Source organism: Aquarana catesbeiana, linkage group LG04 (assembly GCF_042186555.1).
Source record: "Aquarana catesbeiana isolate 2022-GZ linkage group LG04, ASM4218655v1, whole genome shotgun sequence".
Lineage (NCBI taxonomy): Eukaryota > Metazoa > Chordata > Amphibia > Anura > Ranidae > Aquarana > Aquarana catesbeiana.
The window spans coordinates 61,117,998-61,244,179 of NC_133327.1; the positions used below are offsets into that span (position 1 = coordinate 61,117,998).

At 43.8% G+C, this 126,182-nt stretch overlaps 1 protein-coding gene across 3 annotated transcripts; it reads right to left on the reverse strand.

Annotated features, from left to right (window-relative positions):
* Positions 1-4,722: 4,722 nt before the first annotated feature.
* PLA2G7 (phospholipase A2 group VII) lies at positions 4,723-113,804 on the reverse strand. 3 transcript variants are annotated; one of them, XM_073625256.1, is made up of 12 exons: positions 78,914-78,990; positions 54,056-54,213; positions 45,258-45,410; positions 39,561-39,711; positions 32,953-33,046; positions 32,693-32,761; positions 28,945-29,092; positions 27,059-27,172; positions 23,545-23,636; positions 16,856-17,026; positions 12,183-12,331; positions 4,723-8,440 (listed from the first exon to the last, which is right to left on the reverse strand). In XM_073625256.1, the coding sequence occupies exons 2-12, from the start codon at positions 54,113-54,115 to the stop codon at positions 8,328-8,330; spliced, it is 1,314 nt and encodes a 437-aa protein (XP_073481357.1). In that variant the 5' UTR covers positions 54,116-54,213; positions 78,914-78,990; the 3' UTR covers positions 4,723-8,327. The 3 variants fall into 3 exon arrangements, with proteins under 3 accessions (XP_073481357.1, XP_073481358.1, XP_073481359.1); XM_073625257.1 differs by lacking the exons at positions 54,056-54,213; positions 78,914-78,990 and adding an exon at positions 113,666-113,804; XM_073625258.1 differs by lacking the exon at positions 54,056-54,213 and having other exon boundaries at positions 78,914-79,044.
* Between the last annotated feature and the right edge of the window lie 12,378 nt (positions 113,805-126,182).

The window sequence follows — 126,182 nt, forward strand, 5'->3', positions numbered from 1 at the left end:
CCTTCACAGCCCGGCGCTCCAGTGGGGGGTGGGGGTCTAGAGCAGAGAGCTGGTGATTTACAGTCACCAGCTCTCTGCTCACGAAGTTGTGAGAACTGAGCTATCGGTGGGGGAATGATGCTGCATCCAGCTAGGTAAGTATGATTCACAAAAACACGTGAAACTCATACTTCTCTTTCAAGTCAATGTGGTTTTTCGTATATGTGAAAGAAGTGAATGACATTTGGTATCATCTTGTGTCTCTTCCGAATATGACATTCAACAGGTCTGTCATCACCTCCCTTCACCAGAGAGGATTTCTGGCTTCTGTTGTTACTATCTCTGATCCAATTGGCTGTTTGGTCACTTGAGTATCCTGGGGGACCTGAGGGAAGCGTTCCATGGTTACACTAAGACCCCTTTCACACTGAGGCAGTTTTCAGGCGTTTTAGCACTAAAAAAAGGCGCCTGAAAACTGCCTCCAATTCATTTGAATGGGTGCTTTCACACTGGGGCAGTGCACTTGCGGGGCGGTAGATAAAGTTCTGCAAGCAGCATCTTTGGGGCGTGTTTGTAGTGCTGTAAAAAGCACTCCAAAAACGCCTCTGCTGATTGAAATTAATGGGCAGCACTTCCAAAGCGCCTTAAAAGTGCTTCCAAAGCACCGCAAAATGGGGTATTTTTTTTTTAAAGTCACGTTGTTGACCTTAAAAGTGCTCCGCTAGCACCCAAAAAGCGCCACAAAAAAAGGCCGGTGCTTTAGCGGCTGTTTTAGCAGTGCTTCAGTGTGAAAGGGGACTTTAGAAAGGGTTACTCCTTGAGGCCTGGTACACACCTATGCAGGCTGCAGTTTGCATATTCCAGGTGCATTTTGCATTTTTCAATACACATTTTTGATCCATTGAAGTCTATGGAACCAAAAAACAGAAAAAAATCCCTGGCCCTTGGCATAAAATGCACAGATGTGAATTACATCCATAGGAAACCATGTTAAATGGGCTGTAGTGTGTTTCTGTAAAACTGAAAACACACTAAAAAATGCATAGGTGTGAACCAGGCCTTAGTGTATTAGCCAACCTTGGTATGTGTGTAGCTGCTGTTGTGACCTTTGGTTTGTCTTTAATGACAATGTTGTTATTTTTAATATGGTGAAGGTGATTTTCTAGCATTTACTGTGCCTAGAGAAGGACATGGCCACTGCAGAGGGGGTGTAGTAAGAACACTAATACAGTGGATTGGGAATACCTATCCTCGATGGCTGACTGGAGAGATTTCCAGGATTGGAGATCTCTCTTGAATCCACCAGTAGTTAAAGGTTGCAGAAAGGCAAAATCTTTGGAAGGGGTAATAACTCCTAGAAGCTGGGCCCTCCAGTTCTGTGTGATTAGTATCCACTCTTCCTGTAGGGGGCAGTATAACCCATGGTAGAAGTGCTGTGCTCCCCATGGTACAAAGAAAAATTCTTATTTTCAGCAACTTTAAGAACATACACAAGTCATTGTATATATCAGTGTTGTTGTTAAAAGCAGGGGTCTACAAACTTTCTAAACAAAGGGCCAGTTTACTGTCTTTAAGTGGGCCGGACTGTGGCCCGTGAGAGTAGAAAATTCCCTGGAGTCAGTGGGAGTAAACAATGCCCCATCATTGGTATTCGTAGGAAAAATATTGCCCCATTCTTTGTATCAGGGGAAGGAATAATGCCCCATCATTGGTGTAAGTGGGAAGAATAGTGCCTTGTCATTGGGAGGAATGGTGCCCTAGTGCTGGTATCAGTGACAGGAATTATGCCCTGTTTTTGGTGTTACTGAAATGAATTGTGTCCCAAGGGCTGGATAAAGCCAAGCAAAGGGTCACATCTGACCACCACTGGTTTAAAGTCAACCACTTTGGCCACAGTAGGCAAAGTGGCAGAAAAGTGTGTTGTAGGGATTCCTAGGAACATGTAGTTTGGCACTACCAATGATTTTTCCATTGCCATTAAGGTAACTCCATACCGGCAGATATGAAAGGGTTTCAACACATGGGTTTACCCTTAGAAGGAACTTTACCCTATCTATTGTAAATATAATTGAAAATCCTAACACTCGTGCCTATAAAAATACATACTAGTCCATGGAGTCTGGCGTTGTCTTCTTAAAGGCAAAGTCTCGCTTACTGTGCTCTGCTATCACACCAACATATTGAAATGAAAACCAGCACATGCAGCTGGCAGAGACCTGCTGAATATGAGCAAAATCCAACGCGTTGCCACCTGAGGTGTGTGTGATGTAGACATCCCAGAAAGCAGCAGTGGCCTGATAAATGAACATGAAAAAAGTATATTTTGAAGTGGAAAAAAAAAAGCCGTCTCCTTGCTAGCGCCTTGTGTCGGGTGGCAGCGCACCAAGCATTGGCGCCCTGTCTGACAGCACTGCAAGTGTTTTAAGGCACCCAGGTAGAAGTGGTAAATGCCCTATCAGGAACTAAATAATGGACAAATAAAGTGATCTCTTTTTTACATGGCACATATAGTTTGACACCATAAATTACCCATATTGTTACCTTTCAAAAAATACAAGGGATGTCATTGTTGACCTTCTCCTAACAAGGCTACTTACCTGGTTATTGACCCAATTTCTTCTACACTTTGTCACTACTACAAACCAAGCATTCAGATCAGTTCAGCCCTCACATGCTGTGTGCTTGTTCTGACCAGTGGATCAGAGTATTGAGACTAGATAACATCCAGGCCTGCTATAAGCAATGTCAGCTTTCATAATTCTCCCATTACAGATTTCCATAAAAGAGGATAAAACATAAAGTGGAATTTCAGGCTCTAACTAAGCCTAAAACTGCTCCCATCCACATAACTCCTTTTCTAACTATGCTGTAGAAGGAAGATGCTTATACGTACCTTTTCTCAGGGCGCTTTGGTCCAGCCATGTGATCTCAGCGGCCGGCTTCAGGGGACAGTAGAGATCTTTGACAACACCTGAAATGCCTGGGTGGTGACATCAACCACTAACTTACTGGGGCATCCAGTGTCAGTTGCTTCTCCTCTCCCCTGAAGGTAGCTACTGGGGGGATCACATGCCCGGACCAGAGCACCTTGAGAATAGGTAAGTATAGACATCTTCCTTCTAAAGCAGGGGTCTCCAAACTGCGGCCCTTTGCTTGCCTTTATCCGGTCCTTGGGACACTTTTTTTTTCCACTGATATGAGGCACTATTTCTCCTGCTGACACCACTGATGAGAAACTATTCCTCCACTGACACAGATGATAAGGCACAATTCCTCCACTAACACCAAAGATGGGTTATTAGTCTTCTCACTGACATCATTCATGGGGCATTATTCTTTTGACTGATACCATTTTCTGCCCCCCCGTAATGACTAAAGGGCAGTAAACTGGCCCTTTGTTTAGAAAATTTGGAGACCCCTGTTCTAAAAGGTAGATAGAAGGTGGGTGGTAGCCACTTAAGGCTTGGTTAGAGCCTGGAATACCATTTTAAGTATCACTGCAGGTCTTACATCAGAGTTAGGAGTTTGTAGGGTAGGAAACCCAATGGCCTATATGTGTAGAAGAAGACTCTATACACAAGTCATTACAGGCAATCCCTGAGTTACAAACAAGATAAGTTCTGTAGGTTTGTTCTTAAGTTGAATTTGTATGCGAGTCGGAACAGGTACATTTTTTAAGTGTAACTCACTTACTATCCCTGTGACAATTGGATTTTGAAAATTTGGGTTGTCGTGGAAGCAGGGATTGGTAATAATGCTTCAATGGAGACACCTTTTCCCCATGATAACTCCGCGTACACACGATCGGACTTTCTGACAACAAAACCGTGGAATTTTGTTCGAAGGTTGTTGGCTTCAACTTGTCTTGCATACACACGGTCACACAAATGTTGGCCAACAATTACCAACGTAGTGACGTACAACAAGTACGTGATATCTCCATTACGAACGCTAGTTTTACAAGACCGAGCGCTACTGGCTTGTCCTTGATTCCGAGCATGCATGTTTGTACTTTGGACTTTTGTCCGACAGACTTGTGTACACGCGATCGGAAAGTCCGACAACACACATTTGTTGGCGGAAAATTTGAGAACATGCTAGCCAAAATTTGTTGGTGGAAAGTCCGACAACAACTGTCCGATGGAGCGTACACACGGTCTGACTTTCCGCCAACAGCCTGACATCCAACATTTCCTGTCGGAAAATCAGATCGTGCGTTACAGTGAATTTCCCTTCCTAGAGGTAGATTTCCTCTCACTTCCTGTTGTCTCCCTCTGTTTGTAAGTAGGAGTCGTATGTAAATCGGATGTTTTGTAACTAGGGGACTGCCTGTATATGGTTTTGTTCTATTTAAACACTGATACTTGCTGCAGGTAAATGGCAGCATTGAGACTAAGCACAGCCAAACTTTATTGTGCCATTTGGGAATGGCAGATGACACAGTAAAAACAAACTACAGTTCTGAGCTTTCAGGATCAGCAACAAGTGCAGAGAAGCATAAAATCTAATAAACAATAGTAACAACCTTCACGAATGGAGCTAAATTATACTATGAGGGCCAATGTCAATGACATCAGTTTTAGACTCTTTTGAGATCGTTCAAAATTTTATTTGACTGCCATTAAGTGGGATTTTCTTTCCCACTGACTTGTATGGGAATGCAAGACCCAGTTAAAATGAACAAATAGCATGTCAACACCGGCCCTTTCAGGGACCTGAGTTTATGGATTTAAGAATCAGAAATACATTTTTAAAGTTTAATCTAATTCACATAATAACATCCACACTACATTGTTTCATCTTCTGAAGCCATAATGTATATAATATAATACCAGAACACAGGAAATTAATTTAGGTAGTTGGTGACAGAACTATATTAGGAGAGAGCAGATCAGACAAAAATTCAGCTCTGCTAATGTCTTACAGGTCCAGAATGACTTCACCTTATAAAATAACTGATTGATGTATTCTTCCAGGGCTTTTCAGTAAAAATGACAAACCCTGCCATCCTTGTAATAGCATAGAGTTACAAAAAACGTACCCTACCAATAAAAGGCCAGGTTCTAGTGTGCTTGCAGATAACCAATGTTCTTTTCACTTATAACCGTTTATAGGTTTCCATACCTCCTCCTATGCTGTATGCCCCCAAAACAAATGTAGCATGGGCTCATTGTCACTGCCCTGTCCTTTGCCAGTCCAAGTAGTGTGGACATTTATTTCTGGCCAGGTTCCTGTGCTGCAGTACGCAGGCTGGACAATGAGTTTCATAAGAGATAAATGGGAGAGCCAAGATGATTCTCCTATTAATTCCTACAGAACCTGATATTGTGCCAGCATACTGCAGCACTGATGTCCAGCCAAAACATTTACGCAAACACTCCCTGTCTCAGCCGAGGGCGGAAATTGGGAACTGGGTTTGGACTGGATTTAAGGTCTGTGTGGAGGGCACACTAAATACGAAGGGGATATGGAGGTGCCTATAAAGGGTCTTTAGTAGAAAAGTGTACTTTTAAGCCTTCTGATAGATTGGGATCCATCAAACCTGGTAAAATAAAGGTACCCAAACTTCAGCTCCAGGTCAAAGCTCTGACATCTCTCTGAATCCCATATCATAGTGCATTCCCCTTGCTGAACTATAGAGGGGAACATGTTTTGCATTATGGAAGCCAGAGGAGATGGAGTGTTTGACTGGGCTCCCACTTTGAGATAAGGTGGCCGCTTGCATATACAGTCAGTAGAAGACTAAAAGAACTAAAGACTATGTGCAAACATTTTGATTTTATTCATTTTTTTTTTAAATATATATGTTTACAATAAACAGAAGTAATTATAAAAAATATCTTGCAATATCACCTGCTTGTGAAGTCAGGTACTGCAGCACAACCATACATATACTGCATCTTAGATTTCTGTGAGCAGCACTGTATCTGAACAGACATCATCTCACCAAGCACTATAAACAGGCCTGATTATTGTTTACACAGAAGATGGAGATACAGAGTCAGCTATGCAGGTGCATTATGCATTTAAACTGAAAAACCCCTCTGAGTTGGCAATGATCAGCCAGATAGACAGATGTACACCTCATCTGACGATTGATTTACAAACTGATTAATCGTTAGGAGAATCCATAAGTACAAAGACTAAATCCATTCTCATATGTTTTCGATATCCTTTTGCATGCTCTACAACAAACCATGGTCTGTTCACATCTTCACCGTATTCTTATATAAAAAAATATGTACACAAGCAGCAAGTCTTTGTTTTCAAGCTTGTAGTGTTGTTGCCGTGGTTTCCGCATTTTACAGTAATACTTTAAAGTGTATCTTTAAGTGGTTGTAAAGGCACAAGGTTTTTTACCTTCATGTATTCTATGTGTAAAGGTAAAAAACCTTCTGTGAGCAGAAGCCCTCCTTATACTTACCTGAGCCCCTTCTTGATCCAGCGATGTCCACAAGAGCCTTGGCTCTCTGGGGACTCACACTCCTGATTGGCTTTTGGCAGCAGCGAGAGCCATTGGCCCCTGCTGCTGTCAATCAGAGCAAGTGAGCCAGTCAGGAGATGGCGAGGGAAGGGCTTACTATATTGCAGCTTACGAGGTTTTAGAAGAAGTTTTTCAGGCTAAGTACATTTTTGCAAGTACAAAATATACCTCTTGACCTAGCCAGACCTCCTGTGTGCTTGCACCTTTTTTGTGCATTGAACTGAAACCTCTAGCAATGTCACCAGCCTTCCCAGTTCTCTTTTGTGGACAACAAAACAACTTCCCTCTGTGTAATAGAGTTGAGGAGAGTAGAAGGCGATTGTGGTTCAAATAAGAAATGCAGCCTAGGTTGGCAATGCTGCTTCTCTGCAGAGTACTGTCAAGTGAGTGTTGTTACCCTAGGACAGTGATGGCGAACTTGGCACCCCAGATGTACTGGAACTACATTTCCCATGATGCTCAACTACACTGCAGAGTACATGAGCATCGTTGGAAATGTAGTTCCAAAACATTTGGGGTGCCAAGATTTGCTATCACTGCCCTAGGACAGGAAATGTGCTACTGACAGGATCACCAGACAACAATAAGGGGGGGAAGCCAGATAAAAAGAAAACTAATGCAGCCACCACATCTAAGGATTGGTAAGCTGCAATATATTACTTTATGTTTTTAGGATTAGAAAAGCTTTAACGCGGAACTAAACACATTGATTTAATTTTTCACGGTCAGTTTCCTACTGCACATGCGCTAATTGCACCAGCTGCAGGGGGGGGCGAACTTCCGGCTCATTTGGCCACGGTGACCTGAGCCGGAAGTGGGAGCGGGTACCTGTCAAAACCAAGTACATTCTCCCCGCAAGAAGGTACCAAAATGTGGCAGCGGTGGGGAAGAGTCAGACAAGCAGAGCTTCCCTTTTTGGGTGGAGCCCTAAACATGCAAATGTTGTTTTCAGCAGTGCTTTCATTTACATACGTCCTACTAGCGCATGTGCAGTGTATGCTACATTTAAGGCATGCCTCCGGTGATAACTCTCACAGATGCCAATGTCAGCTCTTAACTACATTTTCAAGCCCCTAAACAGCTGGTGTCATAGCTGATCATGTGTGCAGCACAACAGCAACTGCTGATCTAAATAATAGTTAGGATTGTGCTGTTTTTGGCTTCAAAAGGACAGAAGGGTTTTGTCCTGTATAAAATTGCAGTAATGACCCATTCCCCTAAATCCTTTTTGCAATGTAAAGCATTTGCCCAGAACTCATACAGCCAAAACACGTGGGCTGAATTGAACATAATGCCAATTGAGTTTCTGTTGCCACGAATACCTGAGAGCTCCAAGGACAGTGTCCAACTATTTCTTCATCTGAGTTCTGGTCATTTTTACTTTTACAATGCTAAGGAAGGCTGAAGGGAGAGGAGGAGGACATTGTCTATGTATCATTTAACACTGGTGTGTGGAAAACAGCTCACATCTAATGAAAAGCACCATAGAATTATTTTAGGTGGTATAGTTCACACTGGTAAGGCAAAGCAGCATATAGTGCCAGCACAGGGCATGGTGCTTGTTGGCCTGTGATGTTGCTGAAAGGCATAATACACGACTATAAAAAGGAGTCCAACACTTACACCACATCCATCCAAAGCCCATCATGTACAAAAGTTAAAATGTAAAAAACAAAATGTCCTTCATAACACTAAATCACAGACTATAGAAAGTCTCTCATTCCTGCACAATAAGTAGTTAGTCACTAGTATTGGGTGTCAGGGCGTCCCATGGACGAGGCACAGCTCTCTGCCAGCACAGAGTAGAATGCTCCCACGGTAGGGAGGAGGTAATAGGCTGTGGGTCACTTGTTATCATTGTAGGTCATTTCGAGTTCTCAGTCTGTGCTGGAGGTAGATCAAGGTTGGTTCCTGGGATGACAAATTCTCCTTCACCATCAATGAGATGATCCCACTGATTGAAGTCCTTATGGAGACCTGTTTAGCAAACAGAAAATCAATAGAGGCCATGAAATAATGTTTTTGCGTCATAAAAATCAATGATCTTGGATATGGAAGGCTTTAAATTAACCCATCTATACTGCAATTCTTTTAATGTTTCCGTGTCTTTACTGGAGGGATTCCCCACACTTCTTTTCATGTTCACATGACTAACAAGTAGCACAGCATTAAAAACCTGAATGGGGTTCTAAACCTAAAAAAAAAAAAAAAAAAAAGAAAAGAAAAAACAGCCATTGTTTTATTTGGAGAGGGTAGAAAATTGTTTTGGGAAGATTTTTCCTTAATTTTTCTTTGTTGGCCCCTATTGGAGAGATTGCCCATCTCATCCACCTCTTTTACAACAGGAACGTACATGGCAAAAAATTGTAAGCATCTCTAATGCCGCGTACACACGGTCGGACTTTTCGTCTACAAAAGTCCGACAGCCTGTCCGACAGACTTCCGGCGGACTTTCGGCGGACTTGCAGCAGACTTTCTAACGAACGGACTTGCCTACACACGACCACACAAAAGTCCGACGGATTCGTACGTGATGACGTACACCGGACTAAAATAAGGAAGTTCATAGCCAGTAGCCAATAGCTGCCCTAGCATGGGTTTTTGTCCGTCGGACTAGCACACAGACGAGCGGATTTCGGGGTCCGTCGTAGTTACGACGTAAAGATTTGAAGCATGTTTCAAATCTAAAGTCCGTCGGATTTGAGGCTGAAAAAGTCTGCTGAAAGTCCGGAGAAGCCCACACACGATCGGATTACCAGCCAGCTTTAGTCCGTCGGCGTCCGTTGGACTTTTGTAGATGAAAAGTCCGACCGTGTGTACGCGGCATAACTCTTCTTCTCTACTCTATCCAAAGCAAAAAAAATTGTGTCGGTCTGTCTCCAGCCAGAATATTTAAAGGATAATCACCTTTTGTTACATGTTACACCCATATTCAGGGGTCTTCAGAAAGTTTTTGCACTTTTATACACATATAATAGAGTCAAAAACAGTGTGGAAATTTTTTGAAGAACCCCCGTATATGGGCAGAAAATGGGCGTCAGGGGAATGGGCCGGGCCCCGCACCTCCCTGATTTCCGCAGAGCAGATACACTCTGCATGGCACCAGCAATCTCCTGATTGCTGGTGCAATGCTTTACAGGCTCCAAAACAAATAAATGCACATTTATTTTACCTGCAAAAAAAATGTGCATTTAATATTTTTACTAAAAAGTGAGCTTAACATTTAAGAAAATTTAAGTGCTGAAATTAAAGCCCAATTGAACCTCTCTGTTTAACTATCTCAGCTCTTTGGACGTACTACAGTAGAATAGAAAATAATTATTTAACCCCTTCCCGCCGACCGAACGCATATATGCGTCCTCGGCTTTCCGGGGTTATACCGGGATGATGCCCGCAGCTGCAGGCATCATCCCGGTACCGTTGTTTTCAGCGGGCGATCGGCTACCCGAATATAACAACCGATGCGGCTAAAAGCCGCTCGGTTGTTATACCGGAGGAGCGGGAGGGGACATCCCCCCCCTCCCGCCGCCTCCCGCCGCTGTTACCGGGCCTCCCGTGCGATCGGGAGGCCCGGTGTCCGGTCCGCTGCCTTCGGCGGCTGGGGGCGGACTGGAACGAAGCTGCGAGCGGCTTCGTTCCAGCCTTCTTCTTGTAAATGCGGAAGCGACGTCATGACGTCACTTCCCGTTTACTCGGCTGCCAATGGCGCCGAATTTAAAAAAGTACACAGTATTCAGAATCGCCGTTTTCGGCGATCTGAATACTTTGAAGTGTAAAGGAGGGATGGGGGGTCTTTTAGACCCCCGATCCCTCTATAAAGAGTACCTGTCACCACCTATTACTGTCACAAGGGATGTTTACATTGCTTGTGACAGCAATAAAAGTAAAAAAAAAAAAAAAAAATTTTAAACACAATTTATAAACAACAAAAATAAATAAATTAAATAAAAAAAAAAAAAAAAAATTTTTTTAAAGTGCCCCTGTCCCCGCGAGCTCGCGCAGCGAAGAAAACGCATACGGAAGTCGCGCCCGCATATGTAAACGGTGTTCAAACCACACATGTGAGGTAATGCCGCGATCGTCAGAGCGAGAGCAATAATTCTAGCCCTAGACCTCCTCTGTAGCTCAAACCTGGTAACCGTAAAATTTTTTTAAAGCGTCGCCTATGGAAATTCAAAGGTACCGTAGTTCGTCGCCATTCCACGAGTGCGTGCAATTATAAAGGGTGACATGTTTGGTATCTATTTACTCGGCATAACATCATCTTTCACATTATACAAAAAAATTGGGGTAACTTTACTGTTTGGATTTTTTAAAATTCATGAAAGTGTCACTTTTCCAAAAATTTGCGTTTAAAACACCGCTGCACAAATACCGTGTGATAAAAAATATTGCAACAATCGTCATTTTATTCTCTAGATTCTTTGCTAAAAAAATATATATAATGTTTGGGGGTTCTAAGTAATTTTCTAGCAAAAAATATGGATTTTAACTTGTAAACACCAAATTTCAAAAATAGGCTTAGTCATGAAAGGGTTAAATGTTACCATTCTAAGCCACACAGTGTTCATATTGAAAGGTTTTAGAGATGGGGAACACCTGAGGCTGTGCCACTGCCCTTTATGTGGAGGCTCTCTGTGATGAACACACACGGGGCTTAGTGCATGAAGGTTATACACCATGATATCTTCATCCCATCCATTTTCCCACTCTGGCAAAAGGTGTGTCCCAAAAACTAAATCACACCTTTGGACCTGCAGAGTACTCTCAGAATAACTAACACAGGACAGAAGGGACTGGGAAGCACCACAAGCAGAGCCCACTGCAAAAAGTTACATCCTAGGCAAGCTTTCAATCTTTGATCCAGTGGGGTCCAGGTACAGCCTAAGAGGCTATTCCAACGATTAGTCAACCTTCATGCAGCGTGTTGTCACACACACAAAAAAAAAAATGTTAGTTAAAGCAATAAGAACGGAATGGGTCCTTAAATTTGTTGGAGAAGGTGTGGGAGTGCACCAATGGTCTTTGCACTCAAAGTCAGCAAATAACTGAGCTATTTTGGTCATAAAGTCCTGCGTGACTGCAATAAAAGCCTTAGCCCAGAGGGCGGAGAATCCAGCCAAGGGGGACTTCCAAGGTGGGAGAGACTAGCAGCAGAGGACAACATGACATCAGACTGTAGACTGAGCCCCCTTACATGCCACATTGGGCATGTCATTTTTTTTGGGGGGGGGGAGTGGGCACCTGGTTTTGATAGGTACTTCCTGTCCCACTTCCTCCTTCCATCTTCTGGCCGCCTAGGCAGCCCCCTCCCTCTCTGCAATCTTCTGGGATACATCACAGGTCCCAGAAGATTGCCTGGCCACTAGAACGCAGTGCGACTCATGCATGCACAGTTTGCGTCCGGCTATGAAGCCACAAGCTGTCACAGCTGGGCGTCCACAGTTGCAATGACGGCACCACGAAGAGGAGGCAGAGAGGAGCGAGGCTCCGGGCGGCTGCATCGCTGGACCGTGGGACAGGTGAGTGTCTGTTTATTGAAAGTCAGCAGATACACTTATTTGTAGCTGCTGACTTTTAATAAATGAGTGGAACTCCGCTTTAAGTCTAATGTGAGCCACAGCAACAATCTGATCACAGCTTTTATTATCCAAATTCACACATGTATACAATGGATCAAATATATGTACAGTATATATTGTTTCCTGTGAATACTCACCAAGATGTCTCTGTAGGAAAGCTAAAGTCACATTGATAATAATGTCCATCCCCACATACGGATCAATTTCTCCCTTTAACTTGAATATTTTCCCTATGAGGTAACCAGTGAGGAATGTGAAGTCGGGGAAGCTCTGGTGTACACTGCCTCTGTACAGGGAAATTAGACAATTCCATCAGATAAACTGAAAGGGAACATCACTGTAATCTGCCTAGTATTGTTAAACTGTGCATACATGTAACAACCTGACTGTAAAATCCCTATTAGATTTACTGACAATTATGTAAGGCAAAGACCTGTCTTCAGAATTCATTTGACTCCATAGTAGATAGTTGTTTGTAAATCTAACACAGATTGTAAAATCCAGAATGTGACATGGTCATCTTAAGGGAAACCTGTAATTAAGACTGTACTCCTGAAAATACTGGTTGCCTGGCACTCTATTCCTATTACTTTCAGTGACCGAGAACAAGCAAGCAGCTGATAAGTCAGACTGAACTGCATATGATAAACTTTCAGCTTACTTGGTATCTGCCTGGTTACCAAATGGGCAGATACAGTATATGTCTAAATCTCACACCACCTGGTGACCACACTAGAACAGTCTAAATGCATGGTTCAGCCCGCCATCTACATGCATCGTGAGAATTGACCCTTCCAGTATAGCCTAATCTAACTGACTAAACATTCTGTATATGTCTTGGACAATTGAATCAAAAGCTTTTCCATGACCAGGTGTGGGCTACTCCATTATTTCTTCATCAATTAAGCAGGTAAATGGTCTGGAGTTGATTCTAAGTGTGGTATTCACAGCCTTTGCTCAATACTTTGGTGAAGCACCTTTGGCACCAATTACGGCCTCAAGGTTTTTTTCGTTGTATGATGCTACAAGCTTGGCACACCTATTTTTGGGCAGTTTCTCACTTTTCTTTGCAGGACCTCTCAAGCTCCATCAGGTTGGATGGGGAGAATCGGTGCACAGCCATTTTCAGATCTCTCCAGAAATGTTCAGTCGGGTTCAAGTCTGGCTGGGCCACTCAAGGAAATTCACAGAATTGTCCCATAGCCACTCCTTTGTTATCTTGGCTGTGTGCTTAGGGTTGTTGCCCTGTTGGAAGATGAACCTTCTTCCATTCTGAGGTCCAGAGCGCTCTGGAGCAGGTTTTCATCAAAGATGTCTCTGTACATTGCTGCATTTATCTTTCCCTCTATCCTGACTAGTCTCCCAGTTCCTGCCGCTAAAAAACGGTATTCATGGCTTGGTTTGTGCTCTGACATGCACTGTTAAATGTGGGACCTTATATGTGTGACTTTCCAAATCATATCCAATCAACTGAATTTACCACAGGTGGACTCCAATCAAGTTGTAGGAACATCTCAAGGATGATCAGTGGAAACAGGATAGACCTGAGTGTCATGGCAAAGGCTGTGAATACTTATGTACATGGGATTTTTTATTTTTACTAAATCTGCAAAGATTTTAAACAAACTTCTTTCACGTTGTCATTATGGAGTATTGTTTGTAGAATTTGGAGTAAAATAATGAATTTAATCCATTTTGGAATAAGGCTGTAACATAACAAAATGTGGACAAAGTGGAGCGCTGTGAGTACTTTCCAGATACACTGTACACACACATTATATAAAAAACAAATATATATATATATATATATATATATATATATATATATATATATATATATATATACACACATACACATACATACACACACACACTTCTGGGGCAAAAGATTAGGGGACTTACAACTATCTGCTCTCTATGATACTCCACAGTATTACGCAATACTGAGGCCTGCATTTTGCATGTCATTCATAAAATGCAGGCTGCGGTATTTAGCCTGGGTTAAAAGCTAGTTTAACCCTTTCATGACTAAGCCTATTTTTGAAATTTGGTGTTTACAGGGTAAAAACCATATTTTTTACTAAAAAATTACTTAGAACCCCCAAACATTATATATATTTTTTTAACAGAGAATCTAGAGAATAAAATGGAGATTGTTGCAACATTTTATATCACACGGTATTTGTGCAGCGGTGTTTTAAAACGCAAATTTTTGGAAAAGGGACACTTCCATGAATTTTAAAAAATCCAAACAGTAAAGTTACCCAAATTTTTTGTATAATGTGAAAGATGATGTTACGCCGAGTAAATAGATACCAAACATGTCACGCTTTATAATTGCACGCACTCGTGGAATGGCGACAAACTATGGTAGCTATGAATTTCCATAGGCGACGCTTTAAATTTTTTTTACGGTTACCAGGTTAGAGTTACAGAGGAGGTCTAGGGCTAGAATTATTGCTCTCGCTCTGACGATCGCGGCGATACCTCACATGTGTGATTTGAACACCGTTTACATATGCTGGCATGCGGGGACGGGGGCGCTTTAAACATTTTTTTTTTTTCTAAAAGACCCCCGATCCCTCCTCTGCACTTCAAAGTATTCAGATCGGTGAAAACGGCGATTCTGAATACTGTATATTTTTTTAAATTCGGCGCCATTGGCAGCCGAGTAAACGGGAAGTGACGTCATGACGTCACTTCCGCGTTTACATTGAGAAGGCTGGAACGAAGCCACCCACGGCTTCGTTCCAGCCCGCCCACAGCCGCCGGAGACAGCCGATTGGACACCGGGCCTCCCGTGCGATCGGGAGGCCCGGTGTCCAATCGGCTGTCTCCGGCGGCTGTGGGCGGGCTGGAACGAAGCCGTGGGTGGCTTCGTTCCAGCCTTCTCAATGTAAACGCGGAAGTGACGTCATGACGTCACTTCCCGTTTACTCGGCTGCCAATGGCGCCGAATTTAAAAAAATATACAGTATTCAGAATCGCCGTTTTCACCGATCTGAATACTTTGAAGTGCAGAGGAGGGATCGGGGGTCTTTTAGAAAAAAAAAAATGTTTAAAGCGCCCCCGTCCCCGCATGCCAGCATATGTAAACGGTGTTCAAATCACACATGTGAGGTATCGCCGCGATCGTCAGAGCGAGAGCAATAATTCTAGCCCTAGACCTCCTCTGTAACTCTAACCTGGTAACCGTAAAAAAAATTTAAAGCGTCGCCTATGGAAATTCATAGCTACCATAGTTTGTCGCCATTCCACGAGTGCGTGCAATTATAAAGCGTGACATGTTTGGTATCTATTTACTCGGCGTAACATCATCTTTCACATTATACAAAAAATTTGGGTAACTTTACTGTTTGGATTTTTTAAAATTCATGGAAGTGTCCCTTTTCCAAAAATTTGCGTTTTAAAACACCGCTGCACAAATACCGTGTGATATAAAATGTTGCAACAATCTCCATTTTATTCTCTAGATTCTCTGTTAAAAAAATATATATAATGTTTGGGGGTTCTAAGTAATTTTTTAGTAAAAAATATGGTTTTTACCCTGTAAACACCAAATTTCAAAAATAGGCTTAGTCATGAAAGGGTTAAACTAGCTTTTAACCCAGGCTAAATACCGCAGCCTGCATTTTATGAATGACATGCAAAATGCAGGCCTCAGTATTGCGTAATACTGTGGAGTATCATAGAGAGCAGATAGTTGTAAGTCCCCTAATCTTTTGCCCCAGAAGTGTGTGTGTGTGTGTGTGTATGTATGTGTATGTGTGTGTATATATATATATATATATATATATATATATTTGTTTTTTATATAATGTGTGACGGGAGGGGGGGGGGGGATGTCCCCTCCTGCTCCTCCGGTATAATAGCTGAGCGGTTTTTAGCCGCATCGGTTGTTATATACGGGTAGCTGATCGCCCATTCTAAACAACGGTACCGGGATGATGCCTGCAGCTGTGGGCATCATCCCGGTATAACCCCGGAAAGCCGAGTACGCATATCTGCGTACGGTCGGCGGGAAGGGGTTAACCATTATAAAGAAAATAAAATAAATGCACATGTTAATGCATGTCAGGCTCCTGCAAACTCTTCCTTTAGCTCTTTGCGCATTACCTCTGGGTTTTCAGTTGGCGAGCTGGAGGAAGATGGTGGAAAAATGGTGAACTTCGCTTTTAACAACAGCAAGCCCGTCATGTGACTGAGATGTCACATGACCAGGCTCTCATCCCTTTTTTTTTTAACTCCCAATTTTATTGCAGTCTGTTTGATTCAGACCAGAAGTTGGTGGAGCATAATGTACATTTATGAGCACAACCCTGGGCTTTATACTATCATCATTAAGGTGCAGTGCAGCTCTATATGTGTATTGTTAATCAACCAATACACCGTTCCTAATTTCCCAAATACATAAAATTATTTAGAACCTTTGTGTTAGAAATGATTTGGAAATATATACAATATATATAAAACAATTACACTCACCTAGGTGGATGTAGCATCGATCTGATGCTGCATCTGTCCCCCTCTGCCTCTACAGTGAGAAGTGAGCGATCAAACACTGCTGATTGCTCAGTTCTCCCCTTCGCTCTGAGCAGAGAGCCATGACTGTCATTCTCAGTTTGCACAATCACAATACGTATTTATTTGAGGAAGAAGATTTTGGACTATATTGTTTTGCACATATTCACAGGGTATATTTATAGGAGATATTATGCACATACTGGGCTTTAGAACTGTGTGAAGCTCTTTTTTTTGTGGCATGGCTAAATGCAGGTCAATACATATCTGCAGTGGTTTGTAAACATACTTGATGGTAATCATCTTCCTCTCCACCCTGGTAGAATCCATCTTCTTCATTAGCATGACATTGTCCACCCACTGGAACTTCTCTGAGTTGACAAATAAAACTGGCTGGTGGATTGTAGTGAAGATTTCTTCTCTGAGAGAGAACATCCAGGAATCCAGAGCCACACCACATCTACAAAAACAGACAGCAGACAAAATATCAACATGTCATCAGACTTCTTGCATTAGGAACAGAGGTTCTCTTTATACAGAGCATAGTACTAGCTGCATGTCTCTTCTGCAATAATAGCCTGCCTGCTCCAAGTCTATTATAAGAAGACTTCAGTTCCACTTTAATACAAACATCTTACCCTTCTAGTTGAGCACTTAAGGACCAAGTCTTTTTTGGCACTTTTTGTTCAGAAGTAAAAATCTGTATTTTTTGCTAGAAAATTACTTAGAATCCCCAATTACATATTTTTTTTTTTTAGCAGGGACCCTAGAGAATAAAATGGCGATTATTGCAATTTTTTATGTCAAACGGTATTTGCACAGCGGTTTTTCAAATGCTATTTTTTTTAGAAAAAATACGCTTTAATGAAATTTAAAGCAAAAAACGCAATATATATAACCCAATTTTTTTGTAATATATATATATAAAAGATGATGTTATGCTGAGGAAACAGATAACTAACATGTCAAGCTTTAAAATTGTGCACCCTCGTGGAATGGCGACCCCTCCCGCTGCTTCTAAAAGTGATCCAGCGGCTAATCAGCCACTCGGAACGCTTTTATGAGAAAGAATTGCCTGCTGAAAAAACAAAAATATCGGGGTTATGGCTGATAGCTTCAACCCTGGTAAACCATGTATTGTGGTCCTAAAGTGGATAAGAAGACTTCAGTTCCACTTGAATACAAAGATGTTACCCTTCTAAATGAGGGGGGCTACAAGTGGCAAGAAAAAAAAATTGTGAATCCCTTGGAATTAACTGGTTTTCTGCAGTAATTTGCCTTAAAATGTGATCTGATCCTCATCTAAGTCACAACAATAGACAAACACAACGTGCTTAACCGGTTCCCGACAGGCGCACGCCTATGTACGTCGGCAGAATGGCACGGCTGGGCAAATGGGTGTACCTGTACGTCCATTTGAATTCCCCGCCGTGCCATTGTGTGCACGTGCCGGCCGGGAGCTCCGTGAGTCGGGTTGCGGGTCCCGCGGACTCGATCGCCGCGGGAATACCCGCGATCGGCTCACGGTGAGGACGAACGGGGAGATGCTGATGTAAACAGCATCTCCCCATTCTGCCTAGTGACAAGTGTCACTGATCCCTGCTCCCTGTCATCGGGAGCTGTGATCAGAGTAATGACACTGCTAGCCCATCCCCCCCCTACAGTTAGTAATCACTCCCTAGTACTGACTTAACCCCTCCCTGCCCCTAGTGGTTAACCCCTTCACTGCCAGTGTCATTTACACAGTAATCAGTGCATTTTTAATCACTGATCGCTGTATAAATGACAATGGTCCCAAAAATGTCCGCTGTGTCCGCCATAATGTCGCAGTCACAATAAAAAAAAAAAAAAATCGCTGATTGCCGCCATTACTAGTAAAAAAAAAAATTAATAAAAATGCCATAAAACTATCCCCTATTTTGTAAACGCTATAACTTTTGCGCAAACCAATCAATAAACGCTTATTGCGATTTTTTTTTTTTTACCAAAAATATGTAGAAGAATACAATATCGGCCTAAACTGAGGAAAAAAAATGTTTTTTTTATATATTTTTGGGGGATATTTATTATAGCAAAATCTAAAAAATAATGCGTTTTTTTCAAAATTGTCGCTCTTATTTTGTTTATAGCGCAAAAAATAAAATCGCAGAGGTGATCAAATACCACCAAAAGAAAGCTCTATTTGTGGGAAAAAAAGGACGTCAATTTTGTTTGAGAGCCACGTCGCATGACCGCGCAATCGTCAGTTAAAGCGACGCAGTGCCGAATCGCAAAAAGTGCTCTGGTCAGGAAGGGGGTAAATTCTTCCGGGGCTGAAGTGGTTAAAGCAGAGTTCCACCCAAAAATGGAACTTCCGCTTTTCGGATTCCAACCCCCTCCGGTGTCACATTTGGCACCTTTCAGGGATGAGCAGATACCTGTCTAATACAAGTATTTGCTCCCACTTTAGGGCATAGATCGTCGCAGATTCCACGGCGATCTACGTAGTGTCCAGCATGGTTCACATCAGCTGATGCTTCTTATGAACAGCAGTCCTAAAATGTTTGAGCGTCTTTTTCAATCAAAGTAGCTTTAAGTCCTCATGGACATTGAATGCGGCTTTGAAATCGTGCAAACTTACCTGAAATCGCACTATTCCAAAGCCGCATGTCAGTGTGACCTTGAAGACATCTGTGCGGCTTCATGCACAGATGTCTATGCAAGTTGCACCCAAAATCGCCAAAAGTAGTGCAACTAATTTTTCAAATCAATGCGGCACCGCAAAGTTGGCATCACATTGATTTGAACAGTGCCATTGCCAACGACAGGGTGCGGCTTGTCATGCAATTTGACCTGTCAAATCACATGAAAATTCGCTCTAATGTGAACGAGAGATTAAACACACTTCCGAACTGAGTTCATTATTTGGACTTCAGGTGTGCAAACTACTGACTCCAATTAGCTTTGGCTGAAATAATTAGTCTATGGGTTCACTTATGTTTTCTTCAATCACTGTGGATGTTTAATCGACGTGTTCCATAAAGACAAGAGAAATTAGAATTGTTTGTGTTATCAGTTTAAAATGGTTGTAAACCCTTTACAACCACTTTTTGCTACAGTTAAGCCTAAAATAAGGCTTACTCATAGCTACCCAGGATATCTGCTAAACCTGCACGGTTTAGGAGATATCCCCTGTATCTGCATGTGCCGACGTTATCGGTACATGCGCACTGAAGCAACGGCACGTACGTGCGGGCCGGATCGGTGTACGAGGACTGCTGCGGGGGCTTCAATCTAAGGAAAGTAATACATAATAAGCTAGTATGCATAGAATACTAGCTCATTATGCCTTTGTCTTGCAGTTTGTTTGTTTTTTTTTGTTTTGTTCGTGGGTTTACAACCACTTTAAGACAATGTAGTTTGTTTTTTTGTTTTTTTGTGAGGATCAGATCACATTTTATGGCAAACTACTGCAGACAACTAGTTATTGCCAAGGGGTTCACATACTTTTTTGCCACTGTATATTTCAGCATTGTCTTAAATATTAAAACTATAAGCCAGCATCCTTCAAGGGGTAAAGTACACACGATACAAAAAAGGGGACCATTGCCCCCCACCTATAGCTGGCCATTACAGAAAGCAGCATTGATGGGCTTATAAGATACAAACAAAGCCAAGCCTACTTACCAACCAGCCCACAGACAACCGAATCAACCTGTCTAACAGTATGCGTTAAAAACAGGGGTTTAGTCGGCACGCATTTGTAAATACATGCGTAAGCTACAGAGCCTTGCCAAGGCACCCTGATATCTGTAGTCCCTATCACTAATGAGTGACCCCACAGTGGAGGCACAAGCATTTTGATGGATAGGGGGAGCACAGCTGGTCTGAAGGGGAGCCCCACACCTTCTTAAAAAGGTACAGGAGCACACCGAGCACCCATCATATAATAGCTCAATGGCTACAAAGGTGTCAGTGCGTTGCCTGACCGGTACACAGTGATACTTCAGACCATCTGCCCTTCGCCTATCCATCAGAATGCATGTGCCTCCACTGTGGGGTCACTCATCAGTAGTGATAAGGACTACAGATAGCAGGCTGCCTTGGCGAGGCTCTGTAGCTTATGGATGCATTTGCAAATGAGTGCAGACTAAACCCCTGTTTTTAACGCATACTGTCGATTCGGTTGTCTGTAGGCTGGTTGGTAAGTAAATTAGTTTTTTTCCCTTGGATTTATCCTTGGCTTTGTTTGTAAAGTACACACCACCTAGGAATATGGCTCAAAAGGTGGGGCAATCCTTTAAGACAAGGGTCTCCAAACCTTCTAAACAAAGGGCCAGTTTACTGTCCTTCAAATTTAAGGGGGGCCGGAGTGTGGCCATTGGGAGTAGAAAAGGTCCCGACATCAGTGAGAAAAAAATAATGGTTCATCATTTGTCTTGCTGGGAGGAATTGTGCCCCGTCATTGGACCCCATCATTGGTGTGGGTGGGGGGGGAATTATGTCCCATTGTTGGTATTAGTTGCTGAAACAGTGCTCCAAGGGCCGCAGTTTGGAGACCACTGCTTTAAGAGAAGCCTAAAAGTTAAAATTCTCCAAAGGACAAGAAATCATCTTTCTCCCAGTGGTTGGAAGTTTATGCCAAAGTGGGGTCTGTAACCAAGGACCTCTATCCTGTAATCGGGACCTATGACTTATGCCCCGTACACACGGGCGGACTTTTCAACTGGACTGGTCCAACGGATCGAATCCATCGGACAATCCGACTGTGTGTGGGCTTCATCGGACCTGCAGCGGACTTTTTCAGTCAAAAATCAGACGGACTTTAGATTTGGAACATGTTTCAGATCTTTCTGACGGACTCGAGTCCGGTCGAAAAATCTGCTCGTCTGTATGCTAGTCCGACGGACTAAAACCGACGCTAGAGCAGCTATTGGCTACTGACTATCAACTTCCTTATTTTAGTCCAGTCATACATCATCACGTACGAATCCGTCGGACTTTGGTGTGATCGTGTGTAGGCAAGTCCATTCGTTAGAAAGTCCGTCGTAACTCTGTCGAAAGTCAGTCGGAAAGACCATCGGACCATAGATGCCGAAGAGTCCGCCCGTGTGTACAGGGCATTAGGGGTGGGGCCTATTAAGGAGTAGCCTCCTGGAAGTATGGCCTATAGCAGTGGTTCTCAACCCTGTCCTCAAGTACCCCCAACAGGCCATGTTTTTGGAATTTCTCTTAGATAAAATAGCTGTCCAAAATACCAAGCCATTGACTCCGATTTAAAGCACCTGTGCAAGATAAAGGAAAATATGCAAACATGGCCTGTTGGGGATAGGGTTAAGAGCCACTGGCCTATAGCATCCCTCAAAGCCCTGACAAGGTCAATAAGTGTATAACCCTCTTTGTTTTAGGGCCTTCAAAATTGAGGTTGTTAATTGAACAAGAGTCACTTAAATCTGTAATTAGGAAACCAAAAGTATAAAAGCAATACAGGCTTGGGGCTTTTCACTTATGGGGAAAAGTCTTTTGGCTTTTCAATAGCTATTCCTATATATTAAAATATGTGTGTTAAAGAATAACTTCACTGAAATTCCAAGGACCAGTGAAGCGATTGCTGGTGTGCTATATGATTTTTTTTTATCCTGTGGGGGTGCTATATAAAAATTGTAATACTGGAGATTTGGCTGGTGATTACTTCACACTACATAGTGCCAGAGCTAACCTAGCATGTGACCCATACAAGTTCAATTTCAGCTACCAATGGAGGACCTGTTTGCACTGAATTTTTATAGGTTTCCTCTGGATGTTCCAATTTTTGTCCATAGCAAAATATCGCACGTTAACCCATTTTTACCCGCAAACTGTATATAAACATTCCCCAGCAGGATGCCCAACACTTTGTGTGGGTGGTGGCTCTCAGTTTTGACTGTCACTGACAGCCATCGGCTGTGTTGTGAACAAAGGAGGTCAGCCTCTTGGTGCAGGCACCATTCAGAGAATGCCTTGCATTTTTCTAATGAATGCAAAGTGTTTGCTGATTGGATGAAGTGGAGAGGCAGGGCAGTGACATCACATTCTTCACCTTTTTTAATCAGAGAATGCTTTGCATTCATCGAGCAAATGCAAAGTGTCCTCTGAATGGTGCCCGTGCTCAGCGGCCAACCTCCTGTGTTCAGAATGCAGCAGGGCAGATGTTCAGAATGAGGCCTGAAAGGCAGTAGAGATCACTGTACTAGAGGTGTCTACTACAGTGATTTCCTGCTTCTAGAGAGATCCCACATGTATGGCATATGCATAGTTACATTGGCCCAAGCTGGATCAGTGTAAATATGTAAAAAATACCATACCTGGAGTTCTGCTTTAAGAAAATAGAAGCCTTCAGTCTGCAAATGAACTCTGCCATGTTCAGGCTGCAGTGGCTTCTGTAGTGCAATAAGTATATAATTTGTAATTATTGCATACAATTATAGTATTTAAAAAAAATGTTGTTTTTTTTTTTGTTTTTTCTTTTATTGTTATGCATTTGTCAGCCTGTAATAAAAAAAAAAATAAAAAAGCAGGGTTTTCATTAAACAGAGTACCAGATAAATTCCTTATTTGTCTTATTGTGAGATGTGCAAGGTAAAAGAGAGCAAGCAAATTCAGTACAGGAAAGGAGCCTGTACAACTGTGCAAGAAGGCAAGGTTGGAGTTTTAAGCTAGGTTCAGATCTATGTGTTTTTTGTTTTTTTTTTAAAAAAGCACCTTTTCAAAAACGCAGTCGCAGGGAAATCGCATGGTCTTTTTGAGCTGTGCCATTGAGAATCAGTGGCAGCCCCGTGCGTTTTCACTGCTGGTGGTTGCGGGATCACTGCAATTCCCACACCTTAAACAACATCCCCCAATAAGTAATGGAGCTCAGCTGATGAATGATGGATGATGGTAATAGCATCTACCTCTTGTGAGTTCTTATTTCCAAAAAAAAAAAATAAGAAAATTGATAAGACACAGTCATGCCCTTACCTGAATCGTGAATCCCTTCCAAGTGCTTTGATTGCTGTAGCTGCCCCAAAGGAGTGTCCCATTGCTGCCACCCTCTGTATGTCAATTGAGTCCTTAAAACAAAAAAAGTTAAACATAAATATGGCAACCAGAAAGAAGGCCACTCTCACTATTGTTTTTATCATGTAGCTAAGGTTTTATCAACCAGCAGCTCTTCAACTTTGTGGAAACAAGTCCATGTTTTCCCAGCCAGATCACTTATGCACAATGTGGAAGCAGCTTCAGCTACTTTTGCTTAAAAAAATAATATGCATCCCTTAGCCTTATTTCTCACACTCCCCTGCGACATTTCCCAAACATCACAGTCATGGAAGATTTTGGCCAATCATATAGGTTTTAGTACCTTATCTTATATGGTGTGTGTCAAACTTTGTTTTAGATAACAGTGTTAAAATCTGACTTGGAAGCCCTAATAACACTGTAATGTTTTTAAAAAGCATAGGTTTTATGTATTTTGGCGCACTTTAACCAGCTGTGGACACTGGGTGTACTATACCTGGTCAAACAAACTTAATGGAAGTACACAGGGTGTGTGTAGTATGCCCCATCCCCCCCCCCCCCCCCAACCACACTTGTCTGCAAATCCAAAAACTGTCAAAATGACAGCCAGGATTTGTTGTGTAAATATAGTAGCTGTCAATGAGGCCGATAGTTGAATGGGGCTGACAATGGGGATACATTTTGCCACGTCATGATGCAAAGCATCATAGCATATGTACATCCCTGTCTGCTGCCTTTGCAGTTAAAGTGATTGTAAAGGTTAGTTTTTTTTTTTTTTTTAAATAACAAACATGTCATACTTACCTGCTCCGTGCAAGGGTTGTGCACAGAGCGACCCCGATCCTCCTTTTCTGGGGTCCACCGGCGGCGCTCCTGGCTCCTCCTCTTCCTCGAGTGCCCCTACAGAGAGCCGATTTCCATGGGGGCATTCGTGCGGGCACGCTCCCGAGTCCTGCTGCTGCGTCCATTGACACAGACAGCAGGACTCGACCCGCCCCCTGGCTCCCGTGTCACTGGATTTGATTGACAGCAGTGGGAGCCAATTGCTCCTGCTCCTATCAATCTATCCAATAAAGACCTGAGACAGTGGCTGGAGCTGCTCTGCTCATCCTCGTCGCTGAAACGATCGGGCTCAGGTAAGAAAAAGGGGGGCTGCTGCAGCACAGAAGGTTTTTCACCTTAATGCATTTATGCATTAGGGTGAAAAACCACAAAGGTTTACAACTCCTTTAAGGGAAAGTAGTTGGGGGTGGTAAAAATGCATCTCAGCTGCACATTTCTATCCACCCTGTCCCAATCACAAGTGTAAAAGAAGCCACAGTGTTTACAAACACTTCAAACCCCAGATAGAGATGCAAAGTAACATGGTTACTTTTGTATCTACTCATTATCTACTGATCGAAGGGATGAGCTTCCATCTGCATATGATGTCAGGTAAAGTAATCTGTGGCCACTACCCCTTATTTTCGCTTTCCTATATACTGACCACACATTATGGGGCGTTTTGCCAATTTGGCACCTCAGTAAATGGTCATTCTGGAACATTGTTCTGCTGGCTTTTCTCAATGTTTGATTTGTGTGGTGTCACTGCTTAGCCGAGCACCCACCCCTCAAAAAGTGTTACTTGAGGCCAGTGTGGTGTGCTTTTACGAATTACAAGTTAATGAAACCTACAACTTATTCAATTTTTAAATAAAATGTGTTCCTATTTAACTCCTTAGTTTACCCTAATAAGCCTTAGTTAACTCCTTCTTCCCTTACCTATTATTTTCCTGAAGATTTTTTTAAATCTAGTATTATTTCTATTTTTCTAACAATTAATATTTTAATCTTTTTAGTTTGTAGTTGTTTTTTTTTTTTTATCATCACATTAAAAATAAAACCACTAAATAAAAAAAAAATATATTTCATTTGTAACTTTGCAACTCTTTGTACCAAGTTCTAAATTGTAGTGTAATTTTAACTGTCTCTCGCCCGCCTATAGACAAATGACGGCGGGGCGGCTCTTGTTCTGGGACGACATCATATGGCGCACAGTTTAGCCACAACTGCACGCCTAAGGGAGCTTGCAGCGCGGCTATTGCGGGCGTGCCGTGACCTTGGGCCGTGGCTCTTTACCCATGTGATCGGCTGTGTCCAATCACAGCCGATCAGATGTAAACAAGGATATGCCGTGTAGTGGCTCACCTCACACTGACAGAGCGTGAGGAGAGAAGAGCCGATCAGCAGGATCTCCTCACAGGGGAGACATGTATAGGTAATCGGGGTACAGCATTGCCTGACCGCGCAATTGTCATTCAAAGTGCGACAGCTCTGAAAGCTGAAAATTGGTCTAGCCAGGAAGGGGGTGAAAGTGGCGAGTATTGAGGTGGTTAAACTAAAATATAGAATAAGATTTATATGGTTTATCGACTATTTTTTTTAAATGAACACTGAAAAACGAGAAAAAAGTGAATTTTTAAGGTTTATTTTTTTCTTGTATATATGGGTTGCATATAATAATATTTGTTAGATAATATGACCCGCCTTGTTGTCCTAAAGTAATTATCTATGTAGGACACTGGATAGTGGATGGTGTCAGTAGGGCAGTCAATGGTGTCAGTAGGGTAGTGGATGGTGCCAGTAGGGTAGTGGATGGTGCCAGTAGGGTAGTGGATGGTGCCAGTAGGGTAGTGGATGGTGCCAGTAGGGCAATGGACTTTGTTAATAGGGCAGAAAAGAGTGTCAGTAGAGCAATAATTGGTGTCAGTAGGGCAGTAGACCTAGCAGTAGATCAGAAGTTAGTGTCAGTAGGGCAGTGGATAGTGTGAGTAGTTTTTTTATGTTATTATTTATTTATTTTTTAATCAGCCCTGTTGCAGGGCTTTGGCACAATATAAGGGGTCTAAACAGACCCCCTGATGTTTCACTTTTGAGATAAAGAAAGGAGATTGAGGACACAGCCCTCAGTCTCCATCTCTGCAGCCTCAGCCACACAGAATGAACGAATAGTAATAGCTCTGCACAGAGCTTCCTGTTTGTTCCCAAGCTGAACCATTGTAAACACAGTTCCCAAATGGTCTTTTGTATATTATTTAAACTTTACATAATTTATCGAACAGCAACCAGAACTTATTTGAAATTGTAGTTCAGGTCATTTTAAGGTCTTGGTTCCTCTGAACCAAGAAGCTATGAATGTATAAGCTACACAACAATCAGTATTGGCTCATCATGAAAAATCTCCAAGAGTCAGTGTTAATTAATTTTTTGTTCACTGTTTCTCTTCCAATACTAGTCTATTAAAATGCAAAAGCAGCTTGAAGAAGACCAAATGCAGGTACAAATGAGGTTAACTAGATGCCAAGTGTCAGTGAATAATCTCAAAAGAGTCTCATGTTAAAAGCATTTGTCTATCAAAGCTCATTGACACTGGCCCTAGGTAGGAAGGTGCTTGTACAATTCTTTACGTTAGTGCCTATGCCTTCAATGTACCCACCTTCAATAGACGCCAGTCAAAATTGGATGGTAATGCGTTGGTTACTGGTTTGCCAGCATTGATATCCAGCACAAGGTCCAGAGCCCTGATGCATTCATCTGCCCTTTTTTGTACCTACAGATATGAAGCCGAAGATAATGATCCACATGAATTAATTTATAAAAGAACACAGCACAGGTATTAAGATATCAATTAGTAAATGATCCTCTCTCTTTCACATTGTAATATATGTAATTTAAGCAAAATGCTCCCAGAAGTATTTAATATAAGTGCATTAATGTCTAATTACTGGCATGGTGTTCTATAACTCAATCTGTGAGGTTTGTCTATGATTGGCTGACTCCTCTGTATTTTACTGATGGCAAGCCATGTTGGAACAGGAAGGGGCCATCCCCAAACTGTTCCCATAAAGTTGGGAGCATGAAATTGTCCAATATGTCTTGGTATGCTGACGCCTTAAGAGTTCCCTTCACTGGAACTAAGGGGTCAAGCCCAACCCCTGAAAAACAACCCCACACCATAATCCCCCCTCCACCAAATGATCTGTACCAGTGAACAAAGCAAGGTCCATAAAGACATGGATGAGTGAGTTTGGGGTGGAGGATCTTGACTGGCCTGCACAGAGTCCTGACCTTAACCTGATAGAACACCTTTGGGATGAATCAGTGCGGAGACTGAGAGCCAGGCCTTCTCGTCCAACATCAGTGCCTGACCTTACAAATGCGCCTCTCGAAGAATGGTCAAACATTCCCATAGACACACTCCTAAACCTTGTGGACAACCTTCCCAGAAGAATTGAAGCTGTTATAGCTGCAAAGGGTAGACCAACTCAATATTGAGCCCTACAGACCAAGACTGCGATGACATTAAAGTTCTTGTGCATGTAAAGGCAGGTGTCCCAATACTTTTGGTAATATAGTGTATATAGTGATCCACAGCACTGCTGTTGCACACCAGTTTTTATGCTGTCATCTTCCTTTCTTTGTCATCAGGAGGTGGCTGTCTCCTCCTGGTCCTTTAGCCAGCCCCCTGATAACACACAACCAGGTCCTCTCTCCTCGAGAGGCTGTGTGATGCCCCAGCTGATGCCCTCTTGAATATCTGACGTGGATATCCCAGGAAGCTGCAGGAGCAGGGTGATATCATTCTTGCCTAGACAATGGCAGGCAGGGGATGGGGTGGATTTTTTAGGTTAAAGGTGATTTTCATCTTTTGTAACATGTTACATGTTACACCTGTACACAGGATGTATCAGCTAATACACATGATGGGGCCACACACTGATGACGTCAAGCCATATAGTTTATTCAATCACACGCACATAGCCATGACCCTCTGCTGCATTTTACCCTTCTACAACGAAGTTCCATCAGGGGAGAAATGTGTCGAAGGGACGTGGCTATGCACAGTGTTGCTGACTTGTAGCCTGTGGTACTAATTGTTTGGGGAAAATGCGATAGGCTGGTTGTACGCAATTTGATTGATTAATCGACTTGTGTACAACCAGGGTGCCCATACATGCGTCAAAATTAATCTGGTCCCTGTGAAGCATCCAAATTTCTATCCATGTATGGCTGGCTTAAGACCTTGGCAAAAGAAAGGTCCTATGAGCCGCACATCACTGCAAGGCCATGCCCCCTGGAGCCAGAGTTGAGGCTATCATACACACATACATAGGGTCTTGCAGTGATGTGCAGCTCGCAGGAACTTTTTTTTTGTCTATTTGACTGTTGGAGCTAGGAGCTCCGCCTCTGCCTGCACTCCCAGCGGCGTGTTGTAGGAAGAGGACCCAGTGGAGTTCTGGGCAGCACCCGCCATTCGGTTTCAGGCACGGCTTTAGACCTTAACCCTGCTGCATCCTTCTTTCCAACAATCCAATCTCTTACCTGCTCAAATCGGAGTGGGAATTCATCTGAGCCTGGTTTTGGAGCCTTGTTATAAATCCACACCTCCTCCAGAGGGTCACACTCCTCCTCACAAGCATCAGTAGAGGACCTCTCCCGGAGATAAAACGTTGCAGATGCAGACTCATCTCTGTTAAAAGGTAATCCATTCAAAGAAATTAATACTTCAGCAATCTATAATGCTCAGCTAATCTCACTGTTATTTTTTTTGCAAAGACAATAAACACAGGATGAATAGTCTAGGTTTGGGTTTTGTGATGAGATACTCCAAGTGATGCTTCCAATGAGGATATACTTAAAATTAAAGCGCCAAAAGGAAAGTACAATATGAAACCCGATTACTAAAAATAAACAGATATTCACCTCTAGCTTCCCCTGATTAATACCAATCTACTTATTTATAAATTAATGTATAAGCTTTGAAAGAGTGTAAACAGTTTCTCAAGATCTGGGTACATTGGTTCTCCTCCCTCCACATGCTTCTCCCACTACACCCTGGTGATATGTCCACGTAAATGTATGTTTTCTTCCTTTTCATTTCTTATAATGTACCCCTTTTAAAGACTAAGGCTGGGTTCACACTTCTGCGAATTGGAAGCGAATTTCACCGCATCCAATTCCCATGACAGGAGAGTGTGCCCGGCTCGCAATGGAGCCGGTTTACGCAGCTCCAGGGCGGCCACGGTCTGGATTTGGAAAGGGTTCTGTGCGTCTTTGGCTCTGAATCAGGTGTGAATTCAGGCAGAAATTCGAACCTGATTCGCACCTGAATCGGAGAAAAGGGACGCACCAGTCCCCATGCTGCAGCATTTTTGAACCCAGCCTAAAGGCAGGTACATACCATAAGAAAAATTGGGTGAACAATCTTCTGGTTTTCCTCCATATTTTACAGCAAGTCGGAACCAAGGAAAGAAATAATTTAAGAAAATTATCGTACAACAGTCTTTTTTCTTGTTGTTTATGGTTTTTGATCATGCGTAGTCTTTTGTATCTGTTTTTTCTTGTATGAAAATCGGATGAAAAACTATACACATTAGATGAAATCCGTTTGTTCTTTTCACATACGAGAACATATTTTGCATTTGTCTCTTCGGAAATTTTCATTTGCAAATTCTGAATCGGATGTCAAAAGTTATGTACACACTATACGAAAATCGAGCAATCGTGCCTCGTACGGAATTTTTCTTACGATTTTCTTATAGTGTGTTTCCGCCTTAACTCCAGCTACCCATCCCTAAATTCAGTGAAGCAGCACACAGGAACCTAAAAGGCTGCAGTGGTGGGGCCTCCTATTTTTTTGTCTGATGTTCAGCTACTCTATACCAATGTAATTATGACAAAAAATGTGAGGCTTTAGTACTGCTTTAAAAAGTGATAGCGTCTTCATTTATATAGCCATTGGTCAGCACATCCATTTTCTAACAATAAAAAAATAACAAAAAAGCTGCCCATAAAGACAAGTAACATATCAGACAGATTACTGCTGTACGACTAACTGACCATGTAGGGAACTCTGTCATTCCTCTGAGAGTAGGTGGACAGCAGATGTCTTAGATTTCACAAAGTAAATACCATTCGCATTTACCAAGTGCATAGCAAGTATATTTATTTATTCATCCTTTTTTTTTTTTTTAACGTAGAACTAAAGGCAACATTTTTTAATATTTTGGATACACCCCTTTTAATTTTTTCTGCCATCAGTTTCCCGATGGGGAGATTTTCTTTCACTTCCTGTCCCATAACCAAATCAGTAAGTTAGAGGAAATCCCTTTAAAATGAGGTTGCACCAGAGCTATTGTCCCGATGGGAAAAAAAACCCCTCTATTCTTGTTCTGGTGATAACCCAAAATTTGGGGACAAACAAAAGGGGCAAATTTCCCTAATGGGGGGTACAAACAGCATTAAAAGCCTGCAGGTGTTCTAATCCCGCCCCACTCTATCCAAAACAAAAAAATTCTTTAGTTATACTAAAAGTGGATGTAAACCCTCACATATACCCAGTGAAGTGAACAGCCTCAGATGATACACAGGGATTAAACAAATCTCCCTATATAAGTTTTACTTGTATATATGCATCTTTCTAGACATTTTAGAAAGTGAACATCATGTTAGACATTTTTCTTCCTGTTCCAGCAGTGGGAGGGGACTCTGGGCATACACTGTGTGTGAGCTGATTGGAGGAAAGGCACACACACCCTTCCACATAGGCAGAGGAACGAAGAAACTTGCAGAGCTGTACTGTGAATAGACCAGCTCTCTGCTTATCTATCTCTAAGTTCCCTCCCAGACACAAATTTCCAGCTGCTTTTACCTCCTGTGGAGAACTTGTCAGAAGTTATCATGCTGATAACAGAGGAACGGAGCAACAGAAAGACACGGGACTTAGGGCTCTGGAGAGCGATATGTAAACACTACAGATATATGTGCCCAGGTCAGATTTTTTACATCCACTTTAACCACTTAAGGACCGGAAGATTTCCCCCCTTAATAAGCAGGCAATTTTTTTGCGATACGGCACTGCGTCGCTTTGACTGACAATTGCGCCGTCGTGCGACGCTGTACCCAAACAAAATTGACGTATTTTTTTTTCCCACAAATAGAGCTTTCTTTTGGTGGTATTTGATCACCTCTGCGGTTTGTTTTTTTGCACTATAAAACAAAAAAAGACCGACAATTTTGAAAATAAAAAAATATATATTTTTTACTTTTTTCCTATAATAAAATATCAAAAAAAAAAAAGTCTTCATCAGTTTAGGCCAATATGTATTCTTATACATATTTTTGGTAAAAATCGCGATAAGCGTACATTGATTGGTTTGCGCAAAAGTTATAGCGTCTACAAAATAGGGGATAGATTTGTGGCATTTTTATGTATTTTTTTTTTACTAGTAATGGCGGTGATCAGTGATTTTTAGTGTGAGTGCGACATTGTGGTGGACAGATCAGACACTTTTTTGGGACCAGTGACACTTATACAGCGATCAGTGCTATAAAAATGCACGGATTACTGTATAAAATGACACTGGCAGGGAAGGGGTTAACACTAGTGGTGATCAAGGGGTTAAGTGTGTTCCCTGGGAGTGTTTCTAACTGTGGGGGGAGGGGACTGACTGGAGGAGGAGAGAGATTGCTGTTCCTGATCACTAGGAACAGACGATCTCTCTCTACTCCCCTATCAGAACAAGGATCTATTTGTTTACATTGACAGATCCCTGTTCTGGCTCTCTGTGGAGTGATCGCGGGTGGCCGGCGGACATCGCTGCCCCCAGCCACACACACATCAGCCGTGCGCTGCCGCCTGCTATAGCTGTAAAACGGACCGACTTACAGCTACGGCGATTCGCAGGAACGAGCCGACCTGCTGCAGTATAATGATGGCGGCTAGTCGGCAAGTGGTTAGGGTTTTAAAAGAAAGTTTACCCCAGAAGGTTATGGTAAGGGGGGCAATAACAGGAACCAAAAGCCCCCCATTAAACTAGTGCAAAGCACACTGGAGCCTTTTAAGAACAGAAAGTATTCACATGTCTCTACCCATCACATATCCATAAGAAGAAGGAAACTATTCCTTAGTTCAGAATAGTGGGCAGAGCCATGCAAAGTCATTCTTTTTTTTTACCTCAATGGTTAACTGTACGTTCAGAAGCAATTGTGTATACGCGATAGTCATAAACCCTTTTTGCCAAAAGCTATTGCAATCCATCTATAGTACCTTCTAAGCGCATCCACTTACCTGTGTTCAACTGCGGCAACTATAAAGCCGTGCGATGCCAACCCGATACAGACAGCTGAATACAACGTTCTGTAAAGATAAAAAACTATTTTAGCAGTTTTTATTAGTACAGACACATTTTTTAACAGAAAGAACAGAAAAGATGTAATACAGTGAATGTATAGCTTTACTAGATTTTCCTAAATGTTGATGCCTAAAAAATTAAATAAAACCCGCAGCACATTTCCTCTTTACCCCTCATCTGATGTAGTGGAAGGTACCTGAAAGCTCCAAGCCCATGAGAGAATATAAGCAGGGGGTATCTTTCTCCTGGTTTGAATGGTGCGTTCAGCTTTGCCGGACATTTCACAGAACCTGCATGTAAGGGACAAAGTACATCAATGCTATGCGGTCATAAAAAATTGGCCATTATTGGGGGTTATTCAAAAAAAAAAAAAAGAGTGCAAAATATTAAGCACTAAATGTAAAAAGTGCATCAAGCAGTAGCAAAGTAGCAAGTAACCAATCATATTGCAGTCAAACTAATACAAGATAGATTCTCTCTGGTTACTATGTCTTGCACTTGGCATCTCACTTGTTACATTGCTTTATTGAATAAACCTTTATGTGCCAACTTCATTCACATTCATAGCTCACACTACCGTTAAAGTAAAAGTTTACTTTTGCAGAAACAAAAAATAATATACTGTAGCATACTGTGTACAGTGCCTTGCAAAAGTATTCACCCCCTTGGCTTTTTTCCTATTTTGTTACATTATACAGCCTTTAGTTCAATGTTTTTTTAATCTGAATTATATGTGATGGATCAGAACACAATAGTCTAAGTTGGTGAAGTAAAATTTGAAAATTATATACATAAAACTATTTTTCAGAAGTAAAAAAACTGATAATTGGCATGTGCGTATGTATTCACCCCCTTTGTTATGAAGCCCATAAAAAGCTCTGGTGCAACCAATTACCTTCAGAAGTCACATAATTAATGAAATGATGTCCACCTGTGTGCAATCTTATGCCGCGTACACACGAGCGGACTTCTCGTCGGACTGAACTCCGAAGGACTTTTCAACGGAGTTCCGACAGAGTTCCAACGAAAGGGACTTGCCTACACACGATCACACCAAAGTCAGATCGTTTTGAATGTAATGACTAGAAAAAGGAGTTCAATAGCCAGTAGCCAATAGCTGCCCTTGCGTTGTTTTTGGTCCTTCGGACTAGCATGCAGACCAATGGTTTGTTCCATAGGAATTGAGTGCATTGGAAAGATTTGAAACTTGTTCTATTTCTAAGGCCTGTCAGATTTTTTCGACAGAAAAGGTCCGATGAAGCCCACACATGATCGAATTGTGCGATGGATTCGTTCCGTCTGACCTTTGATGCCAAAAAAGTCCGGTCGTGTGTACGCGGCATAAGTGTCACATGATCTGTCATTACATATACACACCTTTTTGAAAGGCCCCAGAGGCTGCAACACCTAAGCAAGAGGCACCACTAACCAAACACTGCCATGAAGACCAAGGAACTCTCCAAACAAGCAAGGGACAATGTTGTTGAGAAGTACAAGTCAGGGTTAGGCTATAAAAAAATATCCAAATATTTGATGATCCCTAGGAGCACCATCAAATCTATCATAACCAAATGGAAAGAACATGGCACAACAGCAAACCTGCCAAGAGATGGCCGCACACCACAACTCACGGACCGGGCAAGGAGGGCATTAATCAGAGAGGCAGCACAGAGACCTAAGGTAACCCTGGAAGAGCTGCAGAGTTCCACAGCAGAGAGTATCTGTACATAGGACGACAATAAGCCGTACGCTCCATAGAGTTGGGCTTTATGGCAGAGTGGCCAGAAGAAAGCCATTACTTTCAGCAAAAAAACAAAATGGCACGTTTTGAGTTTGTGAAAAGGCATGTGGGAGACTCCAAAAATGTATGGAGGAAGATGCTCTGGTCTGATGACACTAAAATTGAACTTTTTGGCCATCAAAGAAAACACTATGTCTGGCGCAAACCCATCACATCACCCAAAGAACACCATCCCAACCGTGAAACATGGTGGTAACAGCATCATGCTGTGGGGATGTTTTTCAGCAGTCGGGACTGTGAAAAACTGGTCAGAGTTGAGGGAAAGATGGATGGTGCTAAATACAGAGATATTCTTGAGCAAAACCTGTACTACTCTGTGTGTGATTTGAGGCTAGGGACGGAGGTTCAACTTCCAGCGGGACAACGACCCCAAACACACCGCTAAAGCAACACTTGAGTGGTTTAAGGGGAAACGTGTAAATGTGTTGAAATAGCCTAGTCAAAGCCCAGACCTCAATCCAATAGAGACTTAAAGATTGCTGTTCACAAGCGCAAACCATCCAACTTGAAGGAGCTGGAGCAGTTTTGCAAGGAGAAATGGGCAAAAATTCCAGTGGTAAGATGTGGCAATCTCATAGAGAATTATCCAAAGCGACTTGGAGCTGTGATAGCTGCAAAAGGTGGCTCTACAAAGTATTGACTTTAGGGGGGTGAATAGTTATGCACATTGACTTTTTCTGTTATTTTGTCCTATTTGTTTGCTTCACAATAAAAAAAAAAAAAAAAACACACCTTCAAAGTTGTGGACATGTTCTGTAAATTAAATGATGCAAATCCTCAAACAATCCATGTTAATTCCAGGTTGTGAGGCAACAAAACACGGAAAAAAAATGCCAGGGGGGTGAATACTTTTGCAAGGCAATGTATATGCTGCAAAAGCCTATTATGAATTGTAAAAAAAAAACAAATGTACCTATTTATTAAAATATGCAACCAGATATGAGCTTTAAAGCTGGCAAAAAAATGTTTTTATGCAATCGTGGTTGCCATGCTCTTTTTGTGTAAGGAGCTGTAAAAATTGGCGTGCTGTTTTTCCTGAAGTCTACATAGAGCTCGAGGTAAAATTTTCAGTCATCCCCAATGTCCTTCATTTATTCAAAGATCCTCTCATCTTTGGTTCAATACTTGTCATGCCGCGTACACACAAGCGGACTTTTCGACCGGACTGGTCCGACAGTCTATCCGACGGACTTTGGGCGGACTTCCGACGGACTTTCCGAACAAACGGACTTGCCTACACACGATCACAGCAAAAGTCCGACGGATTCGTACGTGATGACGTACGACTGGACTAAAATAAGGAAGTTGATAGCCAGTAGACAATAGCTGCCCTAGCGTCGGTTTTCGTCCGTCGGACTAGCATACAGACAAGTGGACTTTTCGATAGGAACTGGGTCCGGCGGAGTTCCGACATAAAGATTTGAAACATGTTCCAAATCTAAAGTCCGTCAGATTTTCGACTGAAAAAGTCCGCTGCAGGTCCGATGAAGCCCACACACGGTCCAATTGTCCGCCGGAGTCGGTCCGTCGGACCAGTCCGGTAGAAAAGTCCGCTCGTGTGTATGCGGCATAAGAGTTGATCCTATGAAGTGTAGAAAGCAGTCCCTTCTACTTAGCCATTTCTTTTACAAACTCACTGGCTCTGATTCAGTATCTACCAACCAGAAGCAGGTAAAAATTGGCAAAACTGTTTGCTTCCAACATACTGTATATATCTAACTTAGTGAGTATTCATTTATTTTTTTGCCCAACACAATTGGAGTTTCACTTTAAATGCAAAATTAGGTTGTCCCAGTGCAGCAAAATTGGGGTAAATAAAGCATATGCAATATTTTACAAATTAGCAGGTAAAACTTTTCTGTTTTAGGCTAGGTTCACACTGATGCGTGGGAAAATACAGCATTCCTGTGCACATTGCATGCGATGTCTGCAGTGTGATTTCAGCTTTACATTTTGTATGGCTGAAATCGCATTGCATCTGCACCAAAATGGTGCAGGATCCTGTTTTTCTCTTGCACCTGAATTACACCCATGCAATGCGATTCTGGCAATTGCACTGTGTTTTTCCATCTGTTTCGGGGGGGGGGGGGGGGGGGTTGTTAAGATAACTTTGACACCTGCAGCAGATCACATGGACGTGGCGCAATTGCTTGGAGTGTGATGCGATGTGGAGAAACGCATCAAATCTTGTGCGTTTCCCGCATTGCGTAAGTGTGAACCGAGACTGAAGCATACTGTATATTTAGCTGCTTATCTGACACAGCCTTTAAAAGGGTTACTAAACCCAGGACCCTGCATTAACTATATCTGGTCGCACACAGTATACTAAACATGGAAATGCAATTATTTTAGTGAATATAAACTGCTAAATACCTTTTCTCATCAGCAGTATATAGCAGTCTTGTGACTTCTATCAGTTCCTAGTAAAGCTTGTAGGAGGAGTTTTGATACTGCACTGACCTGTCCTTTCAGGACCCCTGACCCTCTGTCTGGACGGTGCCGATTGGCCTCTCCCAAGAAACAAAAAATCTCTCTAGCAATACACACTAAACTGAGCATGTGCAGCCTGACCCCAAAGGCTCTGTCATATCTAGACATGATCTGGAGTCAGTGGCAGAAGAGGAGGATCTGTGCATACAGGATCAAACAGCCTTTTTACGCAATGCAGAGGATTAACCCCTTAGGTTCCACAGTTAGCATAACAGGCATGCTTTACTGCATAAACAGGCTGATTTTACTGTTGTGGATTTAGTAACACTTTAAGATAGATTTTCTTTTCTTTATTATATTGATACGGTAGTAATACCATTCGAGAGATTCCTCTTCACTTTCTGTCATTTAAACACATTTCTCCACAGTGCCTGCAGCCACAAAAGTCAGTGAGGGTTTGTTTTAAAGCTCTTTAAGGCTCGATTCACACCTGTGCTTTTTGCGATTTTTCCCACAATTTGCGGTTTGTATGCTTTTTTTGAGCAAATTTGTTGTAGGGCAAATTAAAAAACGCAAATCAGTAAATCCCAGTAAAAACATGCTTTTCTGCAGCATCTCCACTGAAGTCTATTGAACCAAAAATGCAAAAAAAGCACTGTTTTGCGTTTTAAACAAATCCCTGACCCTTTCCAAAAATGCAGAGGCACATAAATGCATTGATGTGAATGTGTTCCATAGGAACCCATGTTAAAAAAAAAATTCCTGTGTTTCTGCAAAAAGCATGAAAAAACAGTGGGAATGGAGCCTTACTGTTTAAGAAGGTGTAAACACTTTATTGTCCTTGGTCTAGGAACATCTGTACTTTAAATTCCTGTATCCCACTAGAAGAGATATCGCTTTACCTTCTGTCCGATAGACACAACAGGAAGTCAAAAGAAATCTCTCCAAAGTGAGGAAAATTCTCTCCTAAGCTGGAAATACAGTTACCTTTTATTATTCAGCCCATGGGCTGAATAAAAAAAAAAACAACAGGCTCCACTATCCACACAATTGAGGTGAAATTAGGTAAAAGGAGGAACCCCCCCCCCCCCCCCCGATACTATATTCCGACAGGGGCTTCTGCTGCTGTCAGAATACATTGATCGAAAAAAGTTTTCCAACTTGTCAGTTTGACAGAAGTCGATCTAATGATTGGCTTTTGTCAAACTAGAACAGCCGAACACTGATTGAAATCACGCCTGCCCCTGCTGAACCAGCCACATTTTGATCAGTATATGGCCAGTTTTAGAGCGTTTTAAATCAGAACAAAGGTCTCATTGATTTATTCTTTACTTTTCTACAATGTGAGCCCCATTTGCGCGGACCCATTCTTTTGCACCCTGCGATTTCCTGGCAGTTCCTGCAATGCGTTTTCAGATGCATGGGGGGGGGGGTCAAAAATTGCAAGAATGAATGGCAGCCCCTCATGTTTTTAAAGAGCAGTGCGTTTTGGCTGCAGGTGGTTGCGGGTGCTGGAACAGGTGCGATCACCCGCAATAGCATGAACCTAGGCTAAGACAGTTTTTTAGAAAATATTAAATTTTTTAGAAAAAATTAACCACTTCAATACCATGCCACAGCCGGAAGACAGCTGCAGCACAGCTCTGTTTTGGGAGGGTGCCCATGGACATCCTCCCAGAACCATGCCCCACCCCTCACACGCGCTGTTGATCACCGATCGAGGTAAAGGGCCAGTCACAGTGGCCCTTTACCATGTGATCAGCTGTGTCCAATCGCAGCTAATCACATGTAAACAAACGTGCCGGTTGTCAGCATTCCTGTCCTCGTGCGCTGTCACAGCGTGAGGAAAGGAGATCCAGTAACCAGCAAGTGTGACAGGGGAAATTTACACTGACAATCAGGTCACAGATTATCAGTGCATCCCCATTAGTTCCAATCAGTGGCCATCAGTGCAACTTATCAGTGTAGATTATTAGTGCCCATCAGTGCCACCTATCAGTGCTAATAAGTGCCACCTTGTCAGTGCCCATCAGTGCAGCTTTTTAGTGCCCATCAGTGTAGCTTCATCAGCGCACATCAGTGAAGAAGAAAAATTACTTATTTGCTAAATTTTATAACAGAAACTAAGAAAAACTTTTTTTTTTTTTTTTTAATTGTTGGGCTCTTATTTGTTTAGCAAAAAATAAAAAACCCAGTGGTGATTAAATACCACCAAAAGAAAGCTCTGTCTCAAAAAATGATAAAAATTTCATTTTGGTACAGTGTTGCATGACCGCGCAATTGTTCAACGTACGACACAGCTGAAAACTGGCCTGGGCAGGAAGGGGGTGAAGGTGCCTGGTATTGAAGTGGTTAAAGATATTACATAAGGGCAGGTGCTTGTTTTTTTGTTTTATAGTTTGGTTTGGTTTAGAGATTTCCAATTCTAGACAGAGCTGTAAGGCCTTGGATATCTTTTTTTTTTTTACAGTGTATTGTTATGAGAACCTTCTTTGTATGAATTTTTGAATGAAAGTATTGCACAAGATTGTATCCTTTTAACACTTGAGTGTTGACAGTTTTTACACACTTACCAAAGAAATAGCTTAAAATGTAATCGATTAGAGTCCTATTCAGCTTCAGAGTGTCTGCGAGTCCTGAGTAATATTCTTTGCGGGGAATCCATACAGCATCTTCATATTCATCGCTATCCACACAAGGGTAGAAGAGTCGAAGAAAACTGCCCTGCACAGAAGAAAACCACTCATCAGTATAATACTGTATAGAACTATAAGGGGAGAGCACAGATGATGCTGGATAACAGGAAAAAAAAAAAAAAAAAATCAGACATGCAAACACAAAAAAAACACTAAGGTCCCCCTCATGCGCACAAATACACACGATTGCAAACAAATATGTGCATATGGCCATTTACATATTGTGCAAACAAGTGAATGCGCGTATAATTGGTCAGCTTTTATTTATGTAAAACCTTTATCTGCCGAAATAAAAAAAACTGTTGCTGTAACTGCACTGTGAGCTGGAGTTTGGCATCCATTTGTTAGTATATCTAAATCTGCTAACACTCCCCTCCCCCCAGACATACAATGCTGCTGTCCAACGATGTCCCTGCTGCTTCCTCATCCAGAGTGGAGGCACTCTAAGGCCTGATTCACAACTATGAATTTTTAGTGCTTTTTTGCATTTTACAGATTTGCACTACAGTCCATTTAACATGGTTTCCTATGGAACACGTTCTGTAGTGCAAATCTGCAAAATGCTAAAAAAAAATAAAAAATGCATAGGTGTGAATCAGGCCTAATACAGGAGGTGTGTTACTGGCCAGAATACCAGGTGGAAACAGAAGAGAAAAAAAAGAAAACAAATGCAGCCACCACATTTATAGATTAGTAATCTGCAATATATTACATTTTTGGTTTTGGGTTTAGTACCACTTTAATGTAGTTTGACTAGTCACCAATGTCTACAGGCCCCTTAACAAATTATATGGTGGACTGTGTTGTCAGTAATCCCTGCCATTTTGCCATGTACCTCAATATACACTATATTGCCAAAAGTATTGGGACACCTGCCTTTACACACATGTTTGTCAATATTAAAGCGGAGCGCCGCCGAAAATTTTTTTTTTTTAAAAGTCAGCAGCTACAAATACTGCAGCTGCTGACTTTTAAAACATGGACACTTACCTGTCCAGGGCGCCCGCGGTGTCGGCACCCGAGGCCGAAGCGTCTCTCCGTCCTCGGGTTCTGCCGCCTCCATCTTCGGTAAGGGAATCAGGAAGTGAAGCCGTGCGGCTTCACTTCCCGGTTCCCTACTGCGCATGCGCGAGTCGCGCAGCGCAATACGGATGGTCCCTGCTGCCTCTGGGACCCGTGTGTTTCCCAGCAGGCAGCGGGGAGGGAGCAGGAAGTGGCGTAAATAACCGCAGATTCTGCGGCTATCTATGCCGGAAGTGGGTACAGATACCTGTAATATACAGGTATCTGTACCCCCCTCCCCCCTGAAAGGTGCCAACTGTGTCACCGGAGGGGGGGAGGAATCTAATGAGTGGAAGTTCCACTTTTGGGTGGAACTCCACTTTAAATTGGTCCACCCTTTCCAGCTATAACAGCTTCAACTCTTCTGGGAAGGCTGTCCACAAGGTTTAGGAGTGTGTCTATGGGAATGTTTGACCATTCTTCCAGAAGCGTATTAGTGAGGTCAGGCATTGATGTTGTATGTGAAGGCCTGGCTCGCAGTCTCCACCCTAATTCATCACAAAGGTGTTTTAAATCAGGTTGAGGTCAGGACTCTGTGCAAGTCAGTCAAGTTCCTCCACCCCAAACTCGCTCATCCATGTCTTTATGGACTTTGCTTTGTGCACTGGTGTGCAGTCATGTTGGAACAGGAAGGAGCCATCCCCAAACTGTTCCTACAAAGTTGGGAGCATAAAATTGTCCAAAAAGTCTTGGTATGCTGACGCCTTAAGAGTTCCCTTCACTGGAACTAAGGGGCAAAGCCCAACCCCTGAAAAACAACCTCACACCATAATCTCCCCCACCACCAAATAATTTGGACCAGTGCACAAAGCAAGGTCCATAAAGACATGGATGAGTGAGTTTGGGGTGGAGGAACTTGACTGGCCTGCACAGAGTCCTGACCTCAACCCGATAGAACACCTTTGGGATGAGTTAGAGCATAGACTGCGAGATAATTTGAAAAGGAACGCCACTCACAAAGCCTCCACACCCTACTGCAAACTCTCAGGTGCTGGCTCTGCACAAATGTGTAGAAGAAGGAAGAAAATCCTGGACTGCCACACTCCATGAAAAAGGCATCTTTATTTGCAAAAATCAGTAAAAATCCAAAAAAACAGTCACATCAAAGAGTGCATGAAACAGGGATCAAAGGCTAACGCGTTTCACATCAAATGATGCTTACTCATAGCCTTTGATTCCTGTTTCATGCACTCTTTGATGTGACTGTTTTTTGGGATTTTTACTAATTTTTGCAAATAAAGATGCCTTTTTCATGGAGTGCGGCAGTCCAGGATTTTCTTCCTTCTACTGTGAGATAAGTCTTCTTGTCCAACATCAGTGCCTGACCTCACAAATGTGCTTCTGGAAGAATGGTCAAACCTTCCCATAGACTCCTAAACCTTGTGGACAGCCTTCCTAGAAGAGTTGAAGCTGTTATAGCGGCAAGGGGTGGGCCAACTCAATATTGAACCCTATGGACTAAGACTGGGATGCCATTAACCACTTTGGCCTCGGACCGTTTTACCCCCTTGCTGACCAGAGCACTTTTTACAATTTGGCACTGCATCGCTTTAACTGGTAATTGCCGGGTCATGCAATGCTGTACCCAAACAAAATTTGCGTCCTTTTCTTCCCACAAATAGAGCTTTCTTTTGGTTCTATTTCATCACCTCTGCGTTTTTTTGTTTTTTTTGTGCTATACACAAAAAAAGAGTGACAATTTTGAAAAAACAAAAACAAAACTTTTTTACTTTTTGCTATAACAAATATCCCACCCCCCAATTTTTTTTTTTTTTAAAACAAAGTTCTTCATCAGTTTAGGCCAATATATATTCTTCTACATATTTTTGGTAAAAAGATTTATGGCACTTTTATTTTTATTTTTTACTAGTAATGGTGGTGATCTGCGATTTTTAGCGGTATTGCGACGGACAGATCGGACACTTTTAACACATTTTTGGGACCACTGACATTTATACAGCGATAAGTGCTATAAAAATGCACTGATTACTGTGTAAATAACACTGGTAGGCAAGGGGTTAACACTAGGGGGCGATCAAGGGGTTAAGTGTGTACCATATGGGGTTTTGCGCAGGGCAGCCATTCCGCCCACCGTAAATACACGTGAGCTGGGAACCGGTTAAAGTTTATGTGCATGTAAAGGCAAGTTGTCCCATTACTTTTGACAATATCGTGTATGTCCTCCTTTTCAGAACTGTAGCCAGTACATCATGCAGATGCTAGCTCTGAAACCCAGCTCTCTCAGACCGCTCAGGTCCCCACTAAGGATTGGGAACCAAATAGAGTGGTTCCTGCCCCTGTAGATGAAAAAAAAAAAAAAACGGTACTCCTATGAGCCATATTGAATTATGTACCCCTCCAGAACCCTGTCCAAAAAAACTCCCATAGCTAAGGTTCCCGGCCTGCCCTGTTGCTAGGACATTGCTATGGAGCACTAGTCATTGCTCACCTCCGCCATGATTTCCCTCAGATTTAAACAATGCACATGCGCTTTCTTTCCTGTTGCCATGGTGATGAGCGAAGCATCATGGCAATGGGGTAGATAGTGCCCAGCACTTGTGCAGCGTTTGAGTCCAAGAGCTTGTGGTGGGCATCAGCTGCTGGAGTGCCACAGCAACGTCTTTCTTGGATTCAGACATTGCAGGGTGCGCGGTGCACTGTTGTCATGGCATTGAGCTGGGCATCATAGACACTGGAGAGAATGTATTAATGATGCTTGAATCAGAGAGACTGTACTCTTGTAATGGCAGAGATGAGCACCAGTGTTTGGAGCTCCAGAAACCTTCCTGAAAAACTCCCACATTCGGTGTTCCCCAAACCTATTGCTAAGATGCTGCTATGGCACTCCAGCCATTGATGCCCTCCCTCTGCCATTGCAAGAGCGCACTCTCTCAGATTCATACACTGCACATTCCCTCCCCTGTTGTCATGGTGCTCATGTAGTGCAATGTGCATGTGTGGCATGTATCCCGATGCATTCTTGTGGTGGTGGAGGCAAGCAGCAATGGCTGGAGCACCATAGCCATGTCCTAGAAACATGAAAATGTTTGCCCAGGGTCCAATCAATATTAAAGACGGCCCCGATCCCAGGCAGTGTTATTATTCATACCCAGTTCCCTTCTAGTAGACTACAGAACACCATCCCTCATCTTCATAACATAAGAGAGAGTTGATGTATGATGTTTGAAGCAGAACACTTGGATAACCCTCAATAGTTTTTTCTGGGAAACAATCACATGGTGGATGTCTGGATGAACTGTGAATTAATTGCCCTTAATATTATTGACTATTTGTATTGATTAGTTGCACTATGCTGTACAGTATGGACTGAACTGATATACTGTATATGGCATGTTTTGCACTTTCTATAGCACCTTAATGGATTTCATTTATTTTTAGATATTATATACGTTATCAACTGATTTATTTATTTCTGTGTCACATAGGGGGGAGAGCTGTACATATCTTATTTGACATTATAAAGTCAGAAATGTTTAGAAGAATCTTACATGTTATGTGGCAGAATTTTATTAAACAGATTCATCATGAAAGCTAAATGAGATACACAAGTCAAAGTCACAGCGTAAACAACTTAAAGTGGTCTATTTATAAAGCATTTGTTGGATGTATATCAAACACATTCGTACAGACTGGACTAATTTTCCCCATATTTTTTTGTAATACATTTTTTCTGTGATTGACAGCTTCTGTTGAACGGGACTGTTGGAAAACTTTTGTCGACTAGGTGGCTGCAGCTCATAGGATAACCAGTGTATTGTGACAGCGGAGTCCCTCTATCAGAATACAATGGCACAGCAGGGAGGATTCCTCCATCCACCTCGCAAGTGTGGATAGGGGAATCCATTTGTTTTTTTCTTTCAATCGTCCCACATCTATGGCCAACCTTAATCAGAAGTACACACACGATCGGACATTCTGACAACAAAATCCATGTTTTTTTCCGAAGGATGTTGGCTCAAACTTGTCTTGCATACACACGGACACACACGTTGTCGGAAATTCCGAACGTCAAGAACGCAGTGACGTACAACACGTACGACGAGCCGAGAAAAATGAAGTTCAATAGCCAGTGCGGCTCTTCTGCTTGATTATGAGCATGTGTTGAACTTTGTGCGTCAGAATTGTGTACACACACGATCGGATTTTTCAACGGATTTTGTTGTCGGAAAATTTGAGATCCAGATCTCAAATTTTGTGTGACGGAAATTCTGATGGAAACTGTCCGATGGAGCCTACACACGATCGGAATTTCCGACAACGAGCTCCCATCGAACAATTTCCGTCGGAAAATCCGACCATGTGTACAGGGCATTAGAGTGCATCTTGTGAGTTTACATGCACAATTTAGCAAATTAGCGCATTGTGATATTAAAGTTCTGAAACGTTGTCTGTTAGATCCCAAACATTTCCATATTTACAGGTTTATACGATTACTGGCTGATTTTTGTCTTCAACCATGTCGAAAGAAATATTCATAACAACGTTAAATACCTGAATGGTGTGATCACTCATCAGGTCCGTACAGCCCACTGCATGGGGTCCCTTCCCCTTTGGTATCCCATGGAAATGGACACTACTGTAACTTCCCATCCTCACTACTGCTCTGGAGTCTTCCAAGTGTCTGATGGGAAAGCTCTTCAGAGCCTGCAATAAAGCAAGAGATGCATGAATGTGTCTGCAGAGATAAACAAGTCAAAACATTTTAGCTTAAAGGGTATCTAATCCCAAAAAAAAAACAATGTAATATACTTCAGTTTATCAGTCCTTAGATGTGGTGGCTGCATTCGTTTTATTTTTTCAACCATACTTCTTCCTTTATTTTACCTGGTAACCCCATGAAAAACACTTCCTATCCCTGGGTGACTACACTTACTCCCCCACTGCATCTATGGAGGGATTCATACTTTCCACCCAGGCTGGAGTTTAAACATGTCTGCCTTTGTCTCCATTACATGGGGGATGGCGAGCTGCCTGCTAGGGGGGGTACTCGTGCGTGCTAGTCCATAAGACACACAGGTCGGGGCTCAGCCCTGCCCGCTCCCTCCCCCCTCGCTGTGATTAACATTGGCTTACACTTACTACTGTCTCTCAGCCAATGAGGAGGCAGAGACCCGGGAGAACAGCTGCTCCCATGCACATCGTTGGATCGCAGTCAGGGCTTGGGTAAGTATGGGGGGGGGGGGGCTGCGAGGGGAGCTGCACATAGAAGGTTTTTTTCCTAACTGCATAGAATGCATAAAGATAAAATAAAGTCCAACCTTTAAAACCACTTTAAACATAAAAAAGCATTATTGAAATCACTAGGAATAAACAAATTTACGAAAATCTTTTACTCCACCAAGAAAGTTAAAGATACTTAACTCCGTCCCTGGCCTCCAACCTGCGGGCCTCAACTAGGTACCAGGGACATCACTCCCTGTGGTCTCCTATGAAAGCCAAGGATGCCATATATCAAGAGGATGTGCTCCTGCACTGTGTGGCATGCAGAGCGGAGCAGTCCAGAAAACATAATGTACAAATGGCTTATAGAGTACTGCATTTTGCAATACAGAAAACATTGGTCCAAAAAGTAAAATACATCATGGTGTACAGAGTGCAATGGTACATATTGGGGCCATCTGACATATGTAACATACAGTGTAAAGAGATCACCAGACTGAAGTATGTAATGTATAGCTTAGCATGGAGGGCTGTGGTCCAAAACTATGTAACTTGTCCCCCAAGTCATATGTCATCCTTCAGTCCTAGCTATTGACCTACTGAGGGTGGTAGAGTGGTAGGAGCAGCTGGACCATCTTCTAGACCAGGGATATGCAATTAGTGGACCTCCAGCTGTTGCAAAACTACAAGTCCCATCATGCCTCTGCCTCTGGGTGCCATGCTTGTGGCTGTCAGAGTCTTGCTATGCCTCATGGGACTTGTAGTTCTGCAACAGCTGGAGGTCCGCTAATTGCATATCCCTGTTCTAGACGAATGGGTGTCCAACCTTCGGCCCTCCAGCTGTTGTGGAACTACACTTCCCAAGAGGCATTGCAAGGCTGACAGTTGCAAGTATAACACCCAAAGGTAGAGGCATGATGGGAGTTCCATAACAGCTTGGGGGCCACAGGTTTGACACCCATGATGTAGACGATCCTCCATTCAACAGAGTGTCAGTGGCTATGCAATCATTGTGGGCTCCATTATGTTATTTACCCCCTGTTGCCCATTTGTGTTGTGCTAGAAGGCTTTGGTCTCACTTGACAGCTACAAGCCTAAGTAGCCATGTCTTGTCTTCACAGTAAGTTTTCTTGCAGAATCAGTATATGCCATGTGTCACAATATATAGCAGTAAAATATAAGCATTAAGGTTGGGATCTCTCCAGAGCTTGGTCCAGCTGAGTAACATCAGCCAACAGCAGGCTAAAGTCCACTGTTGGCTGCAGGACTAAGTGCACTCCTGTGATCCCTTGGCTAAGCAGGGACAAAAGAGCTTTAGCCCTACTTCTTCTTCAATGGTAAAATGTGTTTAAGAGTTCCATTAAAATTTGTTTTATTTTCAGATCTGAATAGGGTGGAGCAGAGTTAAAAAATACTGTCAGATTTATATTTCTGTCTGTTGCCTCACTTCTTACCCATGTGACTTGTCTACCTAAAGTTCAGCTCACAGACCGCTGGTCTCAGGGACAGGCTGTACAACAAAAAAAGCCAATCAAATCCGAATGCTTCCAATACTCAAACATATTAGTAAATTTGTGTTAAGAATTTACAGTAGAAGGTTGTCCCTCCCCCCCCCCCTCGAGCTGGGGTCAGATGGCACAAGATGATACCCCAATTATAAGTGTCAGATTGGGGAATCATACATATATAACCTCAGTGATATCCTCTAAGGACAGACTCATTCAGCTTAAATAATATCACCAAATATATTATACACCTCATTGTTTATTCAATGTAACCTCAGACAATCTCCGCTTTCACCTCTGTGGCCTGGAGACGGACTTTTACCATTGTGGCTTTGTCCTTGTATACACAGCCATTATGGTCACAAGTATGTGGGTTTCTCGAGCCTGCCTAGGGTTTCCCTAATATTCAATGCCCCAAGACTTGTCAGTTGGGGTTGGTGGAGGACCTACCGATAAGCTCCCATGACAAAAAAAGCTTTTTTGTATCCTTTATTTCTATGCAAAAAAACATTATTCTGCTTACTTGGAAGAGGTCTCTCCCACCAACCCTTACAGACTGGAAAGCACTGATTAACCCCTTCTCACCACTGCCTCCTGGCCCTTTAAGTGGATCTGTAAGCGGAGGCGGGCATTTGGATCATGTGACCGCTGTGTTTGGCATTCACAGCGGTCACATGATTGAAAAGCTCCTGACTGCAGAGCTTTCTGGTACCCGTCTGTTACACAGCACAGTGAAGTGTTTATCTAGGGCCGCATATACGTGACTGCTCAGCATTAAAGGCCATCTGCCGAGAGGCTGGCATATGCGCCAGGTTGGCGGGAAGGGGTTAACACAGCCCTCCCACTGTATCAACTCAGTTGATAAACAGCCTCTTGAAAGGAAATATATTCTTACTTTATACCCTAGGCTGGATTCCTCCATTAAGCCTTCAAGCTGTATGAAAATGGTATCCTGCCTATGTGCATTTATAGCTCAGGGCTTTCACAAAGACTAACACAATGTGGACTATTATAGGCAAAGGAATGCCAACTGTTCCTGTCTGCATATTTTTTCAAGCTGCCTTAGAATTATGTGACTGTAACTTGTGAATTCATTCCTTTCTTTTATAGAGTTCTGCTTTGCAGTAAATACACACACCATTGTTCAGCGATACAGTGAAAAGCAAGCTGCCTATAGAAAAATGCAAGCGTTCTTCCTAATAAAGCAAAACGGCATGTACAACATTTATACAAAAATAAGCGAATTATGCCGCGTACACACGAGCGGACTTTACGGCAGACTTTGTCCGGCGGACTTTTCAACGGACTTTACGACGGACTTTCCGAATGAACGGACTTGCCTACACACGATCAACCAAAGTCCGATGTATTCGTACGTGATGACGTACGACCGGACTAAAACAAGGGAGTTCATAGCCAGTAGCCAATAGCTGCCCTACAGACGAGTGGACTTTTCAAACGGACATGTTTCAAATCTAAGTCCGTCAAAATTTTGAGAAAAAAAAGTCAGCTGGAGCCCACACACGATCGAATTGTCCGACGGACTCCGGTACGCCGGACCAAGTATGCCGGAAAGTCCGATCGTGTGTACGCGGCATATGTCTTCTTAATATAATTGAAACTACAAGCTTATTTTGCATTCTATGTTAAATAACGGGCTTCATGGAAAACTGACTTTACACAGCCTACAGTCCCATTGCATATTCCTACATATTCCTAAGATTGCTTTTCACAGCCCCAGTAAGAATCTGTATTTATTCCCTGGAGCAGTCTCTCATCCAGGGTTCCTTAGAAGCTTAGGGTTCCTCCAGAGGTCACTAGTGGTTCCCATAGAACTGGGGTATTTTAAGTAAAATTCACAGAGGTCCAGTCAGTAAAATTTCCTTCCAGCAGAGGTCTGAATATCATGTTGGTACCTATGGCATATTGTTGCGTGTGAAAAACCGTATGTTGTTGCAGTATAGGTTGCTAGCTTGGTGCGGCACCATTTAAAAAAAAAAAAAAAAAAGTCAAGTTCTTTCTCTGTGTTTCTTGCAGGTAGTGCAGCCCACTAAAATGGGCTGACCTACCCACAACGTGTGCATCTAATGCACATGCACAGATCTGAACCCATTCTTACATCAGTGTCCTCGGTCCCCACTGCACATCAAAGTCCCCTACCCCTTCACATCAAGATCCCCTCTTGATTAGTGACCTCAGCTCCCCCTTTACATCATCCACCTCCACAGTAGTGTTCTCACACTTCCTTGACATCAACCCCCCCAACAGTACTGTCCTCTGTCCCCATTTACATCATTCCCCTACATTACTGTCCTCAGCCCCCCCCCCCTCCCCCACACATTAGTCGTCAGCCCTCACAATACAGTCCTCAGCCCCCTTAACATAATGTCCTCTGCCCACCCCCACATTGCTGTCCGCAACCCCCCCCCCCACTTTAATATCCTCAGCCCCCCCATATTACAACCCTCACCTCCACCCCCCCCCCCCCCATTCAGTCCTCATCTCCTTTTCAGCCACCCTTCACACTAGTGTCCTCACCCCCTTTAACTTCACCTCCCACTTTAATATCCTCAGCCCCCCCCCATATTACAACCCTCACCTCCACCCCCTCATTCAGTTCTCATCTCCTTTTCAGCCGCCCTACACACTAGTGTCCTCACCCCCTTTAACTTCACCCCCCCCCCCCCCTCACTGTCTTACCTTATACAAAAGCATATCTGGATCAAGGGCGGGAGTTGCAGGATAGTGATTGGTTACTAGGACTGCTCTTCATCCTAGCATCACCTGCTTGTTAACCTTAAACAGCTCCTGCCCTCCATCCGGAAACTGTCCCGCCTCCTGCTGTCAGCTCTGTGAGGATTATAGAGTGACGGCAGAGGGTAGAAAAGGCTCCAAAATGGCGGGACCACGACAGTCTGAATGGGATGATCTCCTGCCTATGCTGGCCACTACTGTAAGGGGTTACTTTTACAATCACCACCAATGTAATGGGGTACAACAATTTTTACTCTGTGTTTCCTTTCTTGCCATTATGATTATTTGTTTCATTTTATAATTATTTAGTAAATCCCATTCTTTATTCCCTTATTTAATAACCTACTGATTGCACTAATGTACCACGAGATGTAGGTCTGATCATTTCAGTGCGGGTTCCCTGAGGCACAATAACTATTCCAAGGGCTCCTCTGTGGCAGAAAGGTTGAGAAAGGCTGCCCTAGAAGGTGTTAATTAATGAGCATTCATCTGCTATTTTTAAACTGTGTTATGGATTCAGCTAATATTACCAGTAGCACTGCACCTGCTTATGAAAATTGTTCCCTATATGCCTATTACTGTTGATGCTCATTTTTCCAGGATAAAAATACTTACAAGCCCAGTGAATCCTGCGTTCTCCTTTCCTCACCACCGCTTTTGCACAGCACGTCCCTTTCTGCCATCTATATTTTCCTTGTCATCAGGAGCCAACTCTCTCTTCCTGGTTCTTGCATTTGGCCACCTGATGACGTTGCGCCACATCCCAAGCATACAATAACGGAGATCTGACACCGTGACTTTCAGATCACTTGTTGCCATGGTGTCGGGAGATCTCATGAGAGTTTGCCACCTAAAACCCTACAGTCTTCTGGGATGCGTGACGTGGATCGCTGGGGGCGAAAAAGGGCTACATCACACCTGGCCTGGAGGTGGAGGAAGAAGGAAGCATGAGGAATACACAAAAAAAGAAGGTATTTCCAAAAAAATAAATAAATACTATGCAATTATTTAAAATGGAGGTGGAGGAAAAAAAAAAAAAAGGGACTGAGTTCTAAATTTAGTGAAAGGTCCGTTTAAATGGAGCAGAAAAGCCCCGCCTTCAAAGTTTAGCTTGCTGTACAATCTTCAGCACCCGGTGTTCTGCCGAGAAAGTTCCACTCGGCGGATAAGGACCCCCCTCTACTGCGCAGGCGCTGCGCCTGCGCAGTAGGATCCGGCGGAAATAGCCGAAGGGTATAGGTCCAAATCAGCTGTAGACGGCGCCTGTAAGAAGGCCGCTCGCCACGCTTCGGGCACGGCCTCGCTGCGCTCGGCTCTTTTAGATTCCCCCTCTAGGTCCACTTGGATGGTAGGGAAGGAACCTGGACCCAGAGCGCAGGCGCCGTGTACAGCTGATTGTGGATTTTGAGCTTCGGCTATCTCCGGCGGCTGTTACTAGTTCGTACTGCGCAGGCGCAGGGGGGAACTTATCCGCCGAGGGAACTTATTCGGCAAGACTGCTAGATGCCTGGTCCCTCCTCTGCACGCTGTGGTTCCATTCACCGGCCATATGTCACTACCTGACGCAGCTGGGAGGTAGGGGTCTGTGGAAAGAACCACAGAGCACAGAGAGGGACCAGGCATCTAAACTCCTGGCAGAGTGTTGAATGCAGAAGATTCTACAGAAAGCTACATTTTGAAGGCAGGGCATTTCTGTTTTATAAAAAGCAACAGAGGCTCTTTAAAGCAGACCTTTCATTGAGTGTAGAACTCTTTTCTTTCCTCCATCTCCCTCTTAAAAGCGTAACTTCACCCAAAAGTGGACGTTCCTCTTGCCTGCATCCTCCACTGCCACATTTGGCACTTTTATGGGGGGAAGCGGGTACCTGGTTTTGATAGGTATCCACTCCCACTCTCAGATGCGCCGCAGTGATCTGAAACGGAAGTTCAGCCCCCCTCCTTCCCCGGCAGCCTTCTGGGACACATAACAGATCCCAGAAGACTACAAGATCCATTCACAAAGCACAGCGTGGCTCGCCCATACGCTGTAGGAAACTGGCTGTGAAGACTTCACTGCTGTTTCCCTTACGTACGATGCCGACTCCTGCACCCAAAACCGACTGAAAAATCGTCTCAATTGAGGACATCGCTGGATCCCCGGACTGGTAAGTGTCATCATATTAAAATTCAGCAGCTACAGTAATTGTAGCTGTTGACTTTACATTTTTTGGGAGGAGCCTGGAGCTCCTCTTTAAAGTGGTTGTAAACCCATAAAAAAAAAAAAAAAAAAAAAAAAACCTGTAGGACAAAAGGCATAATGACCTAGTATGCATCCCATACTAGGTCATTATGAAATACTTACCTTAGATCGAAGCTGTTGCAGCATTCCCCGTACACTGCTGTGACTGGCCACATGTCTCCCAGGGTTATTTCTGGGCTCCGACGCTGATTGGCCAGAGCCACAATGACGTTACTCCTGTGCATGCGCACGGGAGCTGCTGGTCACAGCACAGGCCCTTTAGAAACGACGTGATCGAGCCATTTCTTCAGTGCGCATGTGCCGATGACGTTGGCACAAGCATATATGGTAAATATCTTCTAAACCGTGCAGCCTTATTATAGGCTTACCTGTAGGTACAAGTGGTGTAACTAGGTTTACAACCACTTTAAGAGGATCATAGGCTACCTGATAGGTATTTATTTTTTTAATAGCAATTCTCTTTAAAGTGGAACTACACTGTATCTGAGCACCACAAACCAAAAACTCTGCTTCTGAATATTAAAATTTAATTAAACTCCCCCATCCATCCATATCTCCATGCTTTATTTTTCTGAGAAATTACTTTGAAAAACTCGGTCATCCATGTCTTTATGGACCTTGCTTTGTGCACTGGTCCAAATCATTTGGTGGAGGGGGGATTATAGTGTGGGGCTGTCTTTCAGAGGTTGGGCTTGGCCCTTTAGTTCCAGTGAAGGGAACACCTAAGGCGTCAGCATACCAAGACATTCTGGACAATTCCATGCTCCCAACTTTGTGGGAACATTTTGGGGATGGCTCCTTCCTGTTCCAATATGACTGCGCATCAGCGCGCAAAGCAAGGTCCATAAAGACATGGAAGAGTGAGTTTGGGGTGGAGGAACTTGACTGGCCTGCACAGAGTCCTGACCTCAACCCGATAAAACACCTTTGGAACAAATTAGAACGGAGACTGCAAGCCAGTGTGGTCCGGCTCAGCTGTGAATTTAGGCCCATTGACTTCTATGGGAACGCTTCTGATTTGCACATTTCATTCAGTTGTGAACAGTAAAAAATCCTGACCTGATCCTGATGCAAGCCGGACCTGATACCGATGCAAACCTGACCTGATCAAAAACTGACCTAAAACGCTGAACAACTACTTTGTCAATTAGCTGTGAAAACGGAGCTTCAATTTGCACCGTACATGTATGAACCCAGCCTTACCGATTCCTGCACCCTTTGTTCTCTTGCATGTACATCCCCCTCGCACATCAGTGAAAACTGAGGCATCATGGGAGTAGAAGAGAGTTATACTTGGATGGCCAACAACGTTTTTGTTTTCCAGTGTCCAATTCCTGCTAAAGGCAACGGCATTACCCAATGTTCCTGATTCTACAGCTCCTGTGTCCCTTGATGAATGATTAGTAAATGTAAACATTTTAATATGCCTAGACTGGGTCCAGGTTCACTTCAGGTAACTTGCGCAAGCGAGAATATTGTACCATACATTTTTTTTTACAAAACTTCAGACAGGCATTGCATAACCTGCTAACTTTTCGTAAATAGTGAAGTATGTAAAAGGAATTGAGTTGTGAAAGACCCTTTAAAGCTACAGTACAAAGGTTAAAAACAAACAAAACAAAAATTCTCACCCAATGCCGACAGTGATTAAGACCAAACAAATGTCTTGAAAACCTTATGACAGGAGACATCCCAGTCACTCTTCACCCAGCGTATGTTCACTGAGAGTGCTGAGATCAAGTATGTTTCTGTAGTACAAGTCATGTATCAGTTATCATTGATAAGAACCCTGTGTTACAAAAAAAAAAAAAGAAGAAATGTCAAATAAACGCCAACTACTACTACCGTCAAACATGAGGGAGGGCGGATGAAAGTTTAAGTCAGAGAGCAAGCCACAAACAGAACGAGCAGAGATGCGTGACGTCATGCTTAGTATGAAACGTTGCCTTCACATCCAACCAAGCTTCTCTTAAAAAGGACAATGCCAATTAAGAGTGAAAATGATCTGTGAACTGCTGATACAATCAAGACAAGCCAGACAGCCAATCCAATTTACTTTACAGTGAACCTGCAATTGCCTCATGCAAAGCAAAACACACGGTTCAATCTTCTGTGAGAGAATCATGTAGGCTGCGGATTTCTTCTTTTGTGAATGCTAGTTTCCTGGCTCCCATGCTGATGCTTTGACTTCAGTGTTGACTAATGGGGCGTACACACGGTCGGACTTTTCGGCTACAAAAGTCCGACAAACTTTTGGCGGACTTGCGGCGGACTTTCTAACGTTGGACTTGCCTACACACGATCACACAAAAGTCTGATGGACTCGTACGTGATGACGTACAGCGGACAAAAATAAGGAAGTTGATAGCCAGTAGCCAATAGCTGCCCTAGCGTCGGTTTTTGTCCGTCAGACAAGCATACGGACGAGCGGATTTCTGGGTCCGGCGGAGTTACGACGTAAAGATTTTAAGCATGTTCCAAATCTAAAGTCCGTCAGATTTGCGACTGGAAAAGTCAGCTGAAAGTCCGGGGAAGCCCACACATGATTGGATTGTCCGCTGGATTTGGTCCGTCGGAATTTTGAAGCCGAAAAGTCCGACCGTGTGTACGCCCCATTAGTAGTTGACCTTCAGCGAGTATAAGGAATTCTGACACTCCTTTAGGCTCGGTTCACATTGATGCGACATAGGTTCTGACTTGTGAGACTCCAAGTCGGATGACATGTGAAATTCAATGTTTTCCTATGACAGCTGTCTTAACTGATACTGCACAAGTGTGTCCGACTTTAGAAAAGGTTCCTGCACTACTTTGGTCCAACGTTAATACAACTTCAGTGCCACAGAGTGTAAAAAGTCACATCAAAGTCGTATCAAACGGCCTATACAGACTGCAGCCCTGCAGAGAGACACTGATGAGTGGTCGTCAGCTAGTGTGCAATTACGTTCGACCTGACCTGCGCTAATTCTGCCTTCCTGTTTAAGATCGAACTTGCCTTCTGATCTGCCTCTGGACCTTTGCCTATCTGTTGTGACCTTGGCCTGCCTACTGAACTCTGCCTAGTGACTTCTGTCTTGTACCTCTGGTGCCCGTCTGTCACTAACCTTGGCTTGTTTCCTCAACGCTGTTTCTGCTTTCTGATTTGGTACCTCACTGCCCGGCTGTTACCACATTGGCTACTGTCTTGGCTATGTTTCTGTCACCTGCTCTGGTATCACGGCATTCCTGCCTTTGGTTCCTGCCCGGTGGTCTAGAGTTGTCTGATCCACACACCTGACAAACGCAGATCCGGTACTGCCAGCAACACTAGAATTTGTGCCATCCCATGTCCTCACATTACCAGTCACCTTTTCCAGGAGTGTTGGATGGGAGATACATGAAAAGCCCCTTCGTCAACTTGGCCCCCACCAGGTATGTGGCAAGCAGCAGATGGGCCTACCACCACACTTGGCCATTTTGCCTGGCTTTTTTTCAGAAAATAGAGACCACCTTTAGAAATAAACTGTCTTTCTAAGCAGTTTGTGTTGTGCAGATACAAACCAGACTTGGAAAGTCATTCAAAAGCAACTCGTCTCCAAAGGAGATCTAGGAAAATCAAGCCATTGTGAACAATGGTAGCCTTAGAACTATCTGTCAAGGTAAACCCCTACCAATTAACATGGATAGATGTAGAGGAAAACCTCTTTAAGCCTCATTTAGACCTCCATTGTTTGGTAACACACAAACCTACTGCTTTAACATGCATTTTTTATGATTTTCTGATGCTTTTTTTAAGCTTCAATGAAGCTTGGCAAACCCCCATGTGTGTGTTGATTTTCTATTTGTTTTAAAAGGATAAGTTCACCTTCTGGAGCATGTTACACGTTACACCCATATTTACGGGTGTAAATCCCCCCCTCTTTTTGACAGTGTGCAGTGGATCATCTCCCTGCATCCGCTGTCACTGTTTGAAAACAGTACAACTGTGCAAGGCTCCACCAACACAGCCGCATCATTCATTCACAGGAGTTTGTGAATAAGAAAACGACAAGTCCTGTATGCCACTGCAGAGGATGGACTTGTAGCTTGAATAGCCCACAAACGTACTGATTAGCACGCTCGTAGTCCATTCACGCTCCCTCCAATAATGTCAAATGGGAAGTGATGATGAGGAGGTTGTCAGATCTGGGACATGTTTAGGTGTAGTATTTGGACTTTTTTTTTTGTGTGAGTTTTTAATGGCTCTGTAGAACCCCTGCTCATAATTTTTCTGGCTTATTGGTACCTCCACTCAACAGATCTCCAGCTTGTCAGTTTCCCGCCTCACTAAATCCCCATGTTTTTGCATCTCCTTAACCGCTCACACTGCTGCTGCTGACGTGGCAATAATTATAGCCCCTGTTGTGCTTTCAAGTAAATTGGGCCATGCTACAACGGTTGTCCAGGAATTAGGGGGTTAACGCAGGAGATGAGGAGGTGATGCAACGCCTCCTTACTGTCTGTCTATTGCCTGCCAGAAAAGTGATCCAAAATAGTATCACGCTTCAGACAACAAAGCAAGTCTAAATGAGGCCTCAGACTTCTATGGGGGCTTTGAGATGCTGCAAAGATGACATGGGGTATATATTCTGAAGCAAACCAAAATCAATAGTGTATACAGGACTGCAAAGAAAAGATTTTATTTAGGGAGAGCTGCTTTGATTGGCATTCATATTGCTTCCAAAATGATGGTCAAATGCCACATTTTAAAGCAAGCGTAAATGAGGCCTTATTGATTCAAAAAGTTGAACCCCCCCCCAAAAAAAAAAAAAAAAAACACCAACAGAATATAAACAAATGATTGCAGCGCTCAGTGAAATATACGTGAATTATAATTAGTGTCCACAAATAATTAGATAAACAATAACTAAATGAAAAATTAGACTTTTCCCACCAAGGTGTCACAGTCTATTGTGTAAACCTCAATGGTAGGATTTCAATGAAATCACGTGTAATTCAAGTGTCCAGCTCAGACCTTCACCATGCAATTGGAAAGCACCCACCATGTCAATCCTTCCCCGTATAGCAGTGGTCTCCAAACTGAGGCCCGGGGGCCAGATGCTGCCCCTTGCTTGCCTTTATTTGGCCCTTGAGACACTATTCCGTCCACTGACACCAACAATGGGGCCTAAATCCTGTTGTTGACACCAACAATGGGGCACTATTCCTCCCACTTATACCATCAAAAAGGCATTATTCCTCCCACTGACATCAACGATGGGGCAGAATTCCTTCTATTGACACCAATGATGAGGCACTATTCCTCTAACTGATACCAGCAATGGGGCACTATTCCTTCCACTGATACCAATGATGGGGCACTAGTCCTCCCACTGACACCAAGGATAGGGCATTGTTTTCTCCCACTGTCCCTAGTCCGGCCCTCTTTAAGTCTGAAAGACAGTGAACTGGCCCTTTGTTTTGAAAGTTTGGAGACCCCTGTCGTATAGGAAAACTGCAAACTCATCACAAAGGTAAGCTGTGTAGATATAGAACAGCACTAAGAGCTTGTTAGATGGTATCAATCATGGTCTCTCTCTTTCTCTCGCCACAAGTGATGGAATAATCCTGATCTCCTCCGCTCCACCAGGTGTCAGTACCAGTATTCACAGCCACACAGAACCAGCAGCCATCAGAGAAAATTCTCATAGTGTAGTCATTTAATGGTGATGCAAAATGTCAATACAATAAAAACATCCACGATATAAAACCAAAACACTGTTACAAATGCAGCTTGTCACACTTACATAAGGGGCCGCCACTTCTGCAAAGGATGGCGGCAGGACCTCTGGCCCTTTACAGTATTGCTCAATGCCGTTTGGCTTGACCGCGCATCTTCAGGAGCCTTCCAATTGGATGGGGCGGGTGCTTTCCAATTGCATGGTGAAGGTCTGAGCTGGACACTTGAAATACATGTGATTTCATTGAAATCCTAACAGGGAGGTTCACACAATAGAGTGGGAAAACTCACATTTTTAATTTAACCGCTTCCGGACCGCCCTATAGCAGTTTTACTGATACAGAGCGGCACCTGTGCGCCAGATCATGTCTATATATGTGATCCGACACTTCCGGGTAGGGGGCGCGCAAGGGCACAACCGGCGGCTCACTTCCATTGTCATTATACACAGCGGAAGCGGGTGCATGCTACCCAATGTTCGCTGGCACCCACCGATCGTTGGGGAGAGAGACAGAACTGCGATCTGCCTATGTTAACATGGCAGATCGCTGTTCTGACGGGGGGTAGGAATGGAAATTGTGTCCGTGCAAAGTAGGGAATACATTCCATCCATTCACCTAGTAAAAAACACCTCACACAGTTCACATAAACACTGGTTAGGCACACATTTAACCCTTTGATCACCCTAGATGTTTAAAGTATAAGCAAGGGTAGAGTGCAGAGGGAATAGAATGCTTGCCAGTTTTTATTGCTCTCTGTGCCCCCATTAGGAAGATTCCCCCTCTCTATTTGTGCTGTTTACCATGATCATTAAAATAAAATCCCCAATTTTGGGTTGTCCCCAGAAAAGTAATAGAGGGGAAATCTTCCAGTGGGGATGCTAGGTCTGTTAACTTGGATTTCTCCAAGAAATTCCCTTAATTTGCAAGGATTTCCTCTCACTTCCTGTTTGGCTATGGGACAGGAAGTGAAGGGAAATCTCCATAATGGCACAGATTATGAAAAAAAAATTACAGGAGTTATACCCTCCCTTACTCCATTTAAAATGAAAAAAAAAAAAAAGGTTTTGCCTATAGTTCTACTCTAACCCCTTCCCAGCCAGTGTCATTAGTACAGTGACAGTGCATATTTTTTAGCACTGATCACAGGTCCCCAAAAAGTGTCAATTAGTGTCAGAATGTCCACCAGAATATCGCAGTCCTGCTATAACACACTGATCGCTGCCATTACCAGTAAAAAATAAATAAATAAAAATATCCCATAGTTTGTAGACGCTATTCAGAGAGTAGTGGTTAATGATTCTTACTCTGAATGGTCTAAGGTTATCTGTGGTGTACCCCAAGGTTCAGTGCTGGGACCCTTACTTTTTAATATCTTTATAAATGGTATTGGGTCTGGGATTGAAAGTACCATTTCAGGCTTTGCAGATGACACCAAGCTATGCAGTGGAATAACGTCCTTACAGGATGTCTCCAATTTACAAGCCGACCTCAATGCACTGTCTAATTGGGCGACTAAGTGGCAAATGAGGTTTAATGTTGATAAATGGTAAGTTAAGCACTTGGGGGGCAAATAATGTGCATCAATTATACATACTAGGGGGGAGTACAACTGGGGGAATCCGTGATGGAGAAGGATCTGGGGGTTTTGGTAGATCATAAGCTCAATAATAACATGCAATACCAAGCTGCGGTTTCCAAAACAAGCAAAGTCTTTTCTTGTATTAAGAGAGGTATAGACTCTAGAGAGAGAGATATATTTTTGCCCCTGTACAAATCATTAGTAAGACCTCATCTGGAATATGCAGTTCAGTTTTAGGCACCAGTTCTCAAAAAGGATATCGGGGAACTGGAGAAAGTACAGAGAAGGGCAACCAAACTGATAAGAGGCATGGAGGAGCTCAGCTATGAGGAAAGATTAGAAGAACTGAATGTATTCTCTCTTGAGAAGTGGAGATTAAGGGGGGATATGATCACCATGTTCAAATACATAAGGGGTCCATATAGTGAACTTGGTGTTGAATTATTCACTTTAAGGTCATCACAGAAGACAAGGGGGCACTCTTTACGTCTACGTAAAATACGGAAAGGTTTCTTCACAGTAAGAGCTGTGAAAATGCGGAATAGACTCCATCCAGAGGTGGTTCTGGCCAGCTCAGTAGATTGTTTTAAAAAAAAGGCCTGGATTTGTTCCTAAATGTACAAATTATAACTGGGTACTAACATTTAAAGGTAAAGTTGATCCAGGGAAAATCCGATTGCCTCTTGGGGGATCAGGAAGGAATTTTTTCCCCTGCTGTAGCAAATTGGATCATGTTTTGCTGGGGTTTTTTGCCTTCCTCAGGATCAACTGTGGGTGAAGGATTGTGTATATGGGATTGTATGGTTTTTTTTTTGGTTGAACTATATGGACTTGTTTCTTTTTTCAACCTGACTAACTATGTAGATATGTAGCTAGAACTTTTGTGCAAACCAACCAATATACGCTTATTGGGATTTTTTTTTTACCAAAAATATGTAGCAGGATACACATTGGCCTAAGTTTATATTTTTAAGAAATTTTTAATTTTTTTTCAATTTTTTTATTGGTTATGTTTATAGCACAAAAAAAAAAAAAAAAACAAAAAAAAAAAAAAAAAAAAAACAGATCAAATACCACCAAAAGAAAGCTCTATTTGTGGGAAAAAAAAAGACGTCAAATTTATTTAGGGAACAACGTTGCACAACCGCGCAATTGTCAGTTAGACCCCTTTCACACTGAGGCAGTTTTCAGGAGTTTTAGTGCTAAAAATAGCGCCTGTAAAGTGCCTGAAAACTGCCTCTCATACCTCCCCAGTGTGAAAGCCCGAGTGCTTTCACACTGTGGCGGTGCGCTTGGGGGATGAGAAAAAAAGTCCTGCAAGCAGCATCTTTGGGGCGGTGGAGGAGCGCTGCACTCCTCCACCGCTCCTGCCCACTGGAATGAATGGGTAGCGCTTTGGAAGTTTCGCAACACTGCACTTTTAACCCCTTCTTGGGGCTTAAAAGCATCCCGCTAGCGGCCAAAAAGCGCGCCTAATCTGTCCTCCCCCGCTGTCTTCTGGGAGGACCAGTAAGGACGCGCAGCGCGACTCGCACATGCGCAGTAGGAAACCAGGAAGTGAAGCCGCTCGGCTTCACTTCCTGATTCCCTTACCGAGGATGGCGGCAACGGCAGCAGCCGAGAGCTGACGGACAGATCAGCTTCGGCTGCTGACATCACAGGCTCCCTGGACAGGTAAGTGTCCATATATTAAAAGTCAGCAGCTGCAGTATTTGTAGCTGCTGGCTTTTAAATTTTTTTTTTTTTTTTTCGGTGGACCTCCGCTTAAGGCTAGGTTTCCACTAGTGCGTCCCCAAAGTCGCGCGATTTTGCCGCGATATTTTACCGCGACTTTTTACCGCGATTTGAAGCAATGCCTGTATCTATGGACCTCAAGTCGCATCAAAGTGGGACCAAAGTAGTGCAGGGACTACTTTGAAGTCGCTGCGACTTGAAGTCGCACAGATATGAACGGTACTCATTGGAAATCATGGGAAACAATTTGTCATGCGACTTTTCAGTCCCAAGTCGCATGAAAAGTCGCACTAGTGGAAACAGAGCCTAAAACAGCGGTAAAGCGCCGCAAAAATTAGCGGCGCTTTACCGTTAACGGACCCGCCGCCCCAGTGTGAAAGCAGTCTTAAAGTAACGCAGTGCCGTATTGCAAAAAAATGGTATGGTCATGAAGGGGGGTACATCTTCCGGAGGTCAAGTGGTTAATTATTGTTTATATGATTATTTGTGGACATTATAATTCACGTATAGTTTACTGAGCGTTGCAATCATTTGTTTATATCATTTATATTATTATTATATTATTTATATCATATAAATAATGTTTATCTTATTGGCATAAATTTATTTTAATTTATTAAACACACACACACACGGCTGAGATATATATATATATATATATATATATATATATATATATATATATATATATATTTAACCCCAAATAAAATGATAGCTCACACGAATGAAAACACCAACTTGATAATAAGATTGAGCTCTTATGGACAGGGTAAGCTCAGTATAAATCTGGAACTAAATGTAAATGTGCTTTGCCAGAACATTATAGATGTCCAGCACAATCACAGTGATGTCTGCTATGCATTCACATAGAACAAAACCCCCTGTACAGCTGAACAGCAGAAAAGCTTTGAAAACAGCATGGGGGTTGCGTGCTGGACCTCTTCAGCTCTTGGTGTCACAAACAATCTCAGCAGAAAAAAAAAAAATCAATCAATCATGTATAAGTATGTATCTATTTACTATAATAAAATTGGACCTAAACTCACATGTCCCTATCCTATAGGGAACATCTAGAAATGTAAAATAAATGTCCATAAATGATGGGTATCCAATTAATGGATGATGCTGCATTGGCTAAATCTCTATTTTCACTCTACCTGTACTCTTTTATACGCACAGTGATGATAGAGGGTGGCTCACTGTCCACCTCATCTATTCATCAAACGTCTTGAATTCATTTTACAGAATACAAGAAGTTTCTAGAAAGGACAAGGATTGTAATATTCACCCTCCTATCCTCTCGTCCTTTCACAGAATGCCTTCTATCGTGTACAAAGACTACACTTTGTGAATGGACGCGGAGGAGAGTGAGTGGCCCACTATCATCACTAGAACAAGAACTGCAATTGTTTATGCCAAAAGCTTGGCATTTACAATAGTATAGTTGCATATATAGAGTGAGTAAAATAAATATTGACCATGTCACCATTTTTCTAGGTAAATCTATTTCTAAAGGTGCTATTGACATGACAACCTATTATGCCATCCATACATACAAAGAAACCAAAAACAAATACGTTCAGAAATTAGGTTATGTGTAATAAAATGACGCAGGGAAAGGCTTCATGCACACTGGACGTTTTTACAGCTGCTCCTAGGGGCTTCAGGCTTTTTTTTTTTTTTTTACAGCTTAAAAATGCCTCTCCATGTTATTATATGTGTCCATGCACATATAGGCTTTCAGAAGCTGTAAGTGGTATAGGCGTTTTCAAGCTGCAAAAAAAAAAAAAAAAAAAAAAAAACCCCATGGCCAGGGTGTCCTGGAGCAGCAGCGTTACGGCTGTAAGAAACGCCTGACGCAGCTAAAAACATACGTTAACGATGTATACAGCTTTAAGCTGCGTCAAGCATTTTTAAGCTGTAGTAGTTGGATTTGGGAGTGGAAAATAGAAAAGAGGGCAGAGAAACACTGCTAAACGCTAATGCAGCTAAATGTGCATGAACGCCAATGCAAAACGATTCAAGCGCGTTTTTGCAGCCGCTTTTTCCTGGTGTCGGTAAAAAAAAAGGTCCCCTATGTGATGAATTTTTAGGTGACAGGTTCTCTTTATTGAGATATGCAGGGTCTAAAAGACCCTCCATGTCTCCTTTGGACTCCACGGAATTTTTTGCAATGCAGATCGCATTAAAAAACATTACATCCCGGCTAAGCTAGCCAGGGACACCTAGATGCTACCGGATTGTGTGTTAAACCCCCTGCTGTACTATGTACGGACCTGGCAGCAAAAGGGTTAAACATTGCACTTCAAAGTCTATGTATTTGTATCATCGGATATACTGTTTAGTACTGATGTTGCTAACATTTCTATGTTAACTTAAAATTTTCTATATTTTATACTGTTTGGCTCAGTAAATTGGTTATGCAAGCTTTTTATGCTCACATTTATTCATTGTTGACTCTGTTTATTTGACTGTTTCATAATAAAAAAAAAAAAAACCTTGTAAAGAAAAAAGTATTGAACACACAAAGAAAGGGAGGTGCTAAAAAGCATGGAAAGCCAAGACACCAGCTGAAATCTATCAGTATATAGAAAGAAATTCTACACCTTGTCAGTGCAAACTATTAAGGATGAGCTCAAGCGTGTTCGCACACAGCACGTGCAGAGCCCGCCAGGAAGTCGGCATTGCGGAGCGCTAATCACAAGCAGTGAGACATTATCCCCATGCGTGGCTGCAGAGATTGGGAAATGTCTCACTGCCTGCGATTAGCGCTGTGCAGTGCCGACTTCCTGGCGGGCTCGGCATGTGCTGTTTGCAAAAACGCCTGAGCTCATCCTTACATATTAATATCAGCTGGTTCAGTCTTACCTGATGGCCTATAAAAAAGGGTGTCTCATTACCAAGGTGTCACACAAGAAACACCTCATGATGGGTGAAAGCAAAAAGCTCACTCAAGACCTTCACAACATTATTGTTGCTAAACATACTGATGGCATTGGTTACAGAAGGATTTCTAAACTTTTGAATGTTCCAGTGAGCACTGTCGGGGCCATATTCTGGAAGTGGAAAAAAACATAATTTCACCATAAACTGGACACAACCAGGTGCTCCTCGCAATTGTCTAATAGGGAACCAAGGCATTCTTAAAACAAATCTACCAGGATGATGAAGATGAAATGAGGGTGGACATTTCAGCAAGACAATGACCCCAAACACAAAGCCAAGGTAACTCTCAACTCTCAATAAAGAAATTAAAGCTGCTAGAATGGCCCGGTCAATCACCTGGCTTGAATCCAATAGAAAATCTATGGAAGGAACTAAAGATCATAGTTCATAGAAGAGGCCCACTGAACCTTCAAGATTTGAAGGCTGTGTGGAAAAATGGGCCAAAAATCACACCTGATCAATGCATGCGACTAGTTTCTCCATACAGGAGGCGTCTTGAAGCTGTCATTACCAACAAAGGATTTTGTACCAAGTATTAAATAAATTTCAGTGAGCGTGTTCAATACATCTTCCCTGTGTCATTCCACATGACTTCATTTCTGAACTTATTTGTTTTGGTTTCTTTATATGTATGGATTGCATGGGTTGTTGCCGGCATGTGGTGAAAATTTCATGTCAATAGCACCTTTAGAAATACATTTACCTAGAAAAATAATGATGTGTTCAATACTTATTTTACTTGCTGTATAGAGCTAAATGAAAATAGGAGTTTTACCCAACGCACCACTCACACATCACCCATCATTTGCGGTCATTTAATTTTACGTTAAAAATGTCCAAAAATTTTTTTTTTTTTGCGGAGTTCAGCTTTAATTGTGCCAAAGCAGTAACCTGAAAATTGTACTTCCTGGTATGTGAGGATGCCTAGGTGCTTCTGTGCCTGAACAATGATAGCAGTACTGTATATGTTACTGTGTCAGAGGGACTGCTGCCTCTGATTGCTATACCTGGGACTATAGAAAATTGTAAATCCTGAGAATGGTGGGCGGGGCTAATCACACTATGCTATTGTGTTAAAAACGACCTTGACCTCTGGAAGGTTTTACCCCCTTCATGACCAGACCATTTTTTGCTATTCAGCACTTTAACTGGCAATTGCGTTGTCATGCAACACTGCACCCAAATGTATACACATTTTTTTCCACACGCACAAATATAACTTTCTTTTGGTGGTATTTGATCACCACAGGGTTTTTTATGTTTTGTTATCTATATCTCTTAAAAAAAAAAAAACATATCTAACAAAATCGAATTTCTTCATAAGTTTTAGCCAAAATGTATTCTGCCACGTCTTTGGTAAATAAAAAAAAATCCCAATAACTGCATATTAATTGGTTTGTGTGAAAGCTATAGCGTCTACAAACTATGGGATATATCTGAAAATTGATCAATTCTGATGTACTGATGGCCTATCTCCTTACTTTTGGAAGGTATACAGTCTGAGGCATTTAGTAAGCTGCGTGGCGTATTTTTTGTAGTTGTCATTTTTTTGTACACATATTTTGGAAAATTAAGGAATTACATTTTTTTTTTTTTGCAAGTCAATGTATAAGGGATAGTTTAAGCTGTCATGAATAGGTTAATTATTCATGAACAGCTTGCTTATGGTTGTGATCTGTGATTGGCTACAGTTAATCCCATGGCACAGGTACCCAGGTACCATGTGATTGCTTTGGGCCAATGACAGATCACAACAGTAAGGAAGCTGTTAATAAATGGACAGCCATTCATGACACGTTGTTTAACCCCTTCGGCCCCGGAAGATTTTACCCCCTTCCTGGCCAAAGCACTTTTTACAATTTGGCACTGCGCCGCTTTAACTGACAATTGCGCAGCCATGCGACGCTGTACCCAAACGAAATTTGCGTCCTTTTTTCCCCACAAATATAGCTCTCTTTTGGTGGTATTTGATCACCTCTGCAGTTTGTATTTTTTTTTAAAACAAATTTCTTCGTCAGTTTAGACCAATATATATTCTTCTACATATTTTTTGGTAAAAAAAAAAAAAATTTGCAATAAGCGTATATTGATTGGTTTGTGCAAAAGTTATAGCATCTACAAACTATGGAAAAGATTTATGGCAATTTTTTTTATTATTATTTTTATTATTTTACTAGTAATGACGGTGATCTGCGATTTTTAGCGGTACTGCGACATTGCGACGAACAGATCGGACACTTTTGACACATTTTTGGGACCACTGACATTTATACAGCGATCAGTGCTATAAATATGCACCAATTACTGTATAAATGTCACTGGCAGGGAAGGGGTTAACACCAGGGGACATTCAAGGGGTTAAATGTGTGTTCCCTCAGTGTGTTCTAACTGTATGGGAATAGGACTGACTAGGTGAGGAGACATAGAAGGAACAAACGACATGTCTCCTCTGCCCTGACAGAACAGGGATGACCAAGCATAGCGATCACACGATACCCGGTTACTGAATACCGGTAAAGCCGGCCATAGATGAGTTGAAAGCCAAATGTTCTGTCGATCAAAAAACAAAAATAGCTCATACGATTGTGCCATAATTTTTTTGGCATGTTGAATCGGGCACTTTCGATTGAATCACAAAAATTGCATGTCACAGCTGTCAAACTAATGATGTGAAAAGCAAACAATTCGACAATCAACAAGAATTTTCACTCGTTTGACTCATCTAAGGTTGGCTTAACCTCCCTGGCGGTATGATTATTTCGGATTTTAGGTGCTGAAAGCGGTACAATTATTTTGCATGGAAATTTGGCGTTTTATATTGTAGGTCTGTAAATCTTAACAATAACACACTTAAATCTGTCCAAACCAGAGTCTAGTAGATATCCCGGGTATGATAAAGTTTGAAACACAAAAACATAAATTATAATATAATAAATAAAAATAAATAATAAAAAAAAAAAAAAAAAAAAATAGTAATAAAATAAATTTCCCCACAATTCACTATCGCTCAATTCTGCAAGTGTTCTAATTTACTATCGCTGTTTTCTAGCTGGTCTAAAGCCACTTTTGACGTAAAGGGACACTTTTTGGTTGCTATGGACAATCTCCAGTTTCCAGGCAGAAAGAACAGTGTATATCATGTAAAACTGCATGCAGGGCATGGGCCAAAGCACTGGGGACAAAAGGGATGTGAAATCATTTCATACAGTACTGTAATCTGTAAGATTACAGTACTGTATGTGTTATGATTTTTACCTTTTTTTTAATTTGCCGCCAGGCTCCGCCCCCGTGCGTCACGCCGCTCGCAGGGAACGGAGCCTGGCACAGAGAGGCTTCGGAGGAGGACGGAGTCCTCGGACACTGCGGGTGACATCGCAGGATCCCGGGGACAAGGTAAGTAAAGCCGCCCCAGGATCCTGCAATGCGATCCCGAGTGTGGCTCGGGGTTACCGCTAATGGTACTGAATTTTAACCCCGAGCCACACTCGGGAATACCGCCAGGGAGGCTACCAGTATTCCGCCGTGTTTGATGAACAACAGTCACAGGATGAGCGCTCCTAACCCAAAAGAGCCTCAAACACACACACATACACACACATACACACACAATATCTCACAAAAGTGAGTACACCCCTCACATTTTATTATATCTTTTCATGTGACAACACTGAAGAAATGAAACTTTACTACAATGTAAAGTAGTGAGTGTACAGCTTGTATAACAGTGTAAATTTGCTGTAACCTCAAAATAAATCAACACACAGCCATTAATGTCTTTTATTAGTGAAAATGTCCAAATGGGCCCAATTTGCCATTTTCTCTCCCCAGTGTCATGTGACTCGTTAGTGTTACAAGGTCTCAGGTGTGAATGGGGAGCAGGTGTGTTAAATTTTGGTGTTATCGCTCTCACTCGCATACTGGTCACTGAAAGTGCACCATGGCACCTCATGGCAAAGAACTCTCTGAGGATCTGAAAAAAATAATTATTGCTCTACATAAAGATGACCTAGGCTAAAAGAAGTTTGCTAAGACACTGAAACTGAGCTGCAGCACGGTGGCCAAGACCATATAGTGGTTTAACAGGACAGGTTCCACTCAGAACAGGCCTCGCCATGCTAGACCAAAGAAGTTGAGTGCACGTGCTCAGCGTCATATCCAGAGGATGTCTTTGGGAAATAGACGTATGAGTGCTGCCAGCATTGCCGCAGAGGTTGTAGGTGTGTGTGTGTGTGTGTGTGTGTGTGTGTGTGGGGGGGGTCAGCCTGTCAGTGCTCAGACCATACGCCACAAACTGCATCAAATTGGTCTGCACGGCTGTCGTCCTGGAAGGAAGCCTCTTCTAAAAATGATGCATAAGAAAGCCCGCAAACAGTTTGCTGAAGACAAGCAGACTAAGGACATAGATTACTGGAACCATGTCCTGTGGTCTGATGAGACCAAGATAAACTTATTTGGTTCAGATGGTGTCAGGCGTGTGTGACGGCAACCAAGTGAGGAGTACAAAGACAAGTGTGTCTTGCCTACAGTCAAGCATTGTGGTTGGAGTGTCATGGTCTGGGGCTGCATGAATGCTGCTGGCACTGGTGGGGAGCCACAGTTCATTGAGGGAACCATGAATGCCAACATGTACTGTGACATACTGAAGCAGAGCATGATCCCCTCCCTTCAGAGACTGGGCCGCAGGGCAGTATTCCAACATGATAACAAACCCAAACACATCTCAAAGACGACCACTGCCTTGCTAAAGAAGCTGAGGATAAAGGTGATGGACTGGCCAAGCATGTCTCTAGACCTAAACCCTATTAAGCATCTGTGGGGCATCCTCAAATGGAAGGTGGAGGAGCGCAAGGTCTCTAACATCCACCAGCTCCGTGATGTCATCATGGAGGAGTGGAAGAGGACTCCAGTGGCAACCTGTGAAGCTCTGGTGAACTCCATGTCCAAAAAATGATAAGGCAGTGCTGGAAAATAATGGTGGCCACACAAAATATTGACACTTTGGGCTCAATTTTGACATTTTCACTTAGGGGTGTACTCACTTTTGTTGCCTGCGGTTTAGACATTAATGGCTGTGTGTTGAGTTATTTTGAGGGGACAGCAAATTTTCACTGTTATACAAGCTATACACTCATTACTTTACATTGTAGCAAAGTGTCATTTCGCCAGTGTTGTCACATAAAAAGATAATAAAATATTTACAAAAAATGTGAGGGGTGTACCCACTTTTGTGAGATACTGTGTATACACATGACTGACCCTGCCCGTGCCCGTGTTGTCTGCAAAACCTATTCTTTAACCACTTGACTCCCCACCACAGTACATGGTGGTTAAAGAAGAGGTGTCGCAGGCAATAGTGACAATAAGCAAGCAATAAACAGGTAATTGTGGCAATGTGAGAGTAACAAATGGGCATTCATGAAAATATTATTATTGCTCTTATTATTATACAGGAGTTATATAGCATCAACAGTTTGCTCAGCGCTTTACAACATGAGGATATATGGAAATGGCAATAACAGTGACAATAAGAAAGACCTGCTCCATATTCCAGTCCCCCCGCCTCCTTTCTATTCCAGTAAAAATGTTCACAATGAAACCACATGTCCCAGCATGTGTACACTAACTACCATAAGTTGACCGATCAGCAAACTTCATTACAATTTTATAGACTTAAATAAATGTAATACATTAAAAAATGAACTGCAGTCAAACCAAAATTGACTAAAAACTGGAACCCTGACAAGAAATTTAATAGAACAGCGGCCAAAATCTCCACCAAATACAACTTGACAGACCATCAGTAGACAAATACAGTTTGCAAGTGTCATTCAGTAATATGGTGTTACAAAGTGTTTTACCACTCTATTTAGTTCATATGTAGATCAAAAGGTGTGACCTTTTGATATGCATATGATATCAGTTAAAGTTAAACACACCTTAATAGTAAAAGAAAAAAAAAAAAAGCTTCATTAAATGTCTTCTATTTAACCCCTTATTAACCACTAGTTAAAGTGGAGGTCCGTTTGAAAAAAAAAAAAAAATTAAAGTCAGCAGCTACAAATAGTGTAGCTGCTGACTTTTAATATAAAAGACACTTACCTGTCCAGGGATCCCACGATGTCGGCACCCCTAGCCAATTCGTCCATCGGCTTTGGGTGCAGGTGCCGGCATTGCATGTAAGGGAAACCGGCAGTGAAGCCTTCAGGCTTCACAGCTGGTTTCCTACTGGGCATGCACAAGTCGCACAAAGGTCCCAGAAGGCAGCAGGGGGAAGGAGGAGGGGCCGAATATGTCGTAGATCGCAGTGCGGCGATCTTACCTGGAAGTGGGAGTGGGTAACTGTCACAACCGGGTACCCGCTTACCCCAAAAAGTGTCAAATGTGACAGTGGGGGGGGGGGGGGGGTGCGAACAAGCAGAGCTCCGCTTTAACCCTATTCAGCCCTAATTAATTATTTTCTTCCCTTGATCTGGTAAATATATATACATATACACACACATTGGATATAAAAAGTCTACACACCCCTGTTAAAATGTCAGGTTTCTGTAATGTAAAGATAAATCTTTTCAGATTTTTTTTCGACCTTTAATGTGACCTATACTATACTACTATGTGACCTATATGTGAAATGTACAACTCAGTTGAACAAAAAACTGAAATCTTTTAGGTGGAAGGAAGTAAAAATGAAAAAAATGAAATATGGTTGCATAAGTGGGCACACCCTTAGACCCCTTTCACACTGGGGTGGTTTGCAGGCGTTATTGCGCTAAAAATACCGCCTGCAAACCGACCCAAAACAGCCTCTACTGTTTGTTCAGTGTGAAAGCCCGAGGGCTTTTACACTGAAGCGGTGTGCTGGCAGGAGAAGAAAAAAACTCCTGCAAGCCGCATCTTTGGAGCGGTGAAGGAGCGGTGTATTCACCGCTCCTGCCCATTGAAATCAATGGGGCAGCGCGGCTATACCGCAGCAATACCGCGGCTATAGCCATGCTATGCGAGCGGTTTTAACCCTTTTTCGGCCGCCAGCGGGGGTTAAAACCGCACTGCTAGCGGCCGAATACCGCCGCAAAGACGACGGTAAAACAGCGCTAAAAATAGCACTGTTTTACCGCCGACGCCCCCACCGCCCCAGTGTGAAAGGGGCCTTACATTAATACTTTGTTGAAGCACCTTTCTATTTTATTACAGCACTCAGTCTATTTGGGTACGAGTCTGTCAGCATGGCACATCTTGACTTGGCAATATTTGGTCACTCTTCTTTGCAAAAACATTCCAAATCTGTCCGATTGCAAGTGCATCTCCTGTGCACAACCCTCTTCAGATCACCCCACAGATTTTCAATGGGATTCAGGTCTGGGCTCTGGCTGGGCCATTCCAAAACTTGAATCTTCTTCTGGTAAAGCCATTCCTTTGCTGATTTGGATGCATGCTTTGAGTCATTGTATGAAGGATCCTCTTCATGTTCAGCTTTTTGTGCCAAACATATCTTTTGGAATTATAGCCAAAAAAGTTCAACCTTGGTTTCATCAGACCATAACACATTTTCCCACAGGCTTTTGGGAGACTTCAGATGTGTTTTTGCAAAATTTAGGCAGGCTTGGATGTTTTTCTTCGTAAGAAAAGGCTTCCGTCTTGCCACTCTACCCCATAGCCCAGAAATATGAAGAATATGGGAGATTACATGTAACACACAGCCAGTACTTGCCAGATATTCCTGCAGCTCCTTTAATGTTGCTGTAGGCCTCTTGGTAGGCTCCCTGAAGTTTTCTTCTCCTCTTTTCATCAATTTTGGAGGGACGTCCAATTCTTGGTATTGTAACTGTTGTGCCATATTTTCTCCACTTGATGATGACTGTCTACACTGTGTTCCACAGTATATCCAATGCCTTAAAAAATCTTTTGTACCCTTCTCCTGACTGATACCTTTTAACAATGAGATCCCTCTGATGCTTTGGAAGCTCTCTGCGGACCATGGCTTTTGCTGTAGGATGCGACTAAGAAAAAGTCAGGAAGGACCTACTAGAACAGCTGAACTTTATTAGGGGTAAATCAGAGGCACTCTAAATGATGGCAGGTGTGTACTGACTCCTATTTAAAGTGATTGTAAAAGGCTCGTTTTTTTTTTTTTTACATAACAAGCATGTCATACTTACCTCCACTGTGCAGTTCGTTTTGCAGAGAGTGGCCCCAAACCTGGTCTTCTGGGGTCCCCTGGCAGCTCTCGCAGCTCCTCCCTGCATCAGATAACCCCCCTAGGAGAAGCGATCTCCCAGGGGGGTTACCTTGCGGGCGCGCTGCCGAGTCCAGCATTTGCGTTTATAGACATGAATGCCGAACTCGGCCTCGCCCCCTGGCGCTCGCATCATTGATTATGATTTACAGCAGCAGGAGCCAATAGCTGCGCTGCTATCAATCTATCCAATCAAGAGCCAGGACCCCGTGGAGAGAGGGAGAGTGCGTCTCCACCAACAGAAATACAGGGCTCAGGTAAGTAAAACGGGGGGGGGGGGGGGGGCGGTCACTGCCAGTTTTTTTTTCACCTTAATGCAAAAAAAACAAAAAAAAAAACCAAAGGGTTTACAACCCCTTTAACATGAGTTTGAATGTGATTGCCTAATTCTGAACACAGCTACATCCCCAGTTATAAGAGGGTGTGCACACTTATGCAACCACAATATTTTAGTTTTTTATTTTTACTTCCTCTCCCTAAAAGATTTCAGTTTGTTTTTCAATTGAACTGTACAGTTTATACCGTATATACTCGAGTATAAGTCGAGGCCCTAATTTACCACACAAAAATGGGAAAAACATATTGACCCGAGTATAAGGCGAGGGTGAGAAATGCACAGCTACTGTAAGTGGAAAAGAGGGTCAACAATGCCCATTTGCAGCCTCACTGTGCCCATTTGCATGCCTCACTGTGCCCATTTGCAGCCATAGTTCCCCCGAACTTCAAACTAGGTAGTTAAGGGTTCCTAGATGCCCCCTAGCTGCAGCCAAAATTTGGGGTCTCTGAACCTAAAGGGTCCCGAAATGACATTGCAGCAGATGTACACAGTTGACCGATTTTGGGGCCCCGTATTTCGGGGCCACTTAGTGTTAATAACCCCAAATTTGGTGTGCAAACCCAGTGGAACTAGCACCATAAAATTTCCAAAGCTGGGGTTTCTAGCACCAAGTGGCCCCGAGATACAGGGCCCCAAAAATCGGTTCAGAAAATGTCAAGCACTTTTCTGCAGCAGAGAATGACATTTTCTGAACCGATTTTTGGGGCCCTGTATCTCGGGGCCACTTGGTGCTAGGAACCCCAGCTGAGATATGGGGCCCCAAAGTTAGTTCAGAAAATGAAATTTTTTGCCGCAGAAAAGTGCTTGACTCGAGTATAAGTCGAGGGGGGCACTTTCAGCACAAAAAAATGTGCTGAAAAACTCGACTTATACTCGAGTATATACGGTAGGTCACATTAAAGGTGGAAAAAGTTCTGAAATGATTTATATATATATGTCTCATTTTTTTACATCACAGAAACCTGACATTTTAACACGGGTGTGTAGACTTTTTATAGCCACTGTATAATACAGTTGTGTGAAAAAGTATTTGCCCTCTTTCTGATTTTTTATTATTTTGCATATTTCTCACACTTAAATGATTCAGATCATCAACCAAATGTTATTATTACACTAAGATAACCCGAGTAAATACAAGATGCAGTTTTTAAATGATGGTTTCATTTATTAGGGCAAAAAAGATGTCCAAACCTACATTTTGCTTTGTGTGAACCATTTGGAGGTGGACTTTGGACTTTGCTGTTGTGTTTCGGATCATTGTCCTTCTGTATAACCCAAGTGCACTTGAGCTTGAGGTCACGAACTGATGGCCGGACATTCTCCTTTTCTGGTAGAGCTCAGAATTCATGGTTCCATCAATTATGGTAAGTTGTCCAGGTCCTGAAGCTACAAAGCAGCCTCAGACCATGACGCTACCACCACCATGTCTGACTGTTGGTATGATGTTCTTGTTGTAAAATGCTGTATGCGTTTTATGCCAGATGTAACGGGAAGCACACCTTCCAAAAAGTTAAATTTGTCTCATCAGTTCACAGAATATTTCCCTAAAAGTCTTGGGTATAATCAAGATGTTTTTTGGTAAATGTGAGATGAGCCTTTGTATTCTTTTTGGTCAGCAGTGGCTTTGGCCTTGGAACTCTCCCATGGACGTCATTTTTGCCCAGTCTCTTTCTTATTGTTGAATTATGAACACTGATCTTACCTGAGGCAAGCGAGGCCTGCACTTCTTTAGATGTTGTTCTGGGTTCTTTTATGACCTTCTGGATGAGTCCTCGTGCTCTTGGAATCATTTTGGTTGGCCGGCCACTCCTGGGAAGGTTCACCACTGTTCCAAGTTTTCTCCATTTGTGGATAATGGCTCTCACCGTGGTTCACTGGTGTCCCAAAGCCTTAGAAATGGCATTGTAATCCTTTCCAGACTGATACATGTCAATGATTTTGTTTCTCATCTGTTCTTGAATTCCTTTAGATCACGGCATGATGTGAGGCTTTTTGAGATCTTTTAGCGTGCTTCACTTTGTCAGACAGGTTCTATTTAAGTGTTTTTTTGATTCAACAGGTCTGGCAGTAATCAGGCTTGGGTGTGGCAAGTGAAATTTAACTTAGCTTTCCAAAAAATTGTGGTTAATCACAGTTCATTCATGATTCAGCATGGAAATGGGCAATTACTTTTTCACATAGGGCCAGGTAGGTTTGAACAGCTTTTTTCCCTTAATAAATTAAATAATTTAAACACTGCATCTTGGATTTACTTGGGTTAACTTTGTGTAATATTAAAATTTGTTTGATGATCTGAAGTGTGATAAATATGCAAAAAAAAAAAAAAATCAGGTAGGGGGCAAAAACTTTTCTCACAGCACTGTGTATATACATATTATTTATATATATATATATATATATATATATATATATATATTTTTTTTTTTAATTTGTATTATTATTTTGTGTCACATAAAGAAAAAAAATGCGCAGACTTGAAAAATGCCTTTTTTATATTGGAAACAACTTTTGCCATGCTTTGCACCAATAGCGTAATTTTACTGTCATTTTAAACCGGACAAAATATAGAATAAAATGTATACTCTTTTTAATACAGTAAAATGACTTTTTTTTTTAAACTTACATCGATCAAAATAGAAAAAAAATAACCCCTCTTTTTAGGCCGGGTTCACAAATGTGCAGCCGCAGGTTCATGCCTGGGGTCCGGTGTGTGTCTGTTCACCAGTTCAGGACCGCATTTTTGCCTGAATTCGGCACCTGAACCGGACTTAGACACGCACAGGACCCTTTTGCAATCCGCCCCGGACTTGTGTGAACCGGCTCCATTGTGAGGAGTTCACACTCGCTTGTCATGCGAACTGAATGCAGTGAAATCTGCTGCATTCAATTCGCACACATGTGAACCCAACCTTAGTTTTTTTTTTATTTTGTCTGTAGATTACTTAGAAAATCAAATAATTTTTGCAAGACAGTAAAACCAAAAGCCCAGCCCATTCTTCAAAATTCAGAAAGAATGACTAAGGCGCTCTTTAGAATTCTGTCACGCCTAAAAAGGGCAAATGTTGGTGGGAATGACAGATTCCTGTTGTAGTGGAGTGGAGTTTAGCTCCCAGTCGCAGCACCTGTCAGACAGCGTGACTCCCTCCAAAGTATGTCATCATGTAATGACAAAGGTATTGCTTAATAAACAGGCCACTAGAGGAAATGTAAAACATGCCCTGGCCCATAATGAGTACAAAGGTACAAGAGCTGAAGTGGTTAAGAAAAGGGGAAGTCTGTGGTATGCCAGTATTATAATGTGGTTGTTTCTTTGATCCTGGAGCAATTCAGCAACCCTTGACATCATGTCACAAGATCCATGTAATAAAGGAAGCTGTACTGTACTGTAGAATTGTAGAAATGAAATATTTCACAGTATTACATTGTTTTAATTTTATTTCAGGTACTTATATAGCGCCGTCAATTTACGCAGCACTTTACATATGCATCGTACAACCACATCAGTCCCTACTCTCAAGGAGCTTACAATCCAAGGTCCCTAACTCACATTCATACATATACATAATACGGCCAATTTAGACAGGAGACAGTTAACCTACCAGCATAACTTTGGAGTGTGGGAGGAAAATCGGAGTACCCGGAGGAAACCCACACAGGCACAGGGAGAACATGCAAACTCCAGGCAGGTAGTGTCGTGGTCGGGATTCGAACCAGTGACCCTTTTGTTGCCAGGTGGAAGTGCATATTAGATAACTCATTGTACAGCTCAGACACAACAAACACTTGGCTCGAAGTATGGGCTACATATCTTCAACATCTAGCAGTTACCAACATTTTAAAAATGTATAAAATTACAGGGATCCTATGCTGGTGAATCGGTACGCCACACAAGCAAAGTGGTCTCATAGGACCATACACAGAAAATCATGTCTTCTTCATAGGTTCACATAATGGTCTTAAATTGTATAAAACCCAAAATGTAAAAATTTTAATACACGCGTGCCTTGCTTTAACCACTTGCCAACCATGCTATAGCCGAATGACGGCTACGGCGCGGACATGCGTGCCTTGCTTTAACCACTTGTCAACCGCACTATAGCCGAATGACGGCTACGGCCCGAACAGCCAGTTCTGGGGGGCCATTGTATGAGGTCCTTCCATGATCACGCCTGCCACGTCCCCACAAACCCTCTGGGTCCTTTTTTTTTTTTTTTTTTTTTTTTTTTTTAAATCAGTCTTTTTTATTGTGTTCAATTTAACCAGTGAACCCACCAAAAAAAGGCTACTTCACCACTTTCCCCCATAGGGCGCTCCTGCACTAAAATACTAGGCGATTGTTGTCACCCTGCATGGTGCCCTTAGAAAGATCTGCAGGCTGGTGTGCTAACATACAGCATGTATGCACTCACAGACCGTGTCCTGGTATTTGTAATGATGGTGTGCACACGTGTACTGGAAGATGCGTCACAGCCACTGAGGTGTGCACAACAATTATGCAGAAAGTTCACACATGCAGAAAGTTCAGGTCTGCCTGTCAGGCGTAAAGGTTATACAGAGCGTATTTAACATGGGTTCTTATGGAACACGTTCACATCAATTCATTTTTGTACCTCTGAATTTTTGGAAAGGGTCAGGGACTTTTTTAAAAGGCAAAACGCTGCTTTTTTTTTGGTTAAATAGACTTCAATGGAGACGCTTCAGAAAAGCATGTAGTGCGATTTTGACGCGTTTTGCATTATTATTCTGCCCAACAACAAATTGGCCAAACAAAAATAAAAAACACATGCCCGAAAAGCACAGCAAAAAGCACTGCAGAAACGCTCAAAAGCAACCTGCATAGGTGTGAATGGAGCCTAATGCCACGTACACACAGGCAGACTTTTCGACCGGACTGGTCCGACAGACTTTTGAATGAACGGACTTGCCTACACACCATCACACCAAAGTCCGACCATCACACCAAAGTGGACTAAAATAAGGAAGTTGATAGCCAGTAGCCAATAGCTGCCCTAGCGTCGGTTTTCGTCCGTCGGACTAACATACAGACGAGCGGATTTTTCGCCCGGACTCGAGTCCGTCAGAAAGATTTGAAGCATGTTCCAAATCTAAAGTCCATCAGATTTTCAACTGGAAAAGTCCGCTAAAGGTCCGATGAAGCCCACACACGATCGGATGGTCCGTCGGACCAGTCCGATCGAAAAGTCCGCTCGTGTGTACGCGGCATTAGGGCTCAGTCATACATGTATGAAGCGTGAAGAGCAGGCCTGTTTATGTGTCCGGAGCAGCGTGAAGGCAGCCTGTGGAGACGGAGTGGCTGTATAAACTCACCCGCATATGTGAGTTTGGTAGGTGTGCAGAGACGGGTGGATGGCCCTGAACGCAGTGTGCGTCTGGGGCTACACACCCGTCCCCCACTCGGTGGGGCAGGTGGGTATATACAGACCATCCATCTTCACAGACCGCCTTCACACTGCTCCGGACACAAACAGGCCTGCTCTTCACACTGTATGGGCCCTGCCCCCTGCGTGAATGAGCTTGAAATCTCCTTTCTATGACCAAGTCTTTCCACACAGCATTCCTCATGCCCCAACTCTGTGTCTGGAGAGCAAACACCAAGATGGAGGCACAATTGTTCCTGGAAGGCTGTCTGGGTTGCACAGGGAGAGAAGACAGAAAAACATATTGATAGAACAGTACCTACACACTTCACAGACATGTTCACCCTTTTATGTAAAGCCTAGAGACAATTGCATGCAGCAATAGTTGTCAGTGGCATGCTGGGACATTTAGTTCTACAGCAGGAGAAGGTGAAAGGTTAGCATGTTTAGCTGTCTGTTAGTAATACACGGAGGTTTGTCTGACCCAGCACAACACAGGCACACAGCCCTATAAAGAAGTAGCACCTCGTGTTGCCATGGTAACGGCGTCCGGGCCCGTTTCCCGCCCATACCTCCCAGTGCTCCTACCTTATCTGAGGGGGTGACCTCCTGTGTGAGGCGGCCAGGCAGGCCCCTGTGTATAGGCAGGGCGGCTCCTGAGCTGTATGGGAAGTGTGTGTGAGAGCTGTTTCCGTGTGCGGCATGCTGTGCCTGCCCACTTCTGCAATACACAGTACAGTCATACACACTGACACAGTGCTGGGGACAAGCACAGTCCTGAACATTAGTCCTTAGTACACTTGTTATTTATCATACAGTCCCCAATAAAAATCCATGCAATGGCTGAATGGTAAAGAGACCCTGGCATCACGTGTTACATCTGTATTTTATTACTTCCTATGAAAAGGCAAGCATTTTCAGCCTCATTTAGACTTGCATTCGGGTGTATACACACCACGGTGCTTCGCTCTGCGGCCACAGCAAAAACTCCCCAACTTGTTGCGATCAGCATCAGCTATTGCAATGCACACAGATGCGGCGCATTTGTCAGCAAAAATGGGGGTTAGCCCTGGTTCACACTGCCACAACTTGTCATGTGACTTGAGAGTTCAAAGTCGCATAGCAAGATGTGATAGGGTTGCCACCTCTTCCCTTTAAACCCGAACACATTTTAATTACACAGGTTCTGTGGCTGATTAAGGTGGTAATTACACTCACTTGGTGCCTTATCTGCATTAAATTAGCCTCAGGAATCTGTGTAATTAATATGTGTTCAGGGTTTAAATGGATGAGGTGGCAACCCTAAGACCCCTTTCACACGTGGCGTTTTCAGGCGCTTTAGCGCTAAAAATAGCACCTGAAAAAAGCCTCACCTGCAATCCCAGTGTGAAAGCCCAAGTGCCTTCACATTGGGGCGCTGCGCTGCCAGGGCGTCACAAAAAGTCCTGCAAGCAGCTTCTTTGTAGCACTGTAGGAGCGGTGAATACACCGCTCCTAAAGCACCCCTGCCCATGGAAAGCGCCGCTGCAGCGGCGTTTTGCCGGCAGTTTTTGGCCGCTAGCGGGGGTTAAAAGTGCTAGCGGCCGAATAGTGTGGCTAAAACTACGGTAAACCGCCGCTAAAAATAGCAGCACTTTACCACCGAAGCCCGGGCGCTGGTAGTGTGAAAGTGCCCTAAGTCGCGCCCCATTAACTGCAATGGAACCATTCTAATTGGTGCGACTCAAGACTTAGAAAAAGGTTCCTGCACCACCATTGGTGCAACTTCAATACGACTTGCATTGACCTCTGTTAACCACTTACCAGTGGTTCTGTTATCTTGACTGGGCGTCATATGACGTCCAGCAGGATAACATGTAGGGGCGTGCAGCGCTGCGATCGCGAGTGCGGCGTGTCAATCTGACATGCGGCATCTCCAATCGTGATAAGAAGCCTCTGACAGAGGCTTCTTACCACATGATCAGCTGTGACCAATCATCGCGAGAACCAGGAAGTGCCGGTAAACGTCATTCCTCAGTTCACGCTGACAGGGAGAACCGATCGGCGGCTCTCCCTGTCAAAGACGGGAGGGGGGGGGGGTCAGTGCTGATAATTAGCACATTGATTATCAGCACAGCCCCATCAGATGTGTCAATCAGTGCCCAGTAGTGCCCCAATAATAAGTCTGCTAGTGCCCACCACAGTGCCAATCAGTGCCCATCACAGTGCCAATCAGAGCCCACCATAGTGCCAATCAGTGTCCATCACAGTGCCAATCAGTGCCCAGCATTAATACCTGTCAGTACCTGTCCAATCAATGCTGCCCATCAGTGCCATCTATTAGTGTCCATTAATGCCACCTGTCAGTGTCGCCTGTCAGTGCCGTATAGTGTTGCCTTTCAGTGCTGCATATCAGTGCCACCTATCGATGCCCATCAGTGCTGCATATCAGTGCCGCCTATCAGTGCCCATCAATTCTACATATCAGTGCCTCCTCATCAGTGCCACCTTATCAGTGCCAACCCATCAATGTCCATAGGTGCTGACTCATCAGTGCCCATCAGTGAAGGAAAAAACAAAATTTTATAACAGAAATGAAGAAAAACTTTTTTTTTTCAAAAATGTCCGTCTTTTTTAGTTTGTTTAGCAAAAAAATAAAAACTGCAGACGTGATCAAATACCACCAAAAGAAAGCTCTATTTGTGGGAAGATAATGATAAAAATTTAGTTTGGGTACAGTGTTGTATGACCGCACAATTCATTGTCATGTCATTCAAAGTGCGACAGCACTGAAAGCTCAAAATTGTCCTGGGCAGGAAGGGGTGAAAGTGCCTGGTATTGAAGTGGTTAAAGAAGTCGTATGCAAGCCGCAATTAAGTCGCACAGGGTTGTTGGATTCAAGGTTGCACAAAGCAGTGTGAACCCAGCCTAAAACGCAGATTGCTCTTCAAGAAAGACGTGGATTTAGATATACGAATGAAGGGGCAGAAGAGCTATTAAGTCCTGATCCTGTTTTAACCCTTCCAAAGACATTACAGGTTTTCTTTCACGTTTTTTCCCAAAGCCACAACAGAGGAGGTCTCCCCGCCATGAGGAAAAATCCCCATAGTTGTCAGCTGATCAGATGTCCCCATTAGATTTCCCCTCCTCTCCTGTTTGGGCAACGGCGGCAAATTTATTTCCCATTTTCTTTCACGCCAATAGTGGTCACCAGGACAAAATAAACAGGGCCATTCTCCTCAGTAAAGACACAATAATAAAAGCTGTGCACCACTGGGCATGCTGATGACAGCTACAACAATAAAATCTACCCTCTATATAAGAAAAACCAACATGTAATATGCAAAGTGGTAACACTCCTAATTTGAAGCTTTGAAATATAAATAAAAAATAGAGGGAGTGGTGGCCTCCAGTTATATGCATGCCACATTAACTTACTTACCTGGGAGGCACCATCTTCATCGGTGCACCTAGTCATACTTCCGTTTGTGGCAGTATGCGCCCAGGGGATGAATAGCCAGAATGCAAAAAGTCTGTGCTCTGGGCATTTGTCCCTGGGCACATACTGCCATAAACAGAAATACCGATTGGTGTACCATCCAGCCGAAGCAGCTATCAGTCTCTCAAAGGGCCCTTTCACACTGTTCTGTAGCAAAATCGCGGTATAAACGCATATGTTTCCTGTGCATTTCTGGGGGTTTTTTTTGGGTTGCCTGCACCTGTTAAAAATGGATACGTGTCTCGAAAATGCACCAAAAATGCAAATCGCGTTTCAGTGTGAAAAGGGCCATAGAGTTTGACAGGCTACTGGCAGTGGCTGGGCAGGGCAGTTAAATGCCCACTGTGCATGGGGCCTTAGATATTTAGAAATTTGAGCTACTGCATTAGGCCTCAAGCACACGTGTGTACAATTTACTGTGTACAGATCCAGACATCCCAAGTTTCCTGCAACTCGTGGGAGTCTCCCGCATTTGGTTGTGGGCTCCCAGGGACACGCAAGCCCTGGGCCTGTCACTCACAGACAGTAGACAGCGTCCGCTTGGGCTGCTCTGTCTACTGTCTGTGGCCAGGAGAGGGGGCAGAACGGAGCCTGAAGCACTGGGGTGTCGACACTGAAGGACACTGAGGCTGCGCTGGTGGACACTGATGAGGTAGCACTGAAAGACTCTGATGGGCTGCACTGGTGGACACTGATGAGGTGGCACTGAAGGACACTGATGGGCTGTACTGGTGGACACTGATGAGGTGGCACTGATAGGCTGAACTGATGGGCTGCACTGGTGGGCATTGATGGGCTACACTGGTGGGCACTGATGGGCTGCACTGGTGGGCACTGATGAGGTGGAACTGATAGGCTGCACTGGTGGGCACTGATTAGGTGACACTGATGGGCTGCACTGGTGGGGACTGAGGAGGTAGCACTAATAGGCTGAACTGGTGGGCACTCATTGGCTGCACTGGTGAGCACTGATGAGGTGGCACTTATAGGCTGAACTGGTGGGCACTGATATGGCACTGATAGGCTGAACTGGTGGGCACTGATAGGCTGCACTGGTGGGCACTGATGAGGTGACACTGATGGGCTGCACTGGTGGGCACTGATAGGCTGCACTGGTGGGCACTGATGGACACTGATAGGCTGCACAGATGAACACTAATAGGCTGCACTGGTGGGGACTGAGGAGGTAGCACTAATAGACTGAACTGGTGGGCACTCATTGGCTGCACTGGTGAGCACCGATGAGGTGGCACTTATAGGCTGAACTGGTGGGCACTGATATGGCACTGATAGGCTGAACTGGTGGGCACTGATAGGCTGCACTGGTGGGTACTGATGAGGTGACACTGATGGGCTGCACTGGTGGGCACTGATAGGCTGCACTGGTGGGCACTGATGGACACTGATAGGCTGCACCAATGAACACTGATAGGCTGCACTGGTGGGGACTGAGGAGGTGGCACTAATAGGCTGAATTGGTGGGCACTCATTGGCTGCACTGGTGGGCACTGATGAGGTGGCACTTATAGGCTGAACTGGTGGGCACTGATAGGCTGCACTGGTGGGCACTGATGTGGCACTGATAGGCTGAACTGGTGGGCACTAATAGACTGCACTGGTGGGCACTGATGAGGTGTCACTGATAGGCTGCACTGGTGGGCACAGATGGACACTGATAGGCTACACTGATGGACACTGATAGGCTGCACTGGTGGGCAATGATGTGCTGCACTGGTGGGCACTGATGAGGTGGCACTGATGGACACTAATAGGCTACACTGATGGACACTGATAGGCTGCACTGGTTGGCACTGATGAGGTGGCACTGATGGGCTGCACTGGTGGGCACTGATGAGGTGGCACTAATGGACACTGATAGGCTGCACTGGTGGGAACTGATGAGGTGGCACTGATTGACACTGATAGGCTGCACTGATGGGCTGCACTGGTAGGCATTGATGAGGTGGCACAAATGGACACTGATGGTCACTGATAGGCTGTACTGATGGACACTGATAGGCTGCATTTAATTGGCACTGATCAGGCTGCATTTCATTGGCACTGGCAAGGCTGCATTTCATTGGGGGGGGGGGGGGGGTCGGCGCCGGCGTAAAGTGTCACTTGCCTGAAATTAGTTTTTGCAGGTTGGGATGTCTGCAGATCTGTAGTTTATACAAATCTAAATGTAGCGGTATTGTATGCTATGGGCCCATACACACAGGTCTGCAGAATGTGTGTGCATTGTTTGCGTGCATCCAGTATACATGGACCCTATTAGATGCTGCCGACAGGCCAACATGTAAATAAATGTGTAGCCAGCTGTGCTGCCGCTGCTGATTACACGCTGTTCATGTTTACATCTCCTTTAACCACTTGAGCCCCGGACCATTATGCTGCCTAAGGACCAGAGGTCTTTTTCCAATTTGGCACTGCGTCGCTTTAACTGCTAATTGCGCGGTCATGCAATGCTGTACCCAAACGAAATTTGCGTCCTTTTCTTCCCACAAATAGAGCTTTCTTTTGATGGTATTTGATCACCTCTGCGGTTTTTATTTTTTGCGCTATAAACGGAAAAAGACCGAAAATTTTGAAAAAAAATGATATTTTCTACTTTTTGTTATAAAAAAAATCCAATAAACTAAATTTTAGTCATACATTTAGGCCAAAATGTATTCGGCCACATGTCTTTGGTAAAAAAAATGTCAATAAGCGTATATTTATTGGTTTGCGCAAAAGTTATAGCGTCTACAAACTAGGGTACATTTTCTGGAATTTACACAGCTTTTAGTTTATGACTGCCTATGTCATTTCTTGAGGTGCTAAAATGGCAGGGCAGTACAAAACCCCCCCAAATGACCCCATTTTGGAAAGTAGACACCCCAAGGAAATTGCTGAGAGGCATGTTGAACCCATTGAATATTTATTTTTTTTGTCCCAAGTGATTGAAAAATGACAAAAAAAAAAAAAAAAAAAAATATTTACAAAAAGTCGTCACTAAATGATATATTGCTCACACAGGCCATGGGCCTATGTGGAATTGCACCCCAAAATACATTTAGCTGCTTCTCCTGAGTATGGGGATACCACATGTGTGGGACTTTTTGGGAGCCTAGCCGCGTACGGGGCCCCGAAAACCAATCACCGCCTTCAGGATTTCTAAGGGTGTAAATTTTTGCTTTCACTCTTCACTGCCTATCACAGTTTCGGAGGCCATGGAATGCCCAGGTGGCACAAAACCCCCCAAAATGACCCCATTTTGGAAAGTAGACACCCCAAGCTATTTGCTGAGAGGCATATTGAGTCCATGGAATATTTTATATTTTGACACAAGTTGCGGGAAAGTGACACTTTTTTTTTTTTTTTTTTTTTTTTTCATAAAGTTGTCACTAAATGATATATTGCTCACACAGGCCATGGGCATATGTGGAATTGCACCCCAAAATACATTTAGCTGCTTCTCCTGAGTATGGGGATACCACATGTGTGGGACTTTTTGGGAGCCTAGCCGCGTACTGGACCCCGAAAACCAATCACTGCCTTCAGGATTTCTAAGGGTGAAAATTTTTGATTTCACTCTTTACTGCCTATCACAGTTTCGGAGGCCATGGAATGCCCAGGTGGCACAAAACCCCCCCAAATGACCCCATTTTGGAAAGTAGACACCCCAAGCTATTTGCTGAAAGGCATGGTGAGTATTTTGCAGCTCTCATTTGTTTTTGAAAATGAAGAAAGACAAGAAAAAACATTTTTTTTTTTTCTTTTTTCAATTTTCAAAACTTTGTGACAAAAAGTGAGGTCTGCAAAATACTCACTATACCTCTCAGCAAATAGCTTGGGGTGTCTACTTTCCAAAATGGGGTCATTTGGGGGGGTTTTGTGCCACCTGGGCATTCCATGGCCTCCGAAACTGTGATAGGCAGTGAAGAGTGAAATCAAAAATTCACGCCCTTAGAAAGCCTGAAGGCGGTGGTTGGTTTTCGGGGTCCCGTACGCGGCTAGGCTCCCAAAAAGTCTCACACATGTGGTATCCCCGTACTCAGGAGAAGCAGCAGAATGTATTTTGGGGTGTAATTTCACATATTTCCATGGCATGTTTGAGCAATATATCATTTAGTGACAACTTTGTGCAAAAAAAAAAAAAAAAAAAAAAAAAATTTGTCTCTTTCCCGCAACTTGTGTCGCAATATAAAATATTCCATGGACTCGACATGCCTCTCAGCAAATAGCTTGGGGTGTCTACTTTCCAAAATGGGGTCATTTGGGGGGGTTTTGAACTGTCCTGGCATTTTATGCACAACATTTAGAAGCTTATGTCACACATCACCCACTCTTCTAACCACTTGAAGACAAAGCCCTTTCTGACACTTATTGTTTACATGAAAAAGTTTTTTTTTTTTGCAAAAAAATTACTTTGAACCCCCAAACATTATATATTTTTTTAAAGCAAATGCCCTACAGATTAAAATGGTGGGTGTTTCATTTTTTTTTTTCACACAGTAATTGCGCAGCGATTTTTCAAACGCATTTTTTGGGGAAAAAACACACTTTTTTAAATTTTAATGCACTAAAACACGCTATATTGCCCAAATGTTTGATGAAATAAAAAAGATGATCTTAGGCCGAGTACATGGATACCAAACATGACATGCTTTAAAATTGCGCACAAACGTGCAGTGGCAACAAAATAAATACATGTTTAAAAGCCTTCAAAAGCCTTTACAGGTTACCACTTTAGATTTACAGAGGAGGTCTACTGGAAAAATTACTGCACTCGATCTGGCCTTCGCGGTGATACCTCACATGCATGGTGCAATTGCTGTTTATGTTTGACGACAGACCGCCGCTTGCGTTCGCCTTAGCGCGAGAGCAGGGGGCGACAGGGGTGTTTTTTTTTTTTTTTTTTTTTTTTCTTTATTATTTTTTTGCTTTTTTAATCTTACTTTTAAACTGTTCCTTTCATATTTTTTTTTTTAATCATTTTTATTGTTATCTCGGGGAATGTAAATATCCCCTATGATAGCAATAGGTAGTGACAGGTACTCTTTTTTGAAAAAATTGTGGTCTATTAGACCCTAGATCTCTCCTCTGCCCTCAAAGCATCTGACCACACCAAGATCGGTGTGATAAAATGCTTCCCCAATTTCCCAATGGCGCTATTTTTTTTTTTGTTTAATATGTTTTTATTGATGACAGGAAGTCCAATACACAAAAATAGGTGCCCATCATATGCTTGGGCATAATAAACATACATAAAATGTTATACATTCCATATTATGTTAAGGTACAATGTAAAGGTATGTATGCAGGGCATGAGCACTCCCTAAAAACTTAAACTATGACATTTGAAACAGGACCTGATCCTGACATATTTTTCACTTATATGAACATCTAGGCATTAAAAGAAAAGGAGAGAGATAGAGAAGAGAAGAAAAGAACAGGGATAGGGCCGAAGGGAATTGGAGGGGTGAGAGTGGGAGAGGAAGGGAGGGGGAGGAGGGATGGGGAGGGTGCCCACCTCAGCCAGGGCGTTGCATTTTAATATACAGACACATTACGTGTTTGAAGCCATAATTTCCGCGTACGCCGCGGAGTACTTGAAGGCGAACCACTGGGACCATATTTTCCTCCCTAAGTCTGATTTGTTTCTGAGGGAGAAGGTTAAGTCCTCCATGTAGTATGTGTGGTCTACCTCACATAACCATTGACGCAGGGAAGGTATCTTTGGAGTTTTCCAGAACCTAGGTATGAGGGTTTTGGCAGCGTTTAATAAATGTGGTGTAATGGATTTTTTGTATGGTCCCACTGGCTCGTCTGTACAATGCAATAATACCTGCCAGGGGTCATTAGGAACCTCCGAGCCCTGGATTTCTTTTATCCAATGGAGGATGGTAAGCCAAAAGGGCCTAATAAGTGGGCAGGACCACCAAATATGAGCATGTGTTCCTCTCTCTCCACATCTCCTCCAACAGAGAGGTGAGACCTGAGGAAATAGCTTGTTGAGCACAGCAGGAGTGTAGTGCCACCTGGTCAAAAGTTTATAATTAACTTCAGCTGATTTCGAGGACATGGATGATGCGTGAGAGAGTTGAAGGATAGAAGATTTCTGGGTTTCCGTTAGGGTCTGACGAAGATCCTTTTCCCAGTTGCGAAGGAAGCTAGGATATCCTGCGGTGCTCAGTGATCTTAATGATTTATAAAAATAAGAAAGAGGTTTCTCCACTGGGTGGACATCAACAAAGGCTGCTTCTATCACCGTTAGGTTAGATACATTGCGCAAAGGCTTAGGAAGGGTTTTAATGAAATCAGATAATTGCAGATATCTCCATAGGTCCATAAACGATGGGTTTGGGACCGTTGTGAGCATGGTCAAAGGTAAAGCGTCAGAGTCTTTGGTGACTTGGTGTAGTAACACTGAGTTCCCAAGATTCCAGGAGTGTAACTTGGGATCGATGTTCCCCGGGGGGAAATACATGTGACCAGTTATTGGCATGAGGGGGGAGTTGTATTGCCAAGCGTGCTTTTTACAAAGTAAGTCCCAGACCCGTAGCGTATAACACGTGAGAGGGGATGTTTCCTCAGATAAGTGCCTGGTTTTCTTCGGAATCCAGATTAATGGATAGAGGTCAGTGCCCCCCAGTGCCACCTCCAGTGATACCCAGAGTTTTGAATCTTTATGATATTTCCAATCTGAGATTCTGGATAAAATGGTTGCCAAAAAATATTGTTTGATGTCCGGGAGGGCCAGACCTCCCTCCGCCTTTGATCTAGTAAGAAGCGATCTAGTCAGTCTGGGACGGCGTCTACCCCAGACGTATCTGCAAATCATGGTTGTTATGCGTTTAAAGTACTCAGCAGGAATATGAAACGGTATCATTTGGAACAGGAAGAGCAGCCTGGGCAGTATGTTCATTTTAACCACTCCTATCCTCCCCAGCCACGAATGTGCGAGTTGAGACCATTTTTGGAGATCGGATTTGATTGAATTTAATAGAGGCATAAAATTGGTTTGGAATAAAGAGGACAGTGCGGGAGTAAGGAATATACCTAGATATTTCATGGCTTTTTTTTGCCAACTAAAAGGGAAAGATTCCTGTAGGTGAGTTGCGGTTTCTTTGGGGACTGAAATATTTAGGATTTCAGATTTTGTCATGTTAATTTTAAAGTTTGAGATTTGGTTAAAGGTCGAAAAGGCCTGCATTAAGTTGGGAAGGGTAATTCTAGGTTGTTGAATGTAAAACAAAATATCGTCCGCATATGCAGCATATTTATGTTCAAAGGAGCCCACAGTAATGCCGTGTATGTTTGGATTGTGTCTTATAGTTGATAGAAAGGGTTCTAACGATAGGGCGAATAAAATCGGTGAAAGGGGGCATCCCTGACGAGTACCGTTATGTAGAACGAAGGGGTCACTGAGGGTGCCGTTAATTCTAAGTTGGGCTGTGGGATAATTATAGAGAGCTGCTATTTGGCTCAGGAAAGAGGGGCTCAGCCCCAGGTGAGCCAGAGTCGCCATTAGGAACTCCCAGTCCACCCGGTCAAATGCCTTCTCGGCATCCGTTGACAGCAGCAGGGTGGACTGGGAGGACCCACGCACGTGCGCGATCAGGGAGAGGGTACGCAGAGAGTTATCGCGTGCCTCTCTACCGGGAATGAAACCCGTTTGTTCATTCGAAACCCATTTAGGGACTAAGGGGAGGAGTCTGTTAGCTATTAGTTTTGCGTATAATTTAGCGTCAGTATTCAAAAGGGAGATGGGGCGATAACTACCACAGCAACTCGGGTCCTTTCCTGCTTTGGGGATAATTGTGATGTGTGCATGTAAAGTTTCTGGTCTAATAGGGTCACCGGAGGGAATTGAGTTAGCATAGTTAGCAAGTCTTGGGAGCAGGATGTCTGCAAAAGAGCGATAATAGGAGACCGTAAGCCCATCCGGGCCCGGAGCCTTGCCCGATGCCATGGCCTTAAGAGCTCTACGTAGCTCTTCAGAGGTGAATTCACCGTCTAGGGTTGACAACAAGTCATCTGCCAGTCTTGGGAGTTTAGCTTTTGCAAGGTAGTCTTGTATAGCCTGTCTGCGGGTAGCTTGGTCGGGTATATTGTGTTGCACATGGTATAGTTGTTGATAAAACATTCTAAACTCGGCCGCTATTGCAGGGGTGTGGTGAACTAGCTCATCAGTTCTAGATTTAATTTTAGCAATGAAAGTTGCAGCTTTTTTTTGTTGCAGAGAGCGAGCCAGCAATCTACCAGGCTTATTGCCCCATTCGTATGAACGTTGTGCTATAATGCGAAATTGCTGTTTTTGTTCAATATGAAAGAGATTTTTCAGATCTTCTCTCTTTTTGGTTAGGGTTTCAAACACCTGATTTGCTAGGCCCGCTTTGTGCTGTCGTTCAAGGGCACCTATATCTCTGAGGAGTTCTGCTTGCTGTGTTGCTCTCTCTTTTTTTTTCCTAGCCCCTAGTTCAATGAATTTTCCTCGTATAAAGGCCTTATGGGCCTCCCAAAGTACTCCCGGGGAGATCTCCCGGCTGGCATTGTCCCCGAAGTATTGTGCCAATTCCTTGGAAATAGCGGTAGTGTCTATGTCATCCATGAGTAAGTGGTCGTTTAGTTTCCAATTAACGATCTTAGTTGGGATAGAGGGAATTTTTATCTGAAGTATAATTGGTGCGTGATCTGATAATGTGGAGGTTTCTATCTTTGAGCCAATGATAAGGGGGAGGTGAAAGTGATCAATAAAAAGGTAATCGATGCGTGAATATGAGTGATGTAAGTGCGAAAAATGGGTGTAGTCTCTCGCTTTAGGATTGAGGATTCTCCAGACATCGATTAACTGGGCGTCATGCAGACGTTTGCGTACGAGTGTTAATCGTCGGTGTGTGATGCAGGATGTGCCTGTGGATGTGTCAATAGGGGGTTCCAAGGGGGCATTAAAGTCTCCTGATAGAAGGACACACCCCTGGGCAAAATCTGTCAATTTAGTAAGGGTGGCGGTCAGAAAGCCAGTTTGGTCTCGATTGGGAGCGTATAGTGTGGCGATAGTGCATAACATACTACCCAGCTTGCCTCTGAGAAATAGAAATCGCCCCGAAGGGTCGCTTACCATAGTTTCGAACGAGAACGAGGTACCCCTGCGAAAGCCAATGGCCACACCTTTAGACTTGTGAATATCAGAAAGGCTGTAGTACCACGTGGGGTACTTTGGGGAAAAGAGTTTCACTGCTGTTGTGTGTGTCAGATGAGTCTCCTGCAGGCAAACAATGTCAGCCCGCAGGCGATCCAGCTCTCTAAATAAATTGTGACGCTTACCTGGAGCGTACAGTCCCCGGACGTTGAGTGAAAGTATGTTGAGCTTAGCCATTGACTCCGTCAGGGGGAACCCACTCCATCCATTCCATAAGCCCCTTGTATCTGAGGTGGACACCAATAAAAGAATTAGGGATGGGGTAGGGTGGGGTAGGGAAAATCCAGGAGATGAAGGAGAAGAAGATAAACAGAGAAAAAGAAGATAAGAAGGAAGAAGGTAGTTTACCAAATTGCATCGTCACATTCACCACCCAGTCTGTACCTAGGCGGCAATCAGCACGCAGAGCACTGCAGTGCATGATGGGGATAAATCGCGGGCCCCGCACACCCGGTGCCCCAACCCCGAGGGGGACGAGCCCACGAGTGCACGGGACCCCCCGGGGGAACGGGTCCGCCACCCGGAACGACAAACAGAGGGCGCTCAACGTGGCGCATCTGTCCGCCCCAGAGCTCCGGAGCCGGCACAAACAAATTATTATAACATCAAACCCAAGAGGCGTTTGCCAAACACATCAAATTCAAATTTAACCTTATAAAACGTTAAACCAAGTAACACCGGTAGGGTTAATGTCCCGGCAGTCTTTAGCTATGTTTCTCTAGACCAAGTGTCCAAAAAAAAAAAAAAGAAAACAAAAGAGAGAACAACCAATAAGTAAAAACAAGATCCGTTATATCAGATCGAATAACTGAATACTTGCGGCCAACACCAAGGACATGATGTTGCAGACCATAGCCAGGGTCCTTTTGCTTCCAAATAGGAGTCACCCAACTTGTGGAGGAGGAGATCCAGAAGAGCCCGATCTGCGCTTGTGATCTACTTTTTGCCACCGTGGTTCTGCAGAGGGGGTAGGGGATGGAATGAGATCTTGCCATCCTGGGAGTTCTGGTATGGGTATATTGAGATCCGTGCAGAACTTATCCAAGTCCTCTGGGAAGCGAAGAGTCACAGTTTTGCCCTCCTTGTGCGCAATGAGTGATGCAGGGAACCCCCAGCGATAGTTGATCGATGCTGCACGGAGCTGTTCAGTTAAGGGACGCAGAGCCCTGCGTCGGTCCAGCGTTTCTCTGGCTAGATCTGGGAAGAACAAGAGGGAGGCCCCGTCAAAGTCCAGAGGTGATTTTTCTCTGGCCTTTTTCATGATTATTTCTTTCTCCTCAAAATAATGCAGTCTGCATATCACGTCCCGCGGGACTTCCGATGACAAGTTGCGGGGGCGGAGGGCCCTGTGAGCTCGGTCTATTTTCAGAGGAAAGTCCGCGGGCTGACCGAGGAGGCCGTTGAATATACCTCGCAGTGAGGGGAGGAGGTCGTCGTCACCCGTTGCCTCTGGCAACCCTCTTATCCTGATGTTATTCCGCCTATTGCGGTTCTCCTGGTCCTCGATCTTGTAGAGGGCCATTCTGTGCGCAATAGAGAGGGTGCGGGTGGTGTTCTGTAAGGCCCTAATGGCGGACGCGTGGCGATCCAACCGTAGTTCGGTCTCCTCCACCCGCTCTAACACGTGCGAAAGATCCGATCTCACCGCGGAGATCTCTTTTTTGATCGAACGCTCCAGCCCTGCGAACAAGGAGGTCAGCTCTGTCTTGGTGGGGAGATCGCTCACGAGCGCCGCAACCCCCGAGTATTTTAAGGCGCTCTCGTCTCCCTCTGAGCAGGCCGAAGTTGCTGGGGAGTGTCTCCCGGGCTCAGATCTGTGGCGGGAGGCGGAGCACGCACCCCGAGGAGAGCGGCCAAGCTCGTCCATATCAAGGGAGTCCTCTGGATCGGTGGCCAGGTAACGTTTTATGGATCCCGAAGGGGTTCCTTTTTTAGGTAGCGACTTGCCTGGTCTCTTCCGCATGCTGTGGAGGTTCAAACCTGGTAGAAATCTTGGGTTAAGCCGATGAAAAGTAGTGTCAGCGCCGGAGCTCGAGGAAGACACGTCCTTACCGCTGCATGCCGAAACCACGCCCCCCCCCAATGGCGCTATTTACATCCGGCGAAATCTAAGTCATGAAATACTCGTAGCTTCCGGTTTCTTAGGCCATAGAGATGTTTGGAGCCACTCTGGTCTCTGATCAGCTCTATGGTCAGCTGGCTGAATCACCGGCTGCATTCTCAGGTTCCCTGTTGAGACAGGAGAGCCAGAGAAAAACACGGAAGACGGTGGGGGGGGGGGGCATTCCCTCCCACGGCTTGTAAAAGCAGTCTAGAGGCTAATTAGCCGCTAGGATTGCTTTTACATGAAAGCCGACCGCTGGCTGAAAAGAATGATACCAAGATGATACCTAAACCTGCAGGCATCATTCTGGTATAACCACTCAAAGTCGTGAATGGCGTACCTGAAGACAAAAAAATGGTTAACAATGGTTAACAATAAAGCACAGAAAGTGTAAATAATTACACACCTGAAAAACAAACATGATAAAACATAATAACAATAACAATAACAATAACAATAAAACATTGCAGAATAGAATACAGTAAAAAAGAGCAGAACAATAGAGAGAGAGAATAGAGAGAGAGAGAACAATAAAACAACAACTATTTTTTTTATTTCATATTTTTTTTTTTTTTTACACTTTTTTTGTAACTAACTTTTATAACGGTAACCGGTTCCAGGTTCGGGTCTCTCAAAATGCGATGGCATCTTGGGAGACCCTGTGAAAGTGTGCCTAGTCTGTGCAATGCTGTACCCTACGCTAATACTCAACTAGTGAATGGTAGCGTTCAAAACATTCACCAATGCAAAGACCAGGATTGTCAGGACAGGAGGGACAATAATAGCGGGTGTCACGCCTATATCCGCGCTTGCTGCAGACACGACATCTTTTTTGGGGGGGTTCGTTGGGTAGGGGTACTCGGGAGGACATAAAAATGCCTCTCATGCAGCCGACTGCATTTGGTTGGGGATGTGAATGGGGGAAGTACGGGCGCTGCAGAAGCGGTGGGTTCCCAATTAGGATTGGCGAATGCAGCAGGAAGGGCACTATGGGCACGACGGGCCTGTGTTTGTCTTCTTGGTGGCAGTGGGACACTACTTGTGCTTGCCACCTCACCAGCTTGAACTGCACTTATGGGACTCGCCACGTCACCAAGTGTTACTGCAGTGCTGGTTTGACTACGACCGGGGTGTACTAGGCCGCTGGCGCTTGCCAGTTCACCAAAACGCTACCAAAAAACGTTAGCGATCGCAGGGATCAGGCCTGACTCTGCGAACGCTGCAGTTATGCGTTTAGTGTTTTGTAAGTGTCAGTGATCGATCGATACTGCACTTGGGTGGGCTGGGCCGGGCCGGGCGGAGGGGCAAAACGCAGGTGCTAGCAGGTATCTGGGCTGATCCCGCTAACACTGCGTTTTTGGGAACCCTAAACTGCTGGTGACGCTAGTATAGATCTGATCGGATCAGATATTGATGCGATCAGATACTATACCACTAAGGGAGGTGTACGGTGCGTGCGTGGGTGTTAGCGGTACTGGCGCTAATCTGACGCTGCCTGGGGCTGGTGCTTGCCAGTTCACCAAAACGCTACAAAAAAAACTGTTAGCGATCGCAGGGATCAGGCCTGACTCTGCGAACGCTGCAGTTATGCGTTTAGTGTTTTGTAAGTGTCAGTGATCGATCGATACTGCACTTGGGTGGGCTGGGCTGGGCCGGGCGGAGGGGCAAAACGCAGGTGCTAGCAGGTATCTGGGCTGATTCCGCTAACACTGCGTTTTTGGGAACCCTAAACTGCTGGGGACGCTAGTATAGATCTGATCGGATCAGATATTGATCCGTTCAGATACTATACCACTAAGGGAGGCGTATGCTGCGTGCGTGGGTGTTAGCGGTACTGGCGCTAACCTGACGCCTGGGGCTGGTGCTTGCCAGTTCACCAAAATGCTACCAAAAAAACTGTTAGCGATCGCAGGGATCAGGCCTGACTCTGTGAACGCTGCAGTTATGCGTTTAGTGTTTTGTAAGTGACAGCGATCGATCGATACTGCACTTAGGTGGGCTGGGCGGAGGCACAAAACGCAGGTGCTAGCAGGTATCTGGGCTGATCCCGCTAACACTGCGTTTTTGGGAACCCTAAACTGCTGGGGACGCTAGTATAGATCTGATCGGATCAGATATTGATCCGTACAGATACTATACCACTAAGGGAGGCGTATGCTGCATGCGTGGGTGTTAGCGGTACTGGCGCTAATCTGACGCTGCCTGGGGCGACGCATATCACCGCCGGGCGATCAGGGGGCTAAACCTTTATTTGGTAATAAACGGCGGGTGCCCTGACACTATAAAAAATAAACGAAATAACCAGCGTCATCCGTAACGGTTATACGGTGATCAGTGGTGAAAGGGTTAACTAGGGGGCAATCAAGGGGTTAAAACATTTATTCGGAGTATATGGGGGTCCCTGTCTCTATAAAACGCTGACGGCGAACCTAAATATTTACCTCACTAACTAGCGTCACCAGCGACACTAATACAGCGATCAGAAAAATGATCGCTTAGCAACACTGGTGACAGGGGGTGATCAAGGGGTTAAAACTTTATTAGGGGGGGTTAGGGGGGTACCCTAGACCTAAAGGGGGGTAATACTAACTGTCCCAACACTGTAACTGTCACAAACTGACACTATGCAGTAATCAGAAAAAAAAAAAAAAAAAAAAAACTGCTGGTGTCAGTTTGTGACAGGGGGGGGGGGGGGGGGTGATTGGGGGGGGATCGGGGGGCGATCGGGGGGGGGATCGGAGTGTTTTGTGTGCCTGGCATGTTCTACTGTGTGTGTGTGTGTTGTGCACTCACATAGATGTCTTCTCTCCTCGGGCCGGAACGGAAAATACCGACCCGAGGGGAGATGACATCACTTCCTTTGCTGCTGTTTAGCATACAGCAGCAAAGGAATGTTTTCATTGGCCGGCGGCGATCGCGAGGGGGGGGCCACGAACGGATGGTCTCCCCCTCATCACCGATCGTCGCTGGACAAAAGACGTCCGCCTCGGGCACCGGGGGGGGTCCGATCGGACCCCCCACCCGCGGAAGGCAAATCACGTACCCTGTACGTGATTTTGCCTGTCCGTGCCACTTTGCCGACGTACATCGGCGTGAGGCGGTCGTCAAGTGGTTAAATGAGTCGCCCTTGAATGAGCACAGGAGAGGCTGTTTGCTTTCAGACTCTCTCTCTTTAACCACTTGCCGACCGCCCCATAGCACATTTACTGCTACAGGGTGGCCACGCTGTGCAGGATCACATATACATACGTTATCTTGCATGTCCGGGTATTGGGCGGGAGTGTACGTTGCCGGCGGCTCGCTCCTGCTGTGATACTATACAGTGGGTCCCGTGGACCTGATGTCCACCAGCACCCGCTGATTGTTCTGTACACAGGCAGAACAGTAGTCTGCCTTCTGTCAGTACAGAATCCATGGATCCTGTGTTCTTGTAAAGCAGTGGCACTGATCCATGCCTTCCACTAGTAAAAGTACCCCCCCAGTTAAAAAACACATTTTAGGCACACAGTTAACCCTTTGAGTACCCCTGATGTTAACCTCTTCCCAGCCAGTGTCATTAGTACCTTGGCAGTGCATATTTTTAGCACTGATCACTGTATTAGTGCCACTGGTTCCCAAAGTGTCAGTTAGGTGTGCGATTTGTCCGCCTCAATGTCGCAGTCCCGCTATAGGTCGCCGATTGCTGCCATTAATAGTAAAAAAAATGTAAATAAAATAAAAAAATTCCACAAATATATCCCATAGTTTATAGACACTATAACTTTTGCACAAACCAATCAATATACGCTTATTGGGATTTTTTTTTACCAAAAATATGTAGCAGATTACATATTGGCCTAAATTAATAAAGAAATTAGATTTTTATAGCGCAAAAAATAAAAACCACAGATTTGATCAGATGCCACCAAAAGAAAGCTCTATTTGTGAGAAAAAAAGGACACAAACTTGTTTGGGTAAAGTGTCAGTTAAAAAAACGTAGTGCCACATCGCAAAAAATGGCCCGGTCAGGAAAGGGGGTAAATCTTCCAGAGGCGAAGTGGTTAATTGAATCTACTGAGCTATCTAAACACAGCAAGGAGGAGGTAGGTGATTCCTCTGATTAATTCAGCTGTGTGTAAATTTGACCTCTAGCTACTGAGCTCTGTAAACAACCGGCCTTTTGTTTAGCGAAGCAGGTAAGGTTAGTCTGCAAAAATGTGAAAAGAAACCTACAGCTCCACCTGCTGGCTTCAAATGAAAATACATAGTATTTATTTGAAATGTTTTATATATACTGAACAAATTTTTTTTCTTTTATTGTACTGCAATGTATTAAAAATTAGAAAAACATTTTGATACCTAAATCCTGTTGTGGTGCCAGTAGTAACCAACACAAAATGTTGTTTAGAACATACCTCTACTACCCCGCAGACATAAAATCTGTTAATTAGATTGAATAAAGTAAGAATGAAGCACGGAGTGTTTGTAGGTCGTTGGAACACAGGCGTCATTGCCAAATGTTTTTGTCCCTTCTATCTAGTATAGGTCAAGTGTGCTAACGTACATTTAACTGAATACAAAAATGTACACGTAGGACTAAAACTACAGTTCTTCCTCTTGTGGTTTATATTTATCAGATGAAATGCCAATCATAAAGAGAAAGAAAGACATTCTTATTACAAGTTAGTAATTTCGTTTCCAGTCTCACCTAATCTTAAAAAGCAACAAGTAAAGGAAACCAACAGAAAATGCTATCCAGATAGCAGTGCATCTGTTCTTAAAGGCCCACTCCAGGCATAAAAAAAATTCCCTTGCATCGGGCTTTCCTGCACTGCAAGAGTTAAATGCATGTTAAGTCTAGGGGGTAGAGGAAAAGGCTTTCATATTTACCTTATTGCTTGCACCTCCAGCCGTTGGGGGAGTAAGGGTGCATTACGCCCCCCTGACCCCTGCACTGTGTGTTATGTATTCCTAATCCCAGCACTGACTGCAGCCCTCTGTGCGATACATATGCGTAACACTTGAACTCTTTGCATTACGCACCCTGGACTACTGCGTTCTGTACATTACGCACTAGTGGTGGCTGGTGCTCCATCGGTCAGGGGGAGCGGCAGACGGACCTGACCACGGATGCTCCCCGTCGCTCCAGCCAGCCACCGCGCACCATATACACACACACACATACACCCCCCGCCGGCTCTCTTACCTTGTGCTTCCCCTCTCCGTGTCCCAGCCTCCTTGTCTCCCCTCTCTATCTTGATGCCAGGGGATGGGTACAGCGGGCGCAGCACACAGGCATCCCCGTGGCTCTGTACTGAGCTCCGGCTGTAGGGAGATGACAGCCTATAGAATTCTCCTCTGTGGCGGCTGGTGGGTTGGTGGGTCCGGATTCCCCAATCAGAACGCTTCTCCTTTGTTGGGAAATGAGTCTCAGACCCACTTCCTAATTGGCCGGGAGGATAATCAGTGTGAAAATAGTGAATAGCACGTGATTAGAGCCCCTTTTTCAAAGCTCTAATCACATGCTTTGAAAAAAAAAAAATCCCCCCCTTGGAATCCATGCGTCCGGTTCCCTGCATGCAAATTAGGGGGGCCGGACGCATGGATGGCCCTTACCACTGTACTCTGTGTTATGTAATCCTAAACCCAACTCTTTGCACACACCCTGTACTCTGTGGAATACACTGACTGCTGCAGTCTGGGTGTTACATACTCCTGACCCTTGAACTTTTTCCATTACACACCCCTGACCCATGCACTCTGTGCGTTACGCACCCCTGACCCCTGCACTCTGCGTTATGTAATCCTAAAAGCAACACTGACTGCAGCACTCTGAGCGTTACATACTCCTGACCCTTGAACTCTTTGCATTAAGCACCCTTGACCTCTGCACTCTGTGCATTACGCACCCCTGACCCCTACACTCTGCTTTATGTATTCCTAAACCCACCACTGACTGCAGCAATCTGTGCGTTACATACTACTGACCTCTTTGCATTAGGCAGTGGCTGCGCAGGTGCAGAAAGACCTTAGCTTTCAGTCATTCTGGATGGCTGAAGGCTGAGGTTATTCTGTACACGAGTCACTACTGCATGAATCACTCATTCAGGGGAAGAAGCAAACAATGTATAGGTATCAGCAAAAACACAGGCTCAGAATGACTTTGGCTTCAAACCATTCAGAATGATCGCAGTCCGAGGTTTCTCTGCACCTGTGCAGCTGCTGCTTCCTATACATTGTCAGTGTTTACATCTTCCCCTGGCTTGTATTCACTAGGTAATGGTGGAAAGACTAATGGCTATGTCCATTTACAATGTATGCATGTAAACGGTCAGCCAAAGCTTTACATGTATACAGTGAAAAGGGGGATCACAAAGAGACCAATGGCGCACCTTTCTCTTGTTTTGGTTTACATAGCCAAACGCTACCGACTGAAACAGAGCTGTGTGAATAGGCACATAGCATACGATATGAGCCCTAAAGTGATGGATTTGACTTCAGCCAAGCGATTACTTCTATTCTTTGAAGAGCCTGAGAATTATATTATTATTCAAAATTTAGTTGCACACAATTTCTGTTCATGAAACAGAGAACCATTGCATAAGCATCAGTGTAGAGCAGTGTCTCTTAGCCAAGGCAAGCATGGGGCCCAGTTTGCCCTGGATCAGCATTATGTGTTTTCATGGTGCGGGCAGTCCAGCCACCAGCACCAAAACAACAAATGACACTCTAGGGCAGTATGCCCGGTGTCTTTCTTTGTTTTGGTGTTGGTGGCTGGCCTGTCTGCACTATGGCAACACATGATGTTGATCCACAGCAGGCGGCATGCATGGCCACCTCCAGCATTCAGGAGAAGATGGAAGTCTGGTTTCTCCAGATCTGCTCAACCTCTGCCGTGTTGCTGGAGCCAAAAGATAGGGCTCTCATTTGAAGAGGGGCTGTGTCATTGGGGGACTCTGATGGGTGATGGGGGAAATCTCATGTTATGGGGGATACTCTGATGTATAAGGTGTACTCTGACACAGGGCCGGGACAAGGGGTTGGGAGAAGGGGTGGCTGTCCTGGGTGCAGCGTGAATTCTCGGGATGGAGGCGCCACAAGTTCTTTTTACTATAAGGCTGACAGGAGTAGTGACAGCTCCATCACTACTTCTGTCAACCCAGCGCTGGAAGCGGCAAGGAGAGAGCCAGGAGGAGGTGTGGGCTGTGCTCTCTCACCCTCGCCTCCTCATAAGCTCGCACCTAATGAAGAGGGAGCGGTACAATTTGGCATCTCTGCCCTGGGCACTGGATGATCTTGTCCCGGCACTGCTCTGACATATCGGGGGTCTCTGATGTATAGGGGGAATTCTGACATGATGGGGAGGCCTCTACATGAAGAGGCAGCTCTGAAGTGATGAGGGGGGCTTCTGATGTGAAATTAATTTCATCAAGGTGGTTGCGTGCATCATCCCAGGCTCAGGTTTCCCATTCATAAGTAACATTTACATTTTTTACATTTTAGACTGGTGTGTCTCAGGATTTTGCATACTTGTAAAAGGTTGTGCATACTTTGCGACTGAAAAAAGGCTGAGAAAGGCTGCTTTCACACTTCTCTGTTGCAAAAATGTGATTAAAAACACATATGCATTTTAGCCACGTTTTTAAAAGTGTTTTTTTGCCACGTTTCCGATGCATTTTGCACCTGTGAAAAAAGGACATGTGACTCAAAAAATGCACCAAAAACACAACACACAGATGAATTTTCTATTCATTTCAATGGGGAGGTGCATTTTTGGTGCAGTTTTTTTACCGCACCAAACATGCACCAAAAATGCAGCTTGCAGGATTTTGAAAAACGCAACCGACTGGTGTGTAGAGAATGTTGTACTTATGTTACCTACTAGCTTTACCATCTTTGGGCAGTTCCCATATGTTATGGACAGACAATACCAAAACAAAACTGAAAGCAGCCTTACCACTGAGGACAACAGTTTTCACAATCTTGAAAAATCTGAAAAGTGTCAATAAGCTACTTCTTTTTTTTTTTTTTCACAGGGTTTTTCAAATTGCAAAACAACGGTATGGGTAAAGTCAGGTTTTGAAAATATTGGCACAGCACATAACAACCTCACAAAAAAGAAATGAAAAAAACTGACTACTAAAAATCTACTATTGACAGCAGATCTTATCCAACAGCTACTGCATGTAATCATTTGTCAGTATGTAACTATCTCAGTACCTGTACAAACCTAGGAAGCTAACGCATTTCAGCTTACAAAGCCTTACTCAGCTATGAGTAAGGCTTTAAAAGGCGAAACGCATTAGCTTTCTGGTGTAAACTGGACCACTTGATTCTAAATAGATAAACTCTGCGGATTATGTATGGACTCCAGCATTGACTTTTTCGAGCACAAAGTAGATGCGGCTGACAAGTGGATGGTGGGTATTTGTTTGGTGAGACAAATTTAGGAATAACTTATTCTGTATTTACATTTGCCAAACTGTTTACTGTCATCTAATGTAATGTAATACAATGTTATTAGAAAAGATAATAAACCTTGTCGGTGTAGCACCCTCTAGTAGTGTGTGCTAGCATAGGGGTAGGTAAATTATAGGTAGTAGAGTAGGTAAATTATTGTTTAGCTCAGAGCTAAGCCTGAGCTATGGAATCTGGGCCAGGGTTCAGTACACAAGAACAAAATAAAATGGAAAGCACACGCACCTAGTGCATTACCAAAATACATTTATTCAATGATAAAATCAATAAAAAATGAGTACTCACAAGGTGGCAAATAGTAAGCCAAAAAAACACAGTGTGGACACACATGTGCCGTAATCACATCACAGGGTATATGTGTGTCCACACTGCTCAGCACTTTTTTATGGCTTACAACTATTTGCCACCTTGTGAGTACCCATTTTTTTATTGATTTTATCATTGAATAAATGTATTTTGGTATAGCACTAGGTGCGTGCGCCTTCCATTTTATTTTGTTCTTGTAGTATCAATCGGATTACCCCATCTGAGGAGGGCAGCATCCGCTCAGTTTTTTTAATTATCGCTGTCCCTGCTGTTCTACACTACAGAAGACCTCATAGCGCTGGAAGTGACTGCTTGCCTTTTAACAAGGTTCAGTACAGTTCGGGGCTGGGTGACTCATCCTGGCAGCTCTCTGGAGCCTCCCCCTGGTCTAGAAAGTTTGAGAATCCTCTAGAATTAGAGGTTGGAGGTAAGGAGGAGCTGCCATGCATGAAGCCTCAGCCAATACCCAGTAGTGGGCTGGCAGGGGGCAGAGCTTACCTCATAAATGGTCATGCCAGCAGGGGCAGTTAGGTGGAAGATGTTGACACAGTGTAGAGGAAGCTGCCGGTGGCCCTCAGGGGTACCCCTTAGTCTGGGGGAGGGGGGTGTCCTGCCTTGGGCCGGGGCTTGGGTGCTGGAAGTATTCTGCCATAACACAGAGGAGGAAGTCTTTCCTGAGGGCAAGGGAGCAAGAGAGAGGACAGAGTGAGTAGTAGCAGTAGTAGTCAACACTGTGGGGGCTAACGGGGGGGGGGGTGTCTGCCACATGTAGCCAGTCTCCCTTGAAGACAGCGGTGGGCTTAAGTCTTCAGCCTTTTTCTAGAGATCTCCTGAGAGTCAGTCAGGAGGGCTGGTGAAGAGTCAGCTAGGTGGGTGGGCAAGAGTTAGTCGGGTGGACTGATGTGGAGAGTTAGCCTGGAGGGCTAATGATTGGGGCAGCTGCAACTAGGTGGGTTTGCATTGCCTGAAGAGGTGGTGTGAGGATCAGTAGCCACAGAGGAGGAATCACAAGATGTTTCAATACAACTGTGCTACACAAAAAGGGGCTACAAGTTCCTGCCTGCAACGGGCTATTGCTAATCTGACTGAGAGCCTGTCAGATAAATCAAAGTAATTCAGCTGGAGCAAGCAAGCAAGTACTGTGCAGGCGGAAAGTGGAGGAGACTGTATATAGGAAGATGTCCCTGAAGTTTTGCTGAAGTCAAGTGGCCATCCCATAACCTCCCATCCCTATCCAAGTTATTAACCCTCAATAAATAACAAAAACAAAGTCAAGGACTGTTTTTTGACTCTGTAGTGCCTGTGAAAATTTGGTGTGCCTGGCTGTGCAGGAGTGGGGGATCCAGTTCATCAGCAGTCCCTATGGGGGTGTGCTACATCCGTTCTCTGCTATGTCCCTTTGGGGAGATTTCCCTTCACTTCCTGTCCCATAGTCAAAAGCAAGTGATAGAAAATCCCTCCATTCCCCATCATTTCCCCTCTATACCAGTTTTGGGGACAACCCAGAATTTTTTTGATTTTCTGTCACTTTTACTCTGGGTAATAACAATAAACAGTACAAATAGAGGGTGAATTGCCCTAATGGGGCACAGACAGCAATAAAAAACATGACAGGTGTTTTAATCCCTTTCCGCTCTATCCAAAAAAAAAAAAAAATTCTGCCCTTAGTTATACGTTAACCAGTTAGATTAAAGCTCAACTCTGGGATATATGGGGGATGAAAGCCCTGTGTAAGCTCTAAACTGATCCATCAGAGCTTACACAGAGCTATGGACCCTTTTCTCATCCTTCTTAGACAGTGCTAGGCCAATCACAAGGCCCAGTGTATTCACACTGTGGGGCGAGTCACATGTCCACCCTTACCCCATATTTCAATACACTCCCAGCAACTGAACAGGTCACCACAATAACCCTCCCGACCTCTTTATAGACAGAATTCTGCATGGAATTTTCATGTTCTCCTTCTGTTCATGTGGGATACCTCCCACACTCCAAAGACATGCTGGTAGGTAGGTTACATAGTTACATAGTTACATAGTAGGTGAGGTTGAAAAAAGACACACGTCCATCAAGTCCAACCTATGTGTGTGATTATGTGTCAGTATTACCTTACATATCCCTGTATGTTGCGGTCATTCAGGTGATTATCTAATAGTTTCTTGAAGCTATCAATGCTCCCCGCTGAGACCACCGCCTGTGGAAGGGAATTCCACATCCTTACCGCTCTTACAGTAAAGAACCCTCTACGTAGTTTAAGGTTAAACCTATTTTCTTCTAATTGTAATGAGTGGCCCCGAGTCTTATTAAACTCTGTTCTGCGAAAAAGTTTTATCCCTATTGTGGGGTCACCAGTACAGTATTTGTAAATTGAAATCATATCCCCTCTCAAGCGTCTCTTCTCCAGAGAGAATAAGTTCAACGCTCGCAACCTTTCCTCATAACTAAGATCCTCCAGACCCTTTATTAGCTTTGTTGCCCTTCTTTGTACTCGCTCCATTTCCAGTACATCCTTCCTGAGGACTGGTGCCCAGAACTGGACAGCATACTCCAGGTGCGGCCGGACCAGAGTCTTGTAGAGCAGGAGAATTATCGTTTTATCTCTGGAGTTGATCCCCCTTTTAATACATGCCAATATTCTGTTTGCCTTATTAGCAGCAGCTTGGCATTGCATGCCATTGCTGAGCCTATCATCTACTAGGACCCCCAGGTCCTTTTCCATCCTAGATTCCCCCAGAGGATCTCCCCCCAGTGTATAGATTGCATTCATATTTTTGCCACCCAAATGCATTATTTTACATTTTTCTACATTGAACCTTATTTGCCATGTAGTCGCCCACCCCATTAATTTGTTCAGGTCTTTTTGCAAGGTTTCCACATCCTGCGGAGAAGTTATTGCCCTGCTTAACTTAGTATCGTCTGCAAATACAGAGATTGAACTGTTTATCCCATCCTCCAGATCGTTTATAAACAAATTAACAACTTGCTTACTGGGCACTTAAACCCCCCTCCTGCCCAGACCAATTTTGAGCTTTCAGCGCTGTCGCACTTTGAATGACAATTGCGCGGTCATATAACACTGTACCCAAATGAAATTTGTATCATTTTTTTCCCACAAATAGAGCTTTCTTTTGGTGGTATTTAATCACAGCTGGGGTTTTTATTTTTTGCTAAACAAACAAAAAAAGATGGAAATTTTTGAAAAAAAAAAAAAATCATGTTTAATAGTTTGTTATAAAATTTTGCAAACAGGTAATTTTTCTCCTTCATTGATATGCACTGATGAGGCGGCACTGGTGGGCACTGATAGGCTGCACTGATGGGCACGGATAGGCACAGATAAGGCGGCACTGATAGGCACAGTTAAGGCGGCACTGATAGGCACAGTTAAGGCGGCACTGATGGGGACAGATAAGGCGGTACTGATGGGCACAGATAAGGCGGCACTGATGGCCACGGATGGGCGGCACGGATGGGCGGCACGGATGGGCGGCACGGATGGGCAGCACGGATGGGTGGCACGGATGGGTGGCACGGATAGGTGGCACGGATAGGTGGCACGGATAGGTGGCACGGATGGGGGGCACTGATGGGGGGCACTGATGGGGGGCACTGATGGGTGGCACTGATGGGCAGTGATGGGCGGCACTGATGGGCACTTATGGGCACTGGTAGGTGACACTGATGGGCACTGATAGGTTGCACTGATGTGGGTGCTGATGGGTGGCACTGATGTGGGTGCTGATGGGTGACACTGATGGGTGGCACTGTGGGCACTGATGGGTGGCACTGTGGGCACTGATGGGTGGCACTGTGGGCACTGATGGGTGGCGCTGATTGATGGCACTGTGGGCACTGATGGGTGACTCTGGTGGGCACTGGTAGGCAGCACTGCTGCCTATTGCTTTGAGTTATAAGATCGCCGTGATCGGGACTGATGTCCCGATCACGGCCGCCGGTGATCGGGTTTTTTTTTTCCTCTTCACGCTGTCAGCGCGAGGAGGAAAAATAGCCGATTACCGGCTCTGTTTACATCACATGATCAGCTGTCATTGGCTGACAGCTGATCATGTGGTAAGGGGTCGGGACCAACCCCTTACTCTGATCTGTGATCAGGCGAGTCTCATAGACTCGCTGATCACCGAGCGCGCCGCGCGCGCCCTGCAGGAGGCGCGCAGGCCGCTCGTGCACGGGACGACGTCAATAGACGTCGTCCCGGCAATTTAGATCCGCGCTGTTGCCGTCATTTGGCAATGGCCCGGATATGAAGCGGTTAAATAGGATTGGTCCCAGCACAGAACCCTGGGGGACCCCACTACCCACCCCTGACCATTCTGAGTACTCCCCATTTATCACCACCCTCTGAACTCGCCCTTGTAGCCAGTTTTCAATCCAGGTACTCACCCTATGGTCCATGCCAACGGACCCTATTTTGTACAGTAAACATTTATGGGGAACTGTGTCAAATGCTTTTGCAAAATCCAGATACACCACATCTACGGGCCTTCCTTTAGGTTAATTGGCGCCTGTCTAAAACTGACCCTAATATGAATATACAAATTTGCTATGCACGTGTATCAAATTCTGCCTGCTGGTCCCAAGCCAAGTAATTGGGGAGGGTTGAGGAAAGACCTGGTGACCTACCTTGTAAAATATTCACCAAGAAATTTCTATGGAAAAAGGCTTTCAAGCATACCAGACAGAGAACTGACCCACAGAATTGCCAAGAGTTGGATATGACTAAATGGATTAATACACACTATGATAGACACTATGATAGACACTATGATAGACACTATGATAGTCTGATGCCCTGTCATGGTGTTAAAAGGAGCAAGGTTCTTACCCATATAGGTTGAGGGTCTCTAGGATGTGTTTTTGGTAGTTCACCATTCTCTAGGATTGGATATGCTACAAAATTAGGCAAAATTTGGGCAAAGTCACAAGAGCTTTTGATTGTAGACTTTGTGCCCCTAATTATAAAATATAGTCACTGGCTTGGATTCATCCATATCTGCAGCAACATTTCCAGCACTCAGGCCCCGTTCACATTGTCGCATAGTGGGAACGAGTGTTCCCGCTTCACGATTTTGACAGCACAATTATCACATGATTCACTTGAACGTTCTGCCCTATGAGCGTTTGTCGTCCCAAAAGAAGCTCCTCGCCCTTTTTGGATGACAAGCTTCATGCGATTTTTAAAGGCGTGGTTTGGCGTGATTGTTGTGCTATCCTGTCCTGTGACAATTAAATCCCATTACGCATGGGGTGCCACTGAAGGATAATGCGTGCAGCGTGCTGTGCTGCGATTGCCACGTGATTTGGCAATTCCAAATAATGAAGTGTGAATAGAGCCTTAAGGCGGGTACGCACTATAAGTTTTTTTTTGTTCAACCCCGCGGGGTGACTGAAAAAAAACCCGGTCAGAGCTGCCATACTAACCATGCAAGGTAGGTTCAATGATCTCTCCTGCTGAGCTGTTATGTTCTGACAGGGGGACGGCCCCCCCACCAGAACACTCTGATCAGCGCTCTCTGCCATTGCCTGAGAGTGCTGATCCGAAGTCGGTCGGCTGCTGGTATTACAGCATGCACGTCCGAAAAAAGCCGGACAGACCGACATACACACGGACCGAATGTTGGCGTTTTTTTTTTTTTTTAACCAGCCTTTGTCTCCCAACATTCAGCCCATGTATGGGGCTTTGGAAAGAGCTAAATGTAAACATAGTTAAAGTGGATTAAAATGCTAACATATACCCAGTGAACTGACAGGCCTCAGGTAATACACAGAGATTAAACAAATCCTCCTACATATGTTGTGCCCATTTATCTGCAGTCTTCACTTCTCTACATCTGTTCAAACAGATAAATTAATAAAGCTTGTCTGAGATTTCAGAAAAAAAGGGGCAGAGAGCTGTCACACACTGCAGAGCTCAGTAAGGAGAGCTCTGAGAGCTGATTGGAGGGAAGGGACACACACCCCTCTACACAGCACACAGCAACAGATCTGAGGCTGTCAATCAGCTGGAGCTCCCTCCCCTGTCACCATTTTTCTTTTGGTGTCAGGAAAACTTGCTAATAGCAGAGGAAGGAAGCAGCAGGCAGGAATTACACTTTTGCTCTTAAAAAGTACACACTACAGAGGGATATGCTTTGTTCATATTTCATGGCTGAGGTTTAAAACTACTGCATCATTCATGGTGTGTCACGCTCTTTAATTTGTTTGTTTTTTTTTGTTTAACCACTTGCCGACCAGCCGCCGCAGTTTTACTGCGGCAGAATGGCACGGCTGGGTGAAACAACGTTATGCTACGTCGCTTCACTCTGTGGTCACTAGGGGCGCGCGCCTGCTGCTCGCCCCCGGAGCCGATGCGAGTGCCCGGCGGGCGCGATGACCGCCGGTCTCCAGTGATCGCTCGTGAAAACACAGAGAACCAGAATCTGTGTGTGTGTTCTTTGAGGGGAGAAGAGACTGATCGTGTGTTCATACAAAGTATGAACAGCGATCTGTCATCTCCCCTAGACAGTCCCCTCCCCCCTTCAGTAAGAACACAGAGAGGGAACACAGTTAACCCCTTGATCGCCCCCTAGTGTTAACCCCTTCCCTGCCAGTGACATTTTTACAGTAATCAGTGCATTTTTATAGCACTGATCGCTGTATAAATGCCAATGGTCCCAAAAATGTGTCAAAAGTGTCCAATGTATCCACCATAATGTCGCAGTTCCGATAAAAATTGCTAATCGCCGCCATTATTAGTAAAAAAAAAAATAATAAAAATGCTATAAATCTATCCCCTATTTTGTAGACGCTATAACTTTTGCGCAAACCAATCATTATACACTTATTGCGATTTTTATTACCAAAAATATGTAGAAGAATACATATCGGCCTAAACTGAGGAAAAATTTGATGTTTTTTTTTAAATGGGGATATTTATTATAGCAAAAAGTACAAAATATTATGTTTTTTTCAAAATTGTCGCTCTTTTTTTGAATAAAAACCGCAGAGATGATCAAATACCACCAAAAGAAAGCTCTACTTGTGGGAAAAAAAGGACGTCAATTTTTTTTGGGTGCAACATCACACGACCGCGCAATTGTCGGTTAAAGCGACGCAGTGCCGAATCGCAAAAACTGGCCTGGTCATTCAGCTGCCAAATCTTCCGGGGCTGAAGCAGTTAAGCAAACTTTATAGAATGTCACAGAGTGACATCTCATTAAGTTCTCTTGGCCACGGCATAGCGTGAGGCAGTGGATTGTGTCGTTCTGTGCTGCGCTGAAAAAAAAGTGCTGCATGCTGTACTTCTTTCAGTTCCCACCAATACAACTCAGTGGTGTGAGCTGGTCAGGCAGGAGACAAGGCATTTTGCGATAATGATGATGGGACTGCACTGGAATGGCTGCCCAATGCAGTCTTACAGCACCTGATGTAAAAGGGGTTCTAAAGCAAAAGAGCCTCTAGGTTTGCAGTGAATATACTACAAATGTCTAGTAAGTACATTCCCGGACCTAGATGAGACATTGGGGTTAATTTACTAAAACTGGAGAGTGCAAAATCTGGTGCAGCTCTCAAAACAATCCAATCAGCTTCCATGTTCTATTGTTAAAGCTTAATTGAACAAGCTGAAGTTAGAAGCTGCTACCATGCAGAGCTACACCAGATTTTGCACTCTCCAGTTTTAGTAAATTAACTGAATCTATTCCCTCTTGAGAAGAGGAGATTAAGGGGGGATATGATCAACATGTACAAATACATAAGTGGTCCATATCGTGAACTTGGTGTTGAGTTATTCACTTTAAGGTCATCACAGAGGACAAAGAGGGGGCACTCTTTACGTCTAGAGGAAAAAAGCTTTCATCTCCAAATACGGAAAGCTTTCTTCACAGTAAGAGCTGTGAAAATGTGGAAAAGACTCCCTCCCGAGTTGTTTCTGGCAAGCTCAGTAGCTTGCTTTAACCTCCCTGGCGGTTTTCCTGAGTGTGGCTCGGGGTTCAATTTCAGCACCATTAGTGTTAACCCCGAGCCACACTCAGGATTACATCTCAGGATCCTGGTGCGGTATACTTACCTTGTCCCCAGGGTCCTGCGATGTCCCCCCGCTGTGTCTGCGGGCTCTGTCCTCTGCCCGAAGCCTCTCTGTGCCAGGCTCCGTTCCCTGCGAGCGTTGCGACCCACGGGGGGCAGAGCCTGGTGGCAAATTCAAAAAAGTCAAAAATCATAATACATACAGTACTGTAATCTTACAGATTACATTACTGTATGAAATAATTTCACATCCCTTTTGTCCCCAGTGCTTTGTCCAGTGCCCTGCATGCAGTTTTATATTATATATACTGTTCTTTCTGCCTGGAAACTGGAGATTATCCATAGCAACCAAAAAGTGTCCCTTTACGTCAAAAGTGGTTTTAGACCAGCTAGAAAACAGCGATAGTAAATTAGAACACTTGCAGAATTGAGCGATAGTGAATCGTTGGGAAATTAATTTTATTACTATTATATTATTATTTTTTATAATTATTAATATTTATTTATTATATTATCATTTATGATTTTGTGTTTCAAACTTCATCATACCCGGGATATCTACTAGACTCTTGGTGGACAGATTTAAGTGTGTTATTGCTAAGAATTACAGACCTACAATATAAAATGCCAAATTTCTATGCAAAATAATTGTACCGCTTTGAGACGCAAAAATCTGACATAATCATACCGCCAGGGAGGCTACGAAAGGCCTGGATTCTTTCCTAAATGTACAGAATATAATTGGGTACTAACATTTATAGGTAAAGTTGATCCAGGGAAAATCCAATTGCCTCTCGGGGGATCAGGAAGGAATTTCTTTCTCTGCTGGAGCACATTGGATCATGCTCTGCTGAGGTTTTTTGCCTTCCTCTGGATCAACTGTGGGTGTAGGTTTGTGTATATGGGATTGTATTGTATTTTATTATTTTTTTGGGTTGAACTTGACTAACTATGTAAATCAACCCCTATATTTCTTTTTTTTTTGAAAATGTTATTTTATTGAAGATGATTTGTATAGGTACAGAACATAGCCTTTGGGCATTCCCCGGCTAATAAATACAGATAACACAAACTGCTAAATAATACAACTTAAAAACATTCCATACACTGCGCTCGGCCATTCTAATAATTTATTTCAAGGATTAACCACTTGAAGTCCGGGCCATAGCCGAATGACGGCTACAGCGCGGACCTCAATTTCCGGAAGGGCGTCGGGTGATCACCGATCCAAGTAAGGGGCCGATCCCGGCCCCTTACCATGTGATCAGCTGTCAGCCAATGACAGCTGATCACATGATGTAAACAAAAGCTCGATAATCATTTTTTTTTCACCGGCTTATGTTCAAGGGACATCGGTCCCGAAGAGGAAGGAGGCACATCTGTCTCCTCTGTGCCCACCAGTACCCCCCTGCCAGTGCCACCTGCCATTGCTACCTACCAGTGCCCATTAGTGCCACCTATCAATGCCCATGAGTTCCACCTATCAATGCCCACAAGTGCCACCTATCAATGCCCACCAGTGGTGCCAATCAGTGCCACCTAGCAGTTCTGCCCATCAGTGTAACCGATCAGTGCCCATTATTGCCACCCATCAGTGCCCATCACTGCCACCTATCTGTGTCCATCAGTGCTGCCTCATCAGCCTACATCAATGAAGGAGAAAAATTACATGTTTGCAAAATTTTATAACAAAATATAAAAATATATAAAAAATTTTTTTTAAATTCGGTCTTTTTAAATTTTTTTAACAAAGAATAAAAACCACAGTGGTGATCAAATACCACCAAAAGAAAGCTCTATTTGTGGGAAAAAAATGATAAAAATTTCATTTAGGTACAGTGTTGTATGACCGCGCAATTGTCATTCAAAGTGCTTCAGCGCTGAAAGCTGAAAATTGGTCTGGACAGGAGGGGGGTTTAAGTGCCCAGTAAGCAAGTGGTTAATGAATTACAAGGAGATTCCTGCTCCCTCTCAACCAACAGACATCAGGAGAACATTTACTCATAGTTGGATTTATACCCGAACGAATGAAGTGTGAGTCACTGCAAAGGAGTAAAACCATATACAGGCGGTCCCCGGGTTACAAACAAGATAGGGACTGTAGATTTGTTCTTAAGTTGAATCTATTTATAAGTCGGAACAGGTACATTTTTTTAAGTGTAACTCCAGCCAAAAAAACTTTTTAAGCTTTTTGGATTGCATAGGGAAGGGTTAACACCCCTGTAACATTTGTTTTGCTGTCTGTGCCCCTGTTCAGAAGATTTCACCTCACTTTCTGTCCCTATGCCAATTGGATTTTGAAAAATTTGGGTTGTTGTGGAAACATGTAGACAATAAAAAAAGGGTTTATAGGGCGCACAGGACTAACATGATCCAGAAAATGTCTCTACTAAAATTAGGCAGTCCAAAATAAAAAGAAAGGTGTTGGTAAGGATGATGGAAAGGTAGGATGATCTTCAGCAAAAAGGGCTGCAACTTTAAAAGACTGAAGCAGGCTCTATAATGACACAAGAAAACAACAAAGGCGCCTCTAAGTGCAGAAGATTAACAATTTTAATGCCCCAAAACGGGTTAAAAACACTTACAGAATGGAAGTGGTAATCAGGCACATCATAATTTAAGTTGCATTGGAAAGGGTGGCGGTCAGAGGAAGCCTTCAGATGGAATGGATGTGATCACTAAACACAGCGGTGTAGGACACAGGAAGCCGTTGTGAAGCCGGCGTCATCAGCTGGAAGGACGGTGAACCCGGAAGTGATGTCATCCACGGAGCGGCTCAATAACCAGCCTGAACCGTAAACAAACAGCCTGGACGAGGATGTGATGTCATCAGAAAGGGACGCGTTTCGGAACCATCAATCGTTCCTTTTTCAACCTGTCAGGTTGTTAAAATTGTTAATCTTCTGCACTTAGAGGCGCCTTTGTTGTTTTCTTGTTGTGGAAACATGGACTGGTGATAAAGCATCAGTGGAGAGACACCTTTTTCCCATAATAACTTTTACAGGAGTGAATTTCCCTTCCTAGGGGTAGATTTCCTCTCACTTCCTGTTGTCCCCCTCCGTTTGTAAGTATGATTTGTATGCAAGTTGGATGTTTGTAACTAGGGGACCGCCCTATATATCTTGGGCTAAACCATATCAGGGGTGAATAGATTCAGTCCATGTACTCCTGATCGTCAGCTGTATAGTCTGAGTCTGTCCACAAGTGCCAGACCTTCTCAATTTTTTTTTAGGTCAACCCCCGAGACAAATAGGTAGCTTTGTATAGGGGTACAATCCTATTGATTAGACACTTCCAGAAGGATAAAGTAGGGGCCGTGGCTGATTTCCACTTGAGCACTATCACCTTCCTGGCATAAAATAATAAGAGACCCTGTATATCCATTGAAGGCTAACTAATTCCCCTAGATTAGGATGGTGAAGGAAAACTGGAAATTTACTTTGAGTATGGACTTTAGAGGAAGCCTATAAACCGAAAAAAAGGCAACTAGTGAATATGTAACAAAAAAAGAAACAGAGAGGGATAATCAATCGCATTCTCTGCTATAGAAGTAATCACCATAATTTTCCGTGATGGAGATCGCTGCATAACCTTTGAGTCAATGTCAGTAGGAAATCGCTAATTCCACACACATTTACTGTAGATGCGAAATTGCAGGAATTAAAAGTTCAGTGAAAGTTATATATGGATGTCAGCCCGGGGGAAGATCTCTCAAAAAAGAAATGCCACGTTTCCTTTGCTAAAAATAATATGAAGATTATTAGACGGCGTGCACAAGCTGCTTACCTCGGGGCTGCGGTTGTAATTTTCCTGGTCTGGATCCCTCACTGGAGCATTGTGTTCCAAGCCTCAGCTGACACACACACACAGCTCTGACCTTTTCTGTATACAGCTGTGTGTTCATGGGATGGGACTGAGCCTCTTTCCTGACGTTGGTTCACGGCATATAGGGAGGAGCTGCACTTTATCTTACTTTTTTTTTGCCACAGATTACGATACTGTGTAGAAGTACAGTAAAGCTGAACATGAACTGTTTTTTTCTTCTAAAAGATTCATCCATTCACACCATGAAGCACAGATGGACGAATATCCCACTACGGCTATTGTAATCTGACAGCTGGCGCCGGTGGTTGTCAGAATACCTAAACAGTGCCTGCATCCAATGCCTAGTACATACAATCAGATGATCGGATGATAAAAATCGTTTTCGGAGTGATCGTACGAAAAGCTGATCATTAGTACACAGCTTTCGAGAGCCGATCACTACAATTCATCCAACACTATCCAAAGGGAAAACGTTTTTCATACGATACCAGATTGTACGATATAGACTTGTGCACGATTGAAAATTTTGTTTCATTTCGTTTTCATTTGTAAAATAAATAATTTCGTTCTGTTATATTCGTTATGTTAAGTTAATTTGTTTTCGGATAATTTGTTATTTCTGTAGAGTATAGATATTTGTTATAACAAATCAATTCGTATTATTGTTTAATTGTTTTGTTTTCTGATAATACGTTATTTATGTATGTATATATATTCGTGATAACGATTCCTAGTTCGGAAAGTTTGTTTATTGAATCCATTAACACGGGCAGCAAAGTGGCACAGTGATGTAGTGGGTAGCACTCTCGCCTAGCAGTAAAAAAGGGTCGCTGGTCTGAATCCCAACCACGACACTACCTGTCTGGAGTTTGCATGTTCTCCCTGTGCCTGCGTGGGTTTCCTCCGGGTACTCCAGTTTCCTCCCACACTCCAAAGACATGCTGGTAGGTTAATTGGCTTCTGTCCAAAATTGGCCCTAGTATATGAATGTGAGTTGGGGACCTTGGATTGTGGGCTCCTTGAGGGTAGGGACTGATGTGAGTGTGCGATGTATGTGTGTAGCGCTGCGTAAATTGACGGTGCTATATGGGTACCTTAAATAAAATAATAATATAATAGATGAGCATCTTAATGAAACACAATGTACAGGGATTGGGGCAATTGTAGACACACACCCACACTCACTCAGGATGGACTGGACTTGTGTCTTTATTCAACCTTACTAACTATGTAACTATGTAACTATGTAACAAACACAATGACAATATCTCTTCTCCTCTGCTCAAATACAATACAACACCCTTCTCACTCAGTTCTCAGGAATGCACTTTGCCAGTAATCCAACCTCCAGCACAAAATTAATCAGCTGAATCAGTTTACTCTGAGTTGACCTTTTGTTTCATTAGACCTATAACGAATTAATGAATCATGCCAGGAGCCTCTCATGGGGCCCCCTACTGACCCAGTGGCCCTTGGGCAGTGCCCAAGTGCATAGTTGCCAACATTTCAAAAATTTTTTCAGGGACACTTTTTTTACCAGTGGTATATTTAGTGTAGCTGATATCCCCTATGTTCCTCTACACATTACAGTAGTAATCACAAAATTAAATGAGTATTAATAACGGGCAGAACAAATACAGTGGGGCCGGAAAGTATTCAGACCCCCTTAAATTTTTCACTCTTTGTTATATTGCAGCCATTTGCTCAAATAATTTAAGTTAATTTTTTTTCCTCATTAATGTACACACAGCACGTCATATTGACAGAAAAACACAGAATTGTTGACATTTTTGCAGATTTATAAAAAAAGAAAAACTGAAATATCACATGGTCCTAAGTATTCAAATCCTTTGCTCAGTATTTAGTAGAAGCACCCTTTTGATCTAATACAGCCATGAGTCTTTTTGGGAAAGATGCAACAAGTTTTTCACACCTGGATTTGGGGATCCTCTGCCATTCCTCCTTGCAGATCCTCTCCAGTTCTATCAAGTTGGATGGTAAACATTGGTGGACAGCAATTTTTAGGTCTCTCCAGAGATGCTCAATTGGGTTTAAGTCAGAGCTCTGGCTGGGCCATTCAAGAACAGTCACGGAGTTGTTGTGAAGCCACTCCTTCGTTATTTTAGCTGTGTGCTTAGGGTCATTGTCTTGTTGGAAGGTAAACCTTCGGCCCAGTCTGAGGTCTTAAGCTCTCTGGAGAAGGTTTTTGTCCAGGATATCCCTGTACTTGACCACATTCATCTTTCCCTTGATTGCAACCAGCTGTCCTGTCCCTGCAGCTGAAAAACACCCCCACAGCATGATGCTGCCACCACCATGCTTCACTGTTGGGACTGTATTGAACAGGTGATGAGCAGTGCCTGGTTTTCTCCACACATACCATTTAGAATTAAGGCCAAAAAGTTCTATCTTGGTCTCATCAGACCAGAGAATCTTATTTCTCACCATCTTGGAGTCCTTCAGGTGTTTTTTTAGCAAACTCCATGCGGGCTTTCATGTGTCTTACACTGAGGAGAGGCTTCCATCGGGCCACTCTGTCATTAAGCGCCGACTGGTGGAGGGCTGCAGTGATGGTTGACTTTCTACAACTTTCTCCCATCTTCCGACTGCATCTCTGGAGCTCAGCCACAGTGATCTTTGGGTTCTTCTTTACCTCTCTCACCAAGGCTTTTCTCCCCCGATAGCTCAGTTTGGCCGGACGGCCAGCTCTAGGAAGGGTTCTGGTCATCTCAAACCTATTCCATTTAAGGATTATGGAGGCCACTGTGCTCTTAGGAACCTTAAGTACAGCAGAAATTTTTTTGTAACCTTGGCCAGATCTGTGCCTTGCCACAATTCTGTCTCTGAGCTCTTCAGGCAGTTTCTTTGACCTCATGATTCACATTTGCTCTGACATGCACTGTGAGCTGTAAGGTCTTATATAGACAGATGTGGCTTTCCTAATCAAGTCCAATCAGTATAATCAAACACAGCTGGACTCAAATGAAGGTGTAGAACCATCTCAAGGATGATCAGAAGAAATGGACAGCACCTGAGTTAAATATATGAGTGTCACAGCAAAGGGTCTGAATACTTAGGACCATGTGATATTTCAGTTTTTCTTTTTTAATAAATCTGCAAAAATGTCACCAATTCTGTGTTTTTCTGTCAATATGGGGTACTGTATGTACATTAATTAGGAAAAAAATGAACTTAAATGATTTTAGCAAATGGCTGCAATATAACAAAGAGTGGAAAATTTAAGGGGTCTGAATACTTTCCGTCCCCACTGTATGAAGATAAAAAGATCTCCTTTAGTTGAACTAACAAAAGTGTGCCCATTCTAGAGCTGGTAACATTGAAGATATTCAATATAATTTTAAAGAACTGTTTTTGTGGGTAAGAGGCATAGGGGAGGAGTATGGATGGTATAAAAGTGGGAAGTATGTGCAGGTGAGGGAGAGGAATGTGGAGGGTATAACAGTGGGCACTATGTACAGGAGAGGAGTGTGGAAGATATGGCAGTGGGCACTATGTACAGGAGAGGAGTGTGGAGGGTATGGCAGTAGGCACTAGGTACAGGAGAGGAGTGTAGAGTGTATGACAGTGGGCAGTATGTACAGGAGAGGAGTGTGGAGGGTATGACAGCAGGCACTGTGTACAGGAGAGGAGTGTGGAGGGTATGACAGTGGGCAGTATGTACAGGAGAGGAGTGTGGAGAGTATGTCAGTGGGCAGTATCTACAGGAGAGGAATGTGGAGGGTATGACAGGGAACAGTATGTACAGGGGAGGAATGTGGAGGTTATGACAGCAGGCACTGTGTACAGGAGAGAAGTGCGGAGGGTATGACAGTGGGCATTATGTATTGGAGAGAGGTGTGGAGGGTATGACAGTGGGCACTATGTATAGTACAGGAGTGTGGAGGGTATGACAGCGGGCACTATGTATAGGAGAGAAGAGTGGAGGGTACACTCACAAGAGAGCACATTGGTAAGCATTATATTCACTACCACGTTTGTACTACATGCTATTTCCTGTATGTACCTACTAGTTACCTAACATGTGGAGTGTTATGTGTATCCACTCTCACTCCCTTACTTAATCAAAATTTTCCCCACACTTCTTTTTGTTCTATTTACTTATTTATTTCTCTCTCCTTTATGTCTTTCTCCACATTACCCCGTATCCCCCTCTTCATCACCTTCCCCCCACTCACCTCACATGGCTCTTCCCTCATTCCTTGCAGGACATTCCTATATCCCATCTACTCCAGTGTAAGACATTTATATATGTTTACAACATCTTGATACTTACTATTTAAGCCTTATATACAATGACCTCTACAGTCTTTCATATTGTGTTTATTACATATTAGATTTCTTAGCTACTTAGGACATCATTTATATATTTTTACATCCACCACCCATAGACACACATTCATACATTTCTTATTTGCAATTCACCCTGCATGACTGGGGGGCTACACTTTTGTCTCTCTCCTTTTTGTCTCTCTCCCTTTTTTTTTTTTTTTTTTTTTTCTCCCCCCCTTTTTCTTTTTCCTCTCTTTTTCTTTTTTCTCCCTTCCTTCCTTGGTTTTCCCCTTCTAATATGGCTGGACACCTCTGCACCCCTTGCACCAGAGCATACCACTTGATACCTCTATTTCTGTAGACCCACCTACATATATATACATATATATTCTACTCATTTAATTTATTCCAGTGAGCAAGCTCTGCAATGACTCTGGGTGACATCTGGGTCCAGCCTCCACTTTTTCCTTTCTATTTCTTTGCCGTGCCGACCCTACGCCTGGCCTTGGTCCTCCGTTGTTTGACCTCCGTCCCTTCAGCTCCCATGGGAGATACTTTCCGACTGCCCCTGCCGGGGGTCGGCCCCTGGAGCCAGCTGCCTGACAAGTGAGTATGGGATCATGAGCTCTGATTTTGCATTTTTGTCCAATCATAACCCATACATTAATATATATTTTTTACCTGTTGTTACAGACATCAGATATATACATCAGCCCCTGATGATGCGAGGAAAGCTCGCGAAACGCGTCGGGTTAGAGATGTATTATGTATATCTGTACTCATTATACTTTGACCAATGTCATCGGTTATGTTTTAAGGACCATTATGTTATGTTGCTGTTCTTATTAATTGCCATATATATGCATGAGCTCTATTGTATGTTAATGACTCTAATAAATTTGATATATTTTTTACTTTTTTCTACTTATTTACTTGTGATCAGCATGGACACCTCATATAAAGTCCCATGGGCTAACCTTTTTCTGTTTTTGTGAAGAGTGGAGGGTATGACAGTGGGCAGTATGTACATGAGAGAAGTGTGTGACAGCAGGCATTATGTACAGGAGAGGAGTGTGGAGGGTAAGATAGTGAGCAGTATGTACAGGAGAGGAGTGTGGAGGGTATGACAGTGGGCACTATGTACAGGCGAGGAGGATGAAGGAATCTGGGAAGAAAAAATGTAAAGGTTTGTGGAAGGATGTTTAGGGACTGCGTAGTGGTTAAGCGGGCCATACATGGATTGAAATTAAGCCAATTAGGCAGAGACCCACCATAGTTGATCTATGTATAGGCTAGCTGGTTGTACACAAGTCAATCTATTAATCGACTTGAGTACAACCAGCCTGTCAGGTTTTTCCCAAAACAATCGGTGCTGCCAGCTATAGTTAGCAACACTGATCTTTGTATTGTGTGGGTAGGGAAGGCACCCCACTGGCTGAACACAATAACACTGTGGGAGTGTTTCCCTCATCCACAGGTCAGCCGGTGAGAGGGTATGTTGGGACAGGCTGGGGAAAGAGGTCTGTCAGCAGGTGGGTGTGAGGTGGTCATGGAGGGATATCAATCAGTGGGTGGGGGGGGGGTGACTGGGAGTGATATCTTTTGGAGTAGGGTCTGTCATCTGCAGGTTGGGAAATAGTCACCTGTGTTATAAGTTGAAGGGAGATGGCTAACATGGGAAGTGGCTGGGGAGTGACCTGGTTGGTGGTGTGAGTGTGAAATGGATGATGTGTTTCAAGTTTCTTTCACATTTGCTGTAATGCTTACTGCCCTCTGAAAAGTGATCTGTGGTGGATTGCTTTTCAACGAGTGGTATAGCAGCAGCTGACAGGTGTTCATGAGGTGCTACTGCCGCCTCCTTGTTCTTTTTTACATTGCTGAATGGTAGTTTTACATTGTTGGACTATGCTGCTACTGCGAGTGAGTTTGGCTTGCAGTTGCAGAATGGCCCCATTGAAATCAATAGGCGAGTTTGGTGCTGCCTGTCAAACTCTGCAGACTCCAAGCTGTCCATTGAGCTCAGTGCCTCTGACAAGAAGTGAGGATTGGCACTGTGAGCTCATCCTCTCAGTCTGCTGCAAATAGAGTATGCCAGCTTGTATTTAAACTGGCCTCTCTGTATGTAGCTTCTGACAGGCTGCACAAGGAGCCCCGTGTCCCCAGAATTATAGATAATAGGACCCCCAAATTTTGACCAGTGGTGGGGTAGGTATTCAGCCAAGCCACGACCGTGGAAGTCAATCGTTTTTTTTTTTTTATTTTATTTTTTTTACAAATGGGCCTATCTTAAGTTAAGGGGCCTGGAGCTGCAGCTCCAATAGCCCCTATGTTAATCCGGCCCTGCTTGTAGGTACAATTATAATTCACGTTTATATCTCCAAGTGTCAAATTCCATAAGGAAAGAACACAAAGCAGCACAAAGGGGAAATCGGTTTAAGGGATTTGTTTAACAAAACTTTTTAGAACTCATTGACAGAACAAGTGCATTAAAATCCTGCATCAGACAAATTACTTGCTACTTCTGTGATCTCAGCCAAATTCAGCCTCTGGGTACCCTACTCACCGTGTGCACTTATGTCACCAGATTCCTCCCTGTAAGTGACAACTACAGGTCCTTGTCAGAGGCACACTGTGGTTGCCTAATACAAGTCCAAAAATAGTGAAAATGTCTGAAAAGACCAAGGGTACCTGATCCATGTAAAAAAAAAAAAAAACAAGGGTACCTGATTCCTGTCTGAAAAGGGCAGGGTTACCCGATCCACATTTGAAAAGACCACGGGTACCTCATCCATGTCTTAAAAGTGTAAAGGAACCCGATCCACATCTGAAAAGACCAAGGGTACCTGATCCATGTCTGAAAATGCAATGGTTACCTAATCCATATCTGAAAAGTGTAGAGGTACCCGACCCATGTCTGAAAAGACCAAGGGTACCTGATCCAGGTCTGAAAAGGCAAGGATTGCCTGAGTCATTTCTGAAAGTGCAAGAGCTACCTGATCCATGTAAAAAAATGTTAGGGTTGCTCAAATCATGTTTGAAAAGACCAAAATTGTCTGATCCATGTCTAAAAAGGTCAGGGATGCCTAATCCATGTCTGAAAATGTCAGGGTTCCTCAATTCATGTCTAAAAAAGGGCTAGGGGTCAGGTGCCCAATTTATGTCTGATGAAAGTGTCAGCAAGATAGTAAGTGAGGGCATAGCTCTCGGACGAAGCCCCAGATAACAATAAAAACCCAACAAAGGTTCTATTCCTTCCCCAATCTACTTAAGATAAAAATATATATGTTGGTTGGATTTACACTTCAATTACTACAGCTATATTAAAAATTATTTCATATAATATACAGTACCTGGCAAATACCAGGCACAATAAGGCGCCTTCCCATGTTCTTATCCTACATGTAATGTAAGAGTCTCTCTCTCTCTCTCTCTCTCTCTCTCTCTCTCTCTCTCTCTCTCTCTCTACATTGCACAATACAGAATAATTGATCCTATGTACCAGGGAGCATGTTCCAATCTTTTTTTTTTTTCATTCTATGAGGATATTGTAATTCAGATAACACAGGGAAAGAGGAACTGGAGCTATGGTGGCCCCAGGCAACAGTTGCAATAGACTTTTGGTACTTTGTACTTCAGATGGATTAGATACAGTATTTATCCTGCCAAACTAACTTTACTTGCTGAGACAAGATTGATATATATACAGAAGAAAAAATGCCAAGTAATGCAGTTTAGAACTTCCTCAAGGAGTTACAAGGAAATCTTGGTATACTTTTATTTTAATCATATGACCATAGACCTCGTCATAGTTTCCATGTCTGTGTCACCCAGATCTGCTGTGTATTATTCAGGAAAACAGATACCAGCTGCTACAATGTCACAATCATTATAAAAGGTATTGACGGTTATATTGCACAATTTTCAACAGATGGTTTCTATAGAAGTTTAAAGTTTATACCCAGCCATTATTTGGGAAATACTAGAGAACAACTAAGGGCTTTTTCAGTCCTGTTGGGGGATCTCCCTTTACTTCCTATCCTGGTGACAACTTTGTCACTATGGCTTGAAATTAACAGAAATATTTAATAAGAGCATAACAATAAAAAGATTACAGAGGTTAGGCTAATGTCAGGGGCATCTAGTGCTCCTGTTCCCCATTCCAGCATCTGGGTTTTGGCTACGGCACTCTCCTTGTTTGTCTGTCCACCTACAAAGTGATTAATGTGGCCAGTCTCTGGGTAGAAACCAAACCTGTTTATAAGCCAGCGAAACACTCATTTGCATGCTTGTGATAGATAGCGATACGTGTGTAATTCCTGATCAAGCCCCCTGTCTGTCTGCCTTGCCCTGCTAGATTGGATTTCCCTGTGTATGACCTTGGACCCAATTTTGGACTATTCCCTGACCTCAGCCTGCCTTTTACCTGGACTGTCATAGAACCACTCTGCCTGTCTGCCAACCGCAAGTACATGTTTGCTTTGCTCAGTTCATGCCTACCCTGGCATGGTGGCCAGGCACTATAGCATTGTGTATAAGACCTGGGGGCAAGTACCGGTAGGTCTGCTTGCCTTATGGAAAAGGGGGCTGCTATAGGTGAAGAACACAGTAGCCAGATATAGTGCCTGACCACCTGTGTTGGGGATTTTTGGTGGATTTTCAATGGGACTAATGACTTGCATTGCAGCATGGCCCTATTGACGTGAATGGGCGAGTTTGACAGGCAGTGCCACCTGTCAGCTTGACATGCCACATTAAGTTTTCTTCGGTGCAAAGCATTATGGCTTTGGCATGGGAACAGCCCCTTCCAACTGTATGGTAGGCTGTATGTTCGTTAAGCTGCCTGTTTTTACCTCTCCCCTGGCCAACCCTTTGTCCACTAGCAGAGACAAAGTTCCAAAAAAAAGCATTTTTGGCTTCATACATGGTAGAGGAGATTGGGGAAGGGATCTCTACAGCCATCCAGATCAATTTTACATTAAAGTCAGGTACCAGCTGAAGAAAACATAAACAAGTTCACAGTTGCTACTGCAGCCATGAGCTTGGTTTAAACTCTTTGGCCCCTTTCACATGGGCTTTCCGATCAGGTCCACTTGTCAGTTTTTCAAGTGGACCTTACTGGAAGCTCCATGCAGTTCTATGAGCAGGTGGATGTAAATGGATTTGTGTTCATTTACATGTTCCTACCTCCGAGCCCATCCAGGTCTGGTCCTTTTACGTTTTTGCAGATTTAAAAGTAATGGATCGGAGATAGTCTGATATAGGCCAACACAAGTCCATGTACATCCAACAGTCCATAGGTTCAACAGGGGTCAGTCTGCTGTCATAATGCAGATGAAAATCTGAATAGGCACGAATGCCACAAAAGTGACATCCATCCTTTTCTGCTACGATTCAGCTCTGAATCTATTTATGGATCCCCTGCTAAACGAAGCAGAGCGCTCCTATGTGAAAGGACCATTCAGACTTGAGCTGAAGTAGCTAATGCTGACCAAAACCACGTGTGTAATCTTCAAGGCCTCCAAACTTCTGTGAACTTCCAAAAGAATTTAGGAGTACATGATACCCTTGCACTTCCCAAGCCTTACACCATAAACCAGCCTTTCTCAACCTTTTTTCCCCAAAGAAACCCTTGAAACAAAATTTAAGTCCCAGGGAACCCCTGTTCAAATAAATAAATTCATAAGGGCTCAGTGGGAAGAATGCCTCTTATATTAGAGGTCAGGGAAGAACACCTCCTTACAGTGGTGGTCAGAATGCCACCACAACTGATCGCTAAAAAGATGATTGGTGTCATTTGGTGTCATTCTGTTAAGTGACGTTGAACCTGGAACTATGCAGGCATTATCAGATGACAGGTCATTCAGCCACAGCTCAAGAAACCTTTAGCAACCTCTAGAGGAACCCTTGGGTTCCACATGTGTAGTACCCAAGCGAGTACCCAAGCAAAGCGAGTACTTGGCTTGGACAGGTACCCCCTTAACCACTTTTGGTCAGATTGCCACAGTGATCCCAGCCGAAGTTCGGCCCCCCTCCTTCCCGTCACACATCACAGGTCCCAGAAAGCTGCAGGACCATTCAGATAGCGCAGATTGGCTTGCACATGCACAGTGAGCTGCTGGCTGTGAAGCCGCAAGCAGTTACAGATGGCGGTCCACAGTTAGTATGCTGGCTCCAGGGACTGTAGCCTGGTAAAGAAAGTGGCCGACAGTAGACATTGTGACTGGGACAAATGAGTGTCCTATTATTAAAAGTCAGCAGCTACAGTTTTTGTAGCTGCTGACTTTTAATTTTTCAAAAGAATGACTGAACAACCGCTTTAAGTTGGCTTGTGATTTCTCACTGTCTCCAGTAGATGTCACTAGTATCACTGGTCATAGAATGAAATTTCACAAAGTTATACATTTTTGTATTTTCTTTAGCCAATCCAGTAGACGTTTTGTGCCACTGGTGTATGCTGGAGGAGGATATACAGTAAATATTTGGGACAGACCATGTGCTTCTTCTCTTCCCTTGGACTGAGGCCTAGGGAGGTGCTGCTGGATGGAGCTCTGCTGTTAGGCCCACTAGCCTGATTTGAGGTCTAACGTGTGCTGATGTGGTCCTGAAGCCCTCCTGCCTGGTCTGGAGGAAGCTGTACCATTGAGGAGACTCAGAAGAGACCCCTTCCTGGAGTCCAGGAAGAAGACTCTCTCAGAAGGGCCTGATGCCTGATGACTCACTTGGTAGACACACTGAAATTTGGGAAATTCCCTACAGTGTTGTTGAGTCGGCTTAAAGATTCTGACACTGTGAAGCTGGACATTAATCTGGATCTGGAGAATCTGTAAGCGATCTGATACTGTATCTGGGACCCTTTCCTACTTAACCATTTCCAATAAAACTTTAAAAAGACTAAAGTGACTTTCGCCCAAAATCCTTTCACCTTTTTCCCCCATTTTAGACATGGACTATGTCCTGGGGTGAGATGCTAGCTGCTCCTGGTCTTTGGAGGTGCTATCCTGTCTTTGGGGTATCAGAGGGGCAGGGGCGTAACTAGAAATAGCAGGGCCCCATAGCAAAATGTTGTATGGGGCCCCCTGCAAACAGCCCCCCCCCCACGACTGCCCTGGTGTCAATGCAGCGTGACCTGTGCCCAATGCAGCGTGACCTGTGCCCAATGCAGCCTGACCTGTGCCCCATACAGCGTGACCTGTGCCCCATACAGCATGACCTGTGCCCCATACAGCATGACCTGTGCCCCATACAGCGTGACCTGTGCCCAATGCAGCATGACCTGTGCCCCATACAGCGTGACCTGTGCCCCATACAGCGTGACCTGTGCCCCATACAGCGTGACCTGTGCCCAATGCAGCGTGACCTGTGCCCCATACAGCGTGACCTGTGCCCCATGCAGCGTGACCTGTGCCCCATGAAGCATGACCTGTGCCCCATGCAGCATGACCTGTGCCCCATGCAGCGTGACCTGTGCCCAATGCAGCCTCACCTGTGCCCAATACAGCATTGCCTGTGTCCAATACAGCCTGGTCTGCCTGTGCCCCATACAGCCTCACCTGTGCAGAGGAAGAGGCAAGCCACCCGGATCAGCAGAGAGCGGGATTGCCCGCTGTAATAGCTTTCATTTGAATTTCACATCACATCACATTTCATTTGAATTTCACATCAGCGTCACATAGCCCCATCTCTTGGCCTGACGCCTTTGATGACGTCACACGTCCCGCATTTGATTGGCGTCCTGTCTATCAAAGACGCCGGGCCAAGAGGTGGAGCTATGTGACGTGAGCCCCGGGAACACTGGAAGTTCTAATGAAAGCTATTACATCGGGCAATTCAGCTCTCTGCTGATCCGGGTGGCTTGCCTCTTCCTCTGCACAGGTGAGGCTGTATGGGGCACAGGCAGACCAGGCTGTATTGGGCACAGGCAACACTGTATTGGGCACAGGTCACGCTGCATTGGGCACAGGTCACAGCTTGCCTCTTCCTCTCCTCTCTTTTCCCCTGGCTGGGAGACTGTGCCGGCGGTGCTCTCATCCTCACTGGGCCCCACTTGGCTGCGGGCCCCAGAGCGCCCGCATGGGTCGCTATGGTGGTAGTTACGCCCCTGCAGAGGGGTGCTACACAGAGAACCCTGGTTAAGAATGACTGCTATTAGCAATAGGCACCTCTCACACATATTTCTGTTTGTTAACTT

Bases quoted from the DNA above. Each gene is read 5' to 3' on its own strand.
- PLA2G7 (XM_073625256.1), bottom strand. From the start codon at position 54,115: ATGTCTCCTGTCATAAGGTTTTCAAGACATTTGTTTGGTCTTAATCAC. The intron at 27,173-28,944 runs GTAAGAGATTGG...TCATATCTGTAG, and splicing joins TCCCACTCCGATTTGAGCAG to GTACAAAAAAGGGCAGATGA. The intron at 8,441-12,182 runs GTGAGTATTCAC...TTTGCTAAACAG, and splicing joins TTTCCTACAGAGACATCTTG to GTCTCCATAAGGACTTCAAT.